The 130621-nt window shown below is 48.1% G+C and overlaps 9 protein-coding genes across 20 annotated transcripts; 4 read left to right on the forward strand and 5 right to left on the reverse strand.

The window, feature by feature from the left end:
- Nucleotides 1-1380: 1380 nt before the first annotated feature.
- Nucleotides 1381-6439, reverse strand: LOC103821661 (myosin light chain, embryonic). Its single transcript, XM_009096585.4, has 7 exons — nucleotides 6252-6439; nucleotides 5399-5426; nucleotides 4682-4831; nucleotides 3974-4147; nucleotides 3486-3563; nucleotides 2700-2743; nucleotides 1381-1606 (listed from the first exon to the last, which is right to left on the reverse strand). Exons 1-6 carry the CDS (start codon nucleotides 6336-6338, stop codon nucleotides 2715-2717), a joined length of 546 nt encoding a protein of 181 aa, XP_009094833.1. The 5' UTR covers nucleotides 6339-6439; the 3' UTR covers nucleotides 1381-1606; nucleotides 2700-2714.
- Nucleotides 6440-9228: 2789 nt separating this feature from the next.
- On the forward strand, nucleotides 9229-14605 carry LOC103821662 (parathyroid hormone/parathyroid hormone-related peptide receptor-like). The gene is made up of 13 exons (XM_009096586.4): nucleotides 9229-9300; nucleotides 10167-10272; nucleotides 10681-10791; nucleotides 10909-11033; nucleotides 11186-11280; nucleotides 11624-11801; nucleotides 12160-12313; nucleotides 12469-12529; nucleotides 13070-13136; nucleotides 13420-13518; nucleotides 13788-13925; nucleotides 14011-14052; nucleotides 14261-14605. The coding sequence occupies exons 1-13, from the start codon at nucleotides 9229-9231 to the stop codon at nucleotides 14603-14605; spliced, it is 1593 nt and encodes a 530-aa protein (XP_009094834.2).
- A 1701-nt stretch (nucleotides 14606-16306) lies between these two features.
- DDX42 (DEAD-box helicase 42) lies at nucleotides 16307-32665 on the reverse strand. Its single transcript, XM_050985504.1, has 19 exons — nucleotides 32564-32665; nucleotides 30533-30769; nucleotides 29782-29932; nucleotides 29126-29187; nucleotides 28096-28132; nucleotides 26513-26662; nucleotides 26205-26309; nucleotides 25507-25626; nucleotides 24885-25061; nucleotides 24268-24396; nucleotides 23947-24046; nucleotides 23692-23739; nucleotides 23126-23223; nucleotides 22039-22315; nucleotides 21345-21571; nucleotides 20032-20142; nucleotides 19455-19556; nucleotides 18527-18909; nucleotides 16307-17902 (listed from the first exon to the last, which is right to left on the reverse strand). The coding sequence occupies exons 2-19, from the start codon at nucleotides 30751-30753 to the stop codon at nucleotides 17614-17616; spliced, it is 2787 nt and encodes a 928-aa protein (XP_050841461.1). The 5' UTR covers nucleotides 30754-30769; nucleotides 32564-32665; the 3' UTR covers nucleotides 16307-17613.
- CCDC47 (coiled-coil domain containing 47) lies at nucleotides 32639-43184 on the forward strand. Of its 2 annotated transcripts, none has more exons than XM_050985498.1 (13): nucleotides 32639-32774; nucleotides 35054-35319; nucleotides 35442-35549; nucleotides 36367-36541; nucleotides 36715-36836; nucleotides 37395-37460; nucleotides 38200-38301; nucleotides 39133-39243; nucleotides 39554-39639; nucleotides 40328-40386; nucleotides 40903-41012; nucleotides 41184-41351; nucleotides 41599-43184. In XM_050985498.1, the coding sequence occupies exons 2-13, from the start codon at nucleotides 35059-35061 to the stop codon at nucleotides 41677-41679; spliced, it is 1449 nt and encodes a 482-aa protein (XP_050841455.1). In that variant the 5' UTR covers nucleotides 32639-32774; nucleotides 35054-35058; the 3' UTR covers nucleotides 41680-43184. The 2 variants fall into 2 exon arrangements, with proteins under 2 accessions (XP_050841455.1, XP_050841456.1); XM_050985499.1 differs by lacking the exon at nucleotides 32639-32774 and adding an exon at nucleotides 32846-32977.
- A 999-nt stretch (nucleotides 43185-44183) lies between these two features.
- Nucleotides 44184-55102, forward strand: STRADA (STE20 related adaptor alpha). 6 transcript variants are annotated; one of them, XM_030231903.2, is made up of 13 exons: nucleotides 44184-44258; nucleotides 44643-44722; nucleotides 45703-45760; nucleotides 46595-46623; nucleotides 49779-49881; nucleotides 50372-50493; nucleotides 50610-50718; nucleotides 50833-50956; nucleotides 51417-51588; nucleotides 52174-52278; nucleotides 52410-52651; nucleotides 53284-53326; nucleotides 53710-55102. In XM_030231903.2, the coding sequence occupies exons 2-13, from the start codon at nucleotides 44687-44689 to the stop codon at nucleotides 53860-53862; spliced, it is 1296 nt and encodes a 431-aa protein (XP_030087763.1). In that variant the 5' UTR covers nucleotides 44184-44258; nucleotides 44643-44686; the 3' UTR covers nucleotides 53863-55102. The 6 variants fall into 6 exon arrangements, with proteins under 6 accessions (XP_030087763.1, XP_030087766.1, XP_009094830.1 ...); XM_030231906.2 differs by having other exon boundaries at nucleotides 44643-44698; XM_009096582.4 differs by having other exon boundaries at nucleotides 44211-44342.
- A 776-nt stretch (nucleotides 55103-55878) lies between these two features.
- LOC103821799 (E3 ubiquitin-protein ligase RNF113A-like) lies at nucleotides 55879-61238 on the reverse strand. The gene is made up of 10 exons (XM_030231911.2): nucleotides 61111-61238; nucleotides 60688-60764; nucleotides 60483-60587; nucleotides 59380-59487; nucleotides 58990-59099; nucleotides 58695-58801; nucleotides 58098-58187; nucleotides 57396-57489; nucleotides 56448-56554; nucleotides 55879-56023 (listed from the first exon to the last, which is right to left on the reverse strand). Exons 1-10 carry the CDS (start codon nucleotides 61208-61210, stop codon nucleotides 55944-55946), a joined length of 978 nt encoding a protein of 325 aa, XP_030087771.1. The 5' UTR covers nucleotides 61211-61238; the 3' UTR covers nucleotides 55879-55943.
- A 1462-nt stretch (nucleotides 61239-62700) lies between these two features.
- Nucleotides 62701-73707, forward strand: LIMD2 (LIM domain containing 2). Of its 5 annotated transcripts, none has more exons than XM_050985577.1 (5): nucleotides 62701-63010; nucleotides 70295-70396; nucleotides 71999-72043; nucleotides 72442-72581; nucleotides 73041-73707. In XM_050985577.1, exons 2-5 carry the CDS (start codon nucleotides 70355-70357, stop codon nucleotides 73198-73200), a joined length of 387 nt encoding a protein of 128 aa, XP_050841534.1. In that variant the 5' UTR covers nucleotides 62701-63010; nucleotides 70295-70354; the 3' UTR covers nucleotides 73201-73707. The 5 variants fall into 5 exon arrangements, with proteins under 5 accessions (XP_050841534.1, XP_050841531.1, XP_050841533.1 ...); XM_050985574.1 differs by having other exon boundaries at nucleotides 62702-63010; nucleotides 70259-70396; XM_050985576.1 differs by lacking the exon at nucleotides 62701-63010 and adding an exon at nucleotides 67563-68517.
- Nucleotides 73708-76106: 2399 nt separating this feature from the next.
- MAP3K3 (mitogen-activated protein kinase kinase kinase 3) lies at nucleotides 76107-108359 on the reverse strand. 2 transcript variants are annotated; one of them, XM_030231963.2, is made up of 17 exons: nucleotides 108086-108359; nucleotides 101710-101831; nucleotides 101201-101290; nucleotides 99939-99979; nucleotides 96934-97033; nucleotides 96234-96347; nucleotides 94891-95014; nucleotides 90769-90902; nucleotides 89916-89977; nucleotides 89460-89527; nucleotides 89137-89229; nucleotides 88111-88302; nucleotides 86038-86186; nucleotides 84142-84273; nucleotides 83378-83507; nucleotides 82501-82678; nucleotides 76107-80069 (listed from the first exon to the last, which is right to left on the reverse strand). In XM_030231963.2, exons 1-17 carry the CDS (start codon nucleotides 108087-108089, stop codon nucleotides 79841-79843), a joined length of 1962 nt encoding a protein of 653 aa, XP_030087823.1. In that variant the 5' UTR covers nucleotides 108090-108359; the 3' UTR covers nucleotides 76107-79840. The 2 variants fall into 2 exon arrangements, with proteins under 2 accessions (XP_030087823.1, XP_030087824.1); XM_030231964.2 differs by having other exon boundaries at nucleotides 94891-95011; nucleotides 108086-108358.
- A 5141-nt stretch (nucleotides 108360-113500) lies between these two features.
- Nucleotides 113501-129760, reverse strand: DCAF7 (DDB1 and CUL4 associated factor 7). The gene is made up of 7 exons (XM_009096580.4): nucleotides 129311-129760; nucleotides 124562-124720; nucleotides 124148-124259; nucleotides 122995-123113; nucleotides 120891-121100; nucleotides 120199-120316; nucleotides 113501-119685 (listed from the first exon to the last, which is right to left on the reverse strand). The coding sequence occupies exons 1-7, from the start codon at nucleotides 129446-129448 to the stop codon at nucleotides 119513-119515; spliced, it is 1029 nt and encodes a 342-aa protein (XP_009094828.1). The 5' UTR covers nucleotides 129449-129760; the 3' UTR covers nucleotides 113501-119512.
- Nucleotides 129761-130621: the final 861 nt, after the last annotated feature.

Genomic DNA, 130621 nt, shown 5'->3' on the forward strand with positions numbered 1-130621 from the left:
AGCTCCAGGGCCCCCAGTCCTTGCTGTGGATTTCCTCTGTGAGCTGAGGCAGGTCCCCACCTCTCCTCTGCTTCATTCCTCTCTGCCACAGCACGTTCTGCTGCAGGAGCCAGTGCCACAGCAGTGACAAGGACAAATGTGACCCCAGAGCGAGTGTGCAGCAAGCAGGGTCCCTTCTGGCCCTGTCACCAGGGTGCTCTAGGAGGTTAAAGCACAAATAGCACATTAAAAACACGAGGTGCCCAGGTCCTGCCCAATGCAAGCTGTGGGAATAGCACAAAGGGGAGCTCAAATCTAATCTTGCATCTATAAACAGCTTATGTTGCTTTTTATGAGCAGTTGAATCAAACAGTGGGAATTGGAAGCAGCTGTTACTCAGTCACTGCACAGGAACGAGCGAGTGGCAGCTGAAGGCAACACATCGGAGCAAAGTGCCTTCAATTTCTAGTCAAAGGCAGAGGGAGGACGTTGGAATAAGGAACAAATCAAAGGAAAGTGTTTTCTGCTCCCAGGTGTTCTGCTGATGGGAAGGCTGAGTTATGTGTCATGAATTATTCACCGCTTGTGGTGATGCTCTGAGGATTGCTTTGCAGGTAGGAAGAGGGAGAGAGTCACCAGCTTGTGTCACACAGCCCCCAGACAGCTCCTGGCTGGAACACACCATCTGCCTGGAGAAGAACCATCCTGGTTGGGCTCCATCCCCAGCAGGACACTACCCACACCCCATGAGGGTGGACCTGGCCCAGAAATAAAATTTCCCCATTTTTCTTCTCCCTTGCTGATTTAGCAGAGGTCAACTTTTTGAAAACCTTCAAAACGAGACTTTTGGATGTCTCATTGATACAGAACAAAGAATGTTTTTCACGCTTTTCTGATGTTTTGGGGTTTTTAAGGGCCTTTCCTGATGGGGACAAGCAGTGCATTGATGAAGGAGCTGTGGGTTGCTCTGTGACAGGGACAGTGGCAGGGCCAGCTGGTCCCTCTTGGCTCCATAGTGCTGTTCAGCCTGGATCTGGAGGGAATGCTCATGGGACAGTGTGATGAAGAATGAATGGCCTACAGGTTTGAAAAAGGATTGGTTTTAGGGCAGAGAGGAAATTCCCAAAACCAAAGGGTGTGTCTTTGATGCAACCTGCCCCTTGTGCTCTCCTTGCTCCAGGTCTGCATCAGCAAGAGGTGACCAGGCTGCAGCCCAGCTCCTGACCAGTGCCAAGGGTGGGTGATGACCCTCACTTACAACTCTGAACTCTCCCTTTGCATCCCCTGCCTTTTTCCCCTCTCCATGGAAATTCCCTGTTACCTCTGAGAGCTGGTGGAGACTGAGGGGTCCCCTCCACCCACCATGTCAATAAGTAGCCCCAAACCAAGACAGACAAACCATTTAAGGGAGGAAGGAATGAAATTTAATGAGACAAATATCACAGAGAAAACCTGAAAAGAGTAACTTGAGGTTTAAACCTAGTTGAGGTTTAAAACCTAGTACCAGGCCCAGGCACACACAGGTGGTGGCCAATGATGGCTTAGGCAAAACATCCCAGGGAAAGGACATGCATGGAGGAATCTTGCTCTTCATGGTGCTCAGGTGGGTTCAAGCATTTCTGAGAGCCTGGGAGACAAGTGGGAGAGGTCTGAATGCAAAGAATCTTTGGGATGAGAATATTCAGAATATTCTTTCTCAAATGAACCCAAAAGGTTAAAAGCTGTAATTCAACACCGTTTTAAAAAGAGTTTTATATGCAAATAGTTATGTGAAGAATTAAATCTCCTGTCAGTGTTTGCCACCCAACCATCTATATTGCTGAGCTGATGAACAGGAACCAGGGAGAAATGAATTAAAAAGGAGATAAAAAGGATGCTGAACATTCAAAGCTCAGACTTCTATCTCTCTGCATTTTAACCTTCTGATGTTTAAAGAGATTTTGAGAGGGGAGAGATTTTTAAATGTTTAATTTGTGTATTTAGCACTATCTGAAGGTCATTTTTACTTATTTTTTCCCCCCAGTCTCCTGCCTTTTATGTAGTTGAGGGGTAGGAGAAATGTTTAAAAAAGTAAATAGATAATGAAATCATAAGAAATTGGTGGGGAAGCCGGGGCCAGGCAGCAATTTGGATTTTCTTTTCAATTGAATAGATTTTAGAGGGATAATTCAGCCTCAAAGAAACCTCATCCCCTTAGCAATGTTTCTGTTTCCCTCAGGCAGATCTTAAGGAACTTGAAAAAGTTTAACAAACCTCTGTGGTACATTTTCCTTATTCTTTGTAACATTAATGAGAATGTTGATGTTTCTCAGTTCAGAAATTTCATCTCTAAGTACTAAATATTTTCTTATCATCAAGTCATTCACTGATGCAGGTATAAAAATATTGATTTTCACTGGCTGCTGTTGACCCCCTTAGCTTCTGGCAGGTTAGAAAGCAGGGCACCATAAACCACCTCTTTCTTTCAGAGCAGAGACTCCACCCAATCACCCAGACCACAAAGGACCATCTTAGTTGTGATTCTGTCCAGATAAATTTTAATTGGCAGGAGTTACAAATTAAATTCCTTCTCATCAACATAACTTTTGTGCTTTCAGAGCTGGGGTTATTCCTGTGGCATTAATCCACTGCAGGTTTGGGTTTTGGCTTCCCTGCCCCTGGCTGTTACTTGCAGGATTTCCACTGTTGGAGTGAGCAGCAGGAGACGCCGCTGAACTCACCTGAAGTTTCTCGTTTCAGCCAGACATGATGTGCTTGACAAAAGCTGAGGAGAAATGAGAGTGTGAGGAGTCAGGACATGCTGTGAGCTGGGAGGAGCAGGTGGAGAGGCAGCAGGGGGGACCCCCAGCCTGGACCCCCCCAGGGATGAAAGGGATGCTGTGCCAGGGCTGATATTCCTCTTTCTGTTCCCACTTTTTGCATGCCATCCCCAGCCTGGTCAGAGTGATGCCAACCCTTGGAGATGAACCAGTACTATTATCCCCATTTTTCTGAGGCCAAGGGAAATGGGTCCCCTCTTTTCCTCTCTGCTCTCCAATTTTAGGGGTTCCTAAATTTAAGCACCTCCTATTCCAGATTTTCACCCTCTTGGAGCAGCGAGTGATCCAGGTCTCCAAATGTTCCCAATTAGCCTCTGCTGAGAAAGATGCTGGCTTTGTTTATTTTTAATAGATTGCAACAAAACAGTGCCAAAACTGTGGATAAAACAGCCCTGAACTCCTTGGAAACATGCTGTCTTCAGCTGCTTTTCCTGGAAATCACTGGCACAACCACCTTGTTCCCACCCTGGCTGACATGTCTCAGTGCTTTTTTGGAAAGGCTTTGGAGGGTGGTCCACACCTCCCTTCCAGTGCTCACCACTGTCATAGAATCATGGAATCATTCAGGTTAGAAAAGACCTTTAAGAACAGCAAGTTCAACCAGAGCCCTTGCAGAGGATTCATTTTGTACCCTAAGACAAGACAGCCGTGTCTGAGATGGCCCCGATGGGAATCTCCTTCTCTCACCTTCATAGTTGATACAGCCATTGGCATCTTCCTGCCCTGCCATGAGCTGCTCCACCTCGCTTTCTGTCATCTTCTCTCCTGGAACAGGAGGATGGAGAGGTGAGGGAGGGGAAGGGTTCTCAGCCTGACAGGACCTTCCTGTCCTTCTTCCAGATAACCAGAGACACCAGAGGGAGGAGAAGGGGATTAAAGAAGAGCTGTGTGCCACTACTGAGGAATGCTGGTGGGAGATGGTGGAGAGAGAACCACACTGCAACTGTTGTCTGATTACTGAGGCTGTTCTGGAGTCTCCATCTTGCCTGGGTCATGCATGAAGCTGTGGCATGAGGTGGAAATGGCCACACATTCACGACTATTGACTCCTAAAAGAGCCTGTGAGCAGCAGAGTGAAAAGGGGCTCTGTGATATGTGAGACCACCAGGCAGCTACCTGAGCCACTTGCCCAGGAAGAGCTCAGGGCCCATGCCTTGCCCCTGGGGCAGCCTTACCCAGCGTGACCAGCACATGGCGCAGCTCAGCCCCCATGACCATCCCGTTGCCCTCCTTGTCGAAGACACGCAGCCCTTCCACAAAGTCCTCGAAGGTGCCCTGCTCCTTGTTGCGGGTGAAGTGCTGCAGGATGGGGAGGAAGGTCTCAAAGTCCAGCATTTTTGTGTTCATTTCTGGAAGAGGAGGAGATGGGGTCAGGCTGAATTCAGCCTCTGAGGGTCTCCTGATTAACTCTCTTGGTCTCTTTTCCATCAGAGTGCAGGGGAGAAGCCCCATGAGGAGACAGAACTATTGTATTGGACTTGAGATTGGAAGATCCATGTGAGGAATGAAGTATTAACATCAGGGTAGTGCACAGAGACCCCTGATATCAGCCCAAAACTAAACCATCAGGTGGGTCATCTGTCACCACAGTAACGTGGCCGCACTGGGACTGGTCTGGTTATACCAGTTTGCACCAGTTCAGGATAAAGTCTGCTCAGCATCACTTGCCACCATTCCTGTGTGAGGACTGCCTATCCTGTATGTCATCCCCCATGGTATGGGGAAGGGAGTGAAGGAATTACACAGGAATGAAGCCTGTCTGCATCATTTCCTTCCCAGTTCCTTCACCTTGCAGGGTTCTTCCTTCAGGGAATGATACCCTCTACTTGCTGACAGGGAGCACAGGAATTGCTTGTCCCACCCTGTCCCCAGCTTGCTGTCACCTTCTGGTTTGGGCTTGCCCAGCACCTTGAGGACCTCTGCGTTGGTGGGGTTGTGGCCGAGCGCGCGGAGGACGTCCCCACACTGTCCGTAGCTGATCTGCATCGTCCCCGCAGGCGTCCGGTCAAACAGCCCGAAGGCTTCTCTGAACTCTGCAGGGAAGAAGAGCTTGGAGTGGCCTCATTCCCACTCCAGGGAAGCACGTCGTGCCTGGCAGGCAGGGAAGGGACAAGGGACAAGGGACGGACATGTGCAGGTTGTGCCCTCTGAATGCGTCCAGCCCCGAGTGAGCTTGCGAAATGCGGGCTGAGGTTTGCCAGACTCCTCAGAGGAGTCGCTTGGCTGCTCCAGCAGGTTTTGTCACCTCTGCAGAGCTGGCTGGGTGACCTGCTGGATCCCTGCACTCTCAGCAGCTGGCTTTGCTGCAGGACATCCGTACTTATCCCCTTTTCCACGCAGATCTCCACTCTCTGGGGCTGTCCCTGTGTCGCCACAGGCTGTTCCTCCCACCGGACGCCCTGACTTTGACCCAGGCTGCATCTCACACCATGAATGAAAAATACCTTTTCCCTGCCAGGCTCTGGATCCTGCTGGCCTTTCCCCCAACAGGGGATTTAATGTCTGGGACCTTGGCACTTATGTCTGTAATGAAAACTACCTGGAAAGAGGATTCCCCATTTCTAAAGCCATCTCTGAGAGAAGCTGAAGTCAGCACTTACCTTCAATCTGCTCTGCCGTGAATTCAATCTGTAAAGAGAAGGAAGCAGAGCTGGGCATGAGAAGTGGACTGCTGCTGGAGGGAGCAAAAGAACTCTCCCCTCTGGACCTCTGCCTCCCCAGGCTCAGGACAGGAGGCTGTATCCATGCTGTGTCCCATATCTATGCCATGTCTGGCTGAGCCATGTCCCCAACTGCTTCTGCCCTCGCTGTGGAGCTGACATCCCTGTGGAGAGCACAGCTGGCTGCAGCAGGTGGGCAGGCAGGAGGGATGCTCAGACCACAGTCAGGACTATTTTGGGTGGAAAGGATATTATTTTAGGGCCTGATCCCAAGTTCAAGTGATTAAACAGCCTTCATGCTGAGCCTGCTCTTAATAACTCTCCTGCCACACCTATGGCTTAAAAATGTAAGTATCCTGAGGAATCATGGAAAAAATGAGTTCCTGTTGTGGTGCTGTTGAATAAAGGATGCTCTTATGTGGAGGAGGCAACACAGGCAACAAAATAATTCAGGCTGGAGACAGTGGGTGGCAGAGAAGCTTTTTATTGCTCCTGAGGCCCCCACACGGGGTCTCAGCGGGAGCTGGGAGTTCGACTGCAGCCGCAGCTCCGGGAGCAGGGTCCTGGTTCCCTCCAGTGAGTGCTGGGCAGGGCTGGGTGGGCAACACTGAGACATCTCCCCAGCGAGGACAGCATCACTCCCAGCCTGCTGCATCCGCACAATCGGATAATTTTCCCCTCCCAAGGCTGGCTTCCAGCCTGGCTAATGCCATTTGCAGAGCGCTTTGCATCGCCTGTGCCTGGCAGATGACAGGCACGGAGAAACACGGTGATGTCTTCATTCCTCACTCACCTTCACGCTCTTGGGATCGAAGGCAGGCTCCGAGCCTGGAGCTGCTTTGGCTGCTTCCTTCCTCGGGTCGGGTTTCTTGAGCGGCATCGCGCTGGGATTTGCGGAGGTGCGGGATGAGTCCTGCCGCCCAGAGAGAGAAGTGAACGGAGGGATGAAAGGCAAAGGCTGCTCCTTCCCTTATATACGGAGCCCAGTGCTCACCCTGGAGGGGCAGGCCAGCTGCTGGAGCAACTGCTACTTACTATAAAAGGAAGAAAACTCAAACGAGAGGGGCCCCAATTTGACAATTGCCCATTGTCATCGGCTCCTGGCTCCACAGAGCCACCAGCCCCCCCCCCCCAGCTGTACAAGGGGGGACATGTCCCCCTCCAGCACCTGCACCGGGTGGGCTGCATGGGGGCTGCCTGCTAAATGATCACTGAAACCTAAACGCGGATGGCCATGGGGGCCAGGCAACAAAATAGCAACAGGATGGCTGATAAACCTGCCAGGATACCCAGGGTGAAATGTGTCTGTTTGCAGGCAGGCTGCGAGGGCCAGCACTGCAGAGCCCTTCTAAGAGCAGGATTTACAAAGCGCTGCTTCAAAGGAGCTCACAACTCTCTGAACACTCCCTTGGCCTTGTGCTCAGGGTCTGCTTTGTCCCAGTCTCTCCCCAGGGCTGAGTTTGAGCCCAGGAAAAGACCATTGTAGGTGCTCACCTCCCTCAGGGTGGCTAATGAGGAAATGGAAGTGATGGCCAAAGCCACAACTGAATTCATAGTGCAAATCTTTCCCAAACACCTCCAAAACCTGCAGGGCAGATGGAGTCTCCGTTTGGCTCCTCTCCAGGGGCTGGGCAGGCTCTGGTGGAAGATGCTCCTGTTGTCACCCTCCTCTCCCACCTGAAGACTCACAAAGGCACAGAACTCACTGAAGTTCAGCATCCCAGAAAATGGGGCTTGAGGGTTTTACTGAGACATTCTAAACCATCAACTTAGACAAGATGTGTGGGGCACCAGGGCAAAGGAGGAGTTATGGGGGTCATTCCAGAGGAGGGAGCAGCCAAAAACTGCTGGGAATTCTCTGTGTGCCATCATCTCCTCATTGCTAGCAGGGATGGGGAGCTGAGGGGGCTGGATGGGTGTCATTTGCAATCATTGCTTTCCAGAGCTCTCTAGAATATAATGAGTCATTTAGCAAAAAACCTCAACATGTTTTGCTAAGTGTGAACTCAGAGCCTGGGTCAGGTGTCGTCTGGGAAATCAAGGGAGTTAAATTGGCCCTGAGCTACCTCCCCCTCAGCATCCATTGTTTCCAAAATAACCTCACCTTAACTCCATCTTTACTCCCCAGCAGCTTCTGGGTCAGAAATTAGACCCAGCAGAGCCTTCAGAAAACATTCATGGTGCAGTCTGACTGTTTGTTCCTTGCTCACCCTCCATGCCCGTGCAGCATCCCGAGGAGCCGCTGGCAGAGCTGGTGTCACACCCACGCCATGGCTCGGGCAGTGGAGACAGGCAGCTGCAGACAATGTCCCCAGTGCCTCCTTGATTTTCAGCTGATGGCTACAGTGGGGCTTGTTTTGCTGTCTGATTTCATCAGCAGGAGCAGCAGCCCCTCCTGAGCCCTGTCCTTGGGATTTGCTGTGTTCCCTTGGCCTCCCCTCCCCAGGAGCCCAGCAGGGCTCTGACCCTTCTCACACAGCCACAGGGGCTCATGGCTGGGAGCAGAGCGAGCTGCCTTGCCAGGAAAACCCCAAGGAAGGCTCTGGGGGCTCCGCAGCTCTGTGCAGGATTGGGGCACTCACAGAGGCAGCAAGAGCTGAGTCTGGACATGGATTATGTGAGCCAGGGGAGGGGCCCAGGCTGGGAGCTGCTGTTCCAGGGATTTGGCACTGGGCTGTTGAATTCCAGCCTCATCCCACTAATGACAACCTGCCTGGGGAAAGAGGGCTCCCCTCTTTGTGCCTCATTCTGTGCTCAGGGGGACGCTTGGGCTGCTGGGGGTCACAGGGTGTTGGAACGGGCTGAGTGGTGGGAGCAAGCTGGGCATCAGCATGGCCCTGAAAGGCAGGGGACAGCCCTGGGTCCATGCCAGGGGGATGCAGGTGACAAGGGATGGTGACAGCTACAGTGGGACCAGCTCTGACCTGATGCCCAGTGACAGTGTGGGACCCCATCTGGGTGGTTGCTCCCTCCACCCCCCTGCCCCAGGATGGAGCCTCCAGCCCCTCTCCCAAGGACACTGAATGCAGACGTGCCCTGAGGTCACTGCAGGTGCCTGGGAGGGCAGGACAGATCCCAGCATTTCTCCCCAAGACACATCCCAGCCCCCGGAGAAGGAAAAGGGTTAAACTGGCATCTGCCTGAAAGACATCCCATTGCAGGAGCATCAGCTCAAGGTGCTGCTCACGTGCTTGCACCCTCTGCCTCCCTGCCTCCAGCCACCTGGCTGGGATTTTCCCCACCTTCCTCCAGCTACTTGGGACCAGTCTGGGGCTAGAAGGGACTTCGGAGCATGGGGGCAGTGGGGGAATGCTCTGACAGCTGAAAAATGAGCCACCGAGCAGTGAGAGAAGTTTCTGAAAAGAGAAGAGGAATCTGCCTTGAATGAAGAGGATTTTAGCACCTTGGGCTAAGCCAATAAACCTCTGCCATCCCCATCCGAACGGGAATTGTTTGCACACGCTCCCGGAGCTGCTTAAAGCAGGCAAGACACAAAGAGAGAATAGGATCAAGCATGGTGGGGGGAGAAACCCCCCTGCCTGGAGAGCCTGTGAGCAGATCCCTGTAGGGATCCCACAGGGACAAGGAACTCACCCAGCCCTGATCTCCCAGGGACGGGCTGTGCCCCCACTGCCACCTCACCTCAGTGGGGCTGGCAGCCAGGAAGGTGCTCCCAGAAGATGCTCTGTCCTGCTGAACACGCCAGCCCTCTCCACCACTGGCAGCCTTTCTGGTCCCTGAAGTCCCCGTCCGAGTGACACGGTGGCACCATGGGGGCATCTGGCCCTGTGGGAGCTATCATGGTGACTCTCCTTTGCTGCTGCCTCCTGAGCTCGGCTCTGGTAAGTCTGCGTGGCCCCGGGGCTCCTCTGCTCCCTCTCCTGGCTTTAGATGTTGTGCCGCTGGCCCGGGCAGGGCTGGCTGTGCTCCCGACTCACGTCCCGCTCTGCAGAGCTGCTGGGCAGGAGGGGAGAGCATCTCCACTGCTGCTAAAAGCTTTCCAGCAGCCATGGAGGCACTGCAGCGTGATGGCTTTTCCATTTCTTGGACACATCCAGGGCAGGGGTCAGTGCCTCGGAGGACTGGGGGAGCAGAACGGGTGGTTTACGAGCAGTGCAGGAGGGGCTGGAGGGCAGAGCTGGGCACAGCCAGTGAGACACCCACAGCCAGGCCCCCATCCTGCTGATGCACCCCCAGGATCCCACTCCTGCACCCCACTCACCCACCCAGATGCTGCTTTGGGGGACTGCATGGATGGGAGTCCTGGATCTCCTCTCTGGGGCCAGATTTGGCTGTGCTCACTGGAGGAGGTCTGGGGAAAGTGACCCTTCTGCATCCCAGCTCCTGTTTACTTCCAAAGCTGTGTCCTCATCCTGGTCAGCTCAGCTGATGCCCAGCTCAGCATGGGCAACAGGGACACCCAGCACTGCTGGTGGTGGGTGACAGGGACCTGGGGTAGAAGCCTGAGAGGCCACTGGTTTCAGCATATAACCATGAGCAGAAATGACCTTGGAGAGGGTGGGAAGGGGCTTGGGGTCAGCATCAGCCTTGGAAGAAGGAAAAATGAGAGCAGGAACGCAGGAAGAGCTTTTTTCTTCCCTGTGTTGTTGAATCTACCCTGGGACTGACTCTCCTGGAGAGGGTTGGGTGAGCATAGCCCTGCCATGACTTGAGCCAAGGGGTTTTCACTTGGGTTTTGTCTGGGCAGGTCGATCCTGATGATGTTCTCACAAAAGAAGAGCAGATCTATCTCCTGGTGGAGGCCAAGGAAAAGTGTCAGAGGGACATAAAGGCCCAGCTGGAGAAGATCAAAGGTATTGTCCCTTCCCTGTGCTTGGGTGAGCCAGCCCTGGTGGAGCTGGTTACACTGTGGGAAATGTTGTCCTCTCTGTTGGGGCAGGATGGGGCTGGGGACACCCAGCTCCCTGGGCTTTGTGGAGCTCATGGCACCATCTGTGCTCTGGGTGCAGCCAGCACTGGCTCCAGCATTTTCCAGACAGCTCCATGTACACCACAAGTGAGAGCTGTGGAGGGGCCTTGGCCCATCTGGAAGAGGTGGGATGTGTCCCCTTCCCTGGCCCCCTGCAGCTTCTCCCTCTCTCAGCCTGGGGAGATCTGTAGCAGTGTTTTCCTCCCCCTGGTCCAGCACACACCTGGGGAAGGCAGAGGTTATGCTGAGGCCCTGACTGGAGATGTGGGATGTGTCTTTGCTCTTTGGCCAGACCCCAGCTGCCCTCCGGAGTGGGATGGGATCATCTGCTGGCCAAGGGGCTCCCCCAGCCAGGAGGTGTCAGTGCCTTGCCCCGACTACATCTACGACTTCAACCACAAAGGCAAGTCTTGTACCTGGGCAGAGAGTGACCTCACCCTTGTGACAATCCACAGAGCAGGGACAAGTCTGGGCTTCTCACGGGTCCTTCTGCTGCCACAGAGCTCGTTGCTGTTCCCAGGTCACGCCTACAGGTACTGCAGTGCCTATGGGACCTGGGCCATGGCTCTCAGCATCAACAAGACCTGGGCCAACTACACGGAGTGTGCCCTGCTCTTCTCCTCCGAGAGCCGGAGCCACCAGAAGGTGACCTTGTTTGTCAAAGGTGCTGGGAAAGGGGTGTGGATGGGGTCCAGGGGAAGTGCTGGGGGCAGAGGCTCGTCCTTCTCTGCACCTCAAACCAGCCCTGCTCCCCCTGTGCTCTGGCAGGGAGGTGGAGCTCAGTCCTTCTCTTCCAGGAGGTTTTTGATCGCCTGCACCTCATGTACACCGTGGGCTACTCCATCTCCCTGGCCTCCCTCATCGTTGCTGTCTGCATCCTCTCCTACTTCAAGTAAGGAGAGGCCAACACCCCTCCCATGTGGGAGAACAGGAACTCATCCCATTGTCCATGCACATGCCCCTGGGAGGGGGCAGCTCCCAAAGGAACAGGAACAACCCTAGACCCAACACAAACATGAGCCAACTTCCCAAAGCCCCAGACATCCCCAGTGTGACCAGCTCCTGATCTCTCCACCCTGCTCTTGGACAGTGTGGACACCCCACTTGCTCCCAGATCTGGTTTCTGTACCCAGACACCCCAGAGCCCACTCTGAGAGCCCCCATTCCCTGAGCCCAGGTGTGGTGAGTTGGTTGGGCAGCTGGGGTTTGGTTTGTGTCACATCCCTTCTCCGCAGGCGCCTGCACTGCACACGGAATTACATCCACGTGCACCTCTTCACCTCCTTCATCTGCCGGGCCCTCAGCATCTTCCTGAAGGACATGGTGCTCTACTCGGGCACGGCGCCCAGCGACGCCGACAGGCTGCGGGAGGATGACTTCAGGGGTCCCTCGCCAGGACAGCGGGGACACCTGGCAAGTGGTGGATGGGGGGAAAAGGGGATTTAGGAGCCCTGATGAAATGGGATGTGCTTGGGATCCTCCCAGGCTGGGGCTGTGCTGCTCAGTGGGAGGGGATGAAGGTCCACCTTTGGCTCTGCCCAGCTGCTCCCTGTCCTGGTGCCAACTAGAGACCAAAGACACAGAGTACCTTGGCCTGTGTACAGGGAATACCTGTCCTATGGGAAGGAAGATGCTGGAATATCCCAGAGGAGATACAGGTCTCTGCAAGAAGAACATGGGCCACAGCTGGGTTTTGGTGACCAGAAAGCAAAAGCCACCAGGTTTTGCTTTTGGGGACCAGCCTGACACAGGCATCTCCATGTGCCCACAGGTTGGCTGCAAGGTGGTGGTGACTCTCTTCCTCTACTTTCTGGCCACCAACCACTACTGGATCCTGGTGGAAGGGCTCTACCTGCACAGCCTGATCTTCATGGCCTTCCTCTCCAATAAGAACTACCTGTGGGTCCTCATCATCATCGGCTGGGGTGAGCACAGCCCCCAGCCCCAGCTGGCAGCTGTGGCATTGGCCATGGCCGAGCGGCACCGAGTGCCCAGGGAAGGGCAGTGGGATGCAGGAGCTGGTTGGATCTGCAAAGGTGATGCTCCAACCCTGCTCCTCACTCTGTCCTTGCCCTTCTAGGTCTCCCTGCTGTGTTTGTGTCCATCTGGGCCAGCGTCAGGGCCTCGCTGGCAGATACACAGTATGTACACCTTGCCAGGGCCTTTGGGAGGGGAAGAGTGGCTGCAAATGCCAGCAAAGTATCTGTGGGCACCAGAGCTTTTTGGAAATGAAAATTTTCAAAAAGAACAACAGGATGGAACACACATTCAGGGCTTGTTCATAGAATTGCCAGTAATGCAGAGTGATAGTGGTTTTGTTCTGCGTTTGGGAGGACGGTGGATGCAGGTTTGCAGCATAAATTGATCAATAAACAGCAGAGATGGATGCTAAAGGGCACATTCTGGAGTGAGGCATTTTAAAAGGAGAAAGGCCATCATATGAACAACAGGAGTTTGGGATGAGGTGGTCAAGCCCTCAGGAACATTAATGTTCATTTAAAACTTCTTTGCCCCACCATGGTGGTTACAAATGGTTGTAGCCGCAGCTCAAGATTTACACAAAGCCCACCAAGGGGGTGGAGTTTGGGAGTTGGGGATGCTGGGGTGGTTGGGACTACAGGGAGCCATCCTTCCCAGTGGAGTCAGGTTTCTCCAACGAGTTTCTTTACTGGTCTTCTCAGGTGCTGGGACCTCAGTGCAGGGAACATGAAGTGGATTTATCAGGTCCCCATCCTGGCTGCAGTCATGGTAAGAATCCTGTGGATGAACCTCTTAATTTCTTTTGGGGAAAGAGGATTGATAGAGACCAGAGCTGTTCCCTTGTGGTCTCTGGAGTTTTGTCCCAGCCACTCTGGCACCCAGGGAGAGCCCAGAGGAATCCAGGGGCTCTGGTCCCTCCTGCTCTGACCACAGCATCACTGCTGTGTCCCTGCCTGCACCTCACCCAGAGCCACCTGTCTGTCCCTGGGGCTCCTTGGGCAGACCCCAGCTCACAGTGGGCACCACCACCACCGTGGGTGTCTCTTGGCAGGTGAACTTCTTCCTCTTCCTCAACATCATCCGGGTGTTGGCCTCCAAGCTCTGGGAGACCACCACGGGCAAGGTGGACCCCTGGCAGCAGTACAGGCAAGTGCAGGCAGCACCAAAGCCTCGTGTCCTGCCTGTTCAGCCAGGATGGCTCCCCGTGGAGGAGGAGGAGCAGAGCTGTGGGAAGGGCTGGAGGAGTGAAGAAGGGTGCCAGGACAGTGGCAGCCAGCTCCTCTGGCAGCTCTGCTGGATTGAGGCCTGGCTCTGGAGTTCTGAGCTCTTCCTGCTCCCACCTCCAGCCTGGCCATTGTGGGGCTGGGGGCTGCCCTGCAGGCCCTGGGGAAAGGCTCTGAGGTCTCTCCTTTCAGGAAGCTGCTCAAGTCCACGCTGGTGCTGATGCCACTTTTTGGAGTCCACTACGTGGTGTTCATGGCCATGCCCTACACCGAGGTCTCCGGGCTCCTGTGGCAGATCCAGATGCACTACGAGATGCTCTTTAACTCCTCCCAGGTGGGCTGACACTCCCAGCATTGAGGGATGTTCATCCAGGGAGGCTCAGGGACTTCACACTCCACCTCTTTTGGTCTTTTGGCAGGGTTTCTTTGTGGCTTTTATCTACTGCTTTTGCAATGGGGAGGTAAGTGGGAAGAGTGAGGAGCTAAGCTCCCTGTTCCAGCCCCAAGCTGTGATAACCAGAGCAAAAAGCTCAGATCCATCCCTCTCAATAGGAATTGGAGGGAAAAAAGAGAAAGGAAAAAGGGAAAGGGAGGGAAAAGGGAAGGGAAAAGGGCAAGGCAAGGTGGTTTTGCTGTCTCTGGGCACAGCAGCCCCCTCTGCTCTCCCAGGTTCAGGCTGAGATCAAGAAGGCTCATTTCCGGAGGCTCCTGGCGCTGCACCTGGGGCAGCAGGCACGCCCCGGGAGCTGCTGCTGCACCGGCCGGGACTCCCAGGCCCCCCAAAGCTGCAGCACGAGCCTGGCGGGGCGGGGAGCGGGCGGCACCCGGGGGCTGCTGCTCCCGGCCCAGCCCCGCCTGCCCGGGTACATCCCCGGCTCCGGCACCTCGGCCCAGCTCCTGCCCTGCCCCGCGCAGGAACTGAGCCAGAAAGGCCGGGGGGAAAACACGGTGGATTTGACAGAGCTGACTCAGTGTCACCCCAAGCCCAGCAAGGAGCTGGAGACGATGCTGTGAAGTCTTGTCCAGCTGGGGGGAGCACAGAGCGCCCCTGGGGCTGCTCTGCAGCTCACCCTGCCCTCCCTCGTCCTCTGCAGCTCGTGGATGGAGTGAGCACCAACACACAACCACAAACTGGAGTGGGAAGCACTGGGACAGGGTGGGATGAAGGAGGCAGGACAAACTTTATGGCCTTGAAGGGTGCAGGGAACACTTGAATTCCCAACACTTCATCCATTACCACAAAGGCCCCTGCATGCAACTGTTGTGGCACTGTCATCTCATCACAGGCTAAGAAGTGAATAAAGAGAGTCTGTCTGGCTTGTTTCCATCCTTGTATTCCAGCCTGGACACAGCAGTGGGGGAAAGGCTGGAAATCCTGGCCCTATCCCCAGCCAGGTCTGCTCTCCCTCTGCCCCTGCCATGCACAGCAGTCCTGCCCTGCTGGGAAAGCTCATTGGGAAAACTTTCCCAAGGAGCTGTGTAGAGGGCAGATAAATTAAACAGCATGGTGGTGGTAGGATGAAGCATCTTCTTCCTACACAGCTCCTCAAGGCAGGAATTTCTTGCTAAGGACAGGGACCAGGTAAATAACTCCATAATAATAACTCCCATATCTTCCAGTGAAAAGCTATGGTGCAAAGTGAGTCACAGGGAACTGGAGGGACAAACAGCCAAGAGCCATGTCAGGGAAGGGCTCTAGGATGCACAGCTTTAAAATCATCTCTTGGAAGGAATTAGTCTCTGTGGAAGACAGCAGCACAGCTGGCACTGCAGGGCCAGAGCCCCTGTCAGGGCAGTTGGAATGCTGCTCACACTGCTCCCGTGTTCCCAGGGATGGAACCAGCCCTCCCATGGACCTCACACAGCCCTGCAAGCTGACATCTGTGCTCCCTGTCACTGATCAATATTTAATCACTCTCTTCCCAAGAGGCTCCTGGGAGGTGGGAGAGGGGTGAGGAATTCCAATAATCCTACAAGGAGCAGAGGGAAGTGTTAACAAGAAGGGGAGAACCCCCAGCATATGCCTCACGTGGGGCTGGTTCCCAGTGGCAGGGAGCTGGGATTTGGGAAGGGAGGGAGCAGATGGCAGCTCAGACCATGGGGCTATTTTTACATTTTGTTTTGAAACTCCAATCTTTAATTGCAGCAATGAACCTTCAGGGTGAGAAGGGGAACACAACAGCTTGTAAAGCCCTGCCAGTCTGCCCTGACACACCCTTGGCTTCACACTGAATGTGCAGAGCTCAAACAAGGGCAACGATTCCTGCTCAAACTGTGAGGAGGGAATTCTGGAAATTATTTTAAAAAACTCCAGCAGATCAGAGCTGGTTTCTGAGAGGACCCAGATAAACATGTGGTGTCTGAACTGTAGCCAGTTCAGGTGTCAGTCAGATCTTGGGGCTGTTGCTGAGCTCTCTTTCCAGGTCTGCCCATGACCCCACAAAAAGCTGGGGGAAATGAATCACATGTCCTGGGCTGTATCCTTTCCTCTTATAAAGCAGAGGAAAATCTATTTCCCAGCAGACCTTGAAGTTAAAACAGGGTTTGTGAAACATTTTGGGGCGAAAGATACTAAGAAAAACCACAGGAAGTATTTTACCAACTACAATCCACAACTTCTGCTGAGACAGACACAGTCAGATCTCCAGACTGTCAGTTCTCCCTTTGCACATCAGGGCAGCCAAAGGAAGAGGAGAATAAAAAGCACATGCTGCATATTTTTGTACCAGTAATAAAACATTTACTAGAGCAAGCAGAAAGTAAATGCACAGCTGATAAAGAAAACATCACAATGTCACAAAACCCTGACAGCTTCTGGTACATCTTCCAGTGGAAACGAGCCAGCGGTGGGTGCTGACATGTCCCAACTGAAAAGTTCTTCCCTACCTTGTGGCAAAAAAAAAAAAAAAAAAAAGTAGTTAAAAAATGGGAATACACACAATGAGTTAAAAATGGGCAAGCAAGATTTTACAGATTTACTACACGTGTCCAAAACAAGGCCAAATTTGAGCTGTTTCTTTTCATTAATTGTTTTTTGAGTTCTCCCTAAAGGCTTCTGAGCAACAGATCCCTGAATTTCTGAATCTTCTTCCTTTAGCCACACTTCCTGGGGGGCTCCAGCCTCTGATTGTTGTGGTCTATCTACATTGTCTTCCCTTTTTTGTTTTTAATTTGAAGAAAGCACTCAATCCTCTCAGAACAGAGGGTGCATAGGCACAGCAGAGACACAGGTTTGCTATGCAGGCTTCCACCAGAATGAAGGATATTAGAAAACAGAAGGTTCTTCAAAAGAAAAAAAATATCTGGGCAATGGGATTGGAATTAAAAACAAGCCAGGGAGTCCAACCTCCACTACAAGTGAATTTGTGGTTTGCTGGATGGAGAAGGATCCCTGGAACAGCTCCACACACACCAAAATAAAAAATCAAAAAAAAAACCCCAACCCCATAACAATGAAACCAACTTGCTCTGCCCCACCTTCAGCAAAGCAAATTGATATATTCTTAGTTGATGGGGGGAGAGGTAACCTGGAGACCAAATTATCTGGGGAGAATATGTGAAAAGGAGATGGAGGAAGAACTCACCATACTGACCAAACTGCTGCAAGATTAATGTCTAACAGGCAGGTCCTGAGCATCTCTAGGTGGACTGGACTGGTTTGTAAATATGAACGCTGGTTAAGAAAAGACTAATTTATACTTCTATGGACAAGTTTATTAATGTTCCAAGGATGTGGAACAGCTTCTTTTTGTCAAGAAGATCTGTTTAAATCCAGCAGAGTCACTCGAGCACTGAATGTTTCAAAGCAGAACCCAGGGAGCTTTATCAAAATGATTTCTTTCACTAAGTGTTGTGTGCACTTCGTTCAGGTGAATCTGTCCGCAGATGAACTCGCATGGGGGCTCTCATGGTTTCCTTCTCCTGCCCCAGCTGCTCAACAACCAGTTACCAACAACCCCAAGAAATCCTCTGGAAAATGACAACACTACCTGCAGAGATTCCAGGCTGTGAACCCCCAGCTTTTAACTGTCCCACCGGCTCTTCTTGCGTTTTGGGGGCTCTGGGACAGCAAAACCATCTGTCTTGTCTCGGCTGTTGGCCTCCTTCCTGTTCTCTCCATTCCTGCTCTCGCTGTTCCTGCTGTCGCCGTTGTTGCGGTTGCCGCCGGGCAGGTCGGTGAAGTGCCGGCCCTCGCTGTGGCGATGGACGTCGCCGTGGCGGCCGTCGCTGTGCCGGGAGGGGTCACCGTGCCGGCCACCACCTTCGCTGTGGCGCTGGCCCTCGGTGTAACGTTGGCCATCGTTGTAACGTTGGCCATCGTAGCGCTGGCCCTCGGTGAAACGCTGACCATCATTGAAACGCTGGCCCTCGTTAAAGCGCTGACCCTCGTTAAAGCGCTGGCCCTCGCTGAAGCGCTGGCCCTCGTTAAAGCGCTGACCATCATTGAAACGCTGGCCCTCGTTAAAGCGCTGACCCTCGTTAAAGCGTTGACTATCATTGAAACGCTGGCCCTCGCTGAAGCGCTGGCCCTCGTTAAAGCGTTGACCATCATTGAAACGCTGACCATCATTGAAGCGCTGGCCCTCGTTAAAGCGTTGACCATCATTGAAGCGCTGGCCCTCAGTGAAACGTGGGCCATCGTTGAAGCGTTGGCCATCGTTGTTGAAGCGTTGGCCATCGTTGAAGCGCTGGCCCTCGTTGAAGCGGCCACCACCGCCCTCCCCTCGGCCGCCGCCGCCCTCCCCTCGGCCGCCGCCGCCGCCCTCCCCTCGGCCACCGCCGCCCTCCCCTCGGCCACCGCCGCCCTCCCCTCGGCCACCGCCGCCGCCCTCCCCTCGGCCACCGCCGCCGCCCTCCCCTCGGCCACCGCCGCCCTCCCCTCGGCCACCGCCGCCCTCCCCTCGGCCACCGCCGCCGCCCTCCCCTCGGCCACCGCCGCCGCCCTCCCCTCGGCCACCGCCGCTCTCCGGGCGCCGCGGGGCCTCGCCGTGCCGGCTGTTCCGGCTGTCGTTGTACCGTTCTCTGCCGCCGCCGCCGCCCTCGCGGCTGTTGGCGCTGGCATTGTTGAAGCCCTGCGCTCCGGCGCTGGGGAAGGGGGGCACGCTGCTCAGGCTGCCCGTGCTGGTGAAGCCTGGCACTCCCTTGGCCGCCGCCGTGGCCGCGATGGGGCTCTCGGGATTGGCGGCGTTCTGCTGCGCTGAGCTCGTCGGGACGGAGTTCAGGCTCCCGGCGCTGGTCCAGCCGCTGGCACCAGCGGCAGAGCTCCCAGTCTTTTGGTTATTTAAACTTGCAGCAACAAAGTGACTCTTGTACTGGGACTGCAGGAAAGGGAGAGACAAGAGAGAGCAGGTTTGGTTCTGTGCTGCCCCACAGAACATGGAGTCATTGTGAGTTCACAAGCCCACCTTGGATTCTGGGGCAACAGAATTCCTAGAGCAAGTCAGTCTTGGAGTGATTACGTTCCTGCTGTGCTTATGGACACAGTTAGTAACAGACACCTCCTACCAGACAACACCAACAAGGGAATTCTTACATTGTGGGGTTAATTTTTACACTGAAGAGAAAGAGCCCCTGTTTCCCATTTTGACTGCAATTACACTGCTGTTGCAAAGAAACCTCCACAGAATCAAGCCCAGGTGCAGAATCCAGAAAGAAAAAAGAGCAAAGAGGCAGCAGAAAACAAAGTAAGTTTGGAAAATTTGTGCAAATGTGTTCAGTCCAGCCTGCACCCAATTCCACCACTTGGGACTGCCATGCTGAGAGTGCTGCAAGTGACACAGCACAACCACCACCCTCAACTTCCCTGAAATAACAGGGCTGCTGCATTTTCAGGGGAGAAAAGGAGTCCAAGCAGGGAACCAACCTGGAAAGCTGCTTTCATTGCTGTCAGCCTGTCCCCCATGGCCCCTGTGGATGGCTTGTAGGCCTCATAGTTGCTCATCACACTGTTGTTGTTTCCACGGTCCTGTGCAAAAACACAAAGGGCAACTGCAGAGGTTTATCCCACACAGACACACTCAGTTCAACCACTGCTCACATCTATCCTCTCCCTGCACTCAGGAAATACATCCACTAAGGATGACAGACTTCTGGAGAGCCCTGAGCAGGGGAACAGTTTGCTCCATTTTTTTTCTGACAAGAGTCAGACTGGAAATTTTGAAGTAATTTATTAGCATTTATTTTACAGCAACAGTCTATTTTATGAGGAATCTCTAAACCTGCTGGATCACTCTAGCTCTAAAAAAGCAGCTCTTAACAAGAGAAGAACAGCACAGACTTTCACTTGAGATATATGATCCTAACTCTGAAAGATGCTGAGCTATGAGAACTTCTAAAGCAGACACTGTAATCCAGTAGCAAGACTTTTTAAATTAAAGAGTAATCAATACTAAGTGGAAAAGTTCCAAGAATCTGTGAACCTCTTCAGCATCTCTACTTACAGCATTTTCTGAGCCCAGCCCAGGGCGTTCACGGTATCCCAAGCCACCACCACCAATATTCAGCTTCTTGCCCTTCCCTCCTTTAAATCGGGATTTCCGGAACCACGGGTTCTGTAAGAGAGGGACAAGTGCTTCTCAACACAGGGAATAAAAAGTTTCATAAATGCATGTAATGAGGCTGAGAAAAAAGGGATACTGAGCATTTTAAAAGAGAAATGTAAATACTGTTTTCCATTTAACCACACAGCTGCTGTAGGCAGTTGTGCCATGAGGGACGGATGCTTTGAGTTAAAAATGTCTTCTATGAAAACTAATTTTACACCTTCAACTCTCCTTCAGGTTAAGGTTTTGGGGGTTTGCATTCTAATAAACCCAGGAATAAACAGAGTTTCCAATGCCATCACTTGGGAGCTCTGCTCTTGCTCATACTTTGGTTTCACTGACTTAGCCCAGTGCTTGGCTAAGGAGAAAGGAGGGTCTGTCAGCAAAACTTTCTGTTCCAAGCACTGGCCAGGGAATGTCAGCCCAACCAGACCTGCTGTTTCCAGATATTTAAATAATACCTGGCTGCACCTCTTTTTATGCCCTACAGTCTCTCCAAATGTGAATAAGTCAGTTGGCTTCCTACATGCTCCTCTCAAGGCAGTCTGGGGAGCTCTCACTAATTCCATCCCTTCAGAAAATGCTGCCTTTGTCAGAAAATTTACTTTTGGCAGCTGCTGTCCAAGCTACTTGCTAATGTGTCCACAGGCCTGCTAATCCATCTCTGAATCTGGGAGTTGCCAAAAAGCCTGGGCTCTCTTGCAGCTATACAGGCAGCAAAAGACAAGAAAGTAAAGAGATGATAAGTTCAGTGGCACAGACACGATTGCTGCAGCTACCTGTCATGCCTATATATAGCAAACCTGCCAGAAAGCACTGCCAAGCAGGTGGAATGATCAAGCAACAACCCTTTCACAGAGGGAATGTCCCTGTAATTGTTTTCTCGTTTAGCTTTCATCTAAGCTGCATCTCCCAGGTGCCTGCTATAAATCTGACTGTAATGAGACACTGGAATGCTCTGCTGGCATCAGCAGATTACAGCTCCTAATTTCCTGGGCAGTGCCTGGCCCCAAAATAGATCACATACTGTGTTACAAAATCTTCATGGATTCTTTCAAAGGCCATTAAAACCACTAGGAAACCTACTTTAAACCAGGGCAGATCCCCAAAAGGTCACTGCTAACACATGATGGAGCCAGCAATATGAGCTGGCTGATTTTATGCTGAATCTGAAGCGAAATTCCCTCACCTCAAGTTTTGCTGGTTCATACCTGCATTGCCAAATCCAGCAGCTCTTTGGAGACGTGCTGGTTGGCACCCTCCAGGTTCCTGACGAGGTCACCAGCGAAGTTGCTGTCCTTGGGGGTCAGCAGGGTGTAGGCCACTCCCTTCTCCCCCGCGCGGCCGGTGCGGCCGATCCGGTGCGTGTGCGTGTCGATGTCCCGAGCTACGTCGTAGTTGATGACAGTCTTGATGGAAGGGATGTCCAACCCTCGAGCTGGAAGAAAGAACAACGTGGTGGGAAGTGTCATTATCCCAATTAACTCAGAGCAATGCCTCTGGTACCAGGGTATCACCCTGCTCTGGTCCTGCAGGCAAAAGGAATGTCAGCTGATGAATGAACAGCAAGCACTTCCTTAAGACACAGCTTTTCTTTCTGTATGTTAAAAAATGTCAGGCTGTAATTTAGGCATCATTAAGAGACTAAAAATAACCTCCCTTGCCAATGCCATGTACTGCCAAGGCACAGAGTGAGACTCTTGGGGGTGTCTGTGCAGGGCCAGGAGTTGGGTTCCATGACCCCTGTGGGTCCCTTCCAGCTCAGGATATTCCAAGGTTCTGAAAAGCACCTGGACCACAGTGTCCTGCAGGTGCAGAAGCCAACCTGGTTGCCTTCCCCTGAAACATGCTTGCCTTTGCTGATACCCACAGCTTGTCTGAGCTGCCTTCCAGGTGGTCACATACCTGCCACATCAGTAGCTACCAGGATGGGGATCCCCTTCTTCTTAAATTCTGAAATGACTTTATTCCTCTCACTCTGGTCCATGTCCCCATGGAGCAGCCCCAGGTTATGATCCTCCTGCTTGAGGTTATTGGCCAGTTCCTCTGCGTTGGCTTTCTTGGTGACGAAGAGGAGGACGCTCCCGGAGGACGTGAACTCCACGAGGCGCCGCGTCAGCCAGTTCCACTTGCTGGGCCCAGAGGGAAAAATCTCCACAATCTGAGTGACATCTTCATTTGCCTAAGGGCAGAAATGTCCTCAGAGTCAGGGAGGTGGGAGCAATGCACAGATTTCCCACACATCCTGCATTACAGAGTACAGTGCAGTGCAGCTTACAGCACTACTTGCAAGTTTTCTCTGACAGATTTAATTTTGACACATTTTAATATTACAAGGATGATGCTCCCATTATACAGGAATAGTTTAGATCAATGAATAGAGGCCCTGTGACTGAGCTGTGAAAGCTGGTGCTTTTCTTAAGCAAAATCAAGGAAAATTTTTCCCAGAAAAAAAGGGCTTCAGGAAGTAATTTTTTTTTTGTTATAAAGAGACCTGATGTAAAAAACCAAAAAATACAGAGAACTGGATGCAACAAAGATGTTCTCAAGGCATCTTGATGAAATTTCTCAGCAGTTTCAATATATTATTAGCAAAGTTTCTTCCCAGCAAGTTTACATCTGCCCACTTCATCAGCTTCCTACCAGATCCCAGCCTGCTGATAGTTCAGCTGTCACTGTCAAGCAAGTCCAGCATCAACATTCCCATGGAAACCATAGGACAGAGATTTTAACTTTCAAATTCTTCACTGCAGAAGTTGCAATGGCTTTGTTTATGCTTTTGAGATAAAACTGAGAGATACAACCATTGATTCAGCCTAATAACAAAAATAAACCACCACGGTGGAAAGGTCAACAAGATAAAAATAGAAACCCACTATTTCTAAAACTTTCTATTTTTGCTAAGCACAAATTATTTCAAACTAACTACAGATGATGATTCTTGAAGTTTAACTTAAATTTGTTCTGAGTGTCTCAAGCATTATGGGATTACCTCTCCAATGTCTCCTTGCACAACCCGAATTGGGTCGATCAGAATGTCCCGAGCCAATTTCTCAATCTTCTTACGGAACGTGGCACTGAACAAGAGGGCTGGAAGAGAAACAGGCTTCAAATGCCTTGAAGTAGAAACTTCCTTTCAGAACTGTAAAAACACTGCACAGATGTTGTGAAGGAGGAGCTGGATTCCTGAGTGTCAGTGAACTGAAGCTGAGGTTTTATGGGTTCTAATGGAAATTACCAACCACTGTTAGAATACCACAAAGTGGAAACACATTTCATAGCATCTGAAATATTGATAAAACAGGGCTCTGCTGTTAACTTTCTCTCATGGCACCTCAGAACACTGAATTTCAAGGCATATGAACATGAATTCAGCTAATCATCTTTGCTCTGAGTGCAGTTGGTGGAGGGATTACAGAGAGAAGAGCTGAATGCCCACATGCCCTCCCAACAGCCCACGCTCAGAATAACACCAGTGGACTTTGGCACAAATCTCCTGGTGTGATTGTGTCCAGAACTGGGAATCCAAGCCCTGCTCCAGACTCACTGTTTACTCACTCTGTCTGTCAGGACGTACGTGGCTTGCGATTGATCTGACCTGGTATTCTGCAAAGGAGAAGAAATGCTCTCATCAACCCTCTAAACTCATTGTTTAGAAATATTAAGTCAAAATGCAGTTTTGTTGTTTTATTTAATATATAATCACAGAAAGAATGAGTGCTTCTCACTCACTATTTAATTTTACAGACCCCCCCCTAAGCTGGGACTGGGCACCACTGCTTTCCAAAAGAGTGACTTTGGTTCAATACGTACCAAACCCCATATCAAACATTCTGTCAGCTTCATCAAACACGAGGTAAGTGACTCTCTGCAGGTTTGTAGCTTTCTTTTTCACATGATCAATCAAACGACCCTGGTAAGAAAAAACTCCAAGTTTTTAAAGCACCTTTAAAAACATGTTAATATATACAACCACCTAACTTTGCATCCTGACTTACCAGAGACTTACAACAGAAAACATCTCAAGGCTTCAGTCTAGAATTGTCAATATTCACGTCATAGGAACAGATTCTTACAACTTTTTTTCAAGCTGAACAGTGCAAAACTCTGGTTTTGGTGCCCACAGGTACTTACTGGTGTGCAGACCACGATCTCTGCCCCCTCCTGCAGGGCCTTGGCTTGCTCCCACATGCTCCCTCCTCCGTACACGGCCACGGAGCGCAGGTTGTAGGCCTTGCCAAAGCGCTTGCACTCGGAGTGGATCTGAGGGTGACACAGCACAGCTCACATCAGACACCTCTGAGACAACACACCTACCCTGGAAATGCAGCATGGAGCCTGAAATGCACTCTTCAGCTACTAACTCAATGAATGATTCCAAACTCCTCAGGGGTGAATACTTCGACACATGTGGAGAGTTTCCAGTAACTTGAGAAACCTACTTAGGCATCCAGCAATAATTTAACCTGCAGGCTCTATCCTTTTGCACATAGAATTTGTCACAATGCATACCAGCATTCTTATACCTAAAAATAATATAGGAGCATGGTGCAAAAATTTAAAATTTTAGGTTAGTCATGATTCTTCGAGAAAACAACGGTAAGAAAGAGCTGTGAGCTGGACCCAGGCTACTCATGCACAAAGCAATTTTTTCAAATACTTTCCTGATGTTATCTGATCATTTCTGCCAAGAATTTTGCCTCCTTCTCCAAGCAGGCTGGCTGGTACATCCAGGGATGCTACAGACCTACCTGCTGGCAGAGCTCCCTGGTCGGGCAGACGATCACTGCGATGGGACCATCCCCTGGCTCAAGCTCCTTCTGATCCATGATGTGGATCAGCATTGGCCAGATGAAAGCAGCTGTTTTCCCACTTCCAGTCTTGGCTATCCCAATCATGTCTCTGCCACTTAGTGCCACTGGAACACCCTAAAAACAAGGAGATTCTAAGCCCACATTATGCCCAGTCTAGTACAGTAGAGTACAGGAAAACTCAGGTAACGAGGAAAGCCCAGCTCAAAAAATCCCCTAAACTTTTCATACATTTCTCTAGGCAAGAGACATCACTTGAAAGTTGTTTGTCCACCAAAAAAAACAATGAAAAAGGAATGTGGATATATTTTCAGTGGTCATTCAACAAGATAAAAAGTGGCCAAACTTCTATTTAAAAAAAAACCAAAGCCATTTTTCTTTGCATTTTCTTTCTATTTAAAAAATACCAAAGCCATTTTTCAAAATGCACTCTGCAGGCAACTAGAATTGCATTTGTCTCCTCATGTGGATGAGGGAGCTTTGCATGTGTTATTTTCGATGAGGGAGCTTTGCATGTGTTATTTTTGTTCTCTTTACAAGTTTGAGAAGTAACAACACTCACCTGACACTGTATTGGAGTGGGTTGGGTATACTCAGATTTCCTAATCTGATGCATAAGTTGCTCATCAAATCCAAAATGAGCAAAACTACTGCCAGGCCTTGGAGGAGCAGCCCCGGAGACCTTGGAAAGAGAAAAAGTTCTTTGTTCATGAACAGTGAGAGAAAAACAAAGAGCAATCTGTTAAAAAAAAACAAAACAAAACAAAACAAAAAAAAGGGTCTCTCTTTCTCTGAAAAATAATTATACTTTTTCAGTGGACGTTAAATTTAACTGGGTACAAATTCCAGATGTGTTGTGTAAATAAGACTTTCAGGTATAGAAATTTAATTATCTGGCAATCACCATGAGCTACTAAATATTGTTTTTACCTCCTTGTGCTTAACTGGTGTTCTACCCCAAATAATTCCCTTCACAGAAGCTCACCCCACAAACATGTCAGAAATGGCAAAGAACTAAAACTGGAAAGAGATGCAGGAATTAACTCCTAGCTTTGGAGGTCTTTAGTCCAAGTAGCATTCCTCACTGCCCACTTTCACAAATCCACAGGAGACCTCCAAGAAATCAACATCACTGCAGGTGTCTGAGAGGACTGGATTCAAAAGCTGGAGTTCCCAGTGAAAATCTTCATTTAAACTAAGATATTCCAAAGCTGAAAGGGAGTTCAAAGCTGCTGGGAGAGCAGTTTGTGCCCAGCTTACCCGGAGATTCAGCTTATGCCGTAACTCCACCACTTGCTGCGGGGTCAGGCTGGTGATCTCCTCATGCTCATCATAGAAATTTTTCTCAAATGGTGGATATTCAATCTGCAATGTAATTAATTCATTACTCACTTAGTCCAGATGTAAGATTCTTTTTTTTTTTAGCTAAAGTTCTTAATTGTCTGCCAGAACATTTGCTTAAATGAAGCCATTTCAAGGATATTTATAAGAAAGCACTGAAATATTACAGAGGCCTCCTCAGCACCTGCTTTTCAAACAGAACAAAAGAGAACAGAAGTCCCTCCTACCTCTGAATGGTCAATAGGTGGAAGAGGATCAATGATTTTTTTGGATGGTGCAATTGGATTCCCATCACTGTCATACTCCAGGTTATCCTCCTCCTCCTCCTGCACCACACCAGCAGTGGGGTTCTCTGCCATGTAGCGAAAATACGCCTCCTGCAGCAAAACAGATCAGCAAACTCACATCCAATAGGATGCAAAAGCACTCCTGTTTGGTGATGTGATGTATGTGCTAAGTGGCTGTTTGCTTTCACACCCACCACTGAGGAAAAAGGTAACTACTTTCACTAGAACTGATTCTTCTAATAATCACCAGCAGACACATCCTGAAGGACAAGAAGTATAAATGAAGAAAACAACTCCAGTGTCAGCTACACAACAAAATGCTCCTAAAAGCCAAACTTCTCTTGTGTCTGTTTAACAACTCCTTCTACCAAGTCTTGTTATGTTTACCAACAGTAGGATCTATTCTTATTTCCACAGGAAGAAAGCACAAAACACTGTAGGTTTCTAACCAGAAAACACATTGTTACTAAGCATATGATATTGATTTTTTAAAAAATGCTATGCTAAAGAGAGTTTCTTTACTTTCCCTAACTAGACTTCAGGAAATGAAGAGATACCTATTTTTCATTGAGAGAGTCAACAACAAATGTGAAAGAAAATATTTCAGAAGAGTCCTTCAAGACAAGCCTGAGTTAAGACACTGCCACCCTGTCACATGCCATCCTCACAGCTCACAAAGATGTTTGTGTCTCTCAGAGTCTCACTGGCACACCAGTGTGAAACTTCCTCATAGAGAAAACACCAGTCTTGCTTGACTTAAATATTTAAGATCAGATTTGTAAAGCAAGGCTCAATTACAAATATACATATATAGTCATCTGATTTTTCATTTTTCTGGCCAATTATTCCTTGGTCACAGAGCTATGCCCACAATACACTTGAACAGCAGCTACCCCCAGACATAAAGTCACTCCTGCTCCAACTCTGGCACAGCTACACCCACCACACTGAAAGCAGAGGCCCCCAAGGCCAGACAACCCTGCCAAGCTCTGCACTAATGCAAGTACACAAGTGTTAGTAACTACAGCTCAGTAGGAAGATACATTTTGAAATTAAGTATTTTCTCTTTATTATTTCTGCTACAGTGATAGTTCTAAAGCTCAATGAGAACTGGAGCTCCTCTGAAAACAGGGATCAAAACGCCTGATTCTTGCCCTGAACAGACCCCACATTTCACTGTGAGGACCTTCCACAGTCCAACAGCCTCTCCCTGGTGTCTGCTGGAGCTGATTGTGCTAATTGCAAGGTGTAAGATCCTCAGACACTGACAATCTGTACAGGAAACTGAAGTTCAAACTGACTGAAAGAAATCTTCATCAGTGAATGCAATTGCCTAATACTCTTCTTAAAACACCTGGAAGGGCAGAGAGCAGGGTAACCACTACAGCTTCCTGCTGGATTGTCCACATACTGTGAATGACACTGGAATTTTGTTTGTCCCAAGTAGTTAGGTGTTTGGAGAGGGAAAGTTAAAAAATACAAAACAACAAAAAAGAAGATAGAAAGACTGCATAGGAACTCACTTGGTCATCTTCCTCTTCAATGTCATCTCGAATACCCCTGGAAAAACAAGCGGAGAAAAAACTTCCCTGCAAGTGTTCCACAGACTCAGCTCAATAGTTTCATTTGATTAGTGCTGAGCTCCAGATTTCGTGGAAGACACAACACTATCAACAGGGCAACATTTATATTCCCAACCCATGGAGTTTTCATAGCTGGTGCCAACCATAGCAGTGACCCTGCAAAGACTTCTCTTTAGTACTGAGACTGAAAGATTAGGATTCCATCTTCCCAGCAGAAGCCACATCAAAGATCATCCTGGTCTAAGCTCTTGATGCTACAGAAGTCCCATAACTGAAGAGGAATATGAGCCAGGAAGTGCAAATCCAGTTCAGAACTTCCCCAGGTGGTGATTTGGATCCGGTGTTCTGTGTCAGGACCATGTATAATCTGATCAACCCCATGCAATGCAAATTCTACCAACATATCTGACATTTCTATCAAGAATCAACAGCATAATTATTTTCCTTAGTCAGAAGAGATAAGCTGCACGAATATAAACAGTTTTAAACTCCAAATGTAATCCCCTAATCTATCTGCTTTAATGTCTAACACCTAGTCCAAGCTTAGAAGAGTCTCCAGTAGTCCAGGTACAGCAGCACTGACTTATTTTGCTCACAAAAATGCAATTCTAAGCTAAACCATTCTGATCTCTCCAAGGGTGTGGGAAGCAGAAAAACTATCCAGGCTGCTCTGGAAAGTGGCAGGAGTACAACACGTTGCCCCGATTTCTGTGACCTAGAAAGGCTTCTGGCAGGGGATAACTCTCAGAATTGCTGCAGTTTGCCATGGGATGCTGCCATGGGTTCTTCCCTGTTATCCCATTCTTACAGCACAAATCTTTACCCACAGCACCTCATGCACAGGTTAATTATGTTTATTAGGTATATACTACACTGCCTAATGAACAACCATCATCAACAAAATGCACTGGAATTCTGTGAGCACCACACAAGACACAGGCAGGCATGGGAATGATAAAAGAGAACTTACTTAACGTTCTTTTTTTCCTTGTCTTTATCTTCAAGTCTCTTCATGTCTCGAGCAGCTTGATCCTAGCAGGTCATAAAGTTGTCACATGTTAAAAAGACCAAGATGGTAAAACATGGAAGGGAAAAATGTTCTTGAATAATTAAACCATTATGTCACAGGGACAACACTTCTTGAACTAATATTTGTCTTGTTCCATATCTGATTATGCTAAATAAATTCTCCTACTAGCACCTTTGAATTAATATATTACTCTAAGCTTGTGACAGTGCCATTGAAAAAATAAATTGCCCATATTCCTCCTGAATCCAACTAATAACAGAACTGTAGCTAAAAATCAGCTCATCATAAATACAAAGAATTTCTATTTAGGTAGTGAAAAACACAGAAAACCTTAGTTTGATATTTAGAAACAAGCAGAGCTCTATGTTGTATTGTTCTAACATCCTCAAAGCAGTTAAACAGTCAAATTACTCTAAGTCTCATCCACTCTCTATCTAATCCATTTTTGAGGTCTAACTAACACCATCCTACATAAACCACAAAGTTAAGTGGCATTTTAACTGCAGCTGCCAAAGCCCTGAGTGACATTTGCTGCCCCTGACTGCACATAGGCACAGCCAAAGCAATGAATAAACATTCCCCAAGCTGGCTCTTGCCTCCACTTCAGCCATGAATGCCTCCAGAGGATCATCATCACTGTCAGAGTCTGCTGATTTGGAATGGAACTGCTGCCGAGTGGGGGAATTCTCTGCAGGAATGTAGGGCAATTCCACATTGCTGGAATCTTCCTCTTCATCCTCAAAGTACCTGAAAATAAAAATCAACAACAGCCCAGTCAGCACATGGTTTACAGCACTGTGCTGTCTTTCATGGTTTCTGGTTGAGTCAAGGTACCCACATGGACAAGAGAAGATGTTGAGATTTATTTATTTACAATCATTCATGTTAAAATTCAAAGTGATGGCAGGGCAAAGAGATATCATAAAATTGAGTTTCTCTTCATCTTTCTTGTAGGCTCCCCTTAGGTACTGGAAGGCCACAAATAGGTCAGCCCCAAAATTCTCCAGGCGAGTAATCCAAACTTTCTCTGCCTTATTTATACATTTATGCAGCCAAGAGAAGGGTTAGTAAAGAACTGTGGAGACCAATATTTTCCTGTGCAAAAGACACCCAAATTTATCCTACTTGGCTCCAACTTTGAGAAGACCACAGAGTGAATAAAATATGTTCTTGAGAGGGGAAAGCTGGAGGAGGAAAGCTCCTGCAGGCTACTGTAGCATCTCAGAGTCTTCTAAGTATATTATTCCATATTTATTTAAATAAATGTCACAGATATTCCCCCAACCTCAGAAACATAAAACCATTAAAATCTAGAGCTACATAAACACAAGAAGTGACTGCACTCACGCATTCTCCTCATCAAAATTGGCTCTCTTTGACCCAATTTTGTAGAAGGAAGGCAGCTGAGGAGGCCCCGATTTCGCAAATGCAGCCGAGGAGCCGGCGGTGCCAAAAGCACTGTGGGACTGCTGAGACAGCTTGGGCTCCTCTTTCTTGCCAGGTGTTATGGCAAAGCCACCAAACCCAAAGCCTCTCTTTGTACCAGGTCCACCCTTATTCCAATTCATGATGTCCCCGATGTAGCTGTTGAAACAAGAAAAGACAAATTAATGCTCTTTCTGATTCAGGCAGTTAGAGGTAATTGGCATGATTTTTCTTGTTAGTTGATCACTGCAGTCTTGACACAGGGACTTGTGGAACTTTGAGGGACAAGAGTTTAATCTGTTTCCCAAAGAGGATGGGGCTCTGGTTTTTTGTCAGTAGTATGAACGTACCCACAATTCTAAAGAAGAATAAAAACGAAGTGGTTGTCTTCCAGAACAGGTCATGTCCTCCAAGGATTACTTAAACACATTTAAGATGTTACCTGTCCTGTTTGCAGTCTAAGACAAACAAACCCAAGGCCAGAACTTTGAACACCAGGAGGAACAAGAGATGAAAAGGCAGCTCAGTGCATATTTTGCATGTCCACATTGTCCCATCTGTAAGTGTTTCATGGCTTGTCAAGACCTCACTCCTGCAACCTCCAGAGAAATGGGCCCAGAGCAGCACAAGGCCCTGTGTGAGCCCAGGCACATCTGTGCCAAAAGCCAGCTCCCTTTGCCTCTCAAACCACCTTCAGCCATGTATATAATCTCCATCTCTGTTTTTCAAACAATATTTTAAACATTCCACATAACAGTGTCTGCCCAGAACTTGATTTTCTAAGATGATGACTGAACTGATATATTGATATTTACAGTTTCCATTCTTGAGTAATTCAGTTACCTGCATGGTCAAGCAAATCATACCTGTGAGACAGGAAAGAGAGCAAGACAGCCACTGCTTTCCAAGGCATTATAACTGACTGTCCAAAGGCTACAAGTCTTATTAAACAAATCCTCACACTGAGAATCTTCAATGAGATCAGAACTCACTGGCAAAAAAAACAACTTCAAAACAATCTGAAGGTAAATAGTGCAGCTGGTCCCTGTGCTGAACATTTACCAACTTGGGGCTTGCTCAATAAATCTCGAGTCAAGACCAAAGCTCAGTAGTAGGTTTTGGGGGAAACTCTGCTGTTCAGCTCTCTGTGGCAGCAGCTGATCATGGAGTCCTGTTTTCCTCTTGTCCTGACACCCTATAGCTTTTACACCTGCGGATCTGTAGTACTGGGAGATCAAAAAGTACAACAGAGGGATGAGAGGTGGAACCACATTTTTGCTGTCACAGCACAGTGGGAATGCTTGAAAACTGTTAAGTTAAAATCTGATTGTAAGAATTCTCCCTCATTGTACTTATCCACCTTTTCCCCCCTTCCTCTACCTCAAAAAATAAGGAGGGCGAGTTTTTTATTGCCATACAGCAGCAAAAGTACAAAACACGGTCAGTTCGCCCACTCGCCAGCAGCGAGGAACACGGAGAGGTTCCCACAGGACGCAGAGACAGCAGGAAAACCCCGAGGGCTTCTCTGCCCTGTGGCCGCCGTTCCGCGGGAGGGAACTCGCGGGACGGACACGGAGCCCGCCTGCGGCGCCCGAGATCCGCGGGCACGGCCGCGATGCGCCCCGGCCGCTCCCGTTCCACGGGGGAAGGGCGGAGGGACCCCCGCCCGCCGGGACCGCCCTCCTCAGGGCACGGCAGGAGCGCGGCCGGGGGCACAGAAGCCGCGGGCAGGCGCTGTCCCGGCACACCGGGCCCTGCTCGGGGCCCTTCCCGCCCGCGGAACCGCGATGCGGGGCGGGCCCTTTGTGCGGGGCAGGCCCGGGCTGCCCGCGCCCGCTCCAGGCCGCGGCTAGGGCGGGTATCGCCCGCGAAAGGCCCCAGAGGCCGGCGAGGGAAGATCCGCCGCCGTGGCCTGCCCTGCCCCGCTCGCCTCCCTCAGCCCCCCGCACTCACCCGCAGCCGCCGCCGCCGCCACTTCCCCGGTTACCGGGGCGGGGGGTGGGGACGGACGCACCGACGTGCCCACGCACTGTGCGTGAGTGACGCGCGGCGGCCGCGCGTGCCCGGGCGCACGCGCACCGCCTGCCGGTGAAGCAGCGGAGAGTGAGGGCGGTGGGACCGGGCAAAGGCGGGAGCGGGACCCCGGGAGCGAAACCGAGAGACGGTAACGTCAGCGGCGGGCCCGGGACCGCGCTGCTTTCCCGGTGGTTCTCGGGTGGTTCCCGCGCTGCAGGGCTGGGCTCGCCCCCCCCCCCCCCCACGCGTGTGTATCCGCGCACCCCCGCACATGCGGCGGGGCCCGCCGTGCGCAGGCGCCCCGGTACGGCGGGCGCGGAGCGGAGGGCGGGGGCCGGGCCCGTGACTCAGGTAACGCTGCTCCGGCCCCCGCGGCCCCTCCGGACGGGACATCCCCACTCCCACCTCCCCAGGGCTGCCGGGCGGGGCCCGCTCCCTCCGGGGAGCTCGGTACCGGCAGGCTCCCCCGGGAGGGGCAGCCTGGCGCCGAGGGCACCGGGCGTACGCGGCCTGTGCTGCGCCCCACGGGGCGGGAGGGGCTGGCGGCGGGGCCGGGGGCGGCAGGTCGCTGATTTTATCTTGTTAACCTTGACTCGTGTTCCGGGAAGGAGCTGGGAGCGTCCCTGGAGCGGCGGGATAACGAACACCTAGGGTGGTGTCCCCGCTGCGGGCGGGGGTCACGGTCAGGGCCCGACAGGCTGCGGACGGGCGCTTCTCCAAAATCTGCCACCGAGCTCGGCTCTAGGCTCGACATCTACCGAGCAAGCCCGAGCTGGTGAATGTGCAGCACAGGCAGCAGCAGCAGTGTTTGCCTTCGGGTTGTTGGAAGTAGTTTCTCTTGCTAGTGGGGTCTGGGCAGCCGGTGTGGAATTGGAGAATGAATCGGTTCCTCTGGCAAGGGAAAGCCGGTGGTTTGTGGGTCGTGGAGGGCCTGCCGAGGATGTTCTGCTTCCTGGAATTGGAACTTGGAAGCCATTCTGACAGATTTCTGACCTAAGGGGTTGCTCCAGCTTCACCCACCTCTGGTTCAACTGTATTCTTCGAATTGGCTGCAGAAGCTTATTTTGCATTAAGCTATTTGGAGTTGTCGGGTCTTCTGAAGGGGGATGTGCTCAAATAGTTTTGGAATTCCTAATGTGAAATGTTAGAGATTGGTTGAGCAGGTGACTCTGTTGTCCTGTCATTTTCAACAGCGTGTAAATTCTGTCCTATTGAAATAATATTTTCGGGTTTTTTTTTCTGCTGAAATTCACATAAAATTGTGACATTCCCTCACAATGTTCCAAATTCCTGGGCCTTGCTGAACTTTCCATCCTAATTAAGGTTCTGTGACCATGTTCTGTGCGGGTTTTTGCTGGAGTGAGGAGTGTTTGACAAAGGTGTTTATTTCAGTCGTCCTTGTCATTCATAACAGGGTTCCCTGCACAAGGCACTCAGAGGAATGCTGGTCAAATTTAGAAACAAATTATTTCTATTCTAAGTTTGTGAGAGAACACTCTGATTAACATTCAGGTTCCCACTCGGATCTGGTTGCTGGAGGGAGTAAAATGAGCCTGACAGCAGAGCCTGATGCAGCTGATCCTCTGTGCCTGGTTGTGAAGTGCAGCTGAGGGGTTGTTGCTGCCTTTTTTGGACCTTGGAGAAGGTGCTCCAACCTGAAGGGGAGGTTGGGACTGTTTGGAACTCAAGCAGAGAGACAGGAAGCTGAGGGCAAAACAAGGGGAACTGAAAACTCTGCAGAGTTCTGGCTGATGTGGGGAGAGCTCTGGGCTCCTGAGCCCCAGTTTACTCCTTTGTTCTGGGAAGCAATACCTGCCCTCTTCCTTTTTTTTGGCACAACTGCCAGCAAAAGGTCTTTGTCTCTGTGCAGAAATCATGATGGGACACTGTGGGAACTTAGTTTTGAGTGTGCAGCCTAGAAAATCACAGATGAGCACTCTTGGACTAGCAGAGGCTCTCAGAGCATTGCTGTTAAATGAATCAAGTGCATTTTAAGATTTACTGCTGCTGTTACACATTCAATGCTTTGACTGTTTCTAATTGCTAATTAATAACAACTGTAGACACAGAATGTGGTCTTGGAAGTGAGCTGGCAGAGCTGGCTGGGAGATGCTTTTGGAGAGTCAGTTGTGTAGCAGAACATCCCTGCTTTCCATCTCAGCTCATTTCAACAGCGTGGCCAGATGTGAATTTGCTGCTGCCACAAGGAACAGAGTGCAGAACCTCTCCTTCAGAGTTATTTTGTTCTTGTACCAGTAGTCTTCTTTATAGAGAAGATGGCAAGATCAGGCAGGGGTTTATTTCTTTCTCTGGTCTGACTCGTAGTGTTTTCAAATTTTGCACTGTGGGTTGGGGGTTACTGGAGGTGTGATGTAACAGAATTGATGAGGACTTTTTGCAATGATTGATTTAATTTTTTTTTTCCAGTGAAAATGAAGAATTTATATATTTTTATCGCTGTCCTGTTCATCCCATGGAGCTTTTCTTTGGCAAAGTATGATGAATTTGAGGATGGAGATGACATTATGGAATATGATGATAATGACTTTGCTGAATTTGAAGATGTGAGTGAAGATACAGTCACAGAGTCTCCTCAGAGGATCATCACTACAGAAGATGATGAAGAAGAAGCCACTGTAGAGCTTGAAGGTCAGGATGAAAATCAGGAAGACTTTGATGATGCAGACACACAGGTAAGGCCTTGCCTCCTTCCTCAATAGTGTTTCCTAATAGTGTCTCTGCACCTTTCTTTCTCTTTTTGGATTTTACTTGCTGGGCTTTGGATTTTCATGCTGTTTGTGATTTCATCCTTTAGGAAGGTGACACCGAGAGTGAGCCATATGATGATGAGGAGTTTGAAGGGTATGAAGAGAAACCAGATGCTTCTCATAGCAAAAATAAAGACCCCATAACAATAGTTAATGTAGGTATAACTGTTGATCCAGTGTCTATTTGGAGTTTCATCACTTATTTTCTTAAGACAGATTGCCAGGAATGTCACTGGGGTACTAAACAATGAACACAATGTGTTTTTTTTAGCTTGTCTGTGGCTTAAGTGTCAGATTAGAACTTGTCAGCTCGGTTGATTTTTGAAGCCAATCTCTCTGCCCACCCTGCATCACCTTTTTGCCTCCCAAAATAATCTTTTACAGAATAATCAGGTGCTCAAGGTCTACCTTTTCATTACCCCTGAGATCTCTTTTTAGGTACTATAGCTGAACTTGGCAGTGAAAATTAACATTTGGGTACTTTTATGACACAGGGGTGGTACAGTGATATCAGAATGGCTAATTACCCTCTGAGGTGGCAAGGTCAGCAAGGCTTCCCTGCTGCCCCATGCACTCTGTAGCTCTTGCTGGCATCCTGAGAATGTTCCTGGGCATTGGGTGTTTGGATTTGCAAAGAAGTTGCATGATGATCAGATAATGTTGTGATGAGCAGGGTATCAAGCTCAGACTGTTTACTCTGAGGGATGCGTGCTAGCCCAGGCTCACTTGGAAGTGAGTACTTTTTTTCTGTTAAGCAGGTATTTTGGGAATACTCTTATCAGTTGTTTCCTGTATGATTACTGTGCCCCAGTAAGCCAAGTGCTTTATGTAGGCTTAGCTCTCTCCTGTTGCCTTTCTGGAGCTTATTGCTGTGTTGGGGATGGAACTTCTCCACTACTCTGTATTTCCCAAATTTTTGTGTGTATAAAATCCACGTGTTCAATATGTAAATCACAGCTTCTGTTCCCTTAGGTCCCTGCTCACCTTCAAAACAGCTGGGAGAGTTATTACATGGAGATCCTGATGGTGACAGGTCTTCTGGCTTACATCATGAACTACATCATTGGGAAGAACAAAAACAACCGCCTGGCTCATGCTTGGTTCAACACTCACAGGGAGCTGCTAGAAAGTAACTTTGCTCTTGTTGGTGAGTTCCATAATGAGAAGGATCTGGTTTTATTTGAATAAAGCTGGGTTTAGTCTGGCATTAAGGCTGTAGAGAATCCTTCTCTGTACTGTGGTATTGTGAGCCTTCTGTTGAACTATGGTGTCTCAGTTTGCGAGTTTAGATTGAGGTTCTTTCACTGTGGTTTTCCCCAGGGGATGATGGCACTAATAAAGAAGCTACAAGCACTGGGAAACTAAATCAAGAAAATGAACACATATATAACTTGTGGTGCTCTGGAAGGGTGTGCTGTGAAGGAATGCTCATCCAGTTAAAGGTAAGAATGAGGGAGTTTGTGGTGCTGTTTACGTGTCACCAGTTGTCAGGTTCTAGAGGCTTTTCCATTCCTGTGTGGGCAACATGGAATCCTATGGCATGGGATTTGTGCTCACATTCAGACACAGAGTTCTGAGTACACACACGAGTTAAAACTGGTCATCTGAAGGTCTGTACAGACCTGTATTCTGCCTCCTAAAGTTGGCACCAAAGAGGAAGTGCTTGCAGGAAGAGTATAAAAACCAGAGGTGTAGTGTGAACAGAGGTCACTGTAGGCTGAAGAGCCCATTTGCCACTTAGAGGGATAAATGGACCAGCAGGAATCCCAAGGAAGTACAGCAAAGACAAATACGAAGCCCTGGACCTGGGCTGGAACAGTTCCACAGTTTATGTTCTGACCTGAGGGAACAAAGCCCTGAGAAACTCCTGCAGTGCAGAAAGTGGGCCTGCTTTTGAGCTCTATTGGTCACACAGGGAAAACTCAGGTTAGATCTTAGGAAGGAGTTTTTTAGTGTTGTCTGTTCAGCTGTTTTCTGTGTTTACCACCTTGTGTTTTTAGTTTCTCAAGAGGCAGGACCTGCTGAATGTCCTGGCACGCATGATGAGGCCGGCGTCAGACCAAGTGGTGCGTACTCAGCCCTTCAGATTAGCTCTGATAAACTGTTGCATTCCTTCAGTTCTGCTCTGCTGCTTTTAATTGTTCCAGGTGATTTCTGTAGTATTCCATATCTTCCAGTTCAGTAACTATTGAAACAACCTCAAAGAATTGTTTGTATTTCTTTCCTGCCTGTGAAATGCAAACTGCTGATGACTGGAAGTTGTTTTATGTGTGGATTTTATCATTCAAGTGGTTTTGTGAGTCTGTCATGATTCAAGAGGTCATATTGATAAAAAGTGGTTTTTTCAGTCTGAAATACTTAGTGATTGTTCATCTGTCTGTTCACTCTGCCTGAATAGGACTGGTTAACCTCTATGTTGGTCTGGATGTTATATTCTTAATGTTACCTTTTGCCTTCCAACTTGCTCTTAGAGAGCATAAGTGCTAAGAGAGGTTACATTTGGAAGAACAGTGACTGTGTGCACTGTGAACACTCTTCCCATACATCTGTAATTGTATTTACTTACATCATAATATTTAATTGCAAATTATTTTTACAACTCTGCTGTTCTAGTCACTGTCATTACAGCATGATACTGATTGGTGTGCTCAGTCTAATTAAAAAGCTTTAAGACATACTGAAAAGCTTTAAATCATCCACCTTTTTCTTAGCTGTGTCTGTCTTTGCATAGTCCTTTTTCTTAGGAATCAAAGTATCAGACAAACATTGAAATCTGACCAGGGCTAATAACATTCTGTTTCACAGCAAATAAAAGTGACAATGAATGATGAAGATATGGACACGTATGTGTTTGCTGTTGGAACCAGAAAAGCACTGGTGAGACTTCAGAAAGAGATGCAGGACCTGGTATGTACAAGCACGTTGATAAATTATAGCATATAAGAATCTAATCTGCATATTAATTGTTTTCTTGGGAACAGCTGAAAACCTGTGGAATTTGTGTGGAAAAAATATTTCCATTTACAGGTAAAAGTCAAATGGAATCAACCATCAGAAATGCTCCCTCCATCAGACCTGCAGGGAAAGAGGCAGTGGGAAGCAGCTTACACCTTTCTCTTGGGGTATAGTTGGTTTAAGAGAGGCTGCAGATTTTTGTCAGCAAACATGAGTGTCACTTCACCTCATTTCATTTGCACAAAAGATATCTTCAAGGATTGAAAAGTAAACCTAATTAGTGATATGTGATGTGGAAAATTTAGGTTTAAGTCATCAGTTTTTACATGATCTGAAATTAAAATTTTCCATATGTTCAAGCCGTGAAAAGAATTGCAGAGCTTGCAAAGAATCCAGTGATAACAAGTAATGTTAAAAAAATCTTTTCTCTCAAGTAATAGCATGATGTGTGGTTGGTAGGATGCCAGTTTTTGTTCTGTTATCAAACAATGTAAGCAAAATGCCTTCATCCACTTTGAACACTCCAGTATGTATGCATTAGAATTGTTTTATCTTCTTCCTTAAAATGCTAACTTCTGAAGGAAAATACTAGCTTAAAGACTATTGATGCTGTGTGCTTTACTTTGTTTGAAATGTCCCCAGCCAGGATGAGTGAGTGAGTGTATTTTTTATTATTTCTTTTCAGGTACTTTTAGAGGTCCCTCTGTTCCAGAACAGTTCAGTCTGATAAGATACTTACAGGCCTGTGTTTATTTTTCTTTTGCATTGTTCTCTTTCAAACAGAGTGAGTTCTGCAGTGATAAACCGAAGTCTGGTGCAAAATATGGGCTTCCAGATTCACTGGCCATCTTGTCAGAGATGGGAGAGGTCACAGAGGGAATGATGGACGCTAAGGTAAATTTGAATGAATTAATACAAATACTCCTTGGTAATCCTGGCATTTACAACTTGTATGTTCATTTAGAACTTGTATGTTCTAAAAAAAGTTAAAAGGGGAAAATTCATGTCTTTATCAGTGTCACTGTGGCAAGCTGGGCACAGCAATTTCCTGAGTGATACACAGAATGGTTTTGGTTGGAAGGGACCATAAAAATCATCCGGTCCTAGCCCCCTGCCATGGGCAGGGAACTGGCAAACCCCTGTGGCATGGGTAGGCTGCAGCTGGATTGGTGTTGGGAAGAACTAACCCCCATTTCTCTTTCAGATGATCCATTTCCTCACACACTACGCTGACAAGATTGACTCTGTCCAATTCTCGGACCAGTTCTCCGGTCCAAAACTTATGCAAGAGTACGTATAAAGGCTGATTGTCACTGTGCCTCAGCAGCAGCTCTGCTTTTCCCTGAGCCTCCTAGTCCAGAGGTGCTGTCAGGGGCTGCTTCAGAATTGCCAAGTGGTGGGTGATGTGTCTTACCTGAATGTCCATGTAGGTTTTTGCACATGCCTGTGTATTATGCTCACAGGCATATAAATGAATGAACATATTTTGACTTAAATATAAGACAGCTTATGTGTATACCTTGTACTACAGTTGTTGAGGATCTGTGAAATGTAGGCCTGAGATTTTCACATCAGAATACTGTGGGATTTGGGGCAATGAATACTTAAACTCTTGAGAAAATATTTTGTTCTCCTAAAATATTTAGAGATCTTTAGTGGTATAAACAACAAGGGGTGTGTGAAGCTGAATCTAATTCAAAATATACAGGCCTTCTTAAGTGCTTGCATGCCCTCTTGACATTTAGAGGGGCTGGTGCTGTATGTTTTCACACATGGTTTTTCTCTGCAGGCTTTTGGGTAAAACACTTCTGGAATCTGATTAGTTTGAAACTTAACTTTGGGTTATAGCCAGGCGTTTAATGTTTATTTTATTCAAGTACTCTCCAAGTGTCTTTTGATTCTTGATGGTTTTTCAGACCAATGGTAGTTACTTTGTATTTTGCTTCACTTTTTTCAAACACTTGTTTCTTTCCTCCAGGGAGGGCCAGCTTACAAAACTGCCCGAAACTAAAAAGACACTTTTGTTTACATTTAATGGTAAGGGCTCTGTTGTCTGTGTGTGTGTGTCTGGGGGAGTGTGTGGCTAAATTTGGGTAAGTCACATGCTCACAATCTGTCACCTGTGGAAGATAATGTGTGATGAGTGACTTCAGTGCATTTAGCAGGATCATGGGTTGATAAACGGAAGGTAGCAATACACTGGGGACTGAGCACCTTATTGTCATGATAACAGGACACTCAGTCTTGCTGTTATTGACCTCAGCTCACACTCCTCTCTCTCAGGGTGGTTTGTTTTTAAACCACAAGCCTTGCAGTTTGAACTTGCACAGGCTCAGTTGGTTTACCCTGGTTTGAAATAAAAGCGGCCTGTTGAGAGAATTCTAGAAAAGAATAGATCTTCAAATGAAGCCTATAGCTCTAATGAAGCTTCCTAAAGAGCAGGATAAGAGCATCTTTATTTCATGAACAGTGTGAGCCATAAGGGAAGAGCATCACAGCAAACAGATGAGTACTGCCAGTCTGTGTGAATGAACAAGGAACTCTTTATTTCAGTGCCTGGTTCAGGCAACACTTCCCCAAAGGACATGGAGTCTTTGCTGCCTCTGATGAGCATGGTTATCTACTCCATTGACAAAGCAAAGAAGTTCAGGCTGAACAGAGAAGTAAGTAGTGCCTGGTTTTCTGTCTTCTGACATTGTGTGAAATTGGAACCATTACCACTGGGCCCTTATGGATCCGCTGGATCCTTCTGTTTCTGTATGACTGGTAGAGATCCTGCATCCTGCTCGTGGGGAAATCCGTTACAAACTGCGTTTGCTTTTCTCTGTGCCAAGGGTAAACAAAAAGCTGACAAGAACAGGGCTCGGGTGGAAGAGAACTTCCTCAAGCTGACTCACGTGCAGAGACAGGAGGCAGCCCAGTCCCGCCGGGAGGAGAAGAAACGGGCAGAGAAGGAGCGAATCATGAACGAAGAGGATCCCGAGAAACAGCGGCGGCTGGAGGTGAGGGCACATTCACCTTTGTCCAGGCTGCTGGCACATCCCTCCTGGGAGATCTCCAGGGCTGCCTGGAGGGCTGGTAGCAGTGGCAGCTTTGATTTCTCTTTGCTGCTCCTTTCTGAAATGCACGAAGGCTCCCGGTGAGCTGTGAACCCGGTGCTGGAGGGCTTTGTTGTTTGGTTCTGAAAGGTTCTGCTTGGTCCTTGAAGAGATCACCTGTGTTGATTCAGATCCCTGTCCTTGCCTACAGGAAGCTGCTCTGCGGCGTGAGCAGAAGAAGCTTGAGAAGAAGCAGATGAAGATGAAGCAAATCAAAGTGAAAGCCATGTGACTGTGCTGTGAGAAGTGTCTTGGTGGCACCTGTGGAACTGTAATTCACAGGGTACAAAGACCTACGTAACTCCATCATCCTCTGATTCCTTGAACACTAGTAACCATTAAGAGAAAAGTTCTTGCATTGGTGTTACTTATTTAAGTATTACAGCAAAATGTGTGGAGAGCTTTGTCCCGGCAGTTCTGTTCCAGGTGGTACAAAGTTTTGCTACTTGTCTGTTAAAAAAAAAAAATTGCAATATTCTTGAATGCTTTTTGTCATTTGTTCTTTAAAAACAGAAGATTGTAAACCTGTCCACGTGTGCTGGTAACATATTCATGCTTTGGTTTTAAACTTTGGTTTTAGTTATTGTGAGGGAAAGGGGGAAAGGGGAAAAACTTAGGGGGAGGCAAACTGCACAATAAACATTTACTGTGTGCATTTATTTGCATCAAGGCACAACTCTTAGAGCCTTCCATACACAGTATGGATTCTTCAGGGATTTAAGCCCAGTAGAATAGAAGTTCTAATAGAAGTAGAAGATTTTTTAATCTTCATTTTTTTTTAATAAAAAACAAAGGCCTGATGCAGTATTAAGTCACCTGTGGGCATGACTGGCTTGTGTGTAAAACATAGAGATGGTTAGAACCAAGGGACTGGAATCCATGGACAGTTTCCTACTTGTGTGTTTGGAATCTTGTTATGTCAGCACAGTGTTCCTTCAGGAGTGAGTGCATGGTGAGTTAACAGTTCAGCCAGCTTTCCTTCAGTATTTTTAAAAGTTCAAGTTTGCCTCAACCCCTTCTCTCCTGATCTCAGCAGCTGCTGCCCAGCTCACTTCAGCCAGGAGCCAGATCTAGTGGAGTACCTGCAATTCCTGATCTCCCCAAGCCAGTGAAACGTTTCAGAGGATATTGGTCCTCTTCATCTGGTCAGTGATCTCTTCAGGGTTTTGAATCTAAATGGGAAGAATGAAGTGAATGCCCTGTGCAAGCACTTCGCTGGGAGAGCTCTGCATTTTATAAATGCTTCCTGTCCAGAAGGCATTTTATTGTTGCTTGTAACAGACTTTTAACAGTTTTGTGGGGAAACAATGTCCTGCATTTTTTTGTTCAATACTTCATGGAAACTTGGTTCTGAGGCAATAAGAATTAGCTGCTGTTGAAACAGCAATTGCTTAAACTCCTTGTTCCAGCATGGGATGCTTCACCCTGATTGAAATGCAAATGTCTGTAACCTGATACATGCAAATACATTAATTTTATAATGGTTGGTAAAATTATTTAAAACCAAAACTAATGTAGATTATGTGAAATTTTAGCACTATTTAGCTTTAAAGATTAATCTGTTATTGTTTCACAGAGTTCTTTGAAAGGAAATACTAGTTTGTGCTCTTTTGAGTAAGTGGACAGCTTTCCTGAAGTCCCATCCAGTTGTGGGCCATGGCAGCTAATTTTGTAATACAAACATTCAAATGAACAATCTAATGAAGAGTAAAATATAATTGAAACACTCCTGCTTTACCTGGCTTGTCTCGGTGTTCTTTTCATTCAGCACTCTGAAAGCCTCCTCTGTGCTGGTGAGTTTTGGTGTGGGCTGTAAGCAGCAGGAGGAGCTGGTTCCTGCTGGGGAGGGCTGCAGGAGCTGTGTCCCCCCTTGGGCCCCCATGGAGGATTTGCCCCTGGGGTTTGTATGGCAAGTGGGCACAGTAGGGTCCATCCCTGCTGGGGTACAGCCTTGGCCACTCTCTGAGGGGACCCACAGGGTCACAGGATTGATTAGTTTGGAGAAGACCTCCCAGATGGTCCAACCTGGGCCTGATCCCCACCTTGTCACCCAGCCCCAGAGCACTGAGTGCCACGAGTTGTTCCTTGGACACCTCCAGGGATGGGGACTCCACCAGCTCCCTGGGCAGCTCGTTCCAGTGTTGAAGAACCTGTTCTGTGAAGAAATTCCTCCTGATGTCCACCCTGAGCCTCCCCTGGCCCAGCCTGAGGCCATTCCCTCTCCTGTCCCTGTTCCCTGGGAGCAGAGCTGGACCCCCCCGGCTGTCCCCTCCTGTCAGGAGTTGTGCAGAGCCACAAGAGCCCCCCTGAACCTCCTTTTCTCCAGGCTGAGCCCCTTTCCAGCTCCCTCAGCCCCTCCTGGGGCTCCAGAGCCTTCCCAGCTCCGTTCCCTTCCCTGGACACTCTCCAGCCCCTCAGTATCCTTTTAAAGTGAGGGGACGAGAACTGGACCCAGCACTTGAGGTGTGGCCCCAACTAGTGCCTGGCACAGGGGGTCAATCTTTGCTGACCACACGTTCTGACAAGCCAGGTGCCATTGGCCTTGCTGCCCACATGGGCTCACGTTCAGCCTGTCAGCCATCACCCCCAGCTCTCTCCCATTGGCTCTCTCTCCTGCCCGCAGTGCTGCGCGCCTGGATATGGCCAAAGTTCAGGGCCCGCTCAGGGACCCAACATGGCGCCGGCTCCTTCCCCGCCGCTCGCGGGAGCTCCGTCCGTGACGTCACGCGAGCGCGCCCGCGCGTCACGTGTCGGCGCAGTGACGTCACGCGCAGCGTCTCTCGCCGGTGAGCGGCGGCCGCAGCCTGAGGGGTCCGTGAGGGGACTCGGGACGGAGCGGGGCCGTGCGGGAGGGCCCTGGAGCGGAGCTGGGCGGAGCGGGAGGGCCCCGCACGGGTGAGGGGCCCAGGGACGGAGTACGGTGTGCGGGAAGGCCCCGCGCGGGTGAGGGGCCCCGGTGGTGTCGCCGCTCTGGGGTGCTCCGTGCAGCTCTTGCCGGAGTTACCGCTCTCCTGGGGCTGCCGGGCCCAAGGCGGAGTTCGGGGGTGTCGGCGCTTTGTGGGGTTACCGGGTGGTGCTTCCCGGGGTTACCGCTCTCCCGGGGCCCTCCGGGGCTGCCGGGCCGCGGTGTGTGAGGGCCTCGGGGGTGAGGGCGGCTCGGTGCTCGCTGGGGGTGACGCGCCGCTGTGCCCGCAGGTGTGCCGCCCTTTCTGCTGCGCGTGTCCCACAGCGGCGGATCCATGTCTTTCCTTGTAAGTAAACCCGAGCGCATTAGGGTGAGTGTTGAAGACCTTCCAGCTTCCCTCGTGTCTCGGTAGAACGAGTCTTGCGCTTGTGCAGAGCAGCCGGGCCTGGAGAGCACCATAAGGGCACAGGAAAGCAGATTTTAGGGTTGAAAATCCTGCACTAAACCCTTTTTTGCTGGCACATTCACCTGTATCTCCTTGGGGTGCAGTGCACAGGGGCTCTAATGGGCTTTGCAGTGAAGAAAAAGGACCATAAAATTGCTTATTTTCTGTCGTTCTTTAGGAAGTAGCTTTGTCACCTGTGTCACAGTTTATGTTTTTTTTTTCCTTCAATTTTCTTGCAAAGCTAAACACAACAGCTTTGTTTGATTCTGCTTTTCAGCAGAAAATGAGGAAATTTCCAGCAGCAGAGCCACTTCTGATGCATTCAAATGGTATTCTTACATACAAGTTTTGAGTCATCATCACCTAAAGACTCATTGGTGCTTTCTAGGACTGGCTTCTCATGCACTGAACATCTGCTGTTTATTAAACTGTTTTACTAAGTAGCAAATTCTGCCATGGGAGTGTTTGTGATTGATGATATAACCAAAATATTTAAATTCTCAGAGATACCACCTCTTTGTAAATAGTGAAAGCATTTTTTTCAACCTCTTCCACCTAAAAAGCCAACTTTTATTTGGTTGTATGAGGGGGGGTGTTGCATACTGATTATTTTTGTTGCATGTGCATGTATAAAAACTTGCTTGAATGAATTAAATTATATTAATTTTATTGCAAGTGCATGTTGATTGGGAATAGGAGCAGCACCTGTGTGGTTGCTGGGTGCATGTCATTGGCCCAAAAAGGGAATTTCCTTGTCCAGAATAAGGATGTCACTGGTGATACAGCAATCAGTTTCACACCACAGTAGAGTCATTGAAATTTGTTTTTTTCATGTGGGGAAGGGGAAAAGAAACTTTTCTCTAGATGGAGTAACTGATTATGTGGAGAATTTTTATTTCTTTCAGCGGTGGGTGTCTGAGAAGTTCATTGTTGAGGGATTAAGAGAGTTCGAGCTGTTCGGAGGTAAGTTAAATGACATTGCTAGAAATGTTTTATTTTAGCTGTAAAGCTTGGTAGTTTGGTAGTAAAAATGTATTTTATCACTAAAAAAGAGATGATTAAATCTCATTGGAAATCTAAGCTGTCTAAGCCCAGAAATTTAATGTGGAACTGTCCAAGATGTAGCAAGTTATTTGGAAATCATTTCCATGTTGGGAACAGTTCTAAGATAGTTCTGTATTGCTTAGCATAACCACATTTTTTTTGGGAAGGTTAATTATAATTTTTTGAGTAAAAATGGATTTTGAAGCTGCTGATGGCTCCCCAGGAGCAGGAGCTGACAGGTTTGTGCTCTGCTTCTGCATAACAAAGTTACCCACTAGGATGCAGAATTCCTGATCAATGACATGGAAAACAAACAGAGCATAGGAAATATGTCTAGATTTTGAGGTTCTGGGTGGAGTAAAAGAATTTTTATTACTTTAAATAATATTAGGTAGTTTCTTCTGTATGTAAGAGTCATCTTTGACTGTGTTTATAATCAGGTTGGAAGGGACCTTTAAAGATCACCCAGTCCTATCCCTCTGCCATAAGGGACATGACAGAAGGTTAATACTTAAAGTTACAGTAAAAAAAAAAATTGTCATCTAATTTATGTCAAATATACAAACTCTGTGAATATCTTTGATCCTGGACATGTGCTGCAATTTTGTGTGCAATGTCTTTCTATAAAACAAAAAATCATGTATGTTTGATACCCAAAAGGGTCATCCAGGGTTATTTACTTAATTTTCCAACTATATTTGAATGGGTATCTATTGAACACAACATGGTGAACAATTAATTTCTTTACTCCAGAGCAGCCTCCGGGTGACTCTCGGAGAAAAGTAAGTGACTTGTGCAGGCTGTGGTGCTGTGGTTCATTGCATGGAGATTATTCCTTGTGGAAGTTTGATTTTTCTTTTTATCTTAGTTATATATCTCATCTCTATATTTAGCTCTACAAGTGTGGAAACAGGTTTCACCCTGGAGTGGAGATTTTGGTGTGTGGTTTTCAAACTGTATGTGATAACTCAAAAATTTAAATTTAATCTCTTGGATTTCTATTTGTTTGTCATTCTCCTCCCCCCAGCCCCTCAAGGGTCTTTTTTTTTTTTTTTTTTTTTGATGTGATTTAGTTCTGATCCTTCAGAGAAGGAAGGCAGAGTTTAGTTTTATGGAACTTCTAAAAAGTGTTTGTTCTGCAGGCCCTGAGTGCTCACTGTCTGGTTCATAATGAGCATGTAACACATAAAATATCACAATTAACAACAGAGTATCTTAATCTAAATGGTTCCTCACCTCCCCACACCACAGGTGTGCAGGTGTTGCTCCAGTTTAAGCTAATTACAAAAACGAATTAGGTGTGATTTGATCATAGCTGTGTCAGTTCAAGCTGCTTATAATTGATTTTTGTGCCAGTATCTGTAATTTACTGGCACAAACAAAGCTCAAAATAGGAAATGTATATGGAATGTTTATATAAAATTGAATAAATTCACACCTTTTTTTAAAATTGCCGAGTGTTAGACATGCTTGGCTGGAAGCAAATTGAGATTAGCATCTGTTTTGGTTTTTTCCAAGGGTTTTCTTGGGATTTAGATACATGCTGATTCTCATTTTGATCTTTTTGTGTCTAAACAAAAGCCTTTTTTTTCCACCAGAGCTGTAGAGAAAGGCACATAATTTGGGGAGGGAGTAAAATTTTTGTTGCTTATGCTGAAGTCAGAGAGGGAGTGAGGAGATGGAGGGGAAGGCAGCAGAACAAATCTGATATTCTCTCTTCTTGTCTCAGATGAATGTCATTTGGCAAAAGCAGATCCTTGCAAGCATCACAAAAGTGATTGTGTTATGGCATTTATACCAGTAGTTGCCTTTCAAAGATTAATTTCCTTTAAATCTATCTCAAATTAAACTGGACTCCCAAGCCAAAAGCCAGCTCTAAATGAATGTCATGCCATAAAACTGATCATATGGGACTTCATTTTGCAGCTGCTTTTGACCATACACCAAAAATTGTCCTGTGTGAAACCACTGAGGAGCTTTTTTGCAGTACCTCATGAATGACATTTCAGTTTAACTTTCTTTTTTTAAACTGTTGTATGATGTTGATAAATCTCTGGTTGAGCTCCTTTTGCATTAACTCTGTTATTGGTCACTGCTAACATGAGGAGAGGTGAGTGAAGACCTCAAACTGGAAGACTTTTCAATAGGGAATTCACAGTATTTTTCCATTACTGCACAGCCTACACCATTAATAAGATTAAATTTATTTAATTCTTTGCATCTGTTTTGTTGGCTTATGCTGTCCCTGGAGTGGACTTTTATTAAAGCAAACCACTTACATGTTGCTCAGTGTCTCACCAGCTGTCACTGCTCCATGACTGCTTCCCAGTCCCCTGCTTCCATCTCCTTGGTGGTGCCTTTGTGCTTCAGAGGTTTCTATCTGCCTGTGTCTCTCTCCTGGCAATCTTGCTGTTGACAGGACTGTGTGAAATTGCTGAAAGAAGTAATGAATGATAAAGCTGAGATCAGAATGGACAGGGCTCTTCAGCAGAAGTTTGAAATCCTGAGTGGGAAGTTGCTGCCTGTTCTGAGCCAAGAAACAGCACTGTAGTGTTCATTAAAGAAAAGGATCTGGGAATGCTGCTCCCAGGGGCTTTAGCTATGCTGACATGGGACTGAGTTATTTGTGCTGAAATTTTACCAAAGCACCACAAATGTTAATTTTTGCTTTTTCCTTTAATGGAAAATGCAGCTATTTTAAAGGTAGGCAGTGTGCTCTTCAGACCAGTTGAAAAGGTGGAACTTGGGAAGTGTGGCTCTAATTTACTCCCAGAGTACACTTAGCACCCAGAGGTAATTCACAGCAAACTCCTGTCTTTGCTCTTTGCACTGCATTTACCCTGGGCTGAGGGTAGAACAGCAAGTTCCTTATTTTTCAGCTGTCACTGTGTTGTTTCCATCTTTCAGTGATGGAAATAAAGAACAGAGTCTGCTGTCATGGTAGGAAAAGGCACAAACCTTTTCTGCTTCGTGTACCATGAGAAAGGTCTGATAAAGGGCATTTGCAGTTGATAAAAATGAGGTGGAAAAATTGAGCTGATGTTCCAAATGCCAGGAGCAGTTAATGTGCTGGAAATTGGAGATAACTAAAGACAGTTTTAGATACCACATAAATTTTAATCCCCTTTAGATTGCTCTCCTTGTGACTTTGGACATTTGAAGGAGTTGGAAGGTATAAAAGAACTTGCAAGAACAATGAAATTTATCATCTGCAAAATCCTTCAGGGGAAGATTTCAGTGCATGTAAATAAGGCAGAAAGCTTTATGTCAGATGGAGTGAGGGAAAGCTGACAGGCTTGGGAATGCTGCTTCCCTTTGTGGTCTGGGGGTGCTTTTTTCCCCTTTTTTTTTTTTTTTTTTTTATTATTCAGAAGCACTTATGCTTTGCAATTTTTGCTTTCATTTGGAGCTTCTTTTTTCATGTGTGTCTGATTTTCTTCATCACTTGTACCATTCAGCTAAGCAGCTTCAGCTTATCCCAGGTGAGCAGCTGAAAACCCGCAGCATCCACCAGGAACACCAACTGTTATGGTGCAGAGGAGGGCTAAGAACAGCTTCCCCTTGGCTCTGGCTCAGGCAACAGGATGGTGGCACACAAGTTTGTAATTATAAAAGAAAGGCAGTTACTATAAAGCAGAGTTTAGGCTGTCCTGGGGAATAATAAATTGGCTTTATCAAAATATTCCTGAATAAATTCTCACTTACATTGATTAAAAATCTACTTGTTACGTGTTTTGTAACACAGATGTCTGGATCTTCTGAAATGAGGCATCTCCTGAGTTTCAATTGATAAATGACTATTTAAAATTATTTCGACAGCAACTAAATCCTCTTCTGTATTCCTGTTATTTTGAAGTGTATGATAATGTGGGGCAGATGATTTTTTCCAGCAGGTGATCTGTATTTCCTTTGACCTGGCTTCATTTTCTTTCCTCAGACAAATGAGGCGAGCTCCGAGTCGATAGCTTCTTCCCCTAAAAGGGACACCATGAGCAACTTCCTGCCAGACAGCAGCTGCTATGAGTTGCTCACTATCATAGGTAATTCTTGAGGGCTGAGGGATCAGAGTCTGCTTTGTAAAGAAAAGAATTTCTGCAGATTTGTCCTTTTCTTGATTGTTTGCTTATTTTTGATATTGGATGTCTGCATCTTTGATTTTAAAATCATTTGAATAAAAAATGAGATGCCAGTCCTAAAGGTTTTCACCTGAGAGGGACATGTAGTGGGTCAGTGATGCTGGGGCTGCAGTAGTCAGCAGAAGCAGCTTGAAACCTGTCCTTGGTGCTCCTAATCACTGTTCTTGCCTCAGTCCTGAATTTGAAGGACAAGATAATTCTACTGGTTAGGAGGATTCTTCTCAGTGGAATACGTGCCAAGGAAGGTGAGGTCTGATGGAACAATTATTCTTTTTTACAAGGTCAAAAGTAGTTTCAATGAGTGAGGGTAAAGATAATTGAAGGGTCAGGGGCAGGAGGAGTTCTCTCAGTGCTTCCAAAAGCATTACTGAAGCTTTCATGCTTTCTCTTTCAGGCAGAGGCTTTGAAGACTTGATGGTTGTGAACCTGGCCAGGTATAAACCCACAGGAGAGTATGTCACAGTCAGAAGAGTGAACTTGGAGGCCTGCACGAATGAAATGGTCACATTCTTGCAGGTAATACCACTCATCATGCAAGCTTAGTAGAGGACAGACAGCAAGAGCAATGCCTATCAATACTGCAGTCATGTTTCTGCATTTACTAAATTTAATCAAAATATCTTTTATTTTAGGGGGAACTTCATGTTTCCAAACTCTTCAACCACCCTAACATCGTGCCATACAAAGCAACTTTCATAGCTGACAATGAGCTGTGGGTAGTGACTTCTTTCATGGCCTATGGTGAGTGGAGAGGGGGTACCATTTTCTGACCCTCATGTTCTGTGAAGTGAAATTAAAGAGCTGAAGTGTCCTTGGGGCTTTTGTTCTGACAGGTGGTGTTTTGTTTCTTTCCAGGTTCTGCAAAAGATTTAATCTGTACCCATTTTACAGATGGGATGACTGAACTGGCCATTGCTTACATTCTCCAAGGTGTCTTGAAAGCACTTGACTACATCCACCATATGGGCTATGTGCATAGGTATTGAAAAATACATTGGTCATTTTCCTTCTGGTGGGAGTTCTTGGAAATAATACTCAGAGTGGAGCAGAGGATGAATCAGGAAACACAAAACAACATGAAGTTTTGTATTACTTTGCTGTTAGAACAAATCAGTTTGATACTCATGAGAAGTGACATCACTGATCTTACTAAGCTGCACAAAAGTGCTGTTGTGGAGCAGACTTATCCCAAAGACCACTGTTTATCTAAAATCACAGTCCATAATATTTAGTCCTGCATTTCTCCTCACCACAGAAACATTCTTTGTGAACTTGCAAAGGTGATGAATAGACTCCTGTTAACTGATTTTGCCCAGCATCCAAAGATGGTTGTTGGGAGTCTCAGCCTCCTGGTAGGAAGCTGATCAGGTATTGTCCTGTGCATTGAGTTTTTTACTAAAGGCCAGGGAACCTGACAGTTTTGTTCCTTTTTTCCCCAGGAGTGTTAAAGCCAGCCATATCCTGATCTCTGTGGATGGGAAGGTGTACCTCTCTGGCCTGAGGAGTAACCTGAGCATGATCAACCATGGGCAGCGACTCAAAGTTGTTCATGACTTCCCCAAATACAGCATCAAAGTGCTGCCTTGGCTCAGTCCTGAGGTTTTGCAGCAGGTGTGTTTAAAAGAAACTGCTCATGTTTAATGATGTGTTGTATCTGTATAATTTTGTGAGCTTTTAAGGCAAGTTAAAGGGGTGTAGGGTGGGAGGCATGAGAGAACCTGCAGAGTTGCTTTCTTGTGATGAGCTCTAGTCCTTTTTTCTCTTCTTTTTATCTCAAAACCCATGACCCCTAGCAAGGGGAAGGGTACATGAATGCAAGGAAAAAGGGGAGAGGCTAAAGGAAACAGATGTGGGGTGAATGGGCAAATGGGTAAAATTTGATTTAGTTGACTCAACAGTCTAATTGTAGGCACCTCTACAGGTTGTCTCATTAACAAAGTGTTAGATTAGATGCAAGTTACCCAGGGCAGATGCGGTCCCTAGAGGCTGGCTGATTTCATTTACATAAATGTTGCCCTTAGCTGTGTGTTTTAACAAACCAAATAACCCTCACCACTATAAACCAATGTATCTGTGGCTTGTGCTGTTCCTGTTCTAATCGCCTGGGTTTGTTGACTTGCAGTCGAAATCATGGGTATTGCCCATTCAATCACATCCAAGTCCCTGAAGCTAATTTTTCTTTTCTTTTTTGTGTAGAATCTGCAGGGTTACGATGCAAAATCTGACATTTACAGCGTGGGGATAACAGCCTGTGAGCTGGCAAATGGACACGTCCCATTTAAAGACATGCCTTCCACTCAGGTAAGGTTTGCAAGCTCCTTTCTCCATCCTGGCACCTGAAATTGCTTTCCTGCTCTGGCATGTGAGCACAGAAAGGTGTGCATGAATGGCAAACCTTAACCGTGCTGTTGCTTGTGCCCCTGCTCTTGCAGATGCTCTTGGAAAAGCTGAATGGAACTGTTCCCTGCCTGCTGGACACCACCACCATTCCTGCTGACGAGCTGACCATGAAGACGTCACGCTCCAGCGCCAACTACGGCATGGGGGAGAGCACGGCCGTGAGCAACGCACGCGCGGCCAACGGGGAGCCAGCCCTGCACCCCTACCTCCGCACCTTCTCCACCTACTTCCACAACTTCGTGGAGCAGTGCCTCCAGAGGAACCCCGATTTCAGGTAGAGCCAGGTGGAAGCTGCTCTCCCCACCTGTGCCATTCTAGGGCTGGTTAAACTGTGGGAGTTAGCAGATAGTGTTTACAGTTTTCTTTCCAAAAGTGTACTGGAGTGAGGATGTGCCCCATCTGTTGAGGAGAGCAGTCCAAGTGTGTAGAATAAGCAGCATTAGCACTTTGAGCACTTCCTGTATGAGAGCCTGAGGAATTCCTTTTTAGCCTACCTTGGAGGATGAGTGGTGCTGCACATCAGGAAAATAAACAACTTGTGTTTCTGGCCCCTGTGGGACCGTGTTTACCCAGTTCCCATCAAATGGTTGCTCTTCAGCCAGCAGAGAGCAATGATGGCAAGTGATCAAAGCTGCATTTTTCTTTGTAGTGAGGGTAACCTGTAGCCATGACAGACCTTCCAGGGGTGCCCCACTGCTCAGGTACTGTAGGGGGTGCAAGTATGTAACTAAAGGTTAGAAGAAGGAGGTTGAACTCCTTGCATAGAACATTACATGATTGTAAATGCTTAATAAGCAACGCTACTGCTGAAAATAGGGAGATATCCAAGAGCTTATTCCCACTACCCAACTTCAAGCACTGACTCACATTCTTGTGTGCTTCCCTCATTCTACCTCCCTTCCACAGGCCAAGCGCAGGCACTCTGCTCAGTCACCCCTTTTTTAAGCAGGTAAGGAACTAATTTAGCTACAGGTAAATGCTTTGCTTTGTCTTGCTGTGAGGGTGGGGAGGTTGCTGAATTTCCTGTGATCAGGAAGATTAATTCAGTTTTTTGACTATTTGTAGTGCAGTGTGGTGATTGGCACATCTGGGGAAGTGCTTAGGCTGTTCTGGAAGCATCTCTTATCTAAGAGAGGTTCTAAATCTGCCTGTTTTGGGAGCCACAACAGCTCTTCCTGTGCAGGCTGCTGAGTTCTGGGGCGAGGCAGCTCTAACCTGCTCAAGGAGTCCAAAGGGTGCCTGTGTATTTCCTGCCTGTTGTTTCTGCCTGCAGAGCTGGGTGTGCAGCAGCACCTGAGCAGCCCCGTGTCTCATTCTGTCCTTCCTGTGCAGATCAAGCGCCGTGCTTCCGAAGCACTCCCTGAACTTCTGCGTCCTGTCACCCCCATCACCAATTTGGAAGGGACACTGCCCCAGGATCCCAGTGGCATTTTTGGGTTGGTATCAAATCTGGAGCAGCTGGATGTGGATGACTGGGAATTCTAAAAAAACAGGGACTACACTGAGGAGGAGCTTTCTGGACATTGTAATTTATTGGTCCTGTTCATAAAGCTGATGAATGTTACACACAGAAGAGTTTACAGGTCCTTGGGAAGGAACTTCAGCTGTCTGTTTACTTAAGAAGTAGCCTGGATACAAATGGACAGACCTGAGCTGGAAAAGGATTAACCCAAGGAGCTGTGGAGTATTCCAGAAGGTGCAGTGCCCAGAGGCCCCATTCTTCCAGCTGAGCTCTGGTAGAGTGCTTGAGGGTGTTGAGTGAGTCTGTGTAGTTATGGTCTCTATTTATGTGTTTCTAAAAATCACTGGCTTCCTCACAGTTGAGGCTGCATGTCCCTGCCCTCTTTGGTTCCTTCTCATTTAAGGGTGCCTTAGAGTTGAGGGGAGGTGGGCAGCTTTTAGTTTTGGGCATTCTCTTAGAACTAGTCAAGTTCCTGTAACAGTGTTGTCACAGGGCAAGTTTTAAGGGGGGAAAAAGGGGATTATATTCTTAGTTATGGAAAACAGGAGATCACAGACAAGCTGATGCCATTCCAGGCACTTCTGCTGCACTGGATCCTTCCAGTCTGGAGAGGGCTTTTGAAGACTTGTCAATGGATGCTGAGCACTCTGAACTCCAGGTCAGACAGGGCCTTCCAGCTCCCCTTCCTGCTCCCTGGTTCACCAGAGCAGTGGGGATGCCTGGGCAATGTACCAGCTTTTTTATCCCCTTCCAGTTGAACTTCATGTTTCACAGCACGAAACACTCTTACCTGCCTGTTCTCAGTGACTTACCCTGGCACAGAGGAAAAGTAAATTGATTTTCATGCTGATCCTCTTGCTCACAACTCCTGTACAGAATTGAACTTTAACCTTTCCATTACCATTGCTGTTCTGCCTTCCCTCACTGACAGGTAAAAGCTGCTCACGTGGCTCCCTGTGATTCATGGCTGTGTGACTCTGCCCTGCAGCTGTGGCAGCTCTCCCCCATTCCGTGGTGTTTGGTTTGTTTGGAGGTGTATTTAAGGCTTTTAGTTTGACTTTTTTTTCCAAGGACCATGGTGCTGAAGGTCATCTGCTCTTTACTGAAGCACTGAGAATCCTTGTATAGGTGCAGTTGATGGGAGTAGTGGTGCTGGCAACAGGTCCTTCTTGTGTTTATAAATTGTACTTGAACCCAGATAAAGTTTGTTACTCTAGGTTTTTTTCCAAAACAAATAAAATATTTCTGAAGTTGTTTTTTTAAGTCTGCTGTTTGTGTAGAATGATGAAGTGAATCACAGAGGGTGATAGGCTGGCAGTGCATGCTTCCTTTTACCTTAGTTTCATACAGCTCACCAGTTTATGGTAACTGCCTTCATGCTTCAGAAACATACTTCAACTAAAGCAACAAGCTGCACACACCTGCACTTGCTCTTTTCTGAAAGTTTCAGTAAAATTCTCCCAGTTGCAGGAGTGTTTAAGGCCAGGCCCAGTTCTGCTTCCTCCCTGCGATCAGGTTTGGCTTCTGATTTAATCTTACTGTAAGAAGATACTGATTTCCTGGCTTGTTAGGAAGCCTTACAAACAGGGCTGATTCAAAAGGTGTGTAGCCCACTGAAGTTCTGTCCCTGAGTTCTAGGAACCAAGACAGGAAGGAATAAATGCCCAGTAACTGCAGTGCTCCAGCCTGCTTTCCCTGAATTAGCATTTTTAGGGTGATGGATGAACTTAATGCAAGCTCATATTTCTCATCCCTGCCCATGCCTTTAGTTTGCTCCATGCACAGAGATTAGGGGTTTAAATTAACTTTGTTCCCTGCTTGCACAGCAGCAGGATCCGTGGTGAGAAGCAGCAATTACAAAGTCACTGAACATTCACCCTCCTTCCCTGGCTGCACTCAGGGGTTCTGGGGTAGCAGAGGGCTCACTCAGCCCCTGAGTCTTACCTGTCCTGCCTTGTGCCCCCACAGGGCAGCAAAGACAAAGTCCAGCACAGGTAGACAAGGTTCAGTAGCTGCTGGTTGGATACAGAACCCCTGGCTACAGCTCGTAGGTTTTTTTTTTTCCTACAAAAACTTTATTCATTTATGTACAAAATGTGTCCTCCTACTGTGGATCCCCTTCTTGGTCTGACTGTTGCTCCTCTTCTTCCTCCCCTTTGTGTTTTTCCAGTTTTGCCATGAGCTCTGAAAAACAGAACAGGCACGATGAGGCTCCAGGCACAGGGGCTGCCCCAGAGCCAGGGGTCCAGGTGTTGTGAACACCCAGGACCAGGGCAGCTATCACAAATCCCTTGCCTCCAGAGGCTCAGCTTGGAGCCCCCCTGTTGGCTGAGTCCAGGCAGGAGCTGTTACAGTCATTCCCTCAATGCATTACTGACCACACAAGCTGCTGCCTCTGCTCTCCAGTTGCTCCCCAGGTTCCCCACCTGGGCAAGCACAGATGCTCAAGTTGCATCCGTGATTCAATATTTCCTGACACTAACTGCTCTCTGCTGGCAGCCAAGAGCTGTGAACTGCAGCTCAGGGCCAGGCCCAGCACCAGGAAGCTGCAGCAGGAGCTGCTGCTCAGCTGCTCCCCCAGAAGCCCCTCTCCCCAGGTGCCCGTTACCTTTTGCAGGGTTGAAGACGCCGTTGGTTTGCTTGTCACAGACGTAGCAGCGCTGGGATTTGCGATAGTGCTGCAGGGCACAGCTCTCACAGAAGTAGTGCCGACACCTGTATGGAGACACAGGGGTCACTGCAAGTCCCCAGACACAACCACTGTGTCCTAGAGTCAGAAACTACTGACTGCTGCTCACAGGAACATCAAGGTTGAGAATGACTTCCACCATCGAGTCCAGCCTTTGCCCAAACACCACCTTGTCACCCAAACCAGAGCACTGAGTGCCATGTCCAGTTGTTCCTTGTTCCCCAGGGATGGGGACTCCACCAGCTCCCTGGGCAGCCCCTTCCACTGCCTGACAACTCCTCCATGGTCCCCAAGGGAGGCAGAAGTGAGCTGCAGGCATCCCTGTTCCCATGGAAGGTGTTTCAGCGTTGCTTCACTGATGTGCAGTGACAGCACAGAGCCACCAGGGAGCTCTTCCAGACACAGGATAGTGTTCAGAGTGAGGAGTGAGCTCTTCCAGACACAGGATAGTGTTCACAGTGAGGAAGGGCTGCCCTCAGCCTCATCCTCATCAAGCTCCTGGTTTCCCCACACTCACATTTCTCTGCTCAAACAGTGCAGCTGCCATTAAGTGTCCAGGAGGAATGATGGCATGAAAACAAAATCTCGAGGTTAAGAGGGAAAGATGAAGCAATGAGATAGCATTTGTGGAAATCTAAAAAGTGCTTGAGTAAGTGCTTGAGATCCCTTCCAAGGGGATGCTCCAGATGCAGCTATGAGACTCCCTGGCTCGCACAGGACTCGCCCACCCACCAGAAAAGCAGGGCAGACAACAAGCACGTTCCACCTACAGCCTGTGGGCTGGGTTTGTCTGCCTCAACAGTGAATGAATGACTCCTGAGCTGCATCGATAGCACACATGGCTGCTCGTGCCAAACAACCACTTACTTGGTGACCACGGGGTTCTTGAAGGAACCTCTGCAGATGAAGCATTTGAAAGGCATGTCCTCCTCATCACTGCTCACCTCGTAGTTTTCGTCATCTGCAGAAGAGAAAGTGAACCAGAGTGGAGTGAGAGAAGAAGCCAGCCCAGCCTACGTGTGGGGCACAAAATAATAAATAAGGGGAGAGAAGAGCAGGTGGGATTCAAACTCTGCTGGAAACAATGGAGCACTGGGTGTTGCTGATGTCATTAACACGTGTGGGACTGTGCTATAATTAGGGCTAATGAACCAGCAGACCTGTTGCTCATCTCAGGAGAAAATTCTTTTCTACTTCACCCACTCACTGCTATAAAGAGAAACATCCTCCAGTACCCTCCTGTTTTTTAGACTTCCAAACCAGCTGCCACCAAGTGCTGGCTCCAACTGAGCAGAGAATAGCCCCCATTTGCACAGCAGCACTCATGAGCCCTGGGCCACAGCTCCGGATACTGAGTGACAAATGACACCCCACCTCCTGGTCATCAGGGGGACAGACAATCCCATCTCCCAGCTCCACACAGCTCGCTTCTGGGACCCACACAGCAGTGCTCTCCTTCCCAGAGAGCCAGGGTTATCTGAAAGCAGCAGCTCTGCTCAGCAGTGTCAGAGATTGCTGGCCCTCAGCTGATCGTGCAGCAGCAGTCCCGTGAGGGCACAGGGGCCGTACCGTTGACGCCGTAGCGGCCCTCGTCCAGCTCCCGTTCGATCTGCCAGCCGTGCTTGTAGTCAGAGCGGTCGTGCAGGAACTTGCAGCTGTCTGAACAGCACAAAGAAAAGAGGAAGTAAGAGACAGGCTGCAAGGGCAGAGTGTTACCAGGACACTAATTCCAGGGCAGCCTGAGCTTCGTCCAGCAGGAGAAATCTGATTGCTCCTTCTCCAGTGCAGCACTTAGCTCCTGGAGCGGGTACAGGATCCCTCAGTGCTGAAAGGCTGTGAGTAGCATCCTCTGTATGCCACTGGACAGTTCCAGTAGTTATGCACATGGGAAGTGGGATAAGGAACAGGAAAACCCATCCCTCACATGGTCTCAGTGCACACAATACCTGTAAGAATGTGGGTCACTGAAACATCCCAGGGGTCCCTTCCAGGACTCCTATAACCACTAATTAGAGGCCCTGGGCTTTCAGAAGGGATGCCACGAATGACAACCTTACATAAACAGCTGCACAGAAGGGTCTGTGACTCAGCACCCCAAACAGGGGGTCACAGCTGGACTGGATGCCTTGGCATGCCTGGTGCTCAGCTGCAGCACAGGGCACTCACCCCCGAAGCCGCAGAACCCTGTCTCTTTGTAGTCCTTGCAGATGTCGGGCTGGTAGTCCCAGCGCACCGTGGCCCGCAGGTGCTCCGGAGCACGGATGGGGCCTTTCCTGAAAGGAGACAAGAGGCTCAGCCCAGCTGCAAAGTGGCCCTGGAGCAGGGCCCTGGCCAGAAGCACACACCACACTGTTCAGGCAGAAACTGGCAGTGACAGCAGAGTTCCAGCCCCAAACACTGCTTTTGGGATGGTGCCTGAGCTCCTCTGTGGTCACGGACCCCGAGGCTCATGCCAACCCACCTCACCATTCCTGAGGAGGCATTTCCCATTGATGTGTCCTTGGGCTTCACATACTTCTGGTAGTTGTTAATGCCACGGTAAATTTTATCGTCTTCCTTTCCTCTCAGCTCCTAGGAAAGCAAGAAGAGATGATTAAGGATCAGGAGAGCTTCAGGCCATGAATTAATTACCACCACTCTGACACCAGTCTTCCTTCCCACCTTGCCTTCCTTAACACCAAGATGCCAATAAAGCCACAAAACTCCCCTATTTGCCAAGGCTGCACTCCTGGCTTCTCAAACTTGTAGGGAAGATGAGACTCTAACTCTTCTTGGTGTGCAGAAGGGGATGAGCAAACCACAGACTCTCCTGCTGCAGAGCAGGAGTTCCTGAGGAGCAAGGCTGACTCACCTCCTGGATTTTCTGGCTGCGCTCAAAGATGGCCTGGGCATCCTTCTCCTTCTCTGTGTCCAGTTCATACACTGCTGTGGCTCCCATGTCTTCTGGGCCAACAGGTTTCTGAAAAGCAAGGAAAACTTGTGGCAAGAGTGGAGTGAACACCTGGACAAGACAGAGAGCTCCTGTCTACCTGGAGGTTGTCAGAGAGCAAGAACTGGACACATCTGCTTTATCCCTTGGTATTTTCTAGGGACAATTCACCACAGGCTCCAGCCTAGTGTGTGCAGAGGCCAGAGTGCTAATTCCTCATTGCTCCCAGATTTTAGCCTGCAGTCAGGGAACACTTATTTTACTCCTTCACACTCAGCCCCAGCTCAGCTGGAAGCCCCACTCAGTTCACCCATGTCACCCAGTTCAGGTGGGTGTCAGTTCACCCAGCACTTCAATCACGGGACCCTCCTGCCCACACACAGGATGTTACTGAGCTTCTGACCCAGCTGGGGATGGCCAAAATTCAGTTTCAACACAGTGATCTGGTTTAAACTCCTCTTTAATGGACTGAGCAGATACCTATTCCTAGCTTTTATTGCATCTTCAAGAACAGCTGCACAGAAACCAGAGAATAATTACAGCCAGCCTCAATTAGATACAAATCCAACTTAGGTGCCAAAAGCTTGCAGAGTGCCTAAGCTGTCACCTCCTCCCATCCCTTCCCATTCTCTCCAGAAGGTTGGGCAAAACAAAGGCTGTCTCCCTTGGGAGCAGCCAAAGATGGTCTAACACTGAAAACACAAACCCAACAGTTGAGCAAACCTGATTCAACTGCTCCCTCTCCTGAAAAATCTCTGCAGTGTTGGGCAAGTCCAGTGGCATCCTGGAGTTTTAACTCCCACCTCTGAAAGGAAAAGGCCAATCTTTCATGGCCTCCCATGGAGGGAGGGACTATCAGGGTAAACCCAGCACAAGGTGCTCGGATATTAAGAGGGGAGAGGGAAGTGCACTAATAAGAAAGAATGTCCAATCCCATGTTTAGAGTGGCAGATTCTGTCAGTGAGGAGTGGGATCCCCAGCCCCATATGAGCTGACACCCCAGGCCCCCTGCTGCCTGTCCTTACCGCCGACCTGGTGGATTTGTAGGTGACCCCGATCTCCTTGGCAGGATCCTCATCGTCGCTGCTGCTCGGCGCGTAGTCCGGCCTCTCCCTCGTGCAGCGCCTGGTCTGGTGGGGGAGGAAAGGCTCCAGCGCTGTCCTGGCTGAGCCTGGCAGGCCCCCGCCGGCAGCCCTGGGTGGAGCAGGCGCTCCCTCGGAGCTCCCTTACCTTCTGGATCATGGGGTTGGGGGTGTCCCGCCGCCGCTCCTTGCGCACCACGGTGCTGCCCTCCTCCCCGCTGCTCTCTGCGGGGACAGCCGGGCGTGAGGGGCATGGCCCGGGCCTGAGGCAGGGGACCCAACGGGGACCCAACAATGCCACCCTGGGAGCGCTGTCCAAAGGCTCCCGGGCAGCCTTGGGGCAGCGACAGTTCCCTGAGAGCCTGGGCAGTGTCCGACCGCCTTCCCCAAAGGAAGAACCTTCTCCTAATATCCAACCTAAATCCCTGTGACACAACTGCAGGGCTGGGGAGAGCGGCCAAGCCCCCGTGCAGGCAGCGCTGGGGGCAGCACCAGGCCCTCCCTCGCCTCCCCGCTGCACCGCCCCGCACCAGCTCGGCTCCCCGCGCCGCCCGGGTCCCCCAGCCCTCACCTCGCTCCTGGTCGCTGCCGGGCCGTTTTCGCCGGCCGCTGCCCGCGGCCCGGACCCGTTTCTTGAACACAAAGCTGCAGACGCCGCTCTCCTCCGCCATCCTGTGCCACCAAGACAGCGGCGCTGGACGGAGCGGCGCCGGAGCGGCCGGCGAGGGTGGCGCCCTCTGCGGGCACGGAGGACTCAGCGCCCCGGGCGGGGCCGGCAGTCCCGGGGATGCTGCTCTGGACCCTGAGCCCCGCCGGAGCCCGGCTCTGAGCCCGGCTCTCTGCACAGCCCCCTGCCCTCCGCACAGCCCCCTGCCCTCTGCACAGACCCCTGCCCTCTCTACAGTGTGGCTGTCCCACCGCTGGCTCACATCTGGAGTGGAATTCCTCATTTATTTGCTCTCAATAGCAGCGAGCCTGTTCAGCACAGATGCTCTTTGGGCAACGCAGAGTGACAGAGGTGGTTAATCACATCACTGCTGTCTCCTTGTCCAGTAATCACTCCCATGAATTCCGCAGTCCTGTTTTTTGTACAGGGAATCACAGGCAAACTGTACACAGAACACCTGTCTCTGCAGCTGGGCTCAGGCTTTGGGCCACCTCCAGCCAGCATTTGGCTCTTTCCAGTGGCACCACACGGTGTTCAGGAGCTGAACAAGAATATTTGTTCCAGCATCATCATTTTCAAAGATATTCCCATCACTCCATTGCATATATTCCTCCATTTCCAGCCCATTGGAGGGCTTTGAGAGCTTAAGGTAAAGTCCTCAGAGCTACAGGTTATTGCTGTCTCTCTCTCCCACAGCCATTCTGGCTTCCCTGGCTGGCATGAAACCACCTCCAGGTTTTAATGATTAATATTTAAATTTATTTCTGATGTTTTGCTCTGCTCCTGGGGAAATCCCAGCCCTCCAAACATCAAGGGAAGCTGCCCTTATAGTCCAGGCAGTGCTTTTGCTCAGCCCACAGGATCCTACTCTGGCAGATCCACTGCTCACCTTGTACAGCCTCGCTCCCACGCTCTCCATGGAAAATCCCTGGATTTCTGAAACCACCACAGATCAGTTTTACCCCTCTGGAGGGGGAGGAGTGGGGAGCACTGGAACCCTCCTTTCCTGCTGCTGCCTGATAAGATCCTTCCTATGCAAGCAGTGAGCTGAGGTGTGGGAGATGTGGCTTTTGCAGATGCTGGAGAGATGGATCCTTTGGGATGTTCCAGGAACCCTTAGCGGGATCAGGATGGATCCTTTGGGATGTTCCAGGAACCCTTAGTGGGGTCAGGATGGACCCTTTGGGACGCTCCAGGAACCCTTAGCGGGGTCAGGATGGACCCTTTGGGACGTTCCAGGATCCCTTAGCAGGGTCAGGATGGACCCTTTGGGACGCTCCAGGAACCCTTAGCAGGGTCAGGATGGATCCTTTGGGATGTTCCAGGATGCCGGGGTGGGTGAGTGCCACGCGGGGAGAGCCGAAGGCCATGTCCAAAGCTTGGGGCGAAGCCAATCTGCCCACGCAGCTCATGGGAGAGAGGCTGGAAGAGCTAATTACCGGGGGGCGGTAATTGCACCCCGTGCCAGAAAGCGGAAGGGTCGCCCCGGGGCCGGCGCTGTGGGATCGGGGAGGCTGAGGCGAGCAGGCAGAGGGAGCTGGGAGCCGAGGGAGCGGGGAAGGTTCGGGGTTAGAGGTTGGCTCCACACAAAGGAGCGAGCGGCTGGAAGCCGGTTCGACGCCGGGAGCCAATCGCTGCTGCGGCCCCGCGATAAAAGGGCTCGGAGCCGGCGCGGGGAGCGCAGGAAGCGGCTCCGCTGCACGGCCGCGGCCTCTGCGGCGGGACACGGGCGGCAGAGCCCCGGGCACGGCACGGCACGGCACGGCACGGCACGGCCCCGCCCTGCGGACCCTCCTGCTCGGCGGTGAGCTCGGCTCGGGGGCGGCGGGAGGCGGCGGCCAGACAATGCCGGCCCCGGGAGCGGGGCTGAGGGGCTCGCCTGTACCGGGGGTCCCGGTTCCCGAGCACACCGGGCTGGGGGGGATCGGGGCAGCCAGAGCGGCAGAGATGGAGAGGAGCGAGGATGGAGAGGAGCGGGGAGAGCCCCGGGGAGCGGCTGCGTTGCCCAGGAGCCGCCCCGCACTCCGGGCTCGCCCCCGGCCCCGCTGCACCGGCAGCTGCTCGGCCTCGGGGGGCGGGAGGAGGTTCGGGTCGGAAGGAGGGAGAGCGGATCGGAGTCTGGGATCGGGGTCTGGGATCGGGGCCGGCTCCCCGTGCCCGCGGAGCCCCGCGAGAGGGGCCGGTACCGGCGGGGCGAGCAGGCCCGTACTGGCCGGATCCGCTCCGGGGGTTCGTGTTTGGGGGTGTATTTGGGGGCTCCCGTTCCCGTTCGGGCTGTAGTCGGCTCTTTGTTGTGTGCTGCAGTACGTGCCGGAGGGTGGCTGGACAGATCCGTTTTATTAAGCTGATCAGAAAGAGCAGAGATGGAAGAAAAACCTGTTAGATCCCGACTCCCTTCACCCCCTTGGTGAATGCCTGCCAATTCCCGATGGTGTCTCCTACCGCCTCATCCAGGCTGCCTTTAAACCTTTCCAGCGACAGGTCTTTCATCACTTCCCTGGGGAGGCTGTTGCATGGCTGTGAGATTTAATAACAACACGAATGCCCTGGGCTCTGACATAACCCTTAACAGCCAGGGATCTCCCGGGGCTTCACAAAGGAGAGCAGCTCTGTTTTCATCGAGGGGAGGGGGAAAAGGGGAACAGAAAAAATGAAATTATTTCTCCGCTGCCACCCAAAATTAGCAGCAGATTTAAGAATCAAGCCCAGGTTTCCCAAGTCCCAGTCTGGTGCTGTAACTACTGTGTTTTGAGCCAGTCTGATCTGTCTAATCCCCTTGGATCACTTCAAACAAGCTAAGTTCATATTTATGATCAATTTTCTGCTGGTTTTTTTCATGGTGTGGGTATCGGTTTTGGAAAAAAAGCTGATAATCCAGCCTTGAAAATTGGGCTTTGTCCACCAAAGCCGTCGTGTGAGGGCTCTCACAGGGAAGACATCTGGTGCCTCAGCTGAGCTGTTGTGTGTTTAAGGCCAGGAGTAGCACATCTGCAGCATTATTAATGTAGATTACAAAATAATTGCAGGGCAATCGACCAAGCTTAGTCTGACACAGCCCCAGTGTTAATGTCCTTTTTAAATTTGTCCTGCAAGAAGCAAATTCCCAGTTCCAAACTGAGGGTCTGTCAGAACCAACCTCTTGGGCTTTGCCAAGTGGCAGATGCATCTTCATTCTTATACAGCTTAAAACCAGGTTCTTGACCTTTTTTTGGTCAGCAAAAATCCCAGGAGACTTCTCACTAGGGAAAGGAATTCCTCTTCTGATTTCCTCCAGTGGGTAACTCCTGGGAGTCCTCAACTACCCCTCTGGTCCTGGAGGGTGATGAAGTTTTTCTTTTCCTTTTCTCCCACCCTCAGCTCTTGCAGGGTTTTTCCAGGCAGCTGCCATGTCCCCCCAAGACATGTCTGCTTTTCCCTCCCAGTTAAGTCATTTTTATCTGCCATCTGGGGGTGTTGCAGTGCTTACCTTGCTCTTAGCAAAAGCCCTGGGATGGAAAACATTAAATCTGGACAAAAGGATTATTGCAATATCAATGTTAAGCACACTTTAGACACATTTCTCACTCCTGTGATGTGCCCATAACCCTCTCCATATGTCCAGCTCAGGGTTTTCAGTGGCAAGATGCCTCAGCATCCTCTGATGTGCCTCTCCAGGGATTACTTTTCCTGGCACACTCATTGCTCCACTGCAATCCTGTGGATTTCAGAGAACCAGCTCCTATGCTGGGCTCCATGGCACCTTGGATCCTAAAAGGAAGGATAGAGATGAAGGCTGAAAATAGCTGGGGCAGCTCAAAAAGAATGATATTTAGAGAGATTTAACTACCAATATGATTTTGGTCGTGTTTTCTTCTTAAATCTGCCTTTAGACAGCAGACAGTGGATTTTGTAGGGCTTGTGTGGAGGCAGGGACCACGGAAAGGGGTTGTGCTGTGTTTTGGAGTGCTTGCATTTACTGCATCTGCAGGTGATGAAACAGCAAAAGCTTTTTGTGGGGTCTCTTGGGGCCCAAGAGATGGGGTCACCCCATGGAATCAGAGAATCCTTCAGGCTGGAAAAGCTCTCTAAGGTCATAGTGTGCAACCATTCCCACAGCACTGCCAAGGCCATTGCTAACCATGTCCCCAAGTGCCACCTCCCCATGGCCTTAAAGCCCTCCAGGGATGGGGACTCCAGCACAGGAAATGCCAGTGCAGAGTCTGGTGAGTAACAGGTGATGTTCCAGGAGAGGAAATCAGCCAAGGCAGCACTGAGAGGTTGTGCTGGAGGAAGGAGGAAATTACAGGCAATTACAGCTCCATTAACTGGAGCACAAGGAGAGGTTGGTTTCTAGACCAGGTTCTGGAAGAGCAATCAGATGGGCTGTTGGGAAGCAGAATAAAGTGCTGGGTGGGTCTCACTGGGTCAGTGTCTTCCTTGGATAAGATAAATGACTTCTGAAACAACAGGGCCCCAAGGAAATGATTATTTTAGGTGAAAAAGGATGGGGAAAAGAGAGCAAAATGCAAGGAAGACCCTTGGATTCTTCTGCAAGGAGGGATGTAAGGACACAGCAGGCCAGAGGTTTTCAGGGCTGCTGGAGTTTTGTGTCAGAACCCCAAAGTCTGAGATCTCCCAGTGTGGAGCTGCCACACCAGCTCACCTGTCTGCATCACAGAGAGCCCACCAGGTGAGAACAGCTTAAAGGGAATCTGCTTCTCCTGAATGTGGTCAATCTTCATGAATCCCTCTGAGAGGCCAATATCTGATGGGAGGAGAGCTAATGTCTAATGTACATTTGAGGAGGAGACCAGGGTGATGTTTCCAGGTGGAGCATGGTTTAGGGAAGGGCTGACAAGGGTAGGGAAGCCATGAGCTTCTGTTTGCCTGTTGTGCTTGTTTGCAGCAGGTTGATATTGCACCCCATCAGTCCCTTCTGCAGAGCTTCCAAGGTTTCTCCCAGTGAAGCACTTCTGTCTAATGTCCAGCCTGAACCTCTCAACCTGCAATTTTTGTCTGGCACTGCTGAGAATTTGTCTCTGCTTGGAAAAACCTCTTTCATCCTCCTGCTCTCTGCTCTGTCTGAACTCCCAGGGAGCAGAGACTCCCTTCAGATCCTGATTTTAATGGATCCCATTAAACACAGCCACAGTCCTAGGAAGTGGCTGCCTCAGTTTCTGCTTCTGGAAAGCAGGTGAATCCCAGCAGCATCCTTCTGGCCTGTGTGCCCCTCCCTGAGAGGCAGGGCAGGGACCAGCCCAGTCCCCTGGTGCTTCCAGAGCTGTGCAGGGCAGGCAGGGATGAAAGTGGCAGAGGGGAGAGGGTGGGCAGGGGCTTCCCTGGGGCTCCCCCTCACTCCTGTGGGTCCCCCATTGTTGCCCTGACAAAGGCAGCCCTGTTCCTCCCCACAGCTATTCCTTGTCAGCATCCCTCAGCGTTTTGGCTGCAGATTTCCTGCCCACTGGCAGCCTCTCAAGAGGCAGAACGTGGATGGAAAGGGGATTAGTGGAGCAGGCTGCTGGAAGGTGGCTCCTGGCTGTGGGGTGGGGCAGGGTCAAGCCCACTCCCCGGGAATCCCTCCAGCAGGGGAGGGGTGTCCCCAGAAATGTCTGGATTCTCCTCCCTGAGGTTCTCCAGCCTGTGCTGGGCCAGCAGGGACCTGCCCTGGCTCCCCGGTGCCATGAGGTCAAGTGGCTGGCTCAAAGCCATGCAAGAGGCAAGGCCTGAGGCAGAGTGAAGGGATTCCATGCCTGAAGCAGGAGCTGTGCCCACTGGGCTGCCTCCATCCTCCCTTCTCTGGCACTTCTTGGCCTGGCCTCTTTGATGCTGGTTTTGGTTTCATGGTGTGGGTCAGCTGTGAGACCCCAAAAGTGCAGAGACTGAGTCTTGGGTGATTCCCAGGCTCAGGAGAGGCTCTTCCAGCTCCTCTTCACCTCTTCCCCACGCTGGCCAGCTGAGAGGGATGGTGGGCATGGAGCTGGAGGGTCAGCACTGCCACGTTTCACTGATCCTGTACTGGATTTCATGGACATCCATCCCCACAGCCACCAGCTCAGGCCAAGATTTCCTGGGGAAAGGCCTGGCAGCCTCTCCAAGGTGCCTCTCCGTGCTCTGGGGTCACTCCACGTCCTCTGAGGATGGAGGAGGAAGGGGGCCCGGATCCCCCACGCTGTGCTTGGCCTTTGGGAAAGCCTCCTGCAATGGAGCAGTGATCCCTGCAGTAAACAAACCCTTCCCAGGGCTGCTAATGGGAACCATCTGGCAGAGAGGGGCCCCTCGCCCTCTGCACTCACTTTCCTTCCCTGCTGGAACCCACCGGGCTGGGAATGGGCTGGGAATGGGCTGGGAATGGGCTGGGACTGCACTGGGAATGGGCTGGGACTGCACTGGGAATAGCTGGGTCTGCACTGGGAATGGGCTGGATCTACACTGGGATGGCTGGATCTGCACTGGGATCTGGGAATGGGCTGGGTGTGCATTGGGATCCAGCCCTGCTGGGTCTGCACTGCTGGGTCTGCACTGGGATCCAGCCCTGGAAACCTGATCCTTCAGAGGCAGGCTGAGCTCGGGGGACTGCCCTGGGCGCCACCCCAGATGTTCCCTCTCCCTCCATCTGCCCCAGGAAGGTGAGAGGGGATGCAGGAGGCTGTTGGGGAAAGCTCTGTGATGGAGCAGCGTTGCCTTCCTCCCCTTAAACTCCTCCTTGCTTGGAGCCCTCAGTTGCTACAAGGGGCAGGACGAGGGAGGCTGGAAGGCAAAAGGGTTCTCAGCTTGTCCTGAGCCAAAACCTGACACTGCTGGCATGACCTGGAGAGGAGGACAGTCCTGGCTCCTGCTCCTCCCAGGCTGTGGAAGGGGCTAAGGACTTTAGGGAGCAGAGGTTTGGGACAGTCACATCTGGCAGTTACGGTGCCAGTCTCCCCTGTGGGGCACAGCTGTGTCTTTGTCACACGTGTCTGCTGCACCCTCAGAGCCAGCGAGCCCCGAGGCTCCCTGATCCCTTGTGAAGGCTCTGTAGCATCAGTGTGGCAGTGTGTCCTCAGGCTCTGTCCGTGTCACCTCATTCCCCCTCTCCTGGAGGCTGCTCCAGCCCCAAGCTGTGCTCCTGGGAAGAGCCATGCCAGCAGCTGAGAGCCTCCAAGAGTCCCTCCTGCAGTTTCTCACTTGTTCTGGTTCCCTTATCACCCCAGCACACCCTTCCCCTTTGAGATTTCTGCTCTTGCCTCCTGCCCTGCAGCAGGAAGGAGGTTTGAAGGCTGAAGGGCAGCAGCTGCAGCTCGGGGCTCCAGAGGGTCTGTGGAGGGTCTGGGAGCACCAGAGGGTCTGTGCAGGGTGAGCAGAGGGGCTGGGTGGGAAACATCCCACCATGGGGGGGATCAGTGGCTGGAATTGAAGGGAAAGGGGTTTGGGGGCATGAGGAGCAAAGAAACAAATGGTGGGTGGAAGTAAAAATGCATTTATCAGAGAAGCCCTGAATGGTTTGGGTTGGGGGGACCTTAAAGCTCAGCTCATCCCATGGGCAGGGACCTTCCACTGGAGCAGCTCCTGGAGGGGCTGTGGGGAGGAAAAACCCACGGGAAAAAGGTGGCTGGGGTAGGGGAGGGAAGTTGGGGGAGGACAAATGTTTGTAACAAAGGCAGGGGTGAGGGTGAAAAGCAGGTGAAAAGAGGGAGGGTTGTGCATCGGTGTCAGAGCTGTGTGTGGAGTGGGGACACCGAATTTTTGGGGTCCCTCGTGTTCCCTGCAGGGTCTGTGCTGGGCTGTAGGACCCCACAGACCCTGGAGGCACAAAGAGAAGGTCCTGCCCCAGGAATGGGGGCAGGGAGGGGCCCTGGGGGTGGCCCTCAGCAGATGCTGGGTTCAGCAGCAGCAGCTGCCTGCGAGCTTGGGAGAGCAGGAAATAACAACCAAACCACAGAGAGACGGGAAATGATTCTGATAGAGCAGGGCTGGGCCTCAGCTGGGGCTGGGAAACCTTTGCAACCAGGGCTGAGAGGGGCACCCAGCAAGTGCCCAGCACCTGGGGAAATGGTCTTTCAACTCTAAAAGCAGCCATGAATTTTAGGAGCTTTGCTGATGTAAGTCAAGCCTGCTGTCAGCTGCTGGGGGTTTGGCAGCCAAAGAGCCCCCTAAAACTCAGGGCATGTTTGCCAATGTCCCTGTCAGGTGGGCATTGAGGAGATGCCCCTGCCCCAAGCCCTCCATCCATCTCTGCCCTGGGGCTTTCTCAGGGTCCAGCCCAGCCCTTGGGCAGCAGGAAGGTTTTTGGGGTGGCAATATGAGGCCAAGGGGGTTCAGCAGGACAGGAAAGCAGCCCCAGGCAGAGGCAGGTGCTGGTTTTCCAGCCTCCAGCTCACCCCATCATTGCAAAGCCACCCCTTCACCCTCCTTTTCTCTGCTCTGCTCCTCCCCTGGCAGCATCACTCAGCCCCAGAGCTCTGTCCTGTGTATTCAAAGCAGGGCTCATCTTTCACGGGTGTTTTGAGGGTAAAGTGTGGCGGGGAAAACCCCCTGAGGAGCTGTCAGTGCCTTTTTAGCTCTTTTTTACTAAAAGGGGTGATTTGCAATGCTGGTGTTTTTTTTCCTGTGCTGGTCCCAGCCCTGTCAGCCTCCTCCTCCCAGGCACATCCCACGGGGCTCAGCCTCAAGGCACCGAGAGGACAAAATCCCCATCACTGGCTCTGCTGAGCTGGGATCACCAAGACTTTTCTGGGCTAAAATGAGACTAAAACCACAGTTCTTCCTCCAGCAGCACCAGTCGTTGAGTGAAACACGGGGTGCTGGTTTTGCTGCCTTGGCTTGGGGCCAGCCTTGCTGCCAGTGGCGAGGTCATTGCCATCCCATCCCCTTCCAGATGTTGAGAGCCCCAAACCCTCCAGCTGCTGTCACAGGATTGCAGACCTGCATCTCCCATCCAGCTGCCTGTGCCTCAATCTCTGGGCTGCCCCAGGGAGCCCCAGCCCAGCAGGGCTGATCTGAGCCTGGAGGGAGCTTCGAGCCCACACCAGCTCCTGCAGGGCTGCTGGGTCTGGTGATGAAACCAGCCCCACTCCTGATGACATTTCCTTTGCAGGTGTTGCAAGAGGTGTTATCTTTGACACTTCTGCAGGGAACCTCGACCCACAGCCTTCAAGCTGAGGATTAAACAGAGGGAGAAGGGAAAGGAGCCATGTTCCAGGCCACGGGAGCTGCCAGCCCAGCCCCAGCTCATGTACGTGGGGTTTGTATCCTGGGGTTTGTGTGGGAATTTCAGCTGGGTTTGGGCTCTCAGGGGGCAGGGTTGTACACAGAAGCTGTGTTCCTGACCTGACATTTCAGGGTGATCAAAGGCACAGCCACAGCTCCTCAAAGAACAGAGCTGGGGACAGGAATGTTCCAGCAGAAGGTGCTGTTTGCTGAGCACGCTGGACGCCAGCCTCAGGCTCTGCTCCATCCACAGCTCCTGGAGCTGCTGTCTGTTTGTTTGTGTTTCCATGGCTTTCCCTGATCACAATTGAGAGCTTTGGAGCTGCAGTGATTGGAGATGGAAAAACATAAAGGTTCAAGAACATCTCCTGCTGGGACAGGATACGGCCCTTCCCCGAGGGAAGATCTGTCAGATATGGAAAGGAGAGCGTGCCTGGCCAGGAGGCTGCTGAGAAGTGACAGCAGCCCTGGGTTGCTGCAGCCTTGGGAACGGATGTCTCAGCTCCAGAGAGGCAGCTCTGGTCAGCTGAGTCTGGAAACAGCAAATTAAACCTTAACCCCAGGAGAGCAGCTGTGGTTGTTCTCCCAGTGCCAAGGGATGCAACTGGTTTTACACAGCCAGAGCCTCCTCCTGCCCATGTCCCGTTGTTGATTTTGGCTCCTGTTTTCAGCCTCGTGGGACTGGGAGGAAAATCACAAAATCGTGTCCCTGACCTCAGGCAGTGAGAGCAGCTGGGAAACCTCTGAGGAGGCAGCTCAGCGAGGGGAGAGCTTCCTGTGCCTCCCTTGGACAAACTGCTTCCAAAAATACAAAGGAGAAACGATGGGGAAGGACGAGGCAGGAGGAACAGGGGGTGGGGATCAGCCTGGCAGAGAGGGGCAGTGCTGGGCAGAGCCAAACTGCAGCCAGGGGAGGGACAAGGACAGCAGGGTGACATCCTGGGGTCACACTGCCCTGACCTTGGGAACAAGGTGTGAGGGGGATGAGCCAGCCCTGACTGGTCACCTTGCTGGAGTGCCACTGCCCCTTGAATCCCGACTTTGGGAAGGAGGGAGCACTTCCATCAGTGCCCAGGAGGGTGAAACTCCTGGGGTGGCTGTCAGGGACCCAGCAGGTGTGGGGTGGCTGCAGGATGTGCACTGTGAGGGGGAGCAGGGGGGATTTGGAAGGGTTGCTGCTGCAGATGGGACACGGTGCAGAGAGACCTGGGGCACAGGTAGAGGCTGCTCAGCACTTGGGGCTGTGCCCTGGTGCTGCAGGGCTGAGCAGCACCTGCCCCAGAGCTCAGAGCTCTGCCCTGTGCCCTCCTGTGCCCTCCCCACACCCCCAGGGCTGTGTGCCTCATTTCCAGCCTGAGGAGCTGAAACGGGGCAGAGGAACTGGAAACGAAACCTCTGCCCCAAGAGGCTCTGGGACAGCAAGGGGCACCCAGCTGTGCCCAGGGGGAACAGGGCAGTGCCCCCTGAGCCTGGGCAGCACCCACGGGGCAGCATTGCCCCCTGAGCACCTCCAGCACAGGAGTTGAGGTGCATGGGCCTCAGGTGATGGTTTCCAGGTGCAGGTACAGAGGGGTTTGGTCAGGCTCTTGTGCCAAGCTCTCGTTTTGCTTTCTCTTTCCCTTTTTAGGAGGCCAAAAGCAGCTCAGGAGGCAGCACAGTGCAGCGCTCCAAGGTACCTTTGCTTTTTCTACACCACAGAATCATCCCAGGATGGCTTGGGGGGGAATGGACCTCAGAGCCCACCCAGTGCCACCCCTGCCATGGCAGGGACATCTTCCACTGTCCCAGGCTGCTCCAAGCTTTGTCCAGCCCAGCTTTGGACTCTTCCAGGGATCCAGGGGCAGCCACAGCTGCTCTGGGCTATCCTGCTGATTCTTGGCAAGGGTGGAAGGGCCAAAAGCTCCAGCCCAGCATCAGTGGAGAGGCCCAGGGAGGGTGAGGGAGGTGGGGCTGCTTCCTGCTCCCCAGTGCTCTGGTGAATGCAGGGCAGGGAGGAGGGCAGTGGAGGGATCCAGGTTGTCTCAAACTCTTTCCTCATCTTCTGTCTCCCTTTGCTCTGCCCTTGGCCAGTCCTTCAGCCTGAAGGCACAGGTGAAGGAGATGTGCACTGCCTGCCAGAAAACCGTGTACCCCATGGAGCGCCTGGTGGCCGACAAATTCGTCTTCCACAACTCCTGCTTCTGCTGCAAGCACTGCCACACCAAACTCAGGTGAGCCAGGCTGTCCCTGAGGTGGGACAGGTGCCACTGCAGCTCTGCAGAGACCCCCCCAGACAGTGCCCTCCCCATCACAGCCCCTGGCTTGGCCAGTAGCCAAAGCCCCCCCAGCCCACCCAGCACAGCAAGGTGAAGGTTTATCTGCACACCTGGGCCCAGGTCACAGCTGAACCCTACCTGGTATGGAAGGAGAGATGTTCTCCTTGAGAGCAGCCCTGGGGGAACACAGAGCTGAGCCAGAGCCCCCTTCTAGAGGACTCAGAGCTGAGCTGAGCTCCCCTGGGACCCCCCTTTTCTACTCTCAGCAGCCCCCAACAGCCTCTGCTGATGGGAGGGAGCTGTTGGCCCTAAGGGTCCCCTCCTGCATGTTGTCCCCTCTGCTGTCCCGGTGTCCCCAAGCCCCCCCCAGTTTGCCCAGTGTCCCTGCCTGCTAACCCTGCCCTCCCTCCCCAGCCTGGGCAGCTACGCCGCGCTCCACGGGGAGTTCTACTGCAAGCCCCACTTCCAGCAGCTCTTCAAGAGTAAAGGCAACTACGACGAAGGCTTTGGGCGCCGGCAGCACAAGGAGCTGTGGGTGCACAAGGAGGTGGAGAGCGGCACCAAGTCGGCGTGAGCGGGGCCAGCCCCGCCCGGGGAGCTGAGCTGGGCCAACTGAGCTGATGTAGAGCAGGACCTCGGCATGGGGAGAGGGGGAGCCCCTCTTTGGGGGGTGCTCAGAGGTGAGCAGGGTGCAGCCCCCAGACCTGGAGCCCTCTCTGTGCAGGCCCCTCTCCCCAGTGAGATCAGAGCAGAAGCAATGCCCCCCCCATGGGACCCCCCCAGCCCTGTTGATCCATTTCAGGCCTTTCACCACAGAGAAGGGATGAGCTGGGGGCTTACCCAGCGTGTGAGCCACTGCAGAGCTCCCAGCCACACCAGCCCTGCACTGCTGGGGCTCTGGGTGAGGAGGGTCCCTGGTTTACATCAGCTCAGTTCAGCTGGGATGGTTCAGCCTTAAGGATGTTAAAGCCCTGCCACGGTTTCTGTGTCTGTTTTTTATATTTGCCTTCCACTGGTACGTTCTGCGCTGGAGCTCCGCCTGCGCGCCTTTATTTTTGTAATACAAGGTTTCCCAGCCTTCCCTGTCTTGTCCTGTGTTCCCAGGGGCCTGGGGAGGTGGCACTGGTGGTCACATCTGCCTCTTACTGCCCAGGCAGTGTGGAAAGAGCTTGTGTCCGTGCAGGGTGGGGGAAATGTTCCTGGATACCTGTGTGTCCAGGATACCTGTGTGTCCAGGATACCTGTGTGTCCAGGATACCTGTTCCTGGATACCTGTGTACCTGAGCGAGGCTGGGGGTGAAGGGGAGGCAGGGAAGGGAAAGAGGCAGCCCTCCCTTCTTTGGGGAGTGCTCAGAGGGGTCCTGCACACCCTGAGGACTCAGCAGAGGTGAGCAAGGTGCAGGCCTCTGACCCCCTGCTCACCCCAGGAGCCCTCCTGGTGCCCCCAAGGTTTTGGGAACTGAACCAGGATTTCAGATTCCATGTCGGTGTTGCCCTGTGAGCTGCACAGCCCAGCTGGAACCTTCCACCAGCTTCCAAATGGAGCCCAGACCACCCTCAAAAGGCATTCACCAGCCTGGGGATCCCCCAGGACTCGATCCACCCCTTTGCCCTGACGTGCCTCACGCTCTCCCCTCCACATCATGCCCTGTCCCTCGGTGGCTCTGCCAGGGCCAGGATGGGGTCAGTGCTGGGCTGGCCCCAAAGGTCTGCCCTGGACCCACCCCACTTCCAATCCCCTGGGTTTTAGCACAGTCCATGGAAATTAGTGAGCCCAGCAAGCCCTGCCAGGCTGGAGACACAAATGCAGGAAAACCAGAGAAAGTGGATGAGTCTGGTTTTAATTATTATTTACCTCTTTCCTCCAGGCACACTTTGTACAGCTGTGCTCAGGAACCCCAATTTGTCTTTCAAATTCTACAGGAATTGAGCTTTTCAGAGCCTCCACACAGAGCAACAGCCTTGATATCAACATCCCTGACTGATCCCATCAGCTCTGCCGAGCACGTCCTGGCTGGGAGAGGCCAGACACAGCCTTGGAAACAGAGATAAGGATGAAAGAAGCAGAAAGATGGGGATGGGTAGTGCAGAGGAGGAAGAGGTGGCACAAATAGCCCCTGGTCTGTGTGGTGCTCCCCCTGCTCAGCCCAGCTGCTACCTGGTGTGCACCCACAGCCAGGCAGCAGCTCCACAGTGCAGATTCCTCGTGGTCACAGTGACATCTGATTTTGGGGACAGCCCTGGCTGAGTGACCACAGGATCCAGATTCCTCATGGTCACAGTGACATCTGATTTTGGGGACAGCCCTGGCTGAGTGACCACAGGATCCTGATGTTGGACAAGTTCATTCTGTTTTCCACTGAACATCTTTTCAAAGGGCTCCTGGGTGGCCATGGCCTGGGACACACAGCCACCACAGGGACTGTGCACACAGACCCTGGCAAGGCTCTCAGGGGGCTTTTGGGATTTACACCCCAAAAAAAGCCACCCCTGAGCAGCCCTGCTGAAGGGCTGTGATGCTGCAGGCTTGGGGCCCCTTCCCTGGCCCCTTCCTTCTTCAGAGGGCTCAGAAAATGAAAGCAGAGCCCTCGGTTCCACTTCCTGCCTCTGGCTGGCCTCACTTCCCATTCCCTCAGCTCCCAGGCTGCTGCCCAGCAGGACCAGCAGCATTTTAACAATGCAGGAGGGAAGCATGGAACCCCCAGGTTTTTAAGGCTGAGTTTTCAGTTGGAAAGAGAACATTAAACCAGAGAAAGAATGATCTTCCCTTCCCTCCTCCTCCCTCTTTGGGAAGAACCTCCTCCAAGGGAAGGTAATGGAGAGCTGCCAAGTTCCTCCTTGGAAGGCGGGAGCTGTGGGCTCAGACACACAGGGGGGTGTCAGGGGGTTTGTTCTGCTTCCAGGAGACATTTCTGGTCTGAGACAAGTGCACCTGCTGGGTCTCACCTGTGCTTGGTTCATGGGCAGGGTTTCTGCTGGATCAGCTGGTTCCTCCCCCCCTGATCTGTTCACATTTCACACTGACAAATATTCCAGTGTTACATCCCAGGAAAAGGTGACTGGAGGCTGCTCGTGGTGAGGGCTGGGGAGGCCAGCTCCTCAAGGGACAGAGTGGCACCCCAACACTGATTAGGTGACAGTGACAATGAAGAGAGAAGCTGCATGAACAGGATAAAAAACAGCCTTTCAGCAAGGAGAACAGATGAATTTTATAGCAGCACTGTTTTTGTTTGTTCCTAACACAGCAAGCTGAAAAAAAAAATCAAACCTGAAAGTATCTGGAGATGTGGTTACCATGTCCTGCCCTACTCAGGGACAGCAAAGCTTTTTCTCCCCAAATCAGTGCAAGGCATCCAGATCACTTCAGCTGGGAAGCTCCATTTCTGGAAGGGAGCTCATGGTATCCTCCAGTTCTCTGAAATACAGAGGCTTTCCTTCTCCAAAGTTTTGCTTTTTAAAAGGACAGTCACCAAAGCAGGCTTTCATATAAATGATAATTTTATTGTAAATAAAATGATACATTGGCCTGGCTTTGCACTGCAAGCCCCCGGTCGGTAAATAGAGACTACTGGGTCAAGGTCTTCTGCACAATCCAGGTTAAAGCCCTTTCTCCCTGCTTTGCATCATTCATGGTGATAACAAAATCCTTTTCTTCCTTTTTGAACTGCTCCTGGCACACCTTTTCCCTCCTGGTCAGACCATGCTGGTAACTGGTGCCAATGAGAAATCTTTGGAGCAGCTTCCAGTCCTTTGAAATGTTATTCCAAATTAGGCAAAAAAAACCCACCCCAAAAATCCATCCAAATTGATGCAACCTAACTGCCACAGAATGGGCAAAGATGGGATTTTCTGGAGAACAAGCAAATAACCTGGAATGCACAGAATCGTCACACCAAGACCAAAATGTGTCTGCTTTGTTCCCTAACTGCCTCAGGGACAGCCACATTCCTCCAAGTTCCTCTCCAATGGGAATCTTGGACATTTTTCTGATTAGTTTTAACTGTTTCAGGACTCTGGGACCCCAACAGTCAATATTCCCTAAATTTCCCTCCCTGGAAGGAACAGCAGGAAATCCAACATGACATTTGGAATTGACACAATAGCTTATTGTCAGCCTGGCACTCCTCCTCCACTCTTCCCTAAATGAGTTTATTCCCAGTTTTTTCCAAGTCTGACAGGATAAAGAGGCCAGATATAATTCAATTCTGAGGTATAATTACATTTCTGTCCACTTGAAACTCTTTTGCTGCCAGGGCTGTTAAAAGCCCCTGGTATCAATGTCAGCCCCAAGTTATTGATCAGAGCAGTGGACTCAGGAATCCAGATCTTCCTCTTCTATAATCAAGAGGGCTGTGAGGAAACAAAGAGGCATTTTGGCTTGGCTCTACTCATTATAAACCATCAGCAAATTCTCTGCAAAACCAGCTGCTTTTTTTCCTTTTTAAATTCATAAAGGCGTCAAATTTATTTCCCCACCTCCCCCCACCCCATAACAGTCGATATATATAAAAATCACCAAATATGATCTTTTACGATATAAATTAAAAAAAAGAAAAACCAAATAAAATGAGGCATCACCGTTTACATGATGTAAAAAGAGCTAAAAAAGAGCGATATAAACTACATTCATAAAAGTGCATCTCCAAACATACAGGTAATGCTTTGGCTTGTTCCTGTGCCGAACGCGCCAGTCCGAGCTGGCCCCGTGTTCTCTGTCACTCTCCAGGGGGTGCTGCTCCCATGCCAGGCTGGAATCATGCAGGGATTGGCACAGAGGAGGCCCAGCCAGCCCAGGGAAGGGCTGGGAGCTCTGGGGACAGCACTGAGCCATCAGTCCTGGCTGCTCCTGCTCTGCTCTGGAAGCGCCTCCCGGGATGGGGGTGAGGTAAAAGCCACAGCAGCTCCTGAGGATTGAGGTGCTCTGCCAGAAGTTCTGTCCTTTCCTCACGCCCTGCTCTCTTCCCAGATCACAGCACGTGGGACAGCAAGAGAAAAACCGTGGGAGAAGGGCTGGGTTTGGTGAGGACAAGCCAAGGATAGAGGGATGCAGATGTCACGGTGCTCCTGATTCCTGCAGGTGATGGGCAGGGGATGAAGACTCCAATCTTTGGTACTTTTAGGATGCAAGGCTTGAGGAGCTGGGGCTGATCCTCCTCCTTCTGTCATGCAGACTGCAGGGATGGTCCCACACTCCCAGCAGAGTGGTGGGAAAAGCTCCCCAGCTCTGAGCTGGAGTGTCACAGCCTCACCTCCCCTCGTGGCAACAGTGAAGTGCAGGCCAGAAGTCAGGCCAGGGGCCTGGACAATCTGGAGTCAAGTTCCTGGCTGGGAAAAGATCAGCTGAAGTGCTCTCACTATAATTAAATAAATTATGGAACAAGGGCTTTCATAAAAGGGATCCCCTAAGTGCCCACAAGTGGGACAGTGCATCCTTGGAGTAGTGCAGGGAGCCTGGAAAGGAAACCAACACCAGTTTTTATTGGCTACACTTTGCTCTGGGTTTGGCACAGAAAAAACATTTCATATCGTTAAAGCTTTTCAGGACTTTTGGTTGGTTGGGGCTTTTAGGGTTCTTTTTTTTCCCTCTTTTAATTCAACACAGTATTTTTCATGTGTTGAAGGAGCTTGGTTTCATTAAAACTTGCCTTATCCTGCCATTAGTATTCACTTAAAAACTTAATTTTACTGCATAATGAAGCAATTTTCAATTTTTCATGGGGGAGAAGAGTGGAGGTGTGTGGAACCTTAATATGGTTTCCAATACAAGAGCAGAACACCTTCAGCAACATTTTAATGAATTAACATTTGCTTTTCTTAGTTTCATTTCTCAGAGATAACTTAGAATCACTCCATGAATCCCCAGCACTTAAAACCTGCTGGTCTTTCACCACTGAAATAAAGATTATTAGTGCCCAAATCAGCAGAGAGGATTTGAGGCCATCAGGACCTCAGTCCTCTGACTTGTGCTATCTTCCAAGTGCACAATCACTTGGATATGCTTTGCTGGTACCTGCATGGGGATCTCCAGGTGATTTTAAATATTTGCTACCATTTAAAATGTTGTCTGAGGTTCCCTCTTTGACTTGAGTCCTACAAAAGCTTATTTCAGTTAGACCATAACATTTTTATGGAACTCTTGAATGATCACCTGCACACCTGTAATTCAAACAATGCACAGCAAAGGGCTGAGCTTGATTCCAGCTCCCTGTGCACAACACAAGTGTCCAAGTAATTCTCCCCAAGAAACCCTCCATCTTCCATTAGGCCACGTGCTCAAAGAAACTCTGAAGTAATTTCCTGGGCACCAGATGGACAATCTTTGGTTAAAAGGATGGTAAAAAGTTACCAGCCAAAGAGACAGATGCAGGAGGAAGCTGAATTCCACAGAATTCCCTTCCAGAGGGGTTTTGTTTGGATCCAGCAGCCCCAGAGAGAGGAAGCAGGAGCACAGATTTGTTTGGTATGACCCAAACTATGAGACACTGTCCAAATGCTGGGACAGATCCAACCTAGCTCCAGATTTTCCAATGTTAATGGGAGAGCCCTTCCCTCAGGCCCTGGAGTGATTGCATTCTGCTGAAACTTGTCTGATTATCCTGACATTTAGCTGGAAAGAACTCCCTCACCCCCAGCCCCAAATCCACGGGTTCATGATAAAATAACACTATTCACATCCTTTTGAATCAATATCTTCTGAACACCTTCAGATGCTGAATACTCAAGAAGAAAAATATACCATACTCTAGTGAACATGACACATGGCTTTTTGCTGGATTCAGGTACTGGAGACACCTCTGGAGCCCCAGCAGGGGAAAACCAGGGACTCCCACAGGCAGAGCTGCTCTGGAGGCTGGTGCATGTTTCTGTTTTGGACACAGTGAAGCTCTTTCAGCTCCCACTTGGCTTCAGGTTTCTCCTATGTTCAATCAGTGATGACACTTGTCAGATTCCCCTTCCAGCCAGCTGCAGGGTCACATCCAAAATGTGGGGCAAAAACGCAGCTCTGCTTGGCCAGCTGTCTGCAGGATGAACATCAGTCCAGCAAACGAAGGAATCAGGCACAAGAGCAGACCCTAAGTTCCTTGGCAGAACTTCCCAAAGGACTAGGCCTAGCTGAGTTGGCATTTTGAAGATGCAGCACCACAACGGGCAGTTGCAACTAGACGAGACAGGGCACGGAAAGCCCGGCAGGAGCTGCGAGCAAGGGAGGTAATTCAGTACTGGAGCTGTGCAAACTGGTGTCTGAGCAGCTCTTCAGCAGAGGGTCTGTGCCTGGCTTCCACAAAGATCTGCTTTAGGAAGTCCCTGCAATGTTCTGATATGTGGGAGGGGAGCTGGGGGTTGGTGGGCTGCGTGGCGATTTTGAAGATGGCTGCCATGGCTTCGTACTCTGCCCAGGGGGGTTTCTCTGTCAGCATTTCCACCACGGTGCAGCCCAGGCTCCTGGAAAGCAGAGAGGAAAAAATCAAAAGAGAATTCACTCAGTAATGCCCAGTGTTCAGGGAGAGCTCCCCAGCAGCCCACGGTGAGGTCCAGCTCTGGGAAGGGCTCCTGGGGGAGTGTGTGCTCAGAGCCAGAGCTGCCAACAGCTGCCTCTCCTGCTGCCAGGGAAGTGCCACATACCCTGCTCCCCTTTGCTCAAACTCTCCTCTCAGGAAACATTTGTGTTATCAGGGGACATCCCTGAAGGAACTGTTTGACCTCTCTGCTCCTCCAGGTGCTGCTGCTTCTGTTGTACCTCAAAGGCACTTGGAGAATCACTGAGTCACAGCACGGGCTGGAAGGGACCTTCAGGACCATCCTGTTCCAACCCCCTGCCATGGGCAGGGACACCTTCCACTAGACCAGGCTGCTCAGAGGCTGACTTGCTGAGTTGCAAGGTAGAAAACAGACTTTTTAACACTCAGGGTTCAGTGAATCAGAACTTGTTGACCCCACAAAGCCAGTTCAGCAAAATCCCTTTCCAGTCACAGCCTCAAAATGCCCACGTTGGGAAAAAAATAACCTAATAATATCTCCAGTTCACAAGAAACCAAGCATCAGTAAAAAAAAATAATTGAAGTCCTAACAATTCCAAGCTGGGAAGGCAGTAAGTTAAATCCCTGTGGGACAGATGCATCATTACCTTAAGGAAAAATTCCTTGTAAAGTTAATGGGGCTCTGCAGGCTACCTCAGGGCAAGGATGTGATTCTGGGGACATGGCTGAGCCACCTTTCTGAGGCAACGTGACTCCAACACCTTCCCAGGGAAGATGGCTGCTGTAGCACTGCAGTGATTGGGGTGTATTCAAAAAGGATTAATTGCTTTCTCCAGGCCACAGATTAGGTAAAAGCCATTAGTGAGTTTTTAATATCCAATCCTGTGGTTTTATCACATCTTTACATTAAAAAGGCAAAACTGCCTCCTCTAACTGCCTTAAAACTAAACCCTCTTTTGAGGTGAAATGCAAGGAAAAAGCATGTTGAGAGTCAGACTTGCATCAACTGCCAAGACAAGGAGGAAAGGAATTAAATGCAGTGAATATGCAAGAACTGATTTCTCGACGAGGTTTAAAATCCAACGTGAAAATTTTACAGTTTTCCAGCCATTTCAGGCTTACTAGAAGAGAGTACAGAAAATGCAAACCATGTGTGCTGAAGTGCTGGGGGTTTGCTCAAAAGCAAGCAGGGATATATTATTGTTTAGACTGATTTATACCGTTTAAGCAGATCCGGTTTCTTTAAGATATTCAGCAAACAGCAGGAATGTTTTTCATGTCAAGTCACTCCAGCAATAACAAATAGCTCACATATTCTGCTATTTAGGAAAAAGAAAACTGGAGAGGGGCCTGCAGCAGTGGCACAGAGCCAGGTGGATGGATTTGTTACGTTTCTGAGCCTCTGGGCCATGCACATCCAGCCTGGGACCAGAGCTGCACTGGAAAATTGTGACCCCCCAAAATAATGATGGGGATTGTAGGAACTGGAGTCTGGCCAATGGCAGAGACTCTTTGATGGGAATGGACCAATGTCAGCACCAAGAGGAAATCCACAACTGCACCAGCCCAGGGGGAAGGGCACGTGCTCCACTCTCTCCCCAAGCATCCCAACTGGGAGAGTCTGCAGGATTTAACTCTTTGCAGACAAGACAAGTTTCAGCTGTTTCCACTCGCTGCCTGTACAGGAAACAGGTCCTGCTTTACTGTGGAGGCACAACCAGACCTTTTGTCCCTGCTGTTTACTTAAGTTTTATAATCTCACCTTTTAAAGGCCCCCAAAATTAACATTTTGGCACGGCACCATTTTGCTCTTTTGATAAAGGCTGCTCCTTGGCTATGCCAATAATAGCACAGCTACAGTTTCCATTCATGCAGATCACCTCTGATCTGACCTGGATCTTTTCTGTTATTGCAGGTTTGAGCATCTTTCCTTTAAGGCTAAAATTCTATTAATCTGCAGTACATTTCAAACATAACTCTCATTTTATATCTAAATGAATGGGCTTTCCCTAGACAACCTTGCTCTTCTAAGGGATATCACAATCACAGAGTCTCCTGTGTTGGATGGGACCCACAAGGATCATCATCCCAGTTCCTGGCCTTGCTTAGGACACCCAAGAATTCCACCAAGTGCCTGAGAGCACGAGAAGGATGAAAACATTGCACCAGCCAGAAAGCAAAAAAGTTTGAGCAAAGAATGAGTGGAAACTGGTGCTGAAAAACGAAATGACTCGCTGGGTGTTAACACTGCAAAGCACAGCCTGAGGAAGATTACATCTTAAATTCAACCCAGTGGCTTCCATTTTCTTTAAACTTTTCATGCAGCCAAGGTGTGAATCTGGATGCTCAGATGGCAGAGGGTGTTTGTTATCTGTGCAGTGATGTGAGAGGCTCACCACACGTCTGCCTTCCTGCCGTAGCCCTCGCCGCTGATCACCTCCGGGCTCATCCAGTACGGGGTGCCCGTGACGGAGCGGATGCCTGTCCCCGACATGCAGATTGTCTGCAGCCTTTTGCTGGCCCCAAAGTCCCCAAGCTTCACGTTCCCAGCAGAGTCACGGAGAATATTGGCACCTGGACAGAAGGAAAAAAAGAAAACTAAGACAGCTGTTTTCATGAGATGCAGCTGTTGGATCTGCAGCCGACAGAACGATATCCAAGCACAAATACCCGTGCTCATGGTATGGCTCTCTCCCCGTTAAGCCTCAGGTGACCTGCTAAACATCATTTCTTTAATTCAGGTTGTAGACAAGCCAATTGCTAATGGCTGTAAATGGGAAAAACTTCAGGGAAAAACACAAGGAAGTGAAGGGGGGAGGGAAATGAGAGCTGAGTCAGCACCAGCATTGTTACAGTGCCTGTAAACAGCTCAACCAGCCTAGCAGGGCCCCCAGGCCAAGGGCTGAGGGAGAAGAGAGCTGTGTAGAGAAGGATTTTATTGGGATGCTGCTTTGGTGAGTGCAAGCATTGCTTTCTGGTCAGCTGGCTAACAGATGCAGCTAATTAAACCACTTTGAACTCCTACAATAAACAAGTCAATCTCCACTTGGTCCTGAACACGAAGCACCAGGGAAAAAGCAAACTTTAGAGCTTAGCTTTTATGTGGACACAAACTGAGGCTTAGACACCAAAACCAATCCTTCCTCCAAAACGGCAACGAGATCAAGAACCCCACTGTTACCATCATCTGGTACGTGCCCACATGACAGCCCTCTGCTCTCCAACTGAGAGCACTCGTGCTGGAGAGCTCTCTTGCCCTGGGCCTGCTCTCACCCTTGATGTCCCTGTGCACGATCATGTTGCTGTGGAGGTACGAGACGCCCTCGAGGATCTGCCGCGTGTATTTGCGGGTGACGTTCTCCGTCAGGGCCCCGTACGCCTTCAGCTGATCCTTCACTGACCCCTGCCACAAAGCAAAGGCAAAGAATTGGCAAACAGGTGACAAAGCACACACCTTGCAGCGTCCATTCAACTCCCAAAAGCCCTGGGTGTTATACACCAATGAACTCTGCCCTCTGCTAAAGCCTTTCTAGGAGCATCTTGCCCTAGAAGCTCTTTTTAAAAACACCAAGGACAGGTTTCATGGCAAAAACAGCCTAAGGAGGTTCTGTCTGCTGGTACAACTTGAAGACATGCAATAAAACAGCTCAGCAGACTTAACTGGGTCAAAACCCTCCCTTTTTGGAGAGTCAGTTTTAGCCTCGCTGTACAACGATTCTGGTAATTCAGTTACCAGGACTTACATGTTGGCCCAAGTCCTTTGGGGTATTTTGGTAGAACAAATTAAGATTGAAGAAAATAACTGGCTTTAAAGACTGTTACAGAGAATGCATTTCAAGTAGCAAACACTGAAGGAAAAAACCAAAGAGGTTATTTGGGCATTAAATAAAATCAAAGTGGTGACATTATGAGCCTGAGAAGGCACAGCCCTAAGAGGGTCTGAGGCAGATGACACAGTTAGAGGGGGATCACAGCAACTAATAAACCAGCTAAGAAACTCAGCCACCTCCCTTTGTGATCCCTTGTGCTGCTCTTACCCCTGGCATGTACTCCATGAAGATGGTCAAGGTCTTCTCTGCTCGATCCCTTAAGCAGCCATAATACTGCACAATACGGTCGTGCTGGAGATTCTTCAGCAGCTGAATTTCACACTCCAGAGCACTCACCTCCTGTGGATGTTGAAGGAGAAAATAAGATTGCAGCCCCAGGAAATATAGAATAAATATAAAAAAGTAATAAATTTGTCATGTCACTGGCAGGATGAGACCACTACCACACTGACATCACTTTATCTGCTTCTTGGAAAAGGCAAATATTACCAGGGCTTCCCATTAATTTTTACTGCATTATCTGCAGGTAAGTGTTGGTGTAGAAGCTTTGATAGAACACAGGCTGTATCATACACTGATTTAGTACCAGAAAAACTTTGTTTCTTGCCTTGATTTCTGTCATCTGCATGGCTTTATCCTGGGTGGCTGAAAGGATTCTCCACCCACAACACAGGTATAACCTCACTTCTCTCATTAAGCTGTGGGCAGGGAGTGTAATTATGGAGCAGCTCTGAATACAGTTACAGAACTGGAACTTCAACACACTGGAGAGCAAAACAACAGGTGCTGAGAGCTGCTAAGTTTGTGTCACCCAGTCCTGTTCTGATCACACTGATCATTTACTGGAATCAAGCCCTACAAACAGCTTCCTCTCCTATTTACTTCAAAGAATCTGCAGCTCTGCACATGAAACTGATCCTTTGCTTTGCTCTTGCCACAGACAACAGGGTAGCAGAGTGCAAAGATGCTATCCAGCAATTTCAGATGGAATCACAAATGTTTGCTGCTCAGAAGAAGTATCAGGTTCTTGCTGAATCCAGGGATTGAACAGGAGGAACATCAAAGGTACTGAAGCATGAGGATTTACAGAAAAAGGAATGTTTTCTCCCCAAATCAGTCCCATTTTTACCTTTCTAGCCCTGCCGTGGGAAGGTATCAGGTGCAGATCTCTCACTCTGGGAGAGGATGCAGAACCTTAGAGCAAGAACCTGGCTGTTGTAGGCACACATGGAACCAGTGGAAGCTGCTTAATCAGACCAAATAATAGGATAAGGTTTGGAGTTTCAGTGCCTTCAAAATATATTTCAGCCTGTTCCTCCTTGGCTCAGAGTTACTGTCTGATTTACAACACAGACACAGTAGAACTTCCCAATTTAGGACATATCTTGGCACCAATATCCCATATAAAATCAGAATAATTAAATCTTCATGGATCAGTTATTCTAGCTCAAAAGTGAATTTGTTCAATATTGGGAAACTGGTACACTGTTAAAACACTAGCAAAGAACCCAAAAGCCATTCCAGCTGCATCCCCTGTGCAGGAAGTTAAGTGCTGTCCTCTAATTTCAAGGTGCCTGTCCCATCTCCAGTCTCCAGTGTTGTCACATCAGTGTTCTTGATTAATTTACACTCCACAGCTCCATTTGTTTTTAAGGACACAGAGAATTCAGAAGTGAAAATTGGTAATTAATGCACTTGATACAGGGTACACCATATAAACCCAGAAGAGGGTTTTGCATGTGCAAGCAGCTTTTTTTTTTGGTTCAAAGAAGAAAAAAAAACCCAAAACCCCTACTCTTGCTGGATTTAGTTTCATTCACATCCATCTCTAACCAGGAACACAGGGCAGTCTAGTATTCCTCAAGCAACCTGGCAAAAACCCAAAAAGCTGAGAAAGGAGAGCCAAGAATGAAGCAAGAAAATGGATTTTAGTTTCAAGCTGAAGTTAATAACACAGAAAAGTAATTTTTAAATGACTCCCACTCTTCTCCACGCGACTCGAAACCTTAGGACGAACCAAACAAGATGCCAGCTTTCAAGGACAGACAGAGAGAGACATTGTACAAGATCTTAGAGGGTTTTAGGAGCTGAGATGAGAATTACCTTGCTTGTTTCAGGGCTCTCTGGATCAAACTGGACCTGCTTGGCTGCCAGCTCTCTGCCTGTGTCCACGTCGTAGCACAGGTAGACGCGGCCGAAGGCGCCCTGGCCCAGCAGCTTCCCCCGGCGCCAGTTTATTGGAGCACTTGGAGCTAAAAGAGACCAGCAGTCATTTCTCCTCCCATGACACTCTTTAAAAACAAAACTGGGCTTTTCAAGGACCAATCTCCATCATACTGGGACTGAAGAGGTATTCTGTAGGTGAATAAACATGAGGTGTTCTCCCAGAGGAAGGGGTCAGTGGCAGAGCTCTGAACAGAATCCAACTGTCCAGACTAAGGATCTGCTGACTGATGTCCCATTAATATGACACCCCAAAACGTTCTGCAAATGTGTTTTACAGACCAGTTATTCAATGGGGTTGGTGAAATTTCATTCCAGCAGGTAGATTCTACAAAATCATTACTTTAAGAGATGGTGCAGCAACTTAAAAGCAACTTCCAACCCTTGATCTGAAGTTATCACATGCATCAGATGAAGAAGAGCTGGATTAGCCTTGCTAAATCAATCCCAGCCAGCTGGGAATGACTTAAGCTTCTGGGACACCTTGAAGGACATTATTCTGAGTTTCTTTGCCAAGCTAGTTTGGGATTAACCTGTGGGGGAAGGATTTTACTGCAAGGCTTTCTCTAACCATAAAGATTAGAAGTCATAATTACCCACTAGACATGGATAAAGTAGGGACTGTATTAGCACAGTGTGGGTATCTTCTTCACCTGCTGAACAGTTAGACTTAATAAAAATACCCACAAGACCCAGGTAAAGCAGCATCTCCAACACCCCAGCAGGAAGTTCCATCCTCAGGGCATTGGGAGCCCTCACATTCATAAGCAGCAGCCTCCTGACCCAGAGATTAATACCTGAGCCCAGTTTTTCAGACTGCCCTTAATCCCAAAGCATATTACTCAAAGACAAGTGCTTTAGCTCCAGCTTTGAAAGCAACACTACCAGACTCCTGCATTTCAGTGGGTCCAATTATGTTGGTTCTCACAAGAAACTCTAAAAACAAAGACAAGAACCAGCCATCTGAGCAGTGTGAAAATACAAAAGAGCTGAGAGATTTGCTTTGACATGTCTAATTTAACCAGATTTACTGCCACTCAGTATTTTAGTGTGTTTACTCTGCTTCAAGCTTACTCTTCATTTTGATCCTTAAATTACTGTATGGGATATAAAGTTCTTCAATAATGACTTATGCTCCACTTATTTCTTATTTTTATAACAGAAAGCTGTTCAACAAAACAGCTCAAGGATGCCATGAATACAGGAGTAAATCCTTCTACTAAGGAGCAAGTGAAATACATTCAGCACTCAACTAATAGAGTAACTGTAACCCAAAAGCCTGACTGAAAATGTTAACATGGCAAGAAAATAAACAAGCTTTTCTGCTGTCACTGACATGTTTTATGAAAAATCCTTTCTTTAGGATTTTTCTTCTTAAGAAGCTGAGAAGCCTCAAGAACAAAATGTAAACAATGATTATCTGCTGCTGTGGAATGCAACAGGTGGATCAGGGATTGGTCTCATGTGGTTGTTTCTAATTAATGGCCAATCCCAGCCCAGCTGTCGGGACCATCAGAGACAAACCTTTGTTATTCATTCCTTTTCTATTCTTAGCCAGCCTTCTGAATCTAAGAAATCCTTTCTTCTATTCTTTTAGTATAATTTTTAATATAATATAATAATAAAATAATAAATCAGCCTTCAGAAAAATGGAGTCAAAATTCTCTCATCCTGGGATCCCTATGAACATCACAGTCTGCCTGTCTTAAGAACCCTGTAGATCACCTAGATCAAGCAAATTTTTACTTCTTAGCTGAATTTGCAACACTTTCTAAAGGAAAGGCCAGCTCCCAGAAGAAACCTGAGAAGAAAAACACTCATCCTGCGGGTGTGACAAACAAGTCTCAAAGCACAGCCTGGGAAAACGCGGCGGTTGGAATGGCTCGGGTCTGGAGCTCCCCTGGAGCCCTCCCTGTCCCCAACCCTGTGGCAGTGCCCAGGAGCCCAGCCTACACTTGGTGGCAATGTTCCTCTCCTGCACTCCCAGGGCGTTCTCGCTGTCGGCGCTGCGCAGGCGGCCCCGCGGCTCCAGGTACTGCAGGGCCAGCCCCAGGTTCTCGCCGTTGGTGCTCAGCGAGCGGCTGGAAGGCACCAGGGTGAAGAGATTCCCTTGGTGACGTCGGATCCGGGGAAACGTCCTCCGGCCTGGGGGAGAAGGAACAGCTTTAAATAAATGCTTGCAAGTGGGAGGTAATGGCTGGGGGATGAGCAGCAGGGAGAAGGGAGAGAAATCCTGTGCTCTGCTCTGTTCCTGTGGAGAGGAATCTGCTGCCAAACAAGATGCAAAAATATAACAGCTCGGGGCTGGTGCTGCCTGAGTTCAGTACAGCCCTGGATCCTTCCCAAAGCAGAAGGCAGAGAACACTTTGTAATGCCCTCAGTGCTGTAAGATCTAAACTTACCTTCCAAAGGAAAAATCTGGTTTACAGGCTCTGAGCACAAGCTCTGAGTTTTGTTAACAACTACATACAAAATGACTTTCTAGATAATGTGCTTGGACTTGCAAATAAAAACCACAAAGCAAGATTATGCCAACTTGCACCTCGTGAAATTTTGAGAGATTATTTTGCAGAAAGCCATCTGACTGAGCAGAGATGTAATTCTTTAAGTCCCTGCTATATTTAAAAGACCCAGAAGCAAGTCTGCAATGCAAATTAGCAAAGTATAATGAATCTCTGTGGTAGGAAAGTACTTATATAGGGCCAAGTCTAACAACTACATCCACAATCCCCTACTCAGCCTGGAAAACACCAGAAAGGACAAAGAATTACAAAGTAAACAAAGAATTACAAACAACAACCATTGCTCTCCATGAAAATGTGGAATCATGCAGCATCAACCTCAGCACTAACTGCAAGGATCAGGGTACTTCCAGGCTCTCCAAATAGGAGTTACCCTCATGTAGAGGCTGCTATTGCCTCACCTTTTTTTTGCCAGCCTGGAATGGGAGGTGTGAGACCAACTGTGAGACCAACTCACCCTCGTTGTAGTCCTTGTGCTGCATGGAGACGTTGTAGCGCCGAGGGTAGGTGCCACCTTTGCCTGCCTTGTCATAGATCTGATTCTCACGGTCTGCCAGGAGAAGCAAAGACAAGAGTGAGGCTCCTTCAAAAAACATAACTTCTAATAACAGAATTTTCCTGTAACAGCAGGTTTTTAAGGAAGGGGCAATAAATAACTTCATAGCTTTTCTATCATCGTGTCCCCACTTCTTCTATTTATACAATCCCAGCAAGCAGGGAGGGCAGCCAGCCAAGAGCAGAAAGTGTCTGGGTCAAATAACCTTTGTAGCAAAGACATACCTGAGAACTCCTGTCTATTGTCAGGAAAGCTCTGTGCCCTTGACATCCTTGACTTCCGAAAAGAAGGACTAATAGAGAAAGAAGACAAGAGTAAGTTTTGCTGTTGTTTGAGGTGTTTTTTTGCTGTTTTATTTTCTAAATGAACAAGTAGAGCCTTGTCTAAAAGAGGTTTAAATACCCTGCAGCCAGATGTTCTCAGAGGGGCGGCTCCACACAGGCTGCTTGCTTCAGAACTTTGTATTTTTAACTTCAAGCTATTGAAGCACCAGTTTGCTGGTCTGTGGTTGTGCCAGAAAACAACACAGCCTTAAGACATAGTTAATGCTCTTTAATGCTCTTGTTTCCCTCCAAGAAAATGTATGAGATAGAAAACAGGATTTTATGTAGGTACAACTGGCATTTCCACCTGAGCACACACATTCTCACCAGTTTGTACATTTGTACCTGGCTGCTCACCTGTCCAAGGACTGGCAGCTTCCTGACACCGAGTTCTCAGCACTGCTTAGAGGGTCCAGCATCTGCAACACAGAAGAAACCACACAGTAACATGAGTGCAGTCCAGGAGAGGCTGTGACAGAGGAGCAGAGCCCACGACTGCTTGCCTGCAGGATGTCCAGCTGAAGAAAGGAGTCTAAGCCTATTTAAATGTATAATTTTCCTTTATCTGCCACAGAAATTAGGTTCATATGAAATTTGAGGCACTGCTTTAGTTGTTGAAGGACTCTGCAGTGAAAAATGGAAGCTTTAGCAGCCTTGTGCTGCATTTTGATCCCAGCTGGCTTCAGGAACAGTATCTGCTGGTGCTGCTGCCTCCACCTGCAAGTCGCCCTCTGGCCTCACTTCCCACTTTTCTGAATGGAGAGCAGAGTTTCAAAAGCAAGAGGGTCACCCAAACCTGGTAATAGGAAACCTTGGCACATGTGTGACAGCACCAAAAGTGCTCAGTCAGAGGTGGAGGGGCCATGCCCAGAACAGTGAACTGCTTCTGGCAGCCCAACAAAGGCTTTGAACTCACACAGCTACAATGTGAAGCTGTTTAAATGCACAAAGCAGCACTTTTATAAACCCAGAACGGTTTGAGTCAGAAAAGACTTTAAGGATCATCCAATTCCACTTCCTGCCATGGGCAGGAACACCTTCCACTAGATCAGCTTGATCCAAGGAGACTCCCAGGGATGGAGCAGCCACAACTTTCTGGACAACGCGTGCCTCACCACTTGAAGGTGTTGATGCAACCACAACCAGTGAATATTTGGGAGAGGAAAGGAGGGCCCAGCTGGGCAGAAGCCCTTGGCAGGAGGGTACTCACACACTGCTCGCTGGTCTCAGGGATGAACTCGCCCTCGCTGTGGATGCTGGTGTAGGAGCCCTGGCGGGCGATGCGCTGCTGCCGCTCGGGGACGTAGCCGGGCGGGGGCGAGCTGCGGCCCGTGTTCTGGGAGCCTGTGACAGGGACACACTCACACTGCTGCTGGGGACACTGCTGCAGCAGCCACCCCACCACAGCACACCTCTATCCCCCCACAGTAACTGCAGTGAACCCCACAGTCTGGACAGACATGTGACCAGGGAAACCAAACTGATGTGCACTGTCCCCACTGCCTCCACATCAAACCTCCATCCCCCCCAATAACTGCAGAGACAGACATGGGACCAGGGAAACCAAACTGATGTGCACTGTCCCCACTGCCTCCACACCAATCCTCCATCCCCCCCAATAACTGCAGAGACAGACATGGGACCAGGGAAACCAAACTGATGTGCACCACCCCAGCCACACCACACCAAACTTCTATCCCCAGTCACATTCACATTTTCTGGAAAAATCCCTTCACCCAGCATTTTTCTCCTGGGAACCTGAGAAGCCTCAGAGAAAAATGAAAACAATAATTATCTCATTTGTTTCTCCTCTGTTTCGCTCTCATGTGGAATGTGTTTGGTTTCTGTGAATTGTTTTCACTCATTGGCCAATCAGGGCCAAGCTGTGTCAGGACTCTGGAGAGAGTAATGAGTTTTCATTTTTATCTTTTCAGCCTTCTGTAAGTATCCTTTCTGTATTCTTTAGTATAGTTTAGTATAGCATTCTTTAATATATTATAGTATCATAAAATAATAAATTAACCTTCTGAGAACATGGAGTCAGATTCATCATTCCTTCCTTTGTCTGGGGGCAATGCAAATACAATAATCCCCCCCAGTAACTGCAGAGTGAACCCCAGTCTGGACAGACATGGGACCAGGGCAACCAAACTGTCTGATGTGCACCTGTACTGATGTCTTAGATGCCAGGTGATTATTGCTGAAGCTCCTGACAAAGCAGTCACCTATTTCTAAACTCTTCTGAGCATAATTCCAGTTTAATCATCTGTTAGTGGCACTACCTAGAATTTCTCTTGTGCTACCTACTGAGAGAAACTTCACTCTTAGGGTTTATTTTTTCCTTGCAGATCTCAAAGAAGATGAAACTTTAGATACAGGAATTTAAAAAAACCCCTTTTTGCAGTGACCTATCCACCTGCAGCTGCCACCAATTCCCACTGTGAGCTCCAAGAACTTCTGTGGTCCAGGCCAATCTGCCTGAGGTCACACATGAAGCCAGAGGCAGCAGGTGGAGATCAGCTCTCAAGCTGTGCCCCTTCCAACACTGTCTTTAATTAACTGTGTGTACTCAGGTGCTAGGAAAGATGGGTAAAGATCAGCAAATATTCTCCCAAGGAAAATATTTTCTATAGAGGTTGTAATAAAGAGCAAAGGCAAGGAGTTGGGAGAAAAGGACTGAAAAGCAGAGCACACACCTTTCAGGGGGCTGCAGAAGGAAAATGAACAATGCTGGCATGGCTCAGAGTGCAAGGGGGGTGAACTACATGAAAAAAAAGGGATTAATAAAATCACAGGATCATTAAGGTTGAAGAAAACCTCCAAGATCACAAAGCCAAGATTGTCAAGTCCACAATCTATTGCTCAGAGCTACCACCTGATGTCCCAAGCAGCTCCCAGGGCTGATGAGCCCTTGGGAGGGGTGGGATAACCCTGGGAGTGCCTGGGCTGCCCCAGCCCTGGGAGCACTTTCACTCCTTCCGACAGATGCCGTGGGCAGAGCGAGCCCAGGGCTGCTGGCAGTGGCCCAGCTGCTGCTGTGGATGTGGAAAGGCCCCATCCCTGGGCAGGAAAAGGAAGTCGGCACTAAATCCATGTATATCAAAGGAAGTGAGTGGAAAAAACACAAGCCCTGCCAGAATGCTTAGTAACTTTTTTTTTTTTTTTTCCCCCCTTCTAAATAAAAGTTATCTTTACTTGCAAAGCTCTGAACTGGTGACAAGGGGCTCGGGATGTTTGGAGCTCAGGGACCACACAGGTCCCTCTCCTGCCTGCAAAAAGCTTTAGTTGAACACTGCTGAGGACTTTATTGCATGACAGGGTAGGAGTTGGAGAGTCTCTCTGCCTGAAACACCAGCAAACAGGGCACATCTCAAACCAAAGACAGGAAAAGAGAAGGAAGAAGAAATTGATGCAAGACCAAGCTCTTGCCAAATTACCAGCAGACCTCTGACACAAGTGGAGCTCTTCTGGACCTCTCATAAAGTAACAGCCTGGTACTGACATGGTCAGAAAATAAAAGCAAAGGTTTCTTGACTGATAAATGACCAGGTATCCAGAAAGCATCCATAAACTGGGATAGGAGGAAAGTGTGTAACTGGGAGGACAGAGTGTGTAACTGGGAGGGAAGAGTGTGTAACTGGGAGGACAGAGTGTGTAACTGGGAGGGTAGAGTGTGTAACTGGGAGGACAGAGTGTGTAACTGGGAGGACAGAGTGTGTAACTGGGAGGATAGAGTGTGTAACTGGGAGGATAGAGTGTGTAACTGGGAGGGAAGAGTGTGTAACTGGGATACAGAATGGGCCCCTTATCACTGCACAATTCACCCATGGCAGACACTTGTCTCTTGGCTTTGGCACCATTACCTGGATGCCCCAGAATGTCAGTAAAGAAAAAGATGTACATAGATATGTTTTAAATGAAATAATTTCGGCATTTAATTTGTCTGTTATAGAAGAAACGTGGTGTTCAGACATGCGTGGATGCCACTTCTCAGGACCAAGGAATGTTGCTCCTTTTATGCACATTAACTTCAAACTAGGAAGAATGGTAAAAGTCTTTCCCATTTCAGTCAGGTACTTCACAAGCCTTCAGTACTTTGTTTGCTGCTTCAAAAAAGCAAATTGTCCAGAAGGGGACCAGCAAACTCTCAAGAAGCTTTAAGCTGATTTATTATTTGATACTTTGCACTGCAAATACTGATCTGAAACCATGTAATCATTCTGCCTCAAGTTCAGAGAGTTAATGAAGTGAAGCACTCCTTTGCTGCAGTGAAGAACTTGCAACCAAAACAATTCTGACATTGCCAGCTCCTGGGACTGCCCTGTGTGACTTGCATCACTTGTCCTCAGGCATTAGCTCTGACAAGCCCCAAAATAGCTGTTGGAACAAACAGAGTCGTGCTCTGCTTCTGTTTCCAGCAGAATTTACCTCCTCTCCTTTCTGAAGCAGGAATATGAGAGCAGCATCTCAGGCTCTGGCCTTCACACTCTCACCTTCCTCCTGCACCTTCACTGCTCATTGAGCTTCACACAAGGAGTCAAACCCTAAACCACTGACTTTTCTGGGGTTATTTTGGCCCATAAATCCTTGAAGGTGTTTTACACATTTTAGTTTTTCATATAAAGGCTAACAGCTTTGAGAATCATTCAAGAACAGATTTGAATTGGGCTGCACAGTTAAGAGTAGGTTGTAACACAGAAATTGGGAGAAATCAGACAAATCTGCCAGAGATGGAAGTCATAAAAACTACAGAAGTCTTAGATGAACTTTCTCCCCAGACAGGAGTTCACTGGGCTAACAGAAACCCAAAGCAATGAGACAAAGGTACACATTACTCTGATATTTTTGATTATCTTTTGGGAACCTCTGATTTTGCCTTGTGCTGATAATTCTAGAAGTGAAAGCAGAGGCAGCTCAGAATGTAGGACATTAGCTGGATATGCAGGAGTAATTCCCAGCAAAATGCTTGATTACAGGAGTCAGGACAGGTTCCAAAGCCCAACACAAAAAATCAAATCTGGGTTACATGAACTGAAATTGCCAATCTAAATAAAAAGCTTCAGAGACTCACATCAGCTTTCCAAATTTCTAACCACAATGGCTCTGGCTTTAGGACATCCCCTTTAGCAGCTCCTCAGCTGTTCCACAACTTAGCAAGGAACTTTGAAACATTCTACTGTAAACATATTAAGAGCTTTTGAAAATGAACTGCCTTGTCCCAGAATAACCTTTCAATTTCTCATGGCTCTCCTAAATGCTGTGCCATAAACACTAGTGCCCAAAAGCTACATTTCAACAAACAAAAACGTCTAGAAGTGGCAAAAATACTCACTGACTGACAGATGCCTGCTTCTGGGTTCTGGCTGCTGATAGGGTGTGCTCACATCCCCTACAGATTGGGAGGTTTTAATCCTGACTTGCTTGGGCAGTCCAGAATGGGGTGAAGAACTGGTCTGCTGGGTAAAGGAAAAGAATAAAACAAAATAAAGTGAGATGAAGGAGTTTAAGCAGTTTAGAAGAATATTATGCTTAGTACCAAGAAAGTGCTGAGCAACAATTCTAGAGCCTGAAATCTTATTAATTCAGAAAACACAAACACAAAGACAGCAAAAGAGCCAGGTTTCCAGTGAGGGTGTAAAACAGGGGTCAGAGAACCAGAACAAGTGCAGCTCAGCTGAAGTGCATGGTCTGCAGGTCCCAGTGTCTGACACTACCTGTGAAACACAAGGGGCTCCTGTCACCCCCTGAGAGCAGAATACAGAAGCACCTCCAATTTCCATCAGCCACCTTGGCCAGCAGAGATAAATTCTGAATCTTGCACTGTTTCAGAAGCAACCTGACTCTCACAGCATTTAAAAAGTAAATTCATAACTCAGACTAAGTAAAAATAAATTCTGGAGAGTTTAATAGCACCAGCAGTCTGGAGATGCCAAGATGAATTTATTCATCCTTGCCCTGAACTTACATAGATATTATCTAATTAAAGGTAATTTTTCCACAGAGCCCTCATCTCATTCAAAGCAAGAAGAGGAATGAGACACATGAAACCTCCCCCAAGCCACTGAGATTCTGTGTTAAAGCAGGGGCTCAATACCTGCAGACACTTTCAATTTTAACCCTGACCCAACACACCTCGTTTTACAAGAAGGTGCAATATTCCCCTCCTCTTGAGTTACTATTGGAAAAGAACATAACCAAAGACACCTCAAGGAAATAAATTCTGACTTCTGAAAATCATTTGAACAAGACAGGCAAAGAAGGTGCAACAACTCAAATACTTTAATTCAGTATTAAATTACTGGATGGTTGCACATTTAATGAGTGCATACACTTGAAAGGAGTAAGGAAAGAGATTGATTTAAGTCACATAAACTCCACCATGGGCAGGTCCATGGGAGCTGGATAAAGGATGCAGAGGTCACCCTGCTGATGAGGTTACCCTGCTGAAAAAGCTGCAATGATTTAACCCCCAAACAGCTGCTGAAATCAGGGAAAAAACCCAAAACAAAATGACACCTAGAGCTGAGCCAATGCAAAGAGGATAAACACATGCATTTGTGCCTGGCAAGAGTGATTTTATAATCCCTGTCAGGCTCAGTTAACTCTGCCATCATGCTTTAGAGTCTTAAGGGTAAAGCCCTTGATGTTGCTGCAGTCCCAGAAGTTGTTACCCACATGGTTTCTGTCCTGGGACAGCAACAGTATCCTCAGGCTTTTCACATTGGAGCTCCTGTCCAAGAGATCCACAGCTTTGTCCAGGTCATCTTGGTTTTTCAAAGGAATGGAGAGCTGCAAAATAAAGAGCATGGAAGAAAATCATTAGAAAAGACAGGAAAAAAAAAAAAAAAAGGTCTACTTCTACAATAGGTATTTAAACAAACATTAGAAAAACACCAGACTGTAAAACAGGATTCTGTTTTATCAAACAAATTTTCACTCCAATGCTGCCTTACTGTGCTTTTTAATGAGGTTTTCCTCCCATGGCAGAGGAATGGCTGACCCTAATGCAAATTCCTCTAAAGCATCCCCCACAAAAGTATGAATTGCTGCCTGGATTAGAGACTTGTCAGCCCCTGACTCTCTGATGAGAAAATGGTCACAGAACTTATGAATCCAGAACTAATAATCAAGTGAAAACTGGGTTTTATGTAGAAAGAGAGTGTCCTAAGCAACACCAGAACAAGGCAACAAGATGCTGATGTTGGTACAACACTCCCATCAGTGAGATGCTTTATCAGGATCAGAGAATTTGCCTTTGGATCAGGGATCCAACAATGGTTTGTGTTAAAGAAAGACCCCAAAAATTAAATTTCTGGGTAGGGAATTAGTGCTGGGGAAAGGAGGTGCCATGCAGAGAGCAGTGAGAGCTCAGTACCTCGTTGTTCATGTAGTGCAGGTCCAGGGGCTGCCCAAAAGCTGTTTTCACTTTCTGCTGCACGTCTTCGTAGCGCACGGGACGGACAAACGGAATAATCCTGGGAGGAAAGAGAGCCAGTGCCTCACTCCAGAGATCCACTGCATAATGCAATCAAATCACAGGGCTGAACCATTAAAACCACATCTGAACGGCCTCCTTTCATCCACAAGCAAGCAGGGAACCTTTCAAATTTGAATTTATATGGATTATTTCAATAAGGAATTATTGATCTCTGGCTCATTTCCATACAGTTTGTCAAAATGTAATATTCAGCTGGAAATTTCAAATAGAATCCCTTTGTCCCTGGGCAGAAAAGAATCCTTTTTTTGAATAAAAGTCTTTCACATAACAGGATACAAATGCCCTGAGCACCTTGGCTTAAAAAATACCACCTGCTCTGGCACAGATGAGACACTGCCACAAAGAGCTGGACTGTGAGCACCAATTAACAAACTTGTCACGAGGCAGAAATAACAGGATACAACAAGCTCTCCCCTGAGCCTACTCTTCTCCAGGCTAAACAATCCAAGATCCTCTTCACACATGAACTATTAAAAGATCTGGTTATGCTTTTTGTCCTCAGTTGGAAGATTAGTGTTCTTTCCAATGTAATTTCTGCTAGTTAACTTTCAGGAAAAAAAAATCTATTCCAATGAAAAAACTTTCAGGTTTTTTTAATATTTATCTTCATCCTATTTCTTTGGCTACATCAGCACACTACAAATGATCAAGGGACTGCTTGGACTTCCCAGTTACTGAGTGGACCATGGAAACTCAAGACCTGTTCTTGCTCATGGAGGCAACTCAGTGAGACCCTGAATTATCTCACAGGAGTTTGTAGGGAAAGGGAAGGAGAGGGGCTTTGTGTAGGGGCCACAGAGAGAAGCTGTGGCTGTCCCTGCAAGTGTCCAAGGCCAGGCTGGAGTAACCTGGGACAGTGGGAGGTGTCCCTGCCCATGGGTCTTTCTTCCATCCCAAACCATCCTGGGATTCTATGGCTGAACCTGTGCTTTGGAGAGAAGGTTTAGTTCCCACTCATCCATCCCCACACCTCATCAGCCCTGGGGATCCTTTCAAGAGATGTAGATTTTGTTTGAAATAACCCTTGTGCTCCTCAGCCCCTTCCCATGAAGGGTTATCTTGCTACCAGACCTACAACATTCAGCTGCTTGGAAATAATTGTCCTTGTTAAAAAAGCAGCCCACAATAACATTTTCTACATATTCCTAAGAAACCCAAACATGAAATCACAGTACTCTGGCACCACACAAATGCCATGTGGCTCTCAGTCCCTTATAAAGGCTCCCATTCTACACTCAGTGCTTTCAAAAGCAGAGCTGTTCTCAGGTGCCACACATTTTATTAGTTTAAAAACTCTGTGCACTCCTCTAACACAAAATCCTGGACTGCAGGGTTTAAGGAGCCCATTCCTGCCTGACCACCTGAAATATTTGTGGTTAGATCTGGCAGCTCCTGTGAAACCAAGCACACACACACTGACATTCTGGTGCAAGCTCCCTGTCTGGAACTGCACACTGTGCTGGGAGCAGGGAATTCAGGCGAGCACAACTGCATAATTAGACTGACACACAATCAACCTTTTCATTTTAGGGAAAAAAAAATAGGAGAAAACCCTTCTGCCCCCTGGAATGCACCCAGCAGACAGGCAAGATGATAAGCCTGTGGTGACAGGAGAGCTCCCCTGTCCTGACACAGTGTGACAAATAACTGTGACATGTCCCACTGTGGCTCTGCTGCTGTCCCCACAATGCCCCTGACACAGAAGAGTGCTGAGCAGACCTGGCTGACAGAGGAGGAAGCAAATCCCAGTGATGATTCCCTGTAAAATTTCTCCCATAGCACAAGAAATCACAGAGAGAGTTCACCACAGAGGATTTCAGTGAAAGAAACAGTTCAAGTTTTGAGGATGAGTAGAAATCATTCTCCACAGCCTGCTTTGCCAACAAAGAACACTTCTGCTCTCCTAACAGAAATCCCAAAATCTGACAAAGGAGGAGCTTCAACCTGGCCAATAACCTGTGCTAGAACAGCCTGTGAGGATCACTACAGACAACTTGTCCTGGGCCACTGACATTAAATTTGCATTTTCTCATGAAATTGTGAACTACTTCATGTTGGAAGTGCTGCCTGGCCTGGGAGAAACCACAGGATTCTCACAAGAATGTGAAGATGGCACGTACATTCATGCTTAAAACCCAATTAATATCATCCAAAATATCCAGATCATGTTTTCCCCCAGTGAGAGCAGACCCAGAGACCACAGACAAGCCTGGAGCCCTCCTGAGTGTTCACACAGCCACGAGTCATTAAATGTTTCAAGAGCTCCTCTTGAATTGATGGCTTTTTGGGACCTACTTTGAAAGATTTCAGCAATTTTTATCCATTATAAACAATGCTGTAAAAACTGAAACTGCCTTTTCAGTTATTTCTGTTTTTTTTTTTTTTTCTTGTAAAAGAATGTCTCTCAAAACCAAATATCAGAGGAAATAACAAAGAAGCTTTTACACCAATGAAAAAAAATCTTCCCTGGCTGTATCTATTGCTCAATCACAGCAGGGCAGTGGTAGTGACAGGGCATCAGGAAGTGAGAAACTAGAAAAGAATGATGCTGATTTGATCAGCTTCATTTGGTTTCAGTTAAATAAAACAAAATGGGAATATATCTGAAATAAGACTTTCAGGCTGAATTTTTTTCAGGCTGGACAGCTTTTAAAAATGCTGCAGTTCACTTACAAATAAAGGTTATGGAAATAAATCAGTGTTTTATGACACACTGACCTCTAAAAATAACCAAGTTGTGTGTGAGCTGTTTGCCATTGCCTTCACTGTGTGATTTCCATTCAGGAAAAAGGAAAGCAAAGCCAACAAAATATTGAAGCTAAATTACTGATGACTAAATTACTCTTCTAAGCAAAGAATCAAAGCAGTGAAGGCCAACTTACCTTCTCTCCCCATTATGTTCAAACTTTATCCTGACATCATTCTGCAGGAGAAAGAACAAAAGGTGAGCTCACAATCAAACTCTGGCACACACAACAGCACACAAATGATTTTGTTATTTTAACTTTCTCCATAGAAGCTGAAGCAGATTGTGGGAACAAGTGGCTGCTACATGAACAAAGCACGTGAGGAATGGAGAAAGTGCTGAAGGAAAAAGAGAAGGAAAGGGGTAAAAACGAAGCTGTCATTTTTATAAACTGACATTTAAACAGAGGACATTGAAATAAACTTTGAAAAAAATTAATCTAGCTTTAACACTGCATGGGAAAAATTTGAAATTCAGTCCTAACTGCTTATTAATCTGAAGGCAATTTTCTTTAAGCATGCTCAAAGCATGCATGGCAGAAAAGAGAAAGGGAATGTGCTGCATTTTTTATTCCTACTCCTGTTTTTGAAATTTTATTCCTATTTATTATTCTTTATTCTTAAGACATGGACTAAATCTCTCTTTTTGCAAAAATTCAGAGGTATAAACAGACTGATTCTGTGTCATCTTTTAAAGTTCTAAGGTTTCAGCAAAGGGATCATCACCACCATCGGAGAGTTAAAAGCCCTGACTGCAACCTGTGCAGTCACTGCAAACTCAGAAGATGCTGGGTGGCATGCAAGAGTCAACAAGCTGAACTTTCAACTCTGGACATTGAAATTCAAATCTCAATTTAGGTCAGAAAGATAAAAATAAAAGGGAAAAATCTACTCCGATAAGACTCCATCGTTTCTGTTGCACAATTTATGTGATTGGAATAGATTAAGCCATCTGTGAAAGCCTCAGACAATAGGCAATCATACATCTAGGAACTTCAAAAAAAACGTGGCCAGGAAATGCTCTTTAGCTGGAGGAAGTTTCTGGCAGGCCCAGTGGTCAAGAATGCAGTTCAAAAGGACCCATGGAGTCCCTGGGAGCACACGGAATTCCTGCAGTGCTGGACCAGGGAAAATGACCTTCCCAATGCCAGCCAGGACCAGCTGCAGGTGGGGCACGCACACATAACCTTAAAGAGTGGATTTTCCATGCAGGAAGAGAAAGAACTTGGTCTAGAATTACTCCAAAATGAAAAAAAAAAAATCTAGAGAACTCATCTGAATTGATCAGTAAAGGAACAATGCAGCAAACAGCACAGGAATACCATGAATTCACTGCACACAACTTGAAGACATACTCTTAATTTATAATTAATATGGAAATGAAGTTGGGTTTTCTCACCGGAATTTTTTTTTCTTCCACTGCAGAGGCACACTGGTTCATTATTGCAGGGCTGCCCAAGAGGGGGGGACTGCTGGCATTGTGTTTTTTCTTTAAAAAAGAATAAAATCACTTGAAAAAATGGAAATATGACTGTGAAATGAGAAAGCAACCTGCTAAGTTTTTTAGCTGGCCAGACCAAACCCCATTAAAATACATATGGGGAGAATGCAGTATACATACATGTAATATGTAATATATATTAAATATTTTATTAAACTATATCAATGCATAGCATGTATAATATATACAGTTTCTATGACATGATATTCATTAATCTTAGCTAAAAATATAAAAGCTACCATATTTGTCACAGCCTGAGCAGGATCAAGGAGCTCCTTCCCATCTGATGCTTTGGCTGTTGGAAGCACAGGACAGAGCCAAGGGTCTGAGCCACTCATATCCTCTGTCCACCTGCTCTGTCCCTTCTGCCCCCAGGTCAGCAGCTGAGGAATCACAAACCATGTTACCTGTCTGTTGGAGTGAGCAGTGTCTTTATTCTTCATGGTGTCATACCCAGGCAGGCGGTGACGCCTGCCCATCTGGAGTGCCACCAGGTCCTTCATGATGGACTTCAAGGCCTCTTGTTCATCTGTGATGCACAAGAATTGTAGGAGTAAGTTGTCTGGGTGAGCACCAACCATAATATTTCTGCAGCTCTGACACTTCTACACTGGTTTTCTGCTGGCTCATGGGACAGCAATCCTTTTTAGGATCTTTGCAAATACACTCTGATTTAATTCAGTCATAAAAAAGCCCAAATTTAACTGAGTATCATGACATAATAAATTGACAGATAAATGTTAAGTCACTTATCCAATATCACAGAAGGATCTGGGCAGAGCACAGATGAGAATGAATATCCCCAGCTCCTAATTGTCTTCAAAACTCTTCACAACAAACAGTAAAACCTGGACAGATTTGCTAGACCATCACAGGTCATTTAGGAAGGGCAAACTGATGTGCTTCTGCCAAGGAAAACCTGGTAAAAGTCTGTTCTTTCCCATTTTGCATCCTGTTAACTCTGAATTCTTGCCTGCTAGTGGAAAGAGAAATGAAAATCTGGACGAAGATTCATCCTGGAGTATCTGTGAACACAAATCCACTTGCACTGATTGCCCCAACACGTTCCTCTCTTCCCTCACAACAAGCTGATGGAATAAAATTCAAACCATTTTATGAGATTTCAAGATCTGCTGAACAGGTTCAACTTGTCCAGCACCAGGAACACTGTCTGCTAGCAAAGGTTCAATTCAAGGTTTCTTGCCTTGCAGCAATACAAAAACACACACTGATTATTTTCTTGTATGTTCCACTGACTAAGAATTACTTTCTGAAGATTCCTGATGTAACCAATTTAAAGGATTCTCTCCCAGTGCCTGTTCATTTTGAGAAGTGGTACTGAGCAGAACTCTGTGCTTAGAGAAAAAAAAACAAAGATGCAAAAGGAGAGAAATGCACAGTAGCTGTGATGGATGGTAGATGAAGGTCTGAAAGTTATGGAAATTAAATGAATCCTTTCCTTCACAAGGGTAAGGACCTTCAATTCCTTGATGTTGCAAAAGGTAAAGGAAGCTGCCAAGTGAAGTTTTGTCCAAAGTGGGACTGCACTGGGCACTGGGCTGCCAGGCACTGTGCCACAGCTCACAAAGCAGCACCTCAAGCTGGCACTGCTGCTGGCACACTCCTGCCCTCTGGATTGCCTGGCTGCTGTCTCACATATCAAGACTCAAAAAGGTTTTAGGGATAAAGTGTTGTTCCCTTGGTAAATAATACACTCAGTTAAATCCTTCCTGATATTAAGGCATTACTTAGGCATGGAATTTTTGATCAGCTCTGGACATGCCCAGGAGAATCTGCCCTTTCTAAAAGAGTTTGGGAGAAACTAAATCCTAGATTTGAAAGAAAAAGTTTTTGGTTTTTTTTTTTTTAATAATTGGGACTTTTGGAAGTGATGTGAGCCAGACAAGGTTATCACAGCTCCGCCTTTCTTCCCTCACTTTGCCACTTTGAGAAGTTTGAATTGAAATGAGCATTGCTGAAGCTGATTTGTAAATATCTGAAACTTAATTTTATGGCTGTACACTCATCCCTGATTCATGGCACAGGTTTGATAGGTAATCACATTTGGAAGAGCTGTCCTGGGAACAGCTGCTGAACATCACAGGATGGACTGGCTCACACTGGCACTTCCCTGTAAAAGGGACTCAGTGGGACTATTTGTTTCTGCAATTTCATGTCGTGCATTTGTTCACCAGTCTCTCCAAAGCAGTCAGCTTATGTTTTATGCAGAAGACTGGCTTCATAATTAATCAATGTCTGAATAACAAACTAGATTTTCGCAATGCTTAAAGATGACAGATGTGGGACACATCTTGTGAAGCAGGCAGGGAGCAGATCCTGCTGAAAGTTAAAAGCAGAATGGGAAAAACACACCTCTTTGGAAGGAGGAAACAGCTGAAGAAGTCCCAGTCAGAACAGAAGTCACACTGGGATTATCTTTGCTAAAACCAACAGTTTCTGTCCAGGTCTGTTTTAGCTTTCACAGGATCCCAAAATGGTTTGGGTTGGAGGGACCTCAAAGCCCTCCCAGTGCCACCCCTGCCATGGCAGGGACACCTTCCACTGTCCCAGGCTGCTCCAAGTCCTGTCCAGCCTGGCCTTGGCCACTGCCAGGGATCCAGGGGCCTCCCCACCCTCCCAGGGAGGAATTTCTTCCCAACATTCCATCCATCCCTGCCCTCTGGCAGTGGGAAGCCATTCCCTGGGTCCTGTCCACTTGTAAAGCCTCTCTCCATCTTTCTTGCAGGCTCTCTTCAGGCACTGGAAGGTGAATCCTAACTTGGTCCTGAGAGCACCCAACATCTCAGAGACATCCACTGTGGACTTCACAATGTTATACCAGAAACATCAAGCCTAGACCAGTTCATGAAAGGGAAGGAAAAGAAATCTCCCAATGCATCTGCAGAAAGTGTTAATTACAGGAAAAAAAAAATCTTAAAAAAGGAATGCAGAGCAGAGAATATAAAAAAAATCCAAATCAAAACCCACCAAATCTCTGCTGTCCAAGACAAGCCAAATGAGACAATAACCACATTGTGGCAGTGGAGAAGGGAGAGCACTCCTTGACATTCCAACTGCATGTAAAAGAAGCAAGTGGTGTAAGTAACACAACCAAAGCAAGAGGCTGCTTTTTGAGAAGCACATCAGCCAAAGGAAATAAGTGCTGGGATCTATCTCAGCACTAAGTAACCCCTTGTGGGATGAAAATGTGAAGAAACAGCTGTGAATGAAGCTAAAGTTCCAGGTAGGCAATGGCACAACTTTTTCCTTTTTTTTTTTTTTTAAGTTTCCAACTTTACAGTTGAACATTTAACCTTTTACCTTTACTGGAGTGTCTCCAATTTACTGGTTTTCTTTCATTTTGATGGTATTAAGAACAGCCTTGGAGTCACCTGGCAGACAAAGGCTGAAACCATGCACAATAAAATACTACAACCTATGGCCTGGAACATCCCTGATGTTCCTACCACCCAAAACACTCAGGGAAGAGCTGGGACACAAGTTTTCCACTACAGTGCAGTTTGGGTTTGGCCAGATACCAGGAGGATGAAGAAGAGCTTGTCTTGGCAGAGTTCCTTTGGGCAAGAAGCAAAGGAGCTATGAAAGCAGTTTGTAGCTGAGGGCTGATGACAAAAAATCAAGTTCATCAAAGAACAGGTCTGGGAATAAGAATTCTCCTCTAAATTGTATCATCACTGGAACACAAAGATCAGGGGATGCAATGGTTGGGTGCAGGTGTTTTACCCCATGTTCCAGGCTGTGTGAAGTCAGCAGTCAGCCACTTGTGGCACAGAGGACACATCCAGCCACCTGTGTGCTCTTTATTACAGATTGCAGCTTGGCTGTGGATTTATTTATTAACTGAGGCAACTTGTGAATTGACAACACAAACTCTGAAGGGCAGCACCTGGCAAACACCAGAGCTCAACGCTCTCAGGCACAGGGTGGGATTGTTGGGGTGTCCTGAGCAGGACCAGGAGCTGGACTCCACCATCCCTGTGAGTCCCTCCCAACTCAGGATATTCTACAAACCCCACTCAGTGCCCTGCCAGGTCTGTATCTTACTCACTGCAGTCATTCTAACACTAAAATATTATTTATCTGTATAAAATGGGAACAGTTAATGTTTTAACAAAGAGGATGGAACAACTTCAGCTGAGTTTGACTCTTACACATTTTTAAATAGTCTTACAGTGAGCTGTTGGTTCCTTACTGCCACCACACATCCTGTAATTCATCCCTATGTTGATGAGGGAGGACATGACAGAGTATTTCTCTCTTAAAAGGATAAAGTCAAATACTGATCTGAGCTTGCACAGGGAAAAGGTGTATCTGGTGAGGACAGCACTGTGATGATTTAGTGCTGAGAAGCATGAATACTTCTTTAGTTCCATCCCAACAGAGGATTTCCATAGACTGACCTGGAGAAGCACAGGGAGCAGCCTCACATTAACTGCACAATGCAGAAGCTGCTACAAATGAACATGAAGTAATTTTTGGAGCACTGAGAGACCCTGTTTTGCCTGGTCTCCAGTAGGTCTGGGAAACACAGTTCTGCTTTGTGCGGGAAAGATGTTGTCCAGGAAATGCTTTTCATGTTTTAAAAACTACACTCAAGGATTTTTATAACTTCGATAAAAGCGAAGTGCTGCTCACAGGGAAAGCTGTTCCTCTCCACAAAGCATTTACTTCAACCAATCCCTGGTTTGTTACACAGGTCAGAACAAGTCAAAAATGGAAAGAGTTTAGAAAAAAGAAGAAAAAAAATCACAGAACAGTGAAAAACATGTGTGAAACCTCTTATCCAGGACCATGTTTTAGATGGTGTCATAGTGGAACACGTGATGCCATATTGGTGTAAAAGAGAAAGAAGTGAGCACATCTGTGTATTTGTTATCTAGCACCACCACAGCAAAGCTGGTTTGGGTGAGTGATTGGCAGATCCTGGGGCAATGAGGAAATCTTAGACAAATTGTATCTATGGTAGAGGTCTCAAAAAAGCATTGAAAAGTTTAATTTTGAGTCCTTTGCTATGGGCAGTTTTGGTGGTACCAAAATGCTGCTGTGTGCAAGCTCTAGGAAATCACAAACAACCTGGTTTGTAGAGCAAGAGGAAAAATCAGAGAGCTCTAGGAGGCTTATCAGGATATATTCAGGGTCCCTCTTCTCATTCACAAGTTCAAGGAAGGGCTGGGATTTGGGATTTGAGCCTGTCCTAACCTGCAGGCTCAGCCCCGCTCCCTCGGCGCTGTCACCGGGTGCGTGTGAGCCAAGGGAAGGAAGTGACACAGGCAGGAAAAGCCAGCGCAGGGGAAGGCTGCAGGGAGCAGGGCCTGCTCCCCAAAGCCAGCCCTGCTCCCCCTGCACACCTCAGGGCTGCAGGTCCCTGTTCTCCAGCCTGCCAAGGAGGGATAAAGCTCGGGGGATCTGCTCCAGGTGGGCCCTGGCAGCAGCACTCCACACATCCTTCAGGTGGGTTATGAAACACCAGATCAAAGAAGTCAGAGCGGGATGTACAGCCCATCATCCGTTAATAATCAGATTGTTTGGTCACAGTGGCTGAATGAATTTAGGTTTTTCCCACTGCAAAGGGAAAATCAGCTTGCAGCTGTGCCATGATGCACACAATGCTATGGTGGAGGGGTCCATGAAATTGTATTTTTTCATTCTGTGCTCACATGTTTACAAACACGGGTCCAACTGCCACTGGAAAACACTTTCATGGAAATCCAAGTTCCTACTTCTAAATCATTTTAAGTTTATGAAGCACCCTGCTGCTCTAAACAGAGTGGATTACACTATTCCTCTTTGCAGCAGAGAAATCTAGTGATTGATTTACATGAATTTGTTGTATTTACCAAATCAAAATAGAATAAAGAGATATTGAAGTAGTTGTGGAATAACATTTGCAATGCTTTTTGAATTTAAAGTAAAAAGGTTAATTATGTATACAGACTAAATGAAGGAGAGTCTTAGAAAACTAAACTTGGTTGTAGGGAAGAAATGTTTAAGTTGTAGCCCATGAAGCCAGACTTAGAAAAGCAGGAATTTCCTTGCCAGTATGCAAGTATGAGTAAGTTCTGGTTTAGAACAATTAAAAGTTTAATTCTAGCACCTCTCTTTAATTCTTAAAACAGAATTAGGAAGCACAAGACCCCCCTCTATAAGCAGTTCTTTATAAAGGACATACAGTCCAAATTAATTTAAATTAATCAATCAAACTCAGTCATGGCAGCTCCTCGTAACAACATTTTCCTCTTGAAAAAGAGTTCTTCCAATTCCTCTGCTTGGTTTTACATGTAGCTGTCTGGGCTAAGAAAGGCAAACGAGAACTCGGGGGGAGCTCCATAAAGGAAAATCTATTTTGATGGAACTCCCAAGCTGCACTTAATGCTAAAAATTCCTCCGATTGAGCTCGAGCACAACAATTCCCGTCTCAAGCAGAGCCAACTTCTGGAGGCTGGAGGAGCCCCCTGAGCTCAGCCCGGCCCGCTGCTCCCGCCGCCTGCGTCTGGCCAAGTTCGGTAACAGCCCGGAGCACCGCACGTTTCGGTAAACACCGATTTGCACCATTTTAACCGAATCCTTGAAAATCCACCGTTCCCCGCGGCGCTGCCGCTGCCGCTGCCCGGGCCCGCCCGCGCCGGCCCCGGCGGGTCCGAGCGCCCCTCAGCAGCGGCCCGGAGCGGGGCCCGGCCGAGCCCCCGCCGCCCCCTTCCCGCCCGCAGCGGCCCCGGCCCATGACGCGGCCCCGGCTCCCGGGGCTTCTCCGCCGCTCCTCACCCATGTCTGCGGGCGGCGGCCCCGCTCACGGCGGGCGCTGCGGGACGGCGCTGTCACCGCCGCGGCTCCATGGCGGCCGGGCCGAGGGGGAGGGCTCAGAGCCGCCGCCGCCACATTCCCAGGCCCCGCGCCGCCGCCTCCTCCCGGCGGCCGCGCTCCGGGAGCGGCGGGCGGGGGCGGGAGGGCGCAGGCGCTGCCGGTGCGTCCCGGTGCCCCCGGTCCGTGCGGGCCGGCCCCGCCGCCGCCGCCCGCAAAACAAACCGCTCGGCGGCCGCCGCGCACCCGCCGCCTCCTGCCAATCACAGCGGCACCCGCCGCCGCCCGCCAATCGGCGCCGCCGGGGCGCCCACCCGACGGCGCTGCTGGCCAATGGGCGAGCGAGCAGCCGCGCCGCCCGCCCCGCCTCCCCGCGGAGCCGGCTGTCAATCACGGGGGCCCATTGCGCAGAGGCAGAGCCACGCCCCCCGACCGTCAAGAGGCGGGGTATGTAAGACCACGCCCCCTGTTGCTGTCAATCAGGATGACTGACGGTGGCGCGGCCCCGCCCACGGGCCGGGAGTGGGGCCGGGTCCAGAAAAGAGAATAGAAAGGGAAAATGGAGTTTGGTCCTTCTGCCCGTGCTGTACCTGCAGTAAAGCACCCCTGGGAATCCAGCCACAGGGTGAATGAGAAGAAATGTTCCCTTAAAATTAACTAATGAATCATAATTAAAAAATCCTGCTAGCTTGGGTCTGATGCAACTGCTGGGTAACTCTGTTCACACATCACCATGTGCTACTGTCATCATCCAATCTAAGCCAGGAATTCTACTCTGGGTTGGAAGGGACCTTAGAGATCATCTCACTCTCCTCCCTGTGTTTAAATCAAATCAAACCTTTGAAAGCAACACCCAGCCTGCTCTTTCCCAGTGTGAGTCCATTGCACCTCCAAGTATCTCCATGGTGTCCTTCCAACCAAAGGAACGGCAGAAGGGCTTTGCTGCTTTGAAAAGAAGCCCAGCCCTGACTCCCTGTGGCTCCCTGCTGCTGGGAAACCCACCTGGAGCAGATGTTCCAGCTGCTGCTTCTCAATCTGCCAAATGTCTGGGAGTGGCTTTGCTCAGCAATGTCAGAGGGGTTAGGGAACCTGGATACGACACACGGAGAAGAAAACTAGACTGGAAAGGGAAATTGCTCCAAAGTGTGAACAAGTGCAGGAATCTGAAGCTTCCCATCAGGAATTTGGGACATAGTCAAAACGTGACAACATTATCCGTAACATAACTGATTTTTTTATTTTAGTTTTTATTACCTAGACAGTTAAAAAAAAGCTCTTAGAGTGTCATACCAGGTAGACATGGAAATAGGAAAAGGGATCCACAGACCCAGCCACTCTCCCTTCTTAATACAAGTCTTGTATTTGTGGTATCAAGCTGGTAGCTTTTTGTCCCTGTTCCAATTTGAGTTTCTCTTTCATCTGACAGCATCACTATTGATCTTGGAACCACTTTTTGACATGCTTTTTCACAGCTTCATGATGGCTTATCACTATCTTTACCAACCACCACATCTCAGTTTCCTTCCCTCACTAATATCCAATAAAATACTCCACAGATTTCTCCTTGTCCATAAATTCACATCCTTGCACTCTCTGCTGCTGCATTTAATCTCATCCCTATTTCTCACTCTTCAGTCATCCAATCTCCAAGACACTCCAGTTCCCTCATATTATTGAGGCCTCCCACTTTTGTTCATCACCAAATTTGATTGTAATGGGCCAGGACGATTATAAAAAGGCTTTTCTAAGAGATGTAAGATCCCACCCCATGCCCTGGGAGACAGAATTCAATTCAGTATCAATTCCCCACTGCACCAGCCCTGATTTCAAACCACTCCATCATCACCTCACCCTTTGCTATTTTTGCCTATCTTGTCCTGCTAAATGAGAATGATTCCATGTCCTTTGTGCAGAAACTTGCTTCACTGAGTCCAAAAGATATTAGACCAGCGAGTGGCAGCTTGTGACAGGAGGCAGCAGCTCCTGGCAGATGGCAGGAGACACCCACCCTGGTGGAACTCACTTTTCCCATCTCCCCCTGCCCAGGGTGGCTGGATCTCACTGAAGCTTCCCTCCACCTTTTACCAAATTGAAAACAGAATGATTTGTCCTTAACAACTCATCACTTCACCCACCTGTCAAGCCTAATGTGTAAACCAACAGATTTATCTCTTGGTTTGTGGTTTCCCCATTTTACAGACATTCTCACATCACTATCTACATGCAAGTGCCATCAGGACTTTTTTTGGACCACTACAGACCCTCACACCTTTTTTTTTTTTTTTTTCTCCCCCTAACAAGCTGGTAAATCCTTCCTGAATTGGAATCCAACTTTCTACCAAAATAAGTGCCCCTTTTTTTTGTGTCACTTGAGAAAAAGTGAATAATTCCTTTCTGACTTTTAATGTGTACTTAAGGCTCTGCTGGTTTTGTGCATAATCACAGAATCCCAGAAGGGTTTGGGTTGGAAGGGGCTTTAAAGACCCCCCCAGTGTTACCCCCTGCCATGGCAGGGACACCTCCCACTGTCCCAGGCTGCTCCAAGCCCTGTCCAACCTGGCAAGGGCACTGCCAAGGATCCAGGGCACCCTGTGCCAGGACCTGCCCACCCTCACAAGGAGGAAATATCCCATCAAATCCTTCTCTCTATCAGTCTGAACCCAGTTCTCCTTGTCCTGCCATTACAGTTCCTGATGAGGATCAGGTTATTTATTTTACACCAGTTGATACTCCGTGGTTTTCCACCCTGATTCTCACATCCTTCCAAAGCTGCAGCTTTCCAGCAGAGGAGCTTCACTCCTGTAAACAGCAACTGCAGAACAGGCTTAATTCAGATTGTCTGATGTCATTTAATGTAAAATCATCACTAAAGATATCCACAGAGACTCTCAGGAGCTCCTGTGTTTCCAGTCAGCCCATTTGTTTTAAAGGAATTTTATAAGGCCTAATTCTTTCACGCTGTCACGCAGCACCAGCTAAGAAAAGGAAGTGTAATCCCTATTTTAGGGACTTAGGGGCATTGCACAGAGAGACACTGACTTGTTAGAAGTTACACAGGAAGTCTGGAATAGACCTTTGGGATTTAACTCTTGGCATCTTTTCCTAGTGTCTTAATCACTATGCCATCATCTTATTTTCTATTTTGGTAGTATTTCCATTTTCTGAAGCATACCTGACTCAAAGAGCCCCTTTTCCTTGCTATCAGATGTACTATTTCTTCTTTCCTTCCTGCTTCCCTTCTTGTTTAGGTAGACACATCCTTCCTGGGGAGCTGAGCAGGCTCCAGGCTGAGCCTTGTCCCATGCCAAAATTCCTTATTCTACATCTTGGACTCCACAGGCACAGAAGGGAGTGAGGAGGAGAAACCCTGTAAACAGAACCAGAGACTCCTGGAATGCTTTGGGTTGAAAGGAGTTCAAAGCCCATCCATGCCACCCCCTGCATGGCAGGGACACCTCTCACTGTCCCAGGGTGCTCCAAGCCCCAGAGTCCAGCCTGGCCTTGGGCACTGCCAGGGATGGGGAATCCTCTCTTCAAAGGGTTCTGCACTGTCTTCAGCTGATGTAAGAGTAGAGAAATCTTATTAATGCCAGGCAGTTCTGTCTCTCCTGAACATTTCTTGTTGTGCTCTGAGCTTTGAAAGCAAAGAGAATGGAACTCTATCATCATTACCCAGCTCTAGGACAGCATGGCAGGATATATGTGGGCCCAAATGCATCTCTGAATCACATGAAACTCCTGTAAACCACACCTGCAACAGCCTTTCTCAGCCGGGAGGGGCAGGTGGGCACCTGTACCTGTCCTGGGGCCGAGGGCTGGGCCTGGCTGCCAGCAGCGTTCCAGCAGAGGGGGCTCTGAAGCTGGTTAAAAACCAGGAGCTGTTCTGCCTTTGGAATGGCAAAATTAGAGAAGGAAGGGGAGGAAGAAGGTTAAAAATATGATATGTTTTTAGATCATTGCTTCCTCTGAGCTGACAGTCTGGACTGTTTCTAAAACAGCACGAATGAAAAAAGTCCAAATTAAATGCTTCTTCCAGTCACAGGCCCCAGAATAATCTCAGAGCCCACTTTTTCTCTACAGCTATTGCTGTGCATTGTGTTACCACAGAAGGTTTCTTTCAAGTATTTTTGAGCCCTTTACTGATTGCTAATTAATTACGTGCCTTTCACTTACAGCTGGTATCAGAGCAGGGACTTTCCCATGGTCACAGAGCAAAACAGCTGTGCCAGATGTTGGCTGTTCTGTAATATTTACAAAAGGCAGAACCCCCTCTCATTTTTTTTTCTACCTACATTCCTCTTCTTTTGCCACACTGACAGGCAACCTGCTTCCCCCATTATCCACCAGTCCACCACTTTTTGCACTGCTCCAATTAGCACAAGCTGCCTCCTTCCTCTGTAGTGGCAACTGAGAAAGTTTCTCTGGAGTGTTCCAAAGCACGAATCCAGGGACAAAAAATAATCTGTGAGGATGCAAATACATTTCTAGGGTGAAAGACAAACAATTCTTTGAAAAAAAGTATTTTTTCTGAGCAGGAGTTACTAACAAAAAATCCATATATAGCTTAAAAACCACTGCAGCATCTTTGCAGGCAACTCTTTCCACTGTGGTCATGAAGCTTAATAAGCTTTTATTTCAAAGCCAGTACACAAAGAATTAGAAAGAAATCCAAGAGTTTAGTTGAACTAGATTTAATCTAAATACTTAAGGAAGTCATCAGTCCTGCTTGCCAAGGCTCAAGGTACAAATTTCCAAGCTCTGCCACACAATTCTCCTCTTGGCCCCAATTCCAGACACGACAGCAGTGACTGAGTGTGGAAAAAACACCCTTTAAGAGAGGTCACCCTGCCCAGGAGAGACTTAAAGCTACAGAAGTGCCCAACTGCTTTGTTTTCACTTTGCCTATATTCAAAATCCCTCAGAGACTAATTATTAGAATTCTAAAAAAAAAAAAAACTCTCTTCCCTTTATCTTAAAACCACACAGCAGATAACTCCCATTTTTTTTTTTTTTTGTGCAGGGAACAAGCAAATGTTGGAAAACATGAGCAGAAACAACACTGGGATACACAGATCCTGCAGCAGATTTTTAGGAAAGCAAATATTTAATGTACAGCTACATTAACCATTCTGTTGGAGTTCTGTTGTGGCTGGGATCCTAGTCATGTATTTGGGGAAAGTTGCAACTGAAGAGTAGCTGGAATTATCAGGTTTGTTTGGGTATTTGTAGGACAAGGGATCAATATACTTCACCAGTTTTACAGAGGCAAGGCAAAGCAATCAGCCTCTTCTTACAGCAACCAACTCCACACAAGAAATGAAGCTTGTTTGTAGTTCCCTGCTCCCCCCAGGTTTTCACTCATCACACAGGGAACTGCAGTCAATCTACAAATGTTCCATTTTTATTACAAAGTATGAAAGGCAGAAAATACTGTACCTAATACACAGGAGGCTGAAACTTAGAAAGAAGGTTAAAAAATTGGAATAAAACTACATAGGAAGCAGGAAATAGCATAAAAGGATGCAACATTCCACTTTCAAGCGAGTTCAGAAAATTGCCTTAAAATTTACAGTTTCAACAATATGGTTCCATGACTCAGGTGTTAAAATCCATTGTAACAAACCCTTTTAGATTTTCTCCATAAAAATAAAGGAATATAGGGACACTGCAGTTATCCATGTCAACATTATATGTCTGTTGAATAGCAGGATACTGGGACTCCTCTAGGACAGAATAGTAGCGAAGTTGCAGGTGGAGAAAAGGACAGAAGTAAAATTACTATTGCTTTAACATACTCTAGTGAGAACAAGAAGTCAGGAATCTCATATGGATGTTTGTACAATCATGCTACAAAGATTACACCTTCAGGAAATTACCACAACAGGACTGTGAATGGGAAGAGCAGAAGGGAAAACACACCTAAAAGTAGAATCTCCTACTCAGCTACTGGTAACAAAAATGCTTCAGCAATGGATTTAAATTACATTTTACACTGCTAGCAACCCAAGGGTTAAAAAAAGGTTATTTTTAAATAGCAAATTTCATAATTCCTATTTTCCAAGTTGTCAAAAAAAGTAACACACCTTTTCCCAGCTGCACTGGGACTCTGTCCTGCTCTGGTTCTTGCCTTTCTGCCTTGCTAAGATCCCACCCTCAGCACTAAGAGGGGCTGGAGTTGCATTTGTTGCACATGGAAAGCAAACTCCAAGGAATGGGAGCTGGACCACAGGTTTACAGCTGCACATGGCCACAATATTTTGTCAGGAAGTAGCTCTTTTTTTTTTTTCTTAATTTTGTTAGATTTCCTATAAAGAAACAAGCTTGATGGAAGCCACTGAGATAATTTTTTTTATGACTATGGAAATTCTTGCTTGATGCTAAGTATCAGAGGCTGCACAAAAGGCCACTGAGGTCCTTGGCAGACACATTTGTCACCTGAAACAGGCAGCAGCAACTCTCACAAGTCCCTTTGCATCTGGTGTCTGCCCTGAATCACCAGATGAGCCTTCAGTAACTGGTATTTAGCTGCATTTCTAACTACTGTTCTTTTTACTGCTGGTGAAAGGTGCTGACTGGAAGTTCTGGAGATCCCTTCCAGAAAATAAATCAAGTCAGGGGCATCCTAAACTCTTCTCAATACTCTCAAGAATGAAACATCTCAGGCTCTTCTTGGGTAAGCAGGGGAAGTACAGCTGTATCAGAAAGTGCTCTTTAAGTGCCACATACAATTAATTCCCTGGATTCTCTGCAAAGATCAAGAGAAACTGGGACAGAGCTGCCAGTGACTTGCTCATTGCTTTCCATGGCCACAGAACAGCAGGTACAGGCTTGCTGTGAAATATTGGTCTGAGAGCAGGAAACATGTTAGAGAGAATTTGTGTTACCTGACAGGATAACAATGTGCATTTGAGGTGGTGGAACCACTTTGCTACTGAAAAGAGCAATGGGAAAACTCAGCCCTTTAGTACTTTGATGGGACTGAAACTGTGCAGCCTGCTGAGCCCAGAGCTTGGCTGTGCTGCTGTCCACTCTTTCCAGTGTGTCTGGAAAGAGTTAAAACACCACTAACCAGCTGGTCAGTTCAATGTTTCAGGCTGTGTGAATTTCCAGGCAGCAGTTTCTCTCTCACAAAATTCAAGTTATCAAGACTCCAGGCACATCCCTACACAACCAACCTAGCACTGTCATCATCACGTTCTGATGGTGAAAAAGAGGATTCCCAAACACCACTGAGTTCCTCAACTAAAAGGACTCTCTGGGAGACATCCAGCACATCCCTTGGGTTGGCCTTACAGGACAGTGTCAGCCTCAGAACATGAAGCTTCAGTTTAACATTTACAGCCTTGTCAAGTGCTCATATTTTTGGCTTTCAGTAAAAACAAGTGAGGGTCCACTATGTCCCCAGCTCAGGATTTTGGTGACAGTCATTATTTAACATTTTCTACACAACACAGACAAATGCCTACCCTACAAGGGCAGAGGAAAAGCTGACTCTCCTCCCAATCATAGCAAAAATATACTTGTTAAAGTGCCATCTGCAAGAGAACAAAACAGACACACTCAGCTCCTTATTTCCATTGACAACAAGCACGAGAACATCTGTGAATTCAGTACCTCAGATTCCTCCCCTCACCTGGTCTCTGGCAGGCTATGATCTACACTGAGACTGAGGCAGCTTCTCATTGCACCACGAGGCAAAAATAGAGCTTTTCACTATTATCCAGAACATTCAGTAATTACTGCTGAGTTTTGAAAGGATCATTAACTTTGACTTATGAGAGGCAATGACTCCCCTGTTAAATACATTTCAAGGATCCATAAGAAACAAGTTTTAGCAGTCTCCTTTCATATTATTTGAAACCACTGTGTTTTCTTTCCAAATAGATTGTCAAAGCACTCAAATCCTTGCCTTTTAAATCCCTGCACACACAAGTACAATTCCCACAGATGCAAGCTACCATAGCCCTCCTCATTTAGACAGTTCACAGAGTTGGCACACTACACACTAATTCAACATTCAGCTTGTTAACTGCAGGATTTCACCTCCCTAACAAGTTTTACATTGTCAACATCTCCTGGCTGAGAGCCAGCAGGTTGCCCACATCATAGTAGGAATGTGTGGAAAGCTTGGTTTAAACAGAACATAACAACCAAACAATAGTTTAGTCTCTTGAATTAATCATCTGGAGAAGTGATCCAGAACTACCTAACTCAGAAGTATTTCTGTCCCTGAATCAGGCTGGCCTGCACCAACAACAGCACATCCTTTTCTGCTTTGCTCACCTCACCTGTGTTCACTCTTCCCTTTAATGTTACTTTCTACTCAAAAAACATGAGGTATTTGCAAGCAGTTGTTCTGCATCCTCTGCTTGTGCAGTAAGCACCAAATAACAGAAATTGAATATCAGAGTATTTATTTTCATGAATTTTGGGGAAAAATAATGCTTAGGGGGCTTCATACCCTACAAAACTGAGTGTCTAACAGGGGAATTGTGATAATCTGTATATTCCAATTCACAGGCCCCAGTGACAAGTGTCAGGGTTTGTTTTATCTTGCAGACCAACACCAAGCAGAGCATTCCCTCCCTGTCACTGGGTCAGCAGCTGCTGGCAAAAGGGCACCAAAATCTTTCCCTTCCTTGTCTATATAGAAGTGCCATTTGCACTACAGAACATCTCACCCAGGAGGATTTTCATGTCTTTTCACTCATTAACCTTTCAAGTGACATCTTTGAAGTTATTTTAAGTATTATTTCCCCTGTGCCAAAACAGTCTCTAATGATTTAAAATGTAATTTCATGTGAAGAATGACAATGGATTATTCCCAAAGCAATATGCTGTAGATCCAGAAGGTATCCCAACTGGCTAAAAAAAAGGATACAGGCTTTATTTAGAATCCACTGGAGCCTCCAAGATTCCTTCACTTGCCTTTGATGCATTTGGAGTAAGTACACAATTCCACAGACAGACTTCCATCAGTTTCATGGATGCAAGAACTGACACTGGATCCCCTTCAAGTCCCTAACAGGATTGTTTTCCAAGGGAAGCAGAATCTACCTGGCCATTCAGACCATGAGTTCCTTTACACAAGCTCTCTCCTCATCATCTTAGCATTTATCTTTGACTCATGCCATCTGTACAGGAATAAACTTGGAAGCGAAAAGGGGATATGGGAAGTACCAACATTGCAGGTAGTTCCCTCTTAGTAACAGCACATTTTGCCTGCCATTTGTGATTAAACAGAGTATGACAAGCCTGTGAATGTACTTCAGATGACTCCTAAAGCTGTGAGTGCCATTAGCCACTCCTGCTAAGAAAACCCCAATTTTTGCTTCATCCTATGTAAGTTTTTTCCAGTTCCAGATGAAGTGCTATTGCAAAAAGTGATTGTTTGGCTAACACTGCTCTGACATCTAGCTAAAGCCTGTCTGTGGAACACACTACTCTCAGTAGTGCTGCTAATTAGAAAAATTGACCTTCAAGTCAAATCAAGCTTTGTCAGAAATCCCACAACTGAACACACTGACAAAACATCAGCTTGAACAGTTCTTGGTTCTCTATCAAAAGGAGTGATGGAATATAGCTGCCCCTAAAGAATTCCTATCAAATTCCTGAGGCAATGCTTTTCTGAGCTCCACAGTGAGAAGCAGCCTGCAGAAGAGTATTTCTCTACGTCCAGAATGACAAAACTTTGCAGATTCTGTTCTGTATTTGACAGTGTTCTCAGTGTCAGCTTCAGTGTTCCACAGCAATCTCTTTCCCAACTTGCCTTTCCTGCATAAACTGACAAGATGCAAGTTTGCCAGTGTCCTGCTATTTATAATCTACCTCCAGTTGCAGGTGAACACTCATTAGGTGGAAAGAATTTGGATGGTTTTCTGACATTTACACAGAAACTGGGCTGCACACCCTTCCAGACCAGCTCTGTCATGTCTTCATCAGAGAGCACTGCAGAGCCTTCAGCACAGGACCTGTGTCATGGTAAGACTCCAACAAGGATTTTTATCTTGCCTAATCCACTCAGCTTTCATTGAACAGTATTACTGTAGAGTGATCCACCATTCCAAGCAGAAGCCCTCTGGCACATCCACCAAAGTCAGGAGGATGACAAATGCCAAACCTCGGCCTCAATGGCACAGCTTCTTTCCTTCCAGATCCACCTTTGTGCATCACATTAGGGAGTAACTTCTTTCAAAAAAATAGCTTTCTTTTGGATAGCAGACCAGCTCTTCTGACTTGTCTTGTTCATTCAACAAGACCTGGCAGCATAAAGCAAATACTCTTCACAAAAAGATTGCTTTGCACTCCCTGCAAGACCTCCCAGGAACACAGGCCAAACACTAACTCCAAAGTACAGCCTAACCACAAAATCTTGCTCATATTATTTGCCAATCAAGCAAGCTACAAAGTGTGAAACCATTTTATTTTGATTTAGATAAGGTAAGTCTTCCAAGAGGAAATAATTTGATTGGAAGTGTCAATCCCAAGCCCATTACAAATACATTTTTTGAGGAATTCTTTACCTCCTGGGAGCTCACATCATGCACAGATCTTTTTTCTCAACCTATCACTGCTCTGTTTGCTAACACAACTGCAGGATACACACAAACTCAGACAGAATTTAAAAATAAGACCTACCATAGTAACAACTGCCTTGAGCATCAGAAAAGTGTAAAGAAATTGTGCAACAAGTACTTGTACTTCACAGCACCAGAAAATTCTGCCCAGGTCACCAGATACAGGGAGCCAAGGCAACAGTTAATTCTGGCAGGCCTTGACTGCCAGGGAGCCTGCAGTGTTACTGTGGTTTGTGTCCATGAACTGGTCCTGCTTTGGACATATGGAAGTGGATCACATATCAAAAGTAAGAATTAGGGAGAAAAACCTTACTCAATAGAAAGTTAGCCCAATATATAAAAAACATACAAACGTTTAAACAGTTTAGAGGCAGCAACAACAGGAATGAGAAAGATTCCTGCCAAGGTGGCCGTTAACATCATTGTCTTTTTCCCCCCACCTTGTTTTGCACCTGCATCTATTAAACTGGTGGATGTGCTGCCTCAGCTGGCTGACAAACACATGGACATATGCAGCAACTTAAAAGCCTGCAAGCTTATTAATACAGTCAACAAACAAATATACAGAACTTTTACTGAGGGAAAAAGAATTTCACAAGAAAACCAGAACCCAGAAGTTCCAAGAGGCTCAGCACGTCTCTGCATTTTAGAGTCTTGAGAGACAGGAGACCCCTGCCATCCATTCTTGTAACAGTTTCTTTTAACAGCAGATGCAAAGCAACAACAGATACTGGCCACTTGACTGGTGGTGTTCTTACTTTAGAGGGGAGGGGGAAGGACACAGCCCTGCCTCACTGTGCACGAAGCTGCAAAGTTAGACTCTGAGGATCTCCAGGCAGTTGTTGTAGCAGATGGCTATCCAGTCTGGCTGGGTGGATGCCCACTGTACATTGTTGATCTCTCCCTCGGCTGTGTAGGCCAGGATGGGGTCCTCAATGGCACGAGGCATCTGCTGGATGTCCCAGATGAGAGCCTGGTGATCATCCGCTGCACACAGACAACAAATGCAAGTACAGTCAGAGTGTAACATATCTCCACATGTGCCTACTACAGGCCTGTAGCCTCAGGAGCCAGGTAAGACATGGCTGTTCCAGTCCTGATCCATATTCAAGGCAGATACAACACCACCATTACACTCCAACAAAATAAACTTGGATCATTACACATTATTCAAGACAGAGCTGATAAATGAATGACCAGTGGAACTCCTAACAGCAGAAAGCATTTAAGAACTGCATTACAAAAAAGCTAAGGAGCATTAAAATAACAGGAGCTTAGCCAGAGCCAATGCACAGTTTGGATACTGGGCTCACCATTTCCACACAAACTCTAGTAGGTGACTATTTCTGTAACATTTTAGGAAAGTCACCTAATAAAGAGCTTCTAAATTGCAAGTATTCTTTAGCAAAAGGCAGGCAGAGAATTGCATATACTTTAGGATGAAGATAATTTTGCAAATGCAGGGGAAGACTCAGAGATTGCCCTGTAGGTCACACCTACCTGCTGTACAGATGTGGCAGGAAGAGTGAGGTGCCCAGGCAATTCCATTTACACATGCTCTGTGGTTGTTTAACCTGGCAACAGGGGTGCAGGGAACTCTGACATCTAGAATCACAACCTTCAGAAAAAAAAAAACAGCTACATGAATAAAGTGCATTTTTAAAAACTAATTTATTCCAAATACAAAATATTTTGAGGTAAGGCTATAAACATGGCTCTTTCCTAAAGGATGTGGTAGGCAAGCAAGCCCTGCTCCTAAAGAACAGCTTCCAGTTGATCAGTGTGCTGTGTGTCTCAAAAGAAGTCAGACTTCACAGGGGTCTTGTGAGTTAGGCCACAGTGGCAAACAAACTGTGCTTCCCTGAAGCAGCCTTGGTAACAAACTAAGACTGGACTGGGAAAGAACAAAGTGACTCAAACACCTGCAGTTAAGATATTAGGTGAAAATTATTGCCCAACTGCTCAAGGACCCCTCCTAAAAATCAGCTGACGTATATACAAGCCATAAAGCTCAAGTTTATAATGCCAAAGTCACTTCTTTAACTCCTCAGTGCACTAAGAATTGGTCCTTAATCATACTTCAGGTACTGACACTGCCCCCTTACCATAAATACCAGGGTATAAATTAGTATCAAGCCTTCTGCCCCAGAAAACCCCCATCAGCAGGTAGGGGAGAGGAGCTGCTGCCTCACCTCCATGCCATCCATGGCCATTGTGGCCAGATAGTTGGGGTCCTGCTTGTTCCAGCAGAGCCGCAGCAGCGGGTGGTGCTGGGGGTCCTCGTAGATGATGGTGCTGTGCTCCAGGTGCCGCAGGTCGAACATCCTGACCGAGCCGTCGGCACCCACCGAGGCGAACATGTCCCTGCCGCCGCCCGCGCGGCTGAAGGCGATGTCGTACACCTGCGGGCACAGCACGGCACAGCTGACACCTGGCACAGCACAGTACAGCACGGCACAGCTGACACCTGGCACAGCACAGCACAGTACAGCACAGTACAGCTGACACCCAGCACAGCACAGTACAGCACGGCACAGCTGACACCTGGCACAGCACAGCACAGTACAGCTGACACCCAGCACAGCACAGTACAGCACGGCACAGCTGACACCTGGCACAGCACAGCACGGCACAGCTGACACCTGGCACAGCACAGTACAGCACGGCTCAGCTGACACCTGGCACAGCACAGCACAGTACAGCACAGTACAGCTGACACCCAGCACAGCACAGTACAGCACGGCACAGCTGACACCTGGCACAGCACAGTACAGCACGGCACAGCACGGCACAGCTGACACCTGGCACAGCACAGCACGGCACAGCTGACACCTGGCACAGCACAGCACGGCTCAGCTGACACCTGGCACAGCACAGCACAGTACAGCACAGTACAGCTGACACCCAGCACAGCACAGTACAGCACGGCACAGCCGACACCTGGCACAGCACGGCACAGCTGACACCCAGCACAGCACGGCACAGTACAGCTGACACACAACACAGTACAGCACAGCACGGTACAGCTGACACCTGGCATGGCACAGCGCAGCACAGCTGACACCCAACACAGCACACAGCTGACACCTGGCACAGCTCAGCACAGTACAGCTGACACCTGGCACAGCACAGCACATCTGACACCCAGCACAGCTCAGCACAGTACAGCTGACACACGGCACAGCACAGCTGACACCTGGCACAGCACAGTACAGTACAGCATATTACAGGTGACACCCAGCACAGCACAGCCCAGCACAGCTGACACCCAGCACAGCTGACACCCAGCACAGCTGACACCCAGCACAGCTGACACCCATCACAGCACAGCTGACACCCAAAACAGCATAAGAAATTGTGCAACAAGTACTTCACAGCACCAGAAAATTCTGCCCAGGTCACCAGATACAGGGAGCCAAGGCAACAGTTAATTCTGGCCTTGACTGCCAGGGAGCCTGCAGTGTTACTGGTTTGGATCCATGAGCAGGTCCAGCAGCACAGCTGACACCCAGCACAGCCCCCAGTGCTTCATGCTCCCTGCAACTGCTCAGCTATTGCATTTGCAGGGAATGCCTCAACGAAGGTAGGAATGATGAATTTGATTTTATGTTTTTAGAAAGTTAATTTATTACTTTATAATTCTATATTATGTTAAAGAATACTATACTAAAGAATACAGAGAATGCTAAAAAGATAATAATGAAAACTTGTGACTCTTTCCAGAGTCTCGACACAGCCTGGCCCTGATTGTTTTATTGAATTCCAGTGTGAGTTGTTTTGACTCATTAACCAATCAATCACCTGTGGGTCAACAATCTCCAAACACATTCCATATGAGCAAAACACAGGAGAAGCAAAGGAGATAAGAACTGTTTTCCTTTTCTCTGAGGCTTCTCAGCTTCCCAGGAGAAAAATCCTGGGTGAAGGGATTTTTTCAGAGAATGTGAATGCCATACTCAGCCACTCACCAAAAAGAGGTGTTTATTGCCTTTGATATGAAGTTGATTTAAAATCTAGTTTGATGTTTTAGCGAATTTTTCTACAATATTCTGGAGCACAATCTGTTAAAACAAGCATGTTCTTAAATCAATAGTCTATGATGAGTAAAAAGAATTGTTTCAATTCAGCGGTATTTAGGTAGTCAAAGCTGTATATAATTTTAGAAAAACTGTATACAAACTTACATAAATGATCTTTTTGAATAATTAAATTGCTTAAGGAAGAAAAAAAAAGTTCTGGTTTTTTTTCTACTGCTTTTAGAAGATGCAATGTAAACAATCAAAACCCCCCCATCACCTCTTTGTCATGTGCAATAAGCTGGGTCTTCACGTGGCCAGACACCAAATTTACTCTTCCCAGAACCTGTCCTGTCTCCAGACCCCAAATAGTGCAGGTTGTGTCAATACTAGAGGTACCTGAAACAAAACCACTTCAATTAGCAAAATTATTATTGTCACAAACGATTTAATCACCTCCTGGGTTAATGTAACATTCCCCCAACATCTACAGATCAAAATAGCCATGAGAACAGCATAGAACTAAAATCAAGAATGTCAAACAGCCAGCAGTCTTCCATGCATTTAAATGACCCAAACCTTTTAACTGCAGAAATAGCCTTCCACACAGGAATCAAGTGTAAATAGCTCATCTGCTTCAATCTATTCCAAAGCCTGATGCAACTCTGAGATCAGCTTTCCCATCCTGTGCATCTCTTGTGTGTGCCAAACCCCAAATTCAATCAGTGTTTTGATGGCGTGTTATTATTAATTGACTGCTGATGGGGGCTGAAGGTGGGGTTAGCAGTAAAGCTCTTAAGAGATGAGACATGTAACACACAAAAAACAAATAATGTAGTAAATAATTACTAGGACATATTATCACTGTTAATCTCTAGGCAAATCCCCCTGACATAAATGGCTGTTCTCTTCTGGGAAACAAACCTCTGCATCAGTCATCCTGGATTCACAATTTGTCCCGTAGGCTATAATTAAACCTTAAATGTTCATCCCCCTCCTCCAACTGAATTAAGGACTCTTGGCTCTCCTCCTGCTGCTGAAATGGCTTCACAAAACACCAGCTCAGTGCACAGTTTCAAATCCACTCCAGAACACCCTGAAAGAAGCCACAGAGCTGATGGACATCCTTACTCAGAACTGCAACAACAGCTCACCAGCCCTGGAGGCCAAGACTCCCTATCCCCAAATGTCCCTAGTCCAACCTGAGTGACCATTCTGAACAGGGCACCTTTCAATGAAAAAGAAAAGTCCCCATGAGATGATTGTTTTCATTTTTTAATGTAAAACAACAGCAGTTTCTACGATGCAGCAGTCTGTGGTTAATGATCAGATTAACCAGTGGACATTGCAGTGACACAACAGCAGTTACAGCCCAGGCTGCATCAGATTCAATTAGAAAGTGAGACAAAACCATAACATTTTGTCAGGCTCACCTAACAGGTAAGGATCCACTTCATTCCAGTCAAATGATGTCAGTGGAGCACAGAAATCCGAGTTCTTGTTGTTGTTCAGCAAACACTCCAGCCGGGTCTCGGTTTCACCCACCTTTAGAGAAAATGAAACATCTGGCTCAAAAAGCAACATCACCTGACTTGTTCCCCTGGCACAAAACATCAGGAGTTAATCCTAGGTTTCTTTCCTCTCAGCTTTACATCCTAAAGCTCTGGAAAACACAGCCACCAGCTCCATTTTCAATAAGCTGATTAAAACAGCAATTGCCACCATAATTCTGCTTCTCAAACAGTCACATTATTGCAGTCAAGAAAATCTTGTCTTGAGTGAAAAAGAGATCAATATATAACACATTCAGGTCATGGCTCATCTTTTCCTAGGGAGGATTTACTCACTCTCCACACTCGCAGGTAGTCACCACTGGTGGCCAACAGGTCTGGGTAGACTCCCTTGGTGTCTGGGATCCACATCAGCTTTGTGGTGGGGTAGGGGTGATCAAAGGTGTTCCTGCAAATGAATTCTGAGCTCTCTTCATCCAAACCAACAAGCTGCACCTGTGAGAAACCATATTTAAAAGAAAGCATTTAATCAAAATACTAATTTCTAATGACAGCATTAAGACTGAGTGTGTTTCAGGATATTTTCTGTCACCTCAAGGATGACACAAAAGGATCATCATGTCAATGAAATGAGAAATTGTTAAAGTGCTGCTGGGTCATAAAAGTGAAGAGAATACCCATAATCACAGAGTGTTTTGATTTGAAGAGATGATCCCAAATGAACTGCAATCCAATCCTAAAGGATTAAAGACCACCCTTCTCTTTTCCACATTGCAAAGCCCAGTTTAAATTACACACTTAAACTGCACAGACATTATTCTAATTCATCCTTAATTGAGCTGATGCTGACAATGTCATCTTCAGAGAGCAAAACAAGCTGTAGTTTGCACAGTTAAAGTGCATATCATGGAATTCTTGGCTATAACCTTGCAGACTGTGATGGATCATGTCAGGTAGCTGGCAAGCTTTTTCAGCACCACATGACCCAAAATGTTCTGTCAGAAGAGCATGAAAAACTCATAAATTAATCACATCAGAGAGGAAGAAAGTAAAACAGAATTCAAACTTTAAAAAAAAAAAAAAAAAGAAAAAAGAGGGGAGCTAAAATGGTTACATAATTAACATACTTATTCAAATGTTTTGTGTGAACAGACCAAGAAAGCAGGTCTGCTGAAAGGTTCTAGGTAACTGAATTCCAAATTAGAATTTTTGCACAATGATGTGGCAGGGGGAAGGGCTAAACTTGCCCCATTGTGAGAATGGTGCAAAACAGAGCAAACAAGAAACTATCTCCACACAGCCTGGTCATGACAGCACCTGAAGTAATGCTTGAAGTTCCAGACATGATGTTATTAGAAAAATATTGACATGTCAGAGAGTGTCCAGAGAACAAAAGGTGCTGGGAGGACTTGTTTAACCTGCAGTGACCTACAGGACCCAAAGAGGATGAAAGTCCCACTGTGTGTGCTGCTCAAACACGAACATCATGGGGATAAACAACTTGTCTAATAAACTACACATTTCAGCTAGATGGGAAATTTATCATATTTTTCCCCCCATAACAGAAAACCAACAAATGCTTCAGTTGATCTTAAAATCTAATTAATTTGCAGTTTTATGAGCTCATTTAGGGATTCTCTTAAATGCAAAGCCTTGCCCCCCCCCCCCAATGAGAAGCTCCATCCTTTCCATCTCATAACAAACACTAAAAGATGCAGCCAAGAATGCTTCCAAAAACTGAAACACAGCCTGTCTTGCCCTTTGTTTATTACAACTACTCCCTACTCTCCTTCACACCCTAGTATAAATCAGTCAAAAATCTCCCAGACTTCTGAATTGATTGACAAATACCTTGCTAACTCCTTTAGGGATCAGAAGTACTAAGCAGATTTTACAAAGGAAGCAAATTGTCCTTGGTGATAGAAAATCTTATGGCAAGGTTAGGATCAGAAGACGAATGACCTCTAATCATTTCTCCTTTGCTTATGCTGTTTTCCACTCAACATGAGTGTATTAATCCTACACAAAGCAATCAACATCCTGATCACCAGAAGCAAATCTCAAACAGCAAAGTATCCCCTTTCACTGGTGTTAATGTAAATATTCCTGCACTGCATATTCCCATTTAACCCCTCCTCAGACCTTAGGAAGCAATTCAGCAATCCAGTATTTCTGATCTTTGACATATTTAGGGAACAGAAATTGTATTATCATCAGCAGAGCTGCTGCAGCTCAGGTGCCTGCCCAGCCCTCAGAGCTGGAGCAGCTGGCAGGAACTGCCAGGGGGAGCAGGAGGAATGCTTGAGAAACTCTGCTCTTCCAAGCTCTGCAAATTCAGAGCTGTGACTCTTCTCTCAGGACTTGATCACACGCAGTCATTACAGAACCCCTCCACTCACCCTCTCGTGCAGGCTGAACACGAGGGGATGGAACGTGGAATTCTTTCTAGGATGCTGATTATATCAGAGCCCTGTCTCTCCCTTCTGCAAGTGAGGCAAGAATGCTGCTGCACAAAGGAGTGCCTCAGCTCCAGCCCAGATAAGAGTGAGGTAAAGCCTATGGCAAAGTATCTCTCAGTCTGGATCCAATTTGAACCACCCTACATCTCCCTGTAAGTCTTTCCAGAGAGAAAACGAGGATCATCCTGTTCAGTCTCAACTAGTTTTGTGATTATGCCATGACAGTAACTAGGAATGCTAAGTATTTATTTGTTGCTCCAACACTTCGAGATAGGAAAATCCACATCTAATTTTAGCATATTATAATCCAAGCACTTATCAACATAAAGCATAATTGCAACAGTGCCTGTCAGTAAAGAACTGCCTTTAATCAGCATTCCTTAACTTCTAAAAAAAATCTTATCTCCAACTTGATACTAAAGAATCAGACAGAACTAAATGATGCAGAATTTAGTAACAGCTTCTTTTTCTTATATGGTTGGAGGAACAGTGAAGTCCACAATAGTTTGAAAACCCCCAAAACTTTAATCTAATTAGTAACTAGCCAAAATGACGTTTCACAGTTATTTTAGGGTCAAGTACAATCAGAAAGATGTCACTGCACCAATTAATCTCCAGCATTCAATCAATTTTTCTTTACAGTGCTAGATCTTACAGAACAAATGACCTTCTGGCAGAAGAACTGCCCTGAACCCTCCTTGTCTGAGGCATTGCTTGGGAGGAGGTGGAAATCTGGGAAGCACCTGGTCAGAACCTGTCCGTCTGCTCCAGCGCCGGGAGCGAGCTGTGTACACCACAACCTCTACTGTCTCCTAAACTGGGTTCCAGTTTTGCCTTGCAAATAGATCCCAAAAATCAGCCTTTCCTGGTGTTTTACACAGATATCTCCGGTCCATGAAGCCACAGCCAGGAGCATGTGGAGCATTTTAAACAGCAAGACCTATGAACACTGCTCCCTCCCATCGTGACACTGATCCATGAGGGATTACAGTGGCTCACTGCAGTTTCCCAATCCAAGAAGTTTAGGAAACACCACCTCAAATTATTTAATTCCTCCATCCAGAGCAAGGAATCTCTCTTCTTGTAGCAGTGATTTGATCAGTGAAGATGGACAAGCTGAAACAAAACTCGCTGGGGTACAACAGATCTTGGCAAGCAGCTTCAATCTGTGCCCCAGAGCCCATTAATGTGATGGCTGACAGGCTTAGAGGAATTGCTCTTTTACCTTCCCAGAGTAGAGACTACAAAAACGTTTCCAGGTTGGTCTTTGAACAAATTGGAAGTTTTCAATGCCCTACCTGTCCCCAGCAGCATTCCCAGAAGCTCAACACTCTCCAGGAAAAGGACACAACTCTCACACAGGGCTCACACTGCCTGAACTACAACGTGTTCAGCAAAGCCCACATCAAGGACTGCTGCAAGGGCAGTGATCTAACCACCCAAAGAGGTGTCACTCCCTGTCACCACACCCTTGCACAGAGCCCTATCCCCAACACCAACTTTCTGATGGTATTTTCCACAATCTCCATTAAACACCTTGACAAGGCTACAAAGCTACACACTATCAACAAAGCTCTCTGGGCAAACCTTCAGCTTCACAGAAATTTCAGGATGCTCTATAACTTCATCCATCTTCTCATCTCTCTTCTATTTCTATGTAATTCATAATAGCAGACCAGCACCTTGAAGGCTGTTCAGAAGTGACTGCACATGTACTCTGAGAGATGAACACAGTCTCTGTTACCAGTGTGACATTCTTCACTCACACTTTGCAGGGAAACACTGAAGATACAATCTCATGCCTCATTACACCCTTGTTCTCAGGGAAAAGTACTGAGGAATCAATACAGAGAGTGGTTTATATACTTATAAAAAAAGTTATCACACACGAGTTCTCCACAGCCAGAAAGTACAATGAGAACAGCACATTTCCAACACTGCCTCAGACACCCTGTACATCACAGAATCACAGGGGCTGGAATGGAACTCAGCTCATCCAGTCCAATCCCCCTTTCTAGGCAGAGTAACCTGGATCAGTGACACAGGAACACATCCAGGTGGGTTTGGAATGTCACCAGAAAGGGAGACTCCACAAGCTGTTTGACCAACCTGTTCCACTGCTCTGCCACCCTCCATGGAAAGAAGTTCTTCCTCAAATTGAGGTGCATTCTTTATATCTATAGGCATATATATGTACAAACCTCAGTCCTGGCCACGAACTTTCCTTTGCATTGACCAAAAAGCCAAACAAGCCCAAGCCAGACGACCACGTTTTATTTCTACAGCAGCAGCATCCAGACTCATCTCATACTCATACCTTTCGTTGCCAGCTCTTTACTCCACAGAGAACTCACAGCACACGGTGCTTATATGACTGAAGTCAACCCAATCGTTAATGCCGAAGATCAGAGGTCACGACAAGCCCTGCAGCAGCGTTGTCTCAAAACCAGCAGCACCCAGGGCTCTTCCCAGCCCCGGGCTCGCTAGAAGGAGACCAGACCTGGTCCAGCGCCTGCAATTCGGGGGGCACCTGACGGCTGTGCACAGCTGCCCCCGCCCACACAACCCCGGGATGAGGCGGGCCAGCCCCTGTTCTGCCCCAGTCCCCGCGCCCACCGCTGCCCACCTTGTTGTTGTACTCCTCTACGAAGCTCCCCAGCGCCAGGCGGAACCGCTTGTCGGGCCGGACGCTCCAGTTCATGGCGTACACGGTCCAGGGCGCCTCATATTTGTAGATCTCCTTCCGCTTCCCGTGCAGCGACATGGCTGGGCCGGGGGGCCGCGGGCCTGGCCCGGGGAGCGAGCGGGGGGACCCGGCTGGAGCGAACGGGGAAGCGGGGCGGGCCGGGGAGAGGCTCAGCGCGGCCCCCGGGACGGGGAGCGGAGCAGGCACGGCACGGCACGGCGCCCTGGGTGCCGGAGAGCGGAGAAGGCTCGGCTCGGCTCTCGGGGCGGCGGGAGAGGCGCGGTTCGGCCCCGGGGAACGGGGAGGCCCCGGCTCTGCCCCCGGTCCCGGCCCAGACCCGGCGGCGGCAGCGGCGCTGAGGCCGTTTGGGACTCGGCCTCTCACACAACGGGAACGGAAGCCACGCGGGTAGCCCCGCCCACTGCGCGCGGGTTGGATGCCTTGACTGTCATTTAGAATGCCAGCTGTCTATTGGGTAATCTGCCTGCGCCCTCGGCCCGCTTCGGTTTTTTATTGGTTGCTTTGCCCTTCACTCCAAACGGACGCTCGCGCTCTGGCCGGGGTAACCTACGGCTGCGCTTGGCCACGCCCAGGAGGGCGGGCGCGCTCGTTGTCGATATCTTATTGGCTACCTGGGGTCGCAGTGACTGGAGGCGGGATCTTGAGCCCTTATCGGTGATCGATTGGCTGGGAGCGATGTCAGTCACACCAGCCCGAGGCGGGTGGGGCTACTTGAGGCTCTCGAGTGTGCCGCGAGTTCGAGTCCCGCCTCGGCCGAGCGGCGGGCTTATCTCTAATTAACGAGAGGTTAATTATGGTGTTTATTTTTGAAAGCAGCCCTGGAGTGTACTCTGAGCCTTACTGAGAGAAGGGGTGTAGCCGGCTCTTCAGGGAGCTCCTGGCTGTGCCCGGCCTCCCGCTCGAGGCGGAGCGAGGCTGATGGGATCCCCGCGGGGGTGTGTGGCCGGCTGGGCTCGGAGATGCGCGGTCCCGGCTCCAGCCCCGGGAACCTCCCGTGTCCGCCCCGCTTTGTGCAGCGCTGTGCTCCTTCAAGTCCCATTCGCTGCAAGGACTCGTAGTCCGAGCTCTGTCTGAGTTGTGGTTGTGTGACCATTTCTCATTCACAGCTGCCTGGGCTTCTAGAAAAGCTTTTCCGAATTACTGCAGAGCCTCCAGCGCATCCTTTCGAGAAGAGAGTGCTCGGCGAAGCCCCTGCAGGCTTCACCCTTGACCTGAGTGCAGGTGGGCTCT

Source organism: Serinus canaria, chromosome 27 (genome assembly GCF_022539315.1).
Source record: "Serinus canaria isolate serCan28SL12 chromosome 27, serCan2020, whole genome shotgun sequence".
NCBI classification, from domain to species: Eukaryota; Metazoa; Chordata; class Aves; order Passeriformes; family Fringillidae; genus Serinus; species Serinus canaria.

Coding starts and splice junctions, on each gene's coding strand:
- MAP3K3 (XM_030231963.2), bottom strand. Junction 101,291..101,709: donor CTGCTCACTCCAACAGACAG/GTAACATGGTTT, acceptor TCTTTTTTAAAG/AAAAAACACAATGCCAGCAG. Junction 80,070..82,500: donor GGCAGGAAGGCAGACGTGTG/GTGAGCCTCTCA, acceptor TCTGCTTTCCAG/GAGCCTGGGCTGCACCGTGG.
- CCDC47 (XM_050985498.1), top strand. CDS start 35,059: ATGAAGAATTTATATATTTTTATCGCTGTCCTGTTCATCCCATGGAGC. Junction 36,542..36,714: donor AAGTAACTTTGCTCTTGTTG/GTGAGTTCCATA, acceptor GGTTTTCCCCAG/GGGATGATGGCACTAATAAA. Junction 38,302..39,132: donor AGAAAGAGATGCAGGACCTG/GTATGTACAAGC, acceptor TCTTTCAAACAG/AGTGAGTTCTGCAGTGATAA.
- DCAF7 (XM_009096580.4), bottom strand. CDS start 129,448: ATGTCGCTGCACGGGAAGCGGAAGGAGATCTACAAATATGAGGCGCCC. Junction 123,114..124,147: donor AGTGGATCCTTACCTGTTAG/GTGAGCCTGACA, acceptor GTTTTGTTTCAG/GTACCTCTAGTATTGACACA. Junction 119,686..120,198: donor CTGCCACATCTGTACAGCAG/GTAGGTGTGACC, acceptor GTCTGTGTGCAG/CGGATGATCACCAGGCTCTC.
- STRADA (XM_030231903.2), top strand. CDS start 44,687: ATGTCTTTCCTTGTAAGTAAACCCGAGCGCATTAGG. Junction 50,957..51,416: donor CATATGGGCTATGTGCATAG/GTATTGAAAAAT, acceptor TTTTTTCCCCAG/GAGTGTTAAAGCCAGCCATA. Junction 51,589..52,173: donor GTCCTGAGGTTTTGCAGCAG/GTGTGTTTAAAA, acceptor TTTTTTGTGTAG/AATCTGCAGGGTTACGATGC.
- LIMD2 (XM_050985577.1), top strand. CDS start 70,355: ATGTTCCAGGCCACGGGAGCTGCCAGCCCAGCCCCAGCTCAT. Junction 70,397..71,998: donor CCAGCCCAGCCCCAGCTCAT/GTACGTGGGGTT, acceptor TTCCCTTTTTAG/GAGGCCAAAAGCAGCTCAGG. Junction 72,582..73,040: donor CACTGCCACACCAAACTCAG/GTGAGCCAGGCT, acceptor CTCCCTCCCCAG/CCTGGGCAGCTACGCCGCGC.
- LOC103821799 (XM_030231911.2), bottom strand. CDS start 61,210: ATGGCGGAGGAGAGCGGCGTCTGCAGCTTTGTGTTCAAGAAACGGGTC. Junction 59,100..59,379: donor GCAGCCAGAAAATCCAGGAG/GTGAGTCAGCCT, acceptor TTGCTTTCCTAG/GAGCTGAGAGGAAAGGAAGA. Junction 58,188..58,694: donor AGGGTTCTGCGGCTTCGGGG/GTGAGTGCCCTG, acceptor TGTGCTGTTCAG/ACAGCTGCAAGTTCCTGCAC.
- LOC103821662 (XM_009096586.4), top strand. CDS start 9,229: ATGGGGGCATCTGGCCCTGTGGGAGCTATCATGGTGACTCTCCTTTGC. Junction 10,792..10,908: donor CTACGACTTCAACCACAAAG/GCAAGTCTTGTA, acceptor TGCTGTTCCCAG/GTCACGCCTACAGGTACTGC. Junction 13,926..14,010: donor TGCTCTTTAACTCCTCCCAG/GTGGGCTGACAC, acceptor GTCTTTTGGCAG/GGTTTCTTTGTGGCTTTTAT.
- DDX42 (XM_050985504.1), bottom strand. CDS start 30,753: ATGAATTGGAATAAGGGTGGACCTGGTACAAAGAGAGGCTTTGGGTTT. Junction 28,133..29,125: donor AAGGAAAAAAAGAACGTTAA/GTAAGTTCTCTT, acceptor TTGTTTTTCCAG/GGGTATTCGAGATGACATTG. Junction 22,316..23,125: donor TGCAAGGAGACATTGGAGAG/GTAATCCCATAA, acceptor TTCTGCCCTTAG/GCAAATGAAGATGTCACTCA.
- LOC103821661 (XM_009096585.4), bottom strand. CDS start 6,338: ATGCCGCTCAAGAAACCCGACCCGAGGAAGGAAGCAGCCAAAGCAGCT. Junction 3,564..3,973: donor CCATGTGCTGGTCACGCTGG/GTAAGGCTGCCC, acceptor CTCCTGTTCCAG/GAGAGAAGATGACAGAAAGC. Junction 2,744..3,485: donor TGGCTGTATCAACTATGAAG/GTGAGAGAAGGA, acceptor ATTTCTCCTCAG/CTTTTGTCAAGCACATCATG.